Source organism: Gigantopelta aegis, chromosome 3, assembly GCF_016097555.1.
Source record: "Gigantopelta aegis isolate Gae_Host chromosome 3, Gae_host_genome, whole genome shotgun sequence".
NCBI lineage: Eukaryota > Metazoa > Mollusca > Gastropoda > Neomphalida > Peltospiridae > Gigantopelta > Gigantopelta aegis.
Window position 1 is genome coordinate 55947102 of NC_054701.1, and position 121896 is coordinate 56068997.

A 121896-nucleotide genomic window follows, 5' to 3' on the forward strand; every position below is an offset into this window, starting at 1 on the left:
ACATGTGACACGCTTAGCACTGATAGCAGTCAGAGACGGATCCCTGGGGTGTGCAACCAGAGGGGTGCTGTCGAAGTACTGAATGACGTTGACAGTCATTGCGCTCACTATCATTTTGTGTTCGATCATTATCCCATGTTTATATGTTAACTTTAAATTATTTTGTTGAAGTATTCAACTGACACGTAAACGGTGTTGTCTTATCAGTATCGAATACCATTTTAGCATGGGACCCTGGTAAGTCAAGGTACTTAATAATTGTATTAATATATTTTTAAACTGCTTTGTAAATTTATTATAATTATTAATCAAATACAAAATTTAATTGTTACTTGAACCAACAATACAGAAAAATATACATATTTGATGTAATCAAAAGTACACACGTGCTTACAATCGGTCTACCCCCGCCCACTAAACGAAAAAAAACACGATTCGTGTTATTTACTATGTTCAAGAATAGAAGCGTAAAACGTTATAAAAACAAAGTATATAGCTGCAATTTGCTTGGCTGAATTTATATCTTAAAGAAATCAATAAAAAAAAACAGTTTTTATGAAAAACATGATTGATTTAGCGGTCAGCAGATTGCTACATGGTGTTTAAAAAATATTGCTTGTAAGATAAGGTGGGACAAACTTCTTTTTTGTTTTTTAAATAGGTTTGATTATTTCTAATTGTATTTATCTACATCTTAGTTTACGTTTTCAAATTTTAGCGCCCTTATTTGCTTGCATGAAAAAACGATTGACGTGTGACCTCACATTTTTACTGACGTCACTCACTAATGCGTAAAAAATAAACATACAGACGACACTTCGATAGATATTTTGGGCATGATCGCCATAAATTACGAAAACTACAAATGTTTTAATTGTCATACGGGTCATGTGTTTTTGACCTATTTTGGTTCATGTGTACAAAAAAAAACTAATTTTTAAGGTAACAAATAATTGGATATACATAAAAATTTCTTAGCTATTTGACTGTCTACACATCTTACAGACTTAGAACGTAAACAAACGGTAGGTACTTTAAAAAGAGGTGAAATGACACGACTTAATAGAGACAACTACTCTGGGGTGAGAGTATAACACGTTTATAATTTTTGAATGACGTCAGTCTTTGAATGACGTTGCATACAAGAACTGCTTCCGTTTTTAGAACACTTTCAATGTAAAATTGTTATTTATTTGACCGTGTTTGAAGAAAGAACGATTTTCAAAAAGTACCATTTGTTAAAACGTTGTCCACCACTGCAAACACATAGATCTTCAAACTAAATCAGTATAAGAAAATTAACTTACTATTTTCAAGTCTTGATCCAGTCGATTTCTAACAGTGACAAAATCTCTCACAATGATCCAAACGAATCTTCTTCTAACAATGACGAAATATCTCAAACGAATAACAATGACGTAGTAGATGTGGTCGTTTTCGGCGAGCGAATGACAATTAAACCGTATCTATCCTTTTTATACTCTTTCGTGCCAGTCTAAGTAGGTCAGGGGCCGGTCTAAGTAGGTCAGGGCCGGGTCAGTAGGACGTTGCACACGGTACAGTAGGCCAGTCTAAGTAGGTCAAGGTTAGTCTAAGTAGGTCGGGGCCAGTAGGACGTTGCACACGGTACAGTAGTCCGTGACGTCATCAAGGTCAAGGTCACGGAAAGTAGGTCATGAGGCTATACAGGACGAGGTCACGTGACGTCATCAAGGTCAAGGTCACGGAAAGTAGGTCATGGCCCCATACAGGTCTGCTTACTACTCAGGGGGTCAAATCCCCCTCCAGTCCTGAAGAAAATCCCCCAATTCGGGCAAAAACAATAGAAAAATTCAGGCTAGCCTAAACACTTCACCATATATTTCGATCGTTCTACCCACAATATTAGTTGTAATCCCCCCCCCCCCCCTTACAAAAATGGGAACCCGTACGCCTGTCTGATGTATTCCACTCAATTTGACTTGAATCAGACGTAAAACCTTTTCTCTTATCCTCCCCTCATTGTAGTAAATACGGAACTGGCAACTCTCCGATGTTTATAAAGGGGAGATACATAGGAGAAAATAGAAGGTTGATATATGACATTATGCAATACACAGAAACATATAAAATACCAGGTCAGCTATTACTAGTAGATTTTGAAAAGGCGTTTGACTCCTTAGCCTGGAAATTTATTCAAAAAGCTCTAGACATTTTTAATTTTAAGTGTTCAATAAAAACTTGGATACAAACACTGTATAAAAATTCAGTTTCAGCTGTAATCCAAAATGGACATCTATCAGAATGTTTTAAGTTATACAGAGGCTGCAGACAAGGCGATCCGTTATCGCCCGACATGTTTATAATATGTGCAGAAATACTGGCCATTTTAATACGCAATAACAAGAATATTAAGGGAATTTATATTGATGGAGAAGAATATTTTATTTCGCAGTATGCAGATGATACTACTTTTATTTTGGATGGATCTCCCGAGTCACTGTACGGCACACTTACTACTCTAGACTGCTTTGCAAAAATGTCAGGTTTGAAGCTAAATTATTCTAAATCAAAGACAATATGGATTGGCAGAAAAAATTTCTCAAATGAAGTCTTTTATCATACTAGATGGAAATTAGAATGGGGTTCAACTAAGTTTACTTTATTGGAAATTCGCTTCTCTTTAAATATAAAAGATATAGTTAAAGAAAATTTTGAACCAAAAGTATTAGAAATGGAAAGTACAATGAAAATCTGGAGTGCACGAAAATTGACGCTATTAAGCAGACTCAGTTTTAAAAACAATAATACCCAAAATAATAAATTTACTAATCTCATTACCAACTCCTTCTGAACAATTAGTCCAAAAGTTAAAAAACAGATTTTATAGTTTTATATGGGAAAATAAACCAGAAAAAATAAAACGTGAAACTATAATTCAAGATTATCAAAACGGAGGATTAAGAATGATTAATATTTCAATTTATATAACAGCCTTAAAATCAACATGGATAAGAAGACTACTTACAAATGATTCAAAATGGATACATCTTTTTTCATCTATTACAAAGGTATCAATACATGATTTAATTATATATGGGGATCAATTTGTTAGCAAGAAAATGCAAAATACAAGTAATCCTTTTTGAAAAGATGTTCTTGAAAGCTGGAGAAAAATTCAATGTGAAGAAATCATTGAAAGTATAGACGACATAGTTGGTGTCAATATTTGGCACAACAGTAAAATATTAAAAGATAAAAAACCTATTTTCTACAAAAAGTATGCCGAAAAAAGAATTATTTTTATAAATGATTTAATTGGTCTACATGGTGGCTTTCTAACTGTTGACGAATTTATGGTGAAGTATAATATAATAACGATTTTTTTTAGATTATACGTCTTTAATTAAAGCAGTAAAATGTTTCATTGAAAAATATGGAAAATTAAATTGTCAAACTCTGAATTTTTCCCCTAATTATAAACCAGTTTATCCACAAAAGTTAAAGCAGATTTTAAAAGAGAAACAAGGTTGCAAAGAACAATATAAACTGCTATGCAAAACATCACAAATACCAAAATCGCAATTAAAATATCAGGAAAAAGGTTTTAACTATTCATTAAGGAAATGGAAAATATATTATAGCATACCCTTTAAATGTACTAGAGATACAACTTTGCGGTGGTTTCAGTACAGAATATTGCATCGAATACTCGCAACTAACCATTTTTTTATATACTATTCACTATATAGATACCAATAAATGTACTTTCTGTAATCTGCTGCCAGAGACAATGGAACACTGATTGTGATTGTCATTTTGTTAGAAAACTATGGAAATCTATTGCAAATTGGATAACAAATACTATGGGTGAACATATTACTTTTGATAAACATATAGTTATCTTAGGTTTGCCTAATGAACAAAACAGCAGTGTAGTAAATTGGATGATTATTAATATAAAATATTATATTTATTCTATAAAAATGCAAAAACAAAAATTGAACTTACGATTATTACAACGGACAATTAAAAACAAATTAGAAATTCAAAGGTGTATTCTGCTTTAAAACTGTGAATACGAATATTTTGAAACATATTGGAAGAAATGGTATAATTTATTTATTGACAATTTTACATGAAATTTTTCAACTGTAGTTTAACATACTGGCTTAGAGACAAACATTAAAAGATAAAATTTGCAACCAGTTATTCTTTTCTTTCACTTGTGATATTTCGTTTTCCCCTTTCTTCTTTCTCTTCTTTCTTGCTCCCAGAAATAATTAACACTAATTACCGACATGTATGAAAACTGATGTACATGGATATTTGTGTGTGTGTGTGTGTGGGGGGGGGGGGGGGGGGGGGGGGGGTAGATGAGTGGATGAGTTTTTTTGAATGCAGAATATGTTTTAAACATGAACATTGTGTACATGTAAATAGTCTGTATATACAGTGTGTATATATATATATATATATATATATATATATATATATATATATATACTAAATTTTTAGTATTCACTAATAACTCATTACTCGGAGTTTTGGTTGTCAGGCTCCTCGCCTTCATCAGATGAGTGTTTATAATTGTGACAGTTAAGGTGACGTCACGCTGTGTGTACGCGGCGGTGCATACCTGCTCCACTAACATTGTGTTGAGCACTTTATGTCCAATAGTGATAACAAATATATTACTATATACCACTATATATATATATATATATATATATATATATATATATATATATATATATATATATTATATATACATCGTTAAAAGTGTATGTTTATCTCTACATGACAGGCTTGTTTCGTGAGAGTTGAATTGCTCTCACTCATCAGATGTAGATTTAATTACACCGTCAACGGAAAGCTGATGACATAATGGACTCTGTGACGTCGAGGTTACGTCACTATGCAGGTCTATAGGTGATGTGGTATGCGCACAGAAGGTATTTGCGTCTGTGTCGACATGCTAATACGAGTTCATTCTTGGAGTTTAGTGTGCTGGTTTCAGGTTTATACATTATGAACAGTTTTTCCTTCAGGCAGAGGTTACATCTTTTGCTCGCTGGAGAGTATGGCTTTGCTTTGGATAAAATTTTCCACTTAATGGTGTATGGGGTGAATCTATCCTTCAGTGTCCAAATGTACTGACTTAGCGCTGTTGCGTTCTTCTGTGTTGCGTTTTGAAAACTGCTCGTGTGCGCGGTATATCTCGTCTTAAATGTGTTCTCGGTCAAACCAACGTATGTTTCTTGCTTGTTGTCATCGAGTGTATTAACGGTAGCTTGATATATTACTCCTTTCTGCAAGCATTTACCCTCAAGTGGACATTCAGCTCTTCGTCTACAGTTGCTTCTCTGGAGGGAACGGCGTCTTTGTCTTTGAAGTAGTTTTGTTATGCGCTGAAATTATTTTCCCGACATTAGGCATGTAGCTATAGCTAATTTTAACGGTTTTTCGATTTATAATTTTGTGGAGAGGGTTGCTTTTGGGAAAGCACCCATCGAGTAATCTGAGGAACTGGTGACCTACGTTGAGCTATATGGTGGGTTGTACCAGCTAGGTGATGTTCCTATTGCGGTTGTTTCTGCGTCTGTTGTTTTCTGCTGTTGGGGTGTATTTGAGGTTATAGTTATATCCGCTCTTGAGTAAGGCTTCCTTATATGGGCGTTTCGCTTCTTCAAAGATGCACTCATTCGAAGATATATCAGAAAGTCTTTTATTTATTGTTTTTGGTATACTGCGGATGATATTTGGAGGGTGGTTGCTCTTGTTGTGGATGTATAAAGGTGTGTTGTTTGGTTTCATATAGAGTTTGACTGAGCTCTTTTCAAGATCTAGAGTTACGTCTAAGTAATCTACAGATTTTTTGTTGGCGACTATAGTGATCTTGAGTTTATGGTTTGCAAATATTCTGCAAATATCTTTTTTGATTATCTCTATGGTTTTCGGTGACTCATTGAATGCGGCTAGGCCATCGTCGCGATATAGTCCTATATTGTTGCCGTATTTGGCTTGTAGTTCTGAAAGAAGAAAGAGCCCGACAATTTCGCAAATTTCTGCTCCATCATAACTACCCATAGTTACATCAAACCGTGTATATATATATACACATGTATATATATATATATATATATATATATACACATGTATATATATATATATATATATACACATGTATATATATATATATATATTATATATATATATATAATATATATATATATATATATATGAAATATAATTAAAATATGTGTACGTCAGTGAGCTCAGGGCACCTCAACCCTGACACTGCCAAATATTTCTGGGGACAATAAAAAAAAAAAACAAAAAAAATAAAAAAACGCTATGTTGATGCTAAAATCTTGCCAATTTACAATTATTTTGTTAATTAACTTTCAGTTGGCAAAATCGTATCCCTACCTCACTTCACAATTGCTATGAAAGAAATATCTGTTTAACTACCTCAGCACATTATAAAACTACAACTATGATGTCGAACATATTATTTCGACACATGTAAATATACGAATCTGTTATAGACCGACAGACAACTTATTAACGTCTCACCGTATGCACATGTACACAAAATAAAACAAACATATATGTACAAAAGCCATTCCTTTTGGAATTATGGTTAAATAATAAAAGTATGTACAATTAAAATTTAAAAAGAAGAAAAGGTAACACTATTTTGTATACTACGACGTAGCTCGAGTCACCTCCAGCCCTCCCCTACTTATCAATATCAATAAGCTGGAGGTGACTCGAGCTAACTGCGACGTTGTCAAATATAGGTTGTTACACCGTCCGTGGACAAGACAGTACATACTACACCCTTTGATGTACTGGATGGTGGGAGTGGTGTTGGTGGGTTGAAAACAGTCTATTTAGGACGATCAGTCGTACGACTCGTTAGTGCTGGCGGTGCCTTCTCCCACCCACCTCAAACCTTTCCTGTCTTGGGCGGAGGAGCCGACCGAGGACCAGTGCCCATGATAGGCGTGCGCTAAAACAGTTTGCTCCGATTGTGCACGTTAATACCATACCATACGACTCGTTGCATCTCATGCGAGCGCTCTCCCAGTGATACATAACTCTGGTAAAGGTAACGTAACTAAAGTAAATACGATACATTTATCATTACAAGGTTCTGAACATTTTGAAATAAAATAATATAATAATCGACAACACTAATAATTTATCAAATAAAAATGTATTTCTTACATCGACATAGGTGTCGGAAGCGGGAGCATTCTAAAGTCATTACATTGCCCCCTCAACCACCCAAAAAGAAGAAGAAGAAAAAAAAAAAGAGTTAAAAATCAAATTAATATAGACTATGCCCTCACCCCCATTATTGAATATACTATACGAAAATTAATGGCAAAACCCATCTCTTGCCGAGACCAGTAATTAGTGTGTACGCACCTTTATACTATTATACCTAAGGTGCGGATTTAAGGCAGGGGGAGAATCCCCTTCTAACTGAAGTTTTTAAAAAACACACTATAATAATTATGTTTCTATGCAAAAGAACTGTCAGTCACATTATCATCGTTTTAAAAACGTAACTACAAAGAATAACTGAATTTTTAAATATATTTATTTGTCATTAAATTTAAATACATGTATATACCATTGGAAAATCCATTTTTTAAATTTACTCTTAAAAACAACAATTGTGACAAAACAATATAATTATGCACCATTTATTAAATATTGTTGTTATTATAAAACACGTTCGTACTATTTACTATCTATTCACGTCAGAATGTCCATAGGCTTATACATTTTTATAACTAGTTTACAGTATGTATGTGTGTATGTGTACATGTGTGTGTGTGTGTATATATATATATATATATATATGTGTATATATATATATATACATGTGTGTGTGTGTGTGTGTGTGTATCTATATGTATGTGTATGTGTATGTGTGCATATATGTATATATGAAATAAGTTATAATTTTATTATTATTGTACATTTGTAAGACGATGACTCAAGGCACCCCAACCTTGACATTGCCAGTGATCTGGGGTAATAAAGTTTTTACAAAAAGTCATGGTATGTGCTTTCCTGTCTGTGGGAGTGTATATAAAATATGCCTTGCTGCTAATGGAAAAATAAAGCTGGTTTCCTCTTGTGAAAAAAACACAAAAAACAAACAAACTAGTTTTATAAATAAATGTTTAAATTTCCATTTTATTTGCAAATTAAATACGTCTAGATTGGATTATAGAAATATGTGGTAGTTTGTTTTTTTGTGGGTTCTTTTTTTGTTGGGTAGTTTTGGGGGTTTTGGGGGGAGGGGGAAGTCATAATTATATAAGAAAATGAAACAATTTTAACAAGAAATCAAAGACCACAGTTATTCAGTACAAATTTGAAGTAATTTGCAATAACTCAGACTACAAACACATTTCAGGCCTGTGAGATTTGGAGTTTGACCAGGGAATTAAACAAAATATTTCCATTGGCCTGGTTGACTAGAAGCCTACAATAGGTACTGAGCCCCATAAAGTCATTAGTCTCGGTTCCCTACCCTCGTTGGTTAGACCATATTACAGACATGCAATATTTGTGACCTATCTTCTGAAATTAATCAGTCCTTTTTTTCTTTCTTTTTTTAATTTAAATGGATTATGGATGATCTATCAACTTTAAAAATTATGAAATGAAATTAAATTAAAATAAACATTGGAAGATATTAACTCACCATGGGGGACTATCATCATTTAAACTGTAACTGTCATCAGCACTTATAACTTGCCTGTCTAAACCATTCCTCAATTTGCGTGAGGCACTGGGTGAAAAACCTATTGTGCCTGTAATTGTCTGATGTCAGCATTATGTCTTTAGAATGATTAGGGTTGTAGTCATGTTCAAATATAAAGCCATTTATGACTGTTACTGTTACTTTATTAACATTCCTATATCCAAGAGGTACAGGCATGTCTATCCCATTCCCAGTCTCTGGCAGGGCCACTTTATGACTAATTTATATTTGGGTATTTCAGTCAACAACCAAATCTTTCTTACATGTACAAACACACAGAAGCTCTTTTCGTGGTTTATAATTGCCAAAAATATACATAGTAACATGATTATAAATCGATCAAAATCAAACATCCAGCAAGTCAAAATCCAGTATAATAAAACAAAGGCTGCTATCATAAAATTTCAAAATGGTCATAACCCTGCACTCAAAATAAAGGTGAGGGGGACATAGAAATATTATTTGATAGCAATTTATTTACCCTAAAAACTGTAAGTAGTTGTCACTAGTTGATACCTATATATAACCAAGAAAGAATGACACAATATATATATATATATATATATATATATATATATACACACACACACACACACATACCGAGTGAAATTAAAAACATCACAATCTAAAATTTAAATAAAGTCAATGAGTGTTGAAAGCAGGTATTTTTTCAGGAATAAATATTGTAATGGCAATGTCTACACTCCATTTTGAGTCCATCACAGCCCACGTGACCCAATCCATAACATGCACATCACCATTGAGGCAAAAGTGGTTTTGCACGTGTCACTGGTCATGTGACTAAAATAGCACACGTTTTCATCGTTACTTGCTCACAGTAGTCTGACACAATGAAAAAACACATTAAAGCGATATTTGTTACCCTGTTTCGATGCCACGCCTCACAAATGTGCAGTCGACATATTGCATGCACGAACATCAGTAGCTAACGTTACAAGGGTGTTGGGTTGCAGTCGATGGGCAACTTATGATCTGCGGACACGAGTACAACAAACAAGCACCACAGCTGATCGCCTCCGACCAGGTAGACCACGTGTGACGTCATAGGCAAATGACCGTCATATTGTGTTACATCACCTCCGCAACTGTTTCACGACAGCTACAGCAACCAGTAATGAACTTTTCAGACGTCTGATGTCAGCGCAAACGATCCAAAATCGCCTGTGAACAGCTCACCTCCCTGCACTGCGCCCATATGTTGGACCCATTTTGACCCAATTTCATCAATGTCAATGTCAACTATGGGCACAACACCACTTGCAATGGACTTTGAGGGAATGGAATAGAGTCATGTTTAGCAATGAATCAAGATTCACACTGCAATTTGCGGATGGCAGGCAGAGAGTTTGGAGACAACGTGGTGAACGTCATGCTCAGTGTCAGTGAAGTTGACAGATTCAGAGACAGAAGTGCAATGGTTTAGGGTGCTTTCTGTGGAAATGGACGTTCTCGACTTCTTGTCATCTGTGGAAAAATCAACGCTGCTGCATACCACCAGGTGTTGGCCCAGGAACATGTTCCCTTCATGGCAGCTCATGGTCCAGGCCTGATCTTTCAGCATGACAACGCCAGACCCCACACAGCCATCTTGGAAAAGGATTACCTGAGGAATGTGGGCATCAATGTTATGGATTGACCTTCAAGGTCTCCTGACCTGAATCCCATCGAGCACATCTGGGATGTGCTGGGAAGATGCCTGCGCACTCTCAGGAACCCTCCACAGACTTTACAGGAACTTGGTGCCTCATTAGTGGAACAATGGTGCTGTATCCCTAATGCAGTCTTTACACGCATCAGGCAGTCAATGAGGAGGCATTGCATTGCAGTTGTGGGTACACATGGAGGGCATACGCGCTACTGAACCTATGATTTCATCAGATGACCCTGCTTGTGAATTACCATTTTGACTGTTTGTGGTTTTGACGAATGATGTGGGCGCATCGAACAGATTTTTGACTCAACATTTATTCCTATTGTTCCTTTGGACGTCATACAATAAAAAAAATACCTTATTTAACACATTCCTCTGTCATATTTGTTAATTAGCCAAGATGAAACTGTTGTGAAGTTTTTAATTTGACTCAGTATATATAGATAAATTATTACATAATGATAATACACCATGAAAATGACAAATTTACCAATTCAGTAAAACATATTCGACTAGATACTGTCACAAAATCGTAACGAACAATACCCACCTTTATGAAATGAGAGGTTGGGCAGAACATAACTAGTAACTTTATACTGTGTTAGCACAAAGTTCACATATTTTTCAGTGTGACATTTGTTAATGTTAAGCTAAAATTCAAAGCAATGTTTTAAAGTGAAATGACAATACAAGGTAGGATCCAGCCATATTCCTGAAGCTATAATTGAACTGATGAAACTTAAAGTGGATCAGGATGACTCTTTGGACAATTTATAGTGACATCACGGTTATCTTATTTTTACACTGTAAATGCCATTTGTATTTTAACGTAATATACTTAGCACTGCTGAGTCCACATACAAAATAAATTGAATTCTGATATATACAAGTCAATAAGTTAAAAATATACACACAAAACAGGACAATACAGTGAATTATGACTCTACAAAGAATACAATGATAAATAAAAGATATTCCTATTTCATATTAACACTGGACAGCGTCTACCGAAACTGATTTCATGGCTGGGAATACACAACCTTGCATCAAGATTCAGTTTACACTATAGAGATCTACTATGTAAGTTTTTGTAATGGAATATATTAAACCAGTTTCACTATTTAAACATTTCTACCATAATGTTCTAACTAAAGACTTGAGACCGTGGCATGTGCTTTCCTGTCTGCAGGAAAGTGCATATAAAAAGATTCCTTGCTGTTAATAAAAAAAATGTAGCGAGTTTCCTCTGATGACTACGAGTCATAATTACCAAATGTTTTCGACATCCGATGATTAATTAATCAATGTGCTCTAGTGGTGTCCTTAAACAAAACAAATAAACTAGACTTGAGATTCCATTGCACCATGTCACCAAACTTGCTTCATCTGAATAACAAGTGTCAAAAAGGCATTATGGACCGAATTAACAAAACCAGTTTTCTTAAACACAGATGTTTAAACATTGTAAATATAAACATGTGAAAAAAAATTCCAACAGACATTGTAAATTCTGTTCTAGTCTTTTAAACCTTATGCACATTACATATTTTGGCCGTCAGTGAAAAGTGCATAAATATTTACAAATACATTTTGTTATCAAACTTCTGAGTAGCAACATTTGGCATCAGTTTAAAAAATTATTAGCGACTAGTAGTTAATGTTACAGAATTATGTTGCAATCTCCGATACTTGCATAACAAATCGATACGCGTTACTGAACAAAATGTTCCCCGATTCCAAGTATTTATTTATATCAGCTCACAGGATTACATTTCTACTGCTTGTAACAACGCTGTTAACTAACAATTCATATTGTTTAGTACACCTCAAATTAGATTTAGGCATGTGGTCTGTGATTCTCTAAAATACTGACACTTTCTGAGCAAGTTTTTATCATGTTCTTCACTGTAATAAACTGATCAGTGCATCAAAGAATTTGCTTCTGTCTTCCGTTTTCATTTCTATAACTGAAAAAATAAAAATATAACACTCAAATGATTTATCCAATCTGTCCTTAGAAATCCAGTTTATACTATAAAAACACAACTGAAAACTGTTATGGCTGCATATTCTGCCAGTGAACTTACAAACTTTGTTTTAAAAAGGACCATTTGTTTATAACACAGCAAACACGGCAGACTTTGATATAGGAGCTGTCAACCACTGGTTGTAAGTGGGTGGGGATCAAGATTAATGGATGTAAATCACTATTCCAATTAAAACTGGTGTTCTTAAATATTCAGTATACTCACTATGAGAATCAAAGTTGTCATGGCGTGTTCGGGAATTTGTACTAGATGCTGCCTGTTCAAAAGCTTTTCCAAAAAAACTGGAATGTAAATATGTTAGACATGAATAATGGTAGTGAATGTTAGGTATATTATAATCAAATTTTTTATCCAATTTGTTCCTCCGATAATAACTATTAAATATAAATGTAACATATCCAGATATGTTAACAGTAATTATATTAGATCTATTAATATATGATTCACTGGCTAGTTAATACACTCAAGGCAGAAATGACAAATACATTTTCCCTGATATTAAATGTTTTCCTTCATGCAACCATACAGTTAAGATTCAAGCATGTTGTCATGGGCTGTCAGTCAATCATAATGGATTAAGGTTTGGTTAGTAAGCCATAAATTGGTATAGTGACCTTGCACCTTGCCACAAAGCTGTTATAATTCACTCCAGGTGGGAGCTGGTATTGAGATGCGAACTCAGTACCTCCCAGCTTTAATGCCAATGGCTTAACCACTATTCCTAAAACATTCATCCAGTCTCGGTGAAAATGATAACATTCTAATTAGTATAATGATAAAAAAATTTTTATCCCACTGCTCCTTTTCCTTTCTCTCTTTTGAATTCCATCTCATTTCTTCCCAATCTGGCAGCTTCTCCTGTCTTTCAACTTCTTTTGCTGTCCACGTCCACATCCCGATCCTTGTCTCTTGTGATTATCCATGTCACACATCTATTCCCCATCAGCTTTTAGCTGTGGGCTTAATCTGACCACTTCAGAGAGTGTTCAGTACTTACTTCTGGCATTGTTAATATTCACTTATAACCACCTACTATACTCCCCTACTACCAGCAGTCATAATAACATCATAATTAACATGAATAGGAACTACAGGCTGTGAATTTAGAAGAATCTGTGCTTCCGCGAATTCCTGATTTTGGGTCAGAAGCATAAGGTTATGACATGCAACCCCAAAACATATATATTACATCATTTTAAAGATTCCAACAGAATCCTAACAAAATAATTAAAACTTGAAAAATATTCAATGCCTTAAGTATAAAGTTAACTAACTTTTTCCTTTCATCATCCAACTCTAATGGTGGCACTCCAATGATGAGTGTTGTACCTTCTTCCAAGTCTTTGGGAGCACCCAGGACCAGTGGCAAGCTCTTGGAACGCTTACTGCGACTCTTAAATATACAACAAATCAATGTCAGGGTCAGGGTCCAAACGTAAGAACCCACAGCAATTAAATAAAAGAATGACAATGGGTGAAACGGTCCACCAACGGCAATTTTGACCCTGCCTATGGCAATTTTTTTAAAAGTGACTTTTGTGGCAAATAAACATGACTGAAAGGTTATTTTACTGTATGTAGACGTATTTCAAATATCCAAATGTTATATACTGGCAGATAATGCTCCTGATCTATGGCAATTTATGCCGTTGTTAAGTTCAAGCCCTACAATGTACTGTATGTAACACTATTTACTGATAAAATATGACAGAAAAACATCAGTTTGGTCAATAGCAATATAAAGCATGTTACGAAATGAATTGTGGGGTACCGTTTTAACTTGCTTATTAAATGCAGCTTAATAGACAATATTACAGTTAAAGAAAAGAAAATCTATTTAAACATAATTTTTATCAATCCAGTTTACAGCCAGATTAAAATTCACCATTAGGCTATTAAATAATGAACTGTTATTATTTACCACTGAGCAATGTGCTTCCAGTGTAAACCTTGCCAGTCTCATCAAACACTGAGGCTTGGCAAAATATTTCACATCAGCTGTTCCCTTAAAAAAAACAAAAAAAACATTAAAAATAAAAAGACACAATATTGCATGCCAACCAAAATATTAAAGTCCTAAAATACAGGGGATGATACCCGTGAACTAAAATCGGATGCCATATAACTGTAAAATAAAAAAAATTGTTGAGTGTCGTTAAATAAACCAAATCCTTCCTTAAATGTAAAAAAAAAAAAAAAAAAATCAGTTTTATGGTACAATATCTGTTACCTTGTTTGGGTTTTGTTTTATTTTTTTTTCAGTTTTATGGTAGAGTGAAACCCCTCTAAACCGGACACTCTTTGGGCCAAGACAAATGTCTGGTTTAAGAGGGATCCAGTTTAGAGAGGTTACGTTATGTAGTGGTTTTTAAAAAGGGACACTTTAAAACATCCAGTTTTGAGGGAATTCCGGTCTGATCTAGAGAGGCTTCATTGTACAATATGACTTTTAAAAATAGTTATACTTTAGAAAACTAAGAATAACAGGAGCCATTGAAACAGAATCAATATTTACTGATCAATAATATCAGTTATTAATAAAAATAGATAAGGATCATAATGGTGATATAGTGGTGACATTACACGAATAGAGTGAAAACTAAAAAAACACCTGAGCTGGTGATAACATTAAACATTACATCCGTCCATACAACTCATTGCAATAGAACAGAATTTACCTCTTGAATAAATGCATATAGAAAAGGTCCAGCAGAGATCACTTGATGCATGTCGAGAAATGTCTGTACTTGTGTCACCATGGCTTTCAACTGTTTCTTGGCATTTTCTAAACCCTTTTCTAGAGCTGGTACATTTGATCTATAATGTACAAATTAAAATATCTTAACACTATAGTACAACATTAAATATCAATAACCATTTCTAAGCTGCAAATTCAGCAGGATTCTGTTCTTCCGTGAATCTCAGATTTTCATTTGGAAGTGTAACATGAGATAGAATCTCAAAATATCTATATTATACCAGTATAATGTTTACGATTCCTGCAGAATTCTAAAACAAAACACCCAAGTTGATTGCCTGATTTCAATTTTTTTCTTTTAAACAAAAGAAAAAACAACAAACACACACCTCTTTTAAAATAAATTGAATATTTAAAACATCATTTTGAAATAGTTTCATGCATCCTGGCAAACAGCAAGTTCATGTGTATTCTACGACTTTAACCAGTATCATCTGTCCAGGCATTGGCAGCATTCAGTTGTACTAGTATATCACAGTATTAAAAAGAGTTGGGTTTTTTTAAACAACACCACATTGATTTATTAATCATCAGCTATTGGACGTCTAAACATTTGGTAATTTTGACAGTCTTTGAGGAAACCCACATTTTTCAATTATTAGCAAGGGGTCTTTTATATGCAGAATTTCACAGACAGAATAGCACATACCACAACCTTTGATATACCAGTCATGGTGCACTGGCTGGGACAAAAAATAGCCTAATGGGCCCACCCACGGAGATCGATCCCAGTGTGACCGTGTATCACGCGAACACTTTACCATTAGATGCATATTTGGCAATTTACTTGATTTCACTAAGAATGAAACTGTTACCTGTGTAAAATGTCTAAGGCATCCAGAAAGTTATCTGTTGGCTGCTTCCCTTTCTCCTGAAAAAAGATAACAATTTTAATTTACATGACTTGACTATGCCAACAAAATCGAATTCATAAGAGAATTAGTAAAATTGGTTAATGCTTTAAAAATAATGCATTGATATCTCAGCTATGAAATAGAAACCTCTGATTTTACTCCTGCACATTTTCGGTTGTCATGACATCTCTGATTGTAAAACCAAAGATATGTTGGCAAATTGAGGAAACACAGTGGGGTTATCAGCTAATAGAATTCACAGAAGTTATAGTATGTTACAGGTGAATAATAAAATGATTATCAAAATACTTATTTTAGATAAAATAATTTTTTTTTATAGCTTATGCTAGTGTTTTCAGTGCCAGATTTATAAAATAATTTAGAAACAATGTAACAAATTTTCATTTTACTGTATACATATATAGCTTGTTTTTTCGTTATGCCATATTGTTTTGCTTCTAGGTTATTTGTGTATGACTAGTTGCAAATTCTAACTGTTAAAAAAGATCAAAGTCAAAATTTGACTTTTCACAATGGTACGAAATGACTTTACAATTATACGAAAAGACTAGAGTATGAAATGACCAGGCAGTATGGTACAAAGTGACTATGATTCTTTTACATTCATATATCTACCGATGAACTATATACAGGCCAAATGGCTGAAAATTATATATTTATGTAAATAGTGAAATATGATTTTTTATTACTTTTTTTAGTGTTACAAATGGATTACAGAGTGAAACAATAAAGTAACTATTACCACCGATTCTAGTGCTGCATCACAGGCATACACTGCATCTGTCGCACACAGCTTGTTCTTGAAGCCATACTGGGCATAAAACGATGGAATAACAATGTCTTGCATTATAAGTCTGCAAAAAAGAAAAAGAAAAAAAGATTAATTACATAAAACAAATATAAAAAACATTCAACACTGATTTTAGCCAATTTGCCTTTTATATTATATTTTATAAGAAGATCTTTGTTGCTGTATACAAGTTTCTAATTTTTATTCACATATATTCATTTAAATGTTTTATAAATACATAAAATAAAGTTCATATTTGAATCGGTAAGTATTATTTTCGTGTATTTTTCTAATTTTTATATTTTAGATCAGTTATTGTTGATTAAAATTAAGCAAAAAAGTGAAAAAGTTGCGTTTACTTACGGGCATTTGTGGCCAGCTGTCCAGTATATCCATTATTCCCAATAACAGTGGCTTTCTGACCAGAATGTTTTTTTTAAAAACGAACTACGATTCATATCCCAATATATGGTGATTTTTGTTGTTGGTAAAACGATCCCTATCGATACCTGATAATGACCGCCATTGTTGACAATCAAAAATACTTGCCGAAAACCACTTTTTCAACTCAAAATTCCAAGGTATTTCCATGTAAAAAAACTTAAATCTATCTAATATAGGAAGCTGAGCTGTCTTTCGTTTCCTGTTAATAAATCACTTCCGGCTAGCGTCGTGTACAAAACGGCAGGAAATATTAATTGGGGAATGCACTGTAACAGTCTGTCGACTGGCGTAGTCAGAAGGTTAAATGGTTAGTGTAACTATACTTTTGTTTAGGAATTAACAACCACAACTGTTCTATTCCTTTAGGTTTTGCATGTAGTAGGTTGACTGGTCATGCCAAATTTTATTTTGTTTTAGCTATGTTGAGTAATTTTTCTAACTTCATCATTTTCTCTGCCCAGTTAAATATTTGCTAAAACATGGTAAGAAATCTTAAACTAGAAACCATACCCATATTTTGTCATATGTTCCTGAATCATGGATTTTATATTGCCTCTTAGTTCAGTATCCATTGATGTAAATTTCTGCTTGCATTGACTTAACGGCAGCCTGAAAGATATAAACAATGTGTAAAGACCAACACTTGAAAAACAATGCTACTATAAAAAAATACATAACACATTCACAAAGTTTTCCCCCATTTGATTCCTTTCAACAACTTTATACAAATAAACAAAGCACAGGTATAACAAGTAAATTTGATTATGAGATACTTATATTAAATGTTCAAAAGTCAAATTGTGTCATATAAACAAAAGTGACCAAATACCTTATATTTATTCTACTTTTCAAACTTCAAAATGGCTACTGCAAGTAACAATAAGTTACTGTGCCACAGACAATAAATTAATTTTACCCCATTTCTGCAAGAAATTCATAAAGTCTCTTCTGGCCTTTCAGTGTCCAGACCTTGAATTTACAGGCTGTGTTAATGGAGTGACACAGACTTTCAAACAACGACCAGTGTCGGTACAGTGCCAGCTGTAGTTCTTCATCAAACACAACCTTCAGACAGTTTATGGAGCGGATGTTTTCTTCATCATCTCCTCTGAAAAGAAAAACCAGATGGTTTGGTACAGTGATTCTTATAACACATTAAAAACAATTCATGCACAGGTTTCTTCTTCATTTCAGTCAAACAGCTTAGAAAGAAAGTTTGTTTTGTTTAACGACAGACTGGCCTTGGTGGCGTCGTGGTTAGGCCATCGGTCTACAGGCTGGGTTTGGAGAGAGTGCTCCGCAAGGCTCAATGGGTAGGTGTAAACCATTTGCACCGACCAGTGATCCATAACTGGTTCAACAAAGGCCATGGTTTGTGCTATCCTGCCTGTGGGAAACAGTGTCAGAATGACCATATGTTTGATGTCCAATAGCCTTTGATAAGATAAATCAATGTGCTCTAGTGGCGTCGTTAAATAAAACAAACTTTGTTTAACGACACAACTAGAGCACATTGATTAATTAATCACTGGCTACTGGATGTCAAACATTTGGTAATTATGCCTCGTATTCATCAGAGGAAATCCACTACATTTTTCCTAATGTAACAAGGGATCTTTTACTGCCCCAGATTGGAAAGCATATACCACGACCTTTGTCCAGTTGTGGTGCACTGGTTGGAACGAAAAAAATAACAATAATCTGAATGGATCCACTGAGGTGGTTTGATCCTGCGATGCAAGCACCTCAAGCGAGCACTCAACTGACTGAGCTAAATCCCGCCCCTAACAGTTTAAGTCTGAGACTATTAATTGTAACACTAATCAATGAATCCGGTTCAATTCCTACAATTTTTCATATTGTATACATTTACTGAATAATGTACTGCCGACCCCTAGCCCAAAGTGAGAGTAGCATTCCACAGACAACCTAAGTGTAGGAAGTGATATCAGAGTATAGCATGCCTAACGCCAGTATAATCTTTCCAGAAAGATCCACTCTGGAATATTTTTTCAAAAGCAAATGCTCATTAAATTGTCACGGCTATGAAACAGTTCAGTACAAGACTGGGTCACACTATTTTTAGCACAAAATAACATGTTGCAAATGAAACTGAAAAGTGGCAGATTCCTGGGTCATCTCTCTCTTTCTCTCAAAACTTATTTTATGTATCATTCTTGAATTTTTTCAACAGAGCATAGCATAGCAAATGTCAACTGAATGTAGCAAATTACGTTCAAAGCGTAGCAGCTGGCAGGTCTGGAACAATCACGTTTCTAGTAATTCCAATTACTGGCCCTCACCTGTGATTGTGTCTGGCCCTTCACCTGTGATTGTGTCTGGTCCCTCACCTGTGACTGTGTCTGGTCCCTCACCTGTGACTGTGTCTGGTCCCTCGCCTGTGACTGTGTCTGGTCCCTCACCTGTGATTGTGTCTGGCCCTTCACCTGTGATTGTGTCTGGCCTCTTGCCTGTGATTGTGTCTGGTCCCTCACCTGTGATTGTGTCTGGTCCCTCACCTGTGATTGTGTCTGGCCCCTCACCTGTGATTGTCTGGCCCCTCACCTGTGATTGTGTCTGGCCCCTCACCTGTGATTGTGTCTGGCCCTTCACCTGTGACTGTGTCTATCCCCTCACCTGTGACTGTGTCTGGTCCCTCACCTGTGACTGTGTCTGGTCCCTCACCTATGATTGTAACTGGCCCCTCACCTGTGATTGTGTCTGGCCCCTCACCTGTGATTGTGTCTGGCCCTTCACCTGTGTTTATCCCCTCACCTGTGATTGTGTCTGGTCCCTCACCTGTGACTGTGTCTGGTCCCTCACTTGTGATTGTGACTGGGCCCTCACCTGTGATTGTGTCTGGCCCCTCACCTGTGACTGTGGTCCCTCACCTGTGACTGTGTCTGGTCCCTCACCTGTGATTGTGTCTGGCCCCTCACCTGTGATTGTGTCTGGTGTCTGGCCCTTCACCTGTGATTGTGTCTGGCCCTTCACCTGTGATTGTGTCTGGCCCTTCACCTGTGACTGTGTCTATCCCCTCACCTGTGATTGTGTCTGGTCCCTCACCTGTGACTGTGTCTGGTCCCTCACTTGTGATTGTGACTGGGCCCTCACCTGTGATTGTGTCTGGCCCCTCACCTGTGATTGTGTCTGGCCCCTCACCTGTGATTGTGTCTGGCCTTTCACCTGTGACTGTGTCTATCCCCTCACCTGTGATTGTGTCTGGTCCCTCACCTGTGACTGTGTCTATCCCCTCACCTGTGATTGTGTCTGGTCCCTCACCTGTGACTGTGTCTGGTCCCTCACTTGTGATTGTGACTGGGCCCTCACCTGTGATTGTGTCTGGCCCTTCACCTGTGACTGTGTCTATCCCCTCACCTGTGATTGTGTCTGGCCCTTCACCTGTGACTGTGTCTATCCCCTCACCTGTGATTGTGTCTGGTCCCTCACCTGTGACTGTGTCTGGTCCCTCACTTGTGATTGTGACTGGGCCCTCACCTGTGATTGTGTCTGGCCCCTCACCTGTGATTGTGTCTGGTCCCTCACCTGTGACTGTGTCTATCCTCTCACCTGTGACTGTGTCTGGTCCCTCACCTGTGACTGTCTATCCCCTCACCTGTGACTGTGTCTGGTCCCTCACTTATGACTGTGTCTATCCCCTCACCTGTGATTGTGTCTGGCCCTTCACCTGTGACTGTGTCTATCCCCTCACCTGTGACTCTGTCTGGTCCCTCACCTGTGACTGTGTCTGGTCCCTCACTTGTGATTGTGTCTGGCCCTTCACCTGTGACTGTGTCTATCCCCTCACCTGTGACTGTGTCTGGTCCCTCACTTGTGACTGTGTCTGGTCCCTCACTTGTGATTGTGACTGGTCCCTCACCTGTGACTGTGTCTGGCCCCTCACCTGTGACTGTGTCTGGTCCCTCACCTGTGACTGTGTCTGGTCCCTCACTTGTGATTGTGACTGGTCCCTCACCTGTGACTGTGTCTGGTCCCTCACTTGTGATTGTGTCTGGCCCCTCACCTGTGATTGTGTCTGGCCCTTCACCTGTGATTGTGTCTATCCCCTCACCTGTGATTGTGTCTGGCCCCTCACCTGTGACTGTCTATCCCCTCACCTGTGACTGTGTCTTGTCCCTCACTTGTGACTGTGTCTGGATCCTCACTTGTGATTGTGACTGGGCCCTCACCTGTGATTGTGTCTGGCCCCTCATCTGCAATTGTGTCTGGCCTATTACCTGTGATTGTGTCTGACCCTCACCTGTGATTGTGTCTGGACACGTGAGACTGTAACGCTATGACGTCGTCCATGTACTTGTCTCTCGTTGTCTTAAACTGAGTGTACTGATTGGAAACACCAATCACTGCCAGCCTGAAAACAGAAATTATGATATACCTTACATCTTTAAAATCAAATAAATATACACCTAAAAAAATTTCAGACTAATTAAATGTTAATATCTTTTGAGAGTACTGCTAAAGCAATACATGTCCCCTACTGGCGCAACATATTTTCATATCTCTGAAATTCAAGGGCCATAACTGTGAGAAATGGGTAAATCCCAATAGAAGTCAAATCTGATTTGTAACTTTACATGATACTATCATAAACAAAATTTTAGCTTAATATATTGAGGCGTTGCGAAAACAAAGTCCATAAAACTATAAGTAGGACAGACTGACAGACAGAAGGACACAGATGAAACCTATAGTCCCCTCTGATTGGACCGGTAGGGGACTAGTAACAGCAGTGCATGCTTGAGGATATTATCTTACCATAGCAAGTCATTGGTGTCTTTAGACATCTTCCACGCTAGCTCAAACATTATTAAAGCTGCCTGCACACAAAAAAAAGGAGAAAGAGAGAAATCACATTTTAGTATGAAGAAAAGACATGGTGTAATTGATATTATAAACTTAAGGTAAAAGCATATTTTCTACAACAGAAGGTAAATGACAAAAATAGTTTTAAAAAAATATTTTCTATTTCTAAACATAATGAAGGCATGTGACTGAGATTTGTATGTTATGGGATTGAGTGATTCATAAGCTATGTTTAGCCTTTAAGAGCTTATCATTAAGAGACTGGTAAATGTTGATCTTTATAACCTATGTTCTAATTCTCTGACATACATTCCGTCCTTTAAAACAAGTCAAAGAATAAGACTTCAAACTACATTGATAACAATTTGTTGCTTGTTTGTTATAATTACAATCACTTGTTCATGTCTTGTATACCTTATAAAAAAAGCCACAAGCACACACTTTCAACATAAATAGAGAAAAATGTAAAAATAAAATGTTGTATTTAAAATAAATAAACAGTTATGCATTTACAAATCCAAATCAAAGAGATAATAATCTAAAGCAATATTTACTTACTGATGTCCCATAATATGTGAACTTTGAGTAGTCAAACAAAATCTTAGATCTGAAATATAGAAATATACACAGAACATATATAAATGAAACTTGAGCAAAATCATTTTAAAATAAGTTAAAAAAACACCTGAAACTCTTTACCAAACGGAGTTATTACACAAATATCAGAAGATAAAGTTATATTTGTTTTGTTTTACAGTAGAGAACACTGATTTATTAACGACCAGCTTTTGGATGTCAAACATTTGGTAATTGTGACAGCTCATCTTCAGAGGACACCTGATACATTTCTTCAATAGCAGCAATGGATCTTCTATATGCATTTCACTCAGACAGGACAGCACATACCATGGCCCTGGATATAGTGGGGCACTGGTTAAGATGGGAAAAAATCCAATCAGAGAATGTCCTCCAAGGTGATTAAATCCTTCCACCAAAGCACTTCAGCCGAGAATATCAGTAGTGAACTAGCCCAATCCACTTTAAACACAAACATATATTTTATGAAAATCCCATTTTTCTTTCGTTTGCAAAAGTAATGAAAAGCTCCATATAAAACCCAATAGAAAGATGAGATGTTTAAGAGTTAAACCTGTCTTCTGCCCACAATCGTTTCTCTCTCCGTCTGTCCAGAGTGACTTCATCAAATCTTTTCCGTTTCCCAGGCTGCTGAGAATCATCGCTATCATTTTCAGACTCATCATCGGACTACAAAACAGAAAAAACATAAACAAATAAACAAACTAGAAAAAATATGTTCTAAAATAAAACAAATTCTTAGCCTTTTAAGAAATTGTTGCTAAGACAGACCACAGTAAATATTTCTGATAATGTCACTGCAATATTTAATATATTGTTTCCAAAAGACAAAACAAACTCAATTTGGCAATTAAATTCTTAATTCACAAATAATCTAATTTGAAACTTATTTCAGAAACATAATATCATCTTATACAAATGTCATTATCTGATATTGGAGAGATCGGACCAACAAGCTTGAGACCGTAATAGTTTCAATAAAAAATGCAAGAAGTTGATGAAAATTATGCCCTAGGACAATCTCTCTAAGTCGAGATATTCTGGGTTCGACTTCTTAAGAATACAGAGCTTGAGATAACGACATTTGTATCTTGGAATATTCCAGTAAATTGGTAAATATCTTTAAAACCTTTTTGATTAGGTATATCAGGAAATGTTTGAGAAAAAATTAACCTCATCTCTAGACATGTTGGAAGTGTTCAGGTATATCAGGCAATGTTTTGAGTAAAAACTAACCTCATCGTCTCTAAACACCTTGTCATATTCAGGTATATCAGTAAATTCTTCCTGCTTCATTAATAATTTTACTTGAACTGCGTTATATACATTGTGAACATCTACAGGTCTGTGACTGCAAAAAGAAATAATAGCAACATATATTTCTGTTTGTTTTTTTTAAAAGAGGGAATATTAAAAAGTAGTAGAATCAACCCATCACCTGTCAGGTATGTAAAATCTTATGTAATAAAATTCTTCTGAAAAGATATTTTAATATCAAGTCACATATATAAAATGTCATATAAGAACTGTTTGTCGGGGTTTTTTTTAATTTATCAATGTATAACTGTCACAAATTGTATAAAATTGTGTAGTGTAGCGATTTTATACAAAAAATTTGACTATTTTACATAGACAAATTCACAAACAATTTTTATAATTACAAACAAGAATTATTTTTAGATAAAAATACCCCCAAAAAATCAGTTTATATTATGTCCTTTCCATGACCTGTTTTACATAATGACGTCACATTGGACTTAATGATGTCATGTTCTGAGGTTTATTGAACAATAACATTCAGTTTTTAAGTGATGTCAACCAATCAGAATAGAGTCAATCATATAATGGCGGGAAGTTTGTAATTATATTATCAGAACTCTTAACATAAATGACCATTTATATTATAATAACTTATATAAACAAAATCTTAGAACCACTGACACTGACAAAATCTTATATCACCTGTCACATATGTAAAATCTTATATATTCTTCTGGTTGTAGCAACTCCACAATGTCTACTGCAGCACCACAGTTTATCATAATCACATGCTTTACCTAAAAAAAAAAAAAAAAAAGAGAGGATATTTAGAATATCAAATAAATAATTACATATTAAAACAATTGATAAAAATATCTTTTTTTTATATGAAAGATAATAAAAATTCAACTTGTTAAAAAGTTGGGTTTTGTTTAACACTACTAGAGCACCTTGATTTATTAATCATCTCCTACTGACCGTCAAACATTTGGCAATTTTTACGCAGTCTTACAGAATAAACCCACTACACGTTTCCATTAGCAGAAGGGATCTTTTATATACACCAGTCAATAGGAGAATAGCACATACCAGGAAACATTTCGTTGAGTATTGCGTTGCGATTTGCCACGTACATTTTAGAAATTGTGACAATTTTAAAACATTAAACAGGAATTGCTAATCAATTTTCAACTGACTAGAAATATTGCTTATCAAAATTTTGAAAAAACGAAGAAGTTTGGTTTATTTAACGACACCACTAGAGAATACTGATTTATTAATCATCAGCTATTGGATGTTAAACATTTGGTAATGTTGAGATAGTCTTAGGAGACCCGCTACATTTTTCCATTAGTAGCAAGGGATCTTTTATATGCACCATCCCAGACAGGATAGCACATACCACAGCCTTTGATATACCAGTCATGGTGCACTGGATGGAACAACAAATAGCCCAATGCACCCACCGTCAGGGATTGACCCAAGACTAACCGTGCATCAAGTGAGTGCTTTACCACTGGGCTACGTCCTGCCTCTTATCAAGATTTTGAAAACAAAATGTTACCTGCATACCACAGCCTTTGATACACCAGTCGTGGTGCATTGGGCAATTGAGGAATAGCCCAAAAGGCCACTGACAGGGATCGATCCCAGACCGACCATGCATCAAATGAGCACTTTACCACTGGGCTACATCCCACCCCCAATTTCTGCTAATAAATCTTTAAAAGCGTAAACCTCACCATGAAATTTTTTTTATCTGTTTAATTCTACAAGTCTTTAAACATATACACAAACCCCTTCTGTGTTTTCCACAAAACTTCTCTCCAAATCTTCAAAGCCATTGACTGGCACAATAGTGTAAAGAATCTGGTCACACTGAAACAGGTACTGAAAAATCAAACAACATTCAAGATCACATACAGGTACAGTGAATTGTTTTTACAAAAATCAGTGCATCATACTTGTACTTGTATTCTGAACTATATATATATGCCCTAAATTGTAAGCAGCAATAGAAATAAGCAAACGTTTTCATTTGTCCACCGGACAGGTACATTAAAAAATCTACTTGTCCAGCAAAATGTTCACTTGTCCAGCAAAATGTTTTGTTTTATTGAATGACGTACATTTCGCTTGTCTGTGTAGATTTTCACATGTTAAGATAAACGAACAAGTGCTTATTTCAAACACTAGTACTGCTAAGCATAAACATTTGAAATAGCCATTTTTCAAAAATGCTATATTATAAACTTGAAGGAGGTTTGTTTCCATTGTAAGATGTTTCCAACGAACAGCCATTTTGGTGACTAAAATTACATATTAAATATATTTTCTTGTCCAGAATACCAGTGTCTGTATAAACAAGGTGTTAAGATTTTACCTCCCAATAATTTTTTATGTACGAAAACCACCACAAAATATTATGAAGTAAAATGAAGAATGACTGCTGCACATGGCCAGAAACACATTGCATATACATATAAATACAAGAAAATGCATTAAAACGGAAATATTTTATAATGGCTACAAACTCAAACTACAATTATTTCTCTCCCAAACATTCTTAACAGAGCTTCAGCTTTAGAACAAGTACACATATATACATGTATGTACCTGGTCTTGTTTTGCACCGACATAATTTAGTTTGGGCATTATAAATCCAGTGTTTGAGATTTTAAAAATTTGGCCCGTATCCCAGTTGGATACTAACATTTCAAAATCTGGTGTCCCACCTGAGAATTTAGTATTATATGATATTCCAGTGGGATACTGGATTCTTGAAGTCTGGTATCCCCGGGATATCGGGATACCGTTAATCTCGAACACTGAAATCCGATGAGAATCTATTCTTATGGAATGATTTTAAAATGGGTAAATTACTAAATTGGAAGTGCTCAAGTATAAAAACCTATTATCCATGACTTTGTATTAATTTAAATTTAATTTTCAGTCATTGAGAACACTGTCATATATATACTAGATGTTTTCTATTATAATACACAAACAAGTTGTCACAACATGTACTCACCTGGAGTATCTTACAAGCACAGAGGGCATCAACGTCAAATGCCACCAGCACAAGAACTCTCTAGAAAAAATATATATCAAAGTTCAGTAATAAATACTACAAACATTTTTCTGGATTCACAGCAGAATGTCATTGCAATTTAGTGATATTTTCAACATACTGAATAGTCACTTTACCAAGTATCAAACAGTTTATTAATGATTTTGAAATACTGTAATTAAAATGTTACGCTCCATGCAGATTTGGGGTACTCATTTAGATAGGTCTATTATATCATTTGGTAGCCCGACGGACTACCAGGGTTAGACAACTGGTAGTCTGAGTAAGAAATCGGTAGCCAAAACACCCTGGGCTACCGCTAAGGTCGAGCACTGCATTTATGCATCAATTTGGGAATTTTTAGTGTCACTTGATTTTAGGAAGAGGCCTATGTTCAAATACTGCAGGACACCTGTCATGGCTCCATAATAGGACCATATATTCAGAGTGATGTAAAATATTGACCATTATCCCTCCCCTCTATTGTAAGGGTTAGGGCTAGTTAGATTTATGAATGCCTGACAACTCGGACCAGAGTTCTGAGACAACCCGGCCCGGAGTCCAGAGACAACTCGGCACATGGACAATCTTGTCTATTGTTGAACAATATTGTTGAACAAGTGTTGTTTTTTAAATTAAAGTATTCTCACAGAAATAAAAGAATTTGTTTTTTGTTAAATTGATAAATTGCTGATCCATTTATCTTTGAAGATAGTTTCCGCTGTTCGAATAATTTGTTTTTATTCTACAGTCGGTGACCTAAACATTGGAGATGATCCCAGAAAAAACATGCAAAAGTTATTTATCGTTGTAACAACACTGACTTTTATCTTTTGTTGGACGTTTTATTTCTATGTTCTTTTGGTGATTGGTGTTTTATTACTTTATTATAACTATTTATGTATATGTGTTCTGTTGGTTTTTTTGCGTACATATGTGCGTATGTATTTAATGTAATAAATGTGGGAATTTGGCAAATGATGTCTTTTGCGTTATTTCTAAAGTACAACCGTGTCCGGTGCATCGGCGCGTCTGGTGATTCGGCGCACTTGGTATTTTGCTTGAGTATGCTTAGGAAATTGTCATGTTGTCGGAGTTTTTAACGAACTAAAGTTCAATTCCTTTTTCAATGGTTAATCAAGTATCAACATATTTATTGTTACGGGTGCCATTTTTTTTTTTTTTTTTGAATTATCAATAATTATATAATAATTTCAAAGTAAATCATTCACCTGTGTTCGTGTTTATAAACGCGAAGTAGGTCATCCTTATTGATATTAAGAATGTTAAAACCAGTCTAAAACCACCTTTCCCGCATTTTAAAAATTATAGTAAACAGTATAAATGTAATTATTTTTGTTGTTATTTTTTTATTTAAACCGAAAAAGAATACAAACAAAACGCAAATTTTAGCCTACACCTTAATTGACAGTCATTCCAGTTCACAATTGTCACATTGTTATAAAACATAAAAGCGAAATAAGATCCACGTGTGTGCACAATCTACCCGAGAAAAATAAAATCCATGTAGGCATCTTAGCCATGCATGACAATGAACATGTATGCATCTGTAGTACTGTGTCACTCAAGAAACGATTCCGAAACTGATCATGAGATGGGTCATATCTAACCGTTTATTTTCATAGTAATATTTTTAACAAGACAAAACAAAAAAGTATTAAAATAATTCTGGGACAATAGTGTAGCGTTTATGGGCTAAAAGTGAGGTCATGGGCGGTTTATAAATAGCGGGGTCAACGATCTACATCTACTGTGCCGAATCACCGGACATGCAAATCGTTTTGGATACAAGGGGGTGCCTATATTTATGTACCATTTTAAAATGTTTATTTACTACAGGCATAAAACAGTTTGTAGTGTATTTCAGATTAGGCACTTCTTCATTGGTGAGAGACGCATTTTATTAAATATTTTACAATGTTCACATAGACAATAGTCCTTGAAAGCTTAGGTGCGCCGATACACCGAACAGCACTGTACAATACTTCTAGAAACCCATCCGACACTACGATATGCACCTACGACATACACAATTGTCATTCTTAATGGTGACCATATAGTTAGCGGTATCTATCAGTATAATGCATTATTATTACTATAGTACAATACTTCGACACTACGACATGGCCAACTATCATACTTAACACGCATATGTGTCACAGCATGCCCCGTCTATCAGTCTAATAACTAGGCCCCATGGCCGAGATGTCTTGCTCTGGTCCCCAGATTTATGGTTGTTATTTTTAGGGGGGGGGGGGGGTAACAGATGGAAATCTTTCCCGGAGTATAAAACATATTATACTTTTCTTATCTGCAGTTATTTGTGCAGTGATCATGTGTGGGATAGATTAATTTGTAGTTATTTATCACCCACAATAAGCCTTATTATAAGGCAAGGATTGCATTATTATGATTATTAAAGTTATTATTATTATTTTAATAATTAATGCAATCACCAATGCTGTGGTGCTAAAGTTAATATATTTTATTTTATGATATTCTAAGTTGCTGACAAACCTGATGTTGTATGGCATCATAAAAACCTTGCTTTAGATCTTTAACAAACATTACTTTTGTTTCTCGCGAACATCACAAAATCAACTTTGCCGCGTTTTGTGCTAGAATCTCTACAGCTTTGTAACGTTTTATGTGATTGGCTACACTGTATTCTGACGATGCTGGCATTTAGATTATACTTTATGGGCAAATGAATGATAAATATATCCAAAAATAATATCGTGTAACAATTTAAAAAAACTGTTTGGTATCTGTGAACTCTGTTCATAAAAAGTATCTGACGCAATGATATTAAGGCAAAATCATTATATAAAGTGGAAGTAGCTAAAGACCAGAACGAGCCAATAAAATCACTTTTAACATTTCGCTTCATCAAACCAGGAAGTAAACAAAAACATGCGCTCTCAATAGATCCGGTACAGCTGTTTTGGGACTTGTTATCGTCGCCAAAAGACATTTTTGCATTGTGTAACATTCTAACATTTCGTCTGTTCTGGTTTTAAACTGAAATCGAGAATGGTACATATATATTTGTTACAACTGTTGTTCTTTAGAAGTTACACGGTCCTTGTACTTTTGTTATAGTTGTAACTGTCTCAATGTTATTATATTATTCATGATCATGAGTTTTTCCTTCGAAACCCAAACAAACAAAATTGGTAAATTCCAGTGAATGAGACAAGTTGTAAAAATAACAACATATATCACTAAATAGTATTTTTGTCGCATCGTCTTATTGACCATTAAAAAACCCCATCTAATAACGAATGATTCGATTTTGTGATTTTTTTTTTTTTTTTTTAAATGTGAATCATGAATGACATGTCGATGTCCTATGTCACAGTATGTGACATGTCTGTAATTTTTATTTGGACAGTGATTAAAAATACTCCATTTGTGTACTGTTAACCAAACAAGAATTAAGATATGTTGGGAAGAATCATAGTCACTTCGTACCCATTTCGTACCATGCTGCCTGGTCATTTCGTACCTTGGTCATTTTGTACCATTGCAAAAAGTCATTTCGTACCCAAGTCATTTCGTATACCCTAGTCATTTCGTACCATTGTGAAAAGTCATTTCGTACCCCAGTCGTTTCGTACCCTAGTCATTTCATTCCAGTATATAGAAAACGAATTGACTATAGCATAAAAGCAGTGGGTTTTGTTTTAAAACTTTATTTTGACAGTTTGAAAACCAGAACACGTTATTGTGCAGCATATCGTTATTGATACCCATAATACCTGTCAACTGTATTTCCATTTTACCTGCCGTATATGGTATTTACTACTAACTGCCAACTTCGATTTTGTGTGAAATGGCTCCAGATAATTAATCAAAAACAACAAAACAATATAATGAACCAACAAAATATTATTTATTTAATAGGTCTTCTTTTCAGACTTGCTTATTTGCATCTTATTTGTTTAAAAAATAAACAATAACAGCCATTAAAACATTAACTACCTTACTAATTGCCAAATTAGCCAATTGCTAATGTTTATATAAATTATACAAAGTGGCAATAATTTTTAGTCTTTTGCTGATAAAATATCCCTTAAATTAACCACAAATTTGTAATTTAATGTTGTTTTGTAAAAGACATTACCGGGGTGATTGTTATAAATTATTATACCATGGTACGATATGACTTTCAGTTATGGTACGAAATAACCAAGGTACGAAATGACTTTTTGCAATGGCACGAAATGACCAAGGTACGAAATGACTTTTTGCAAAGGTACGAAATGACCAGGGTACGAAACGGCCAAATTAGGTACGAAAGACTATGGTACGAAATGACTAGCAACCGTGGAGAATGACATGTCTACTTGGTGGAATAAAGATGCTGTAAAAAGAGCACTAGAATTTATAAGTCATTTCATTGAAGAGGTGAGGACGAGACCCCATCATTAACCTGAGATATATTTTACCAGATACTCTTAATGTATGAGCAGCCACAAATCTTGCTGGCAAAATTATAATTTTTTTTGTCGAAAGTCGCCAAGTTATTAGCAGTAGTGAGAGAAGTCGAAGTCGCCGTAATATTTTGGACCTAGTCCGATATAAAAAACAACTACACAACAGACGTCATAACACTGACTTGTTTAGTGTTGTAGCTCACTTGGCACCTTGTTGCCATATATTACTGTACATTAACATGTCGTGCCATTTGCTGTGACCAGTTAAGCGTTGTTAATCCTCAGCCACATTCATTTCAGTTATGCCAGAATTTAATGCTAATTAATACTTTAATTTTAACATAATGGTACATTATCAACTACTTAATAATATCACGTTTTTAATGAAACATACAATTGTTTTGTTTAAATTTTATTACCAGAAGTAGTATTTTATATAAAAATATTACAATTAGAACCGAGTATAATTCAGAATGTTTCCTGTTGCACATGGAACATGGCAATCATTATGAAATGGAGCGATAAATGTTTACTTCGCCTATTTTTTTCAAACTTTTCCCCTTTTCTTCTGGGAAGGGAGAAGTCACTTTTACTTTTTCAGTTCTATATTAGGGCCTGATGAGAGAACAGTTCTAAAGAAATTTAGCAGAATGTTTTCGTTAAATAGTTACATTTTATTTATAAAAATAAATACATGTACATTTTTTAAAAATCATAAAATTTTCTTTTCAAAGTTCTTTATGGATACAATTAACATAAAAATGTCCAGTAAATAAACCGTATTATGGACATATAGACGTATATGTGTGTCTAGTTTAAGTCAGTCATTTGACATAGTTAGTGTAGGTGATTCTTCTATCATGAGCTTTTGTTTTAAAAAACCCCAAAATAAATGGAACTAAAAAATCCCTGTGAACAGATGTTTTCTTCTTCTACCTTTTTTTTTTTTTTTTTTTTTTTGCTGTAGCTGTTAGGTTCAAAGAAAAACTATTCTCTGTGGTTTAAAACCTGTTGGTTCACTTTCAAAGTAAAGTTGTCCCAGAAATGAATAGACAAAAGAAATTCAAATTCAGAACATTTGTAAGAGCAAACCTGATTAAATCTATACTTAATTTAAGGTGGTAACCTGAATTTAACCATCTGCAAATTTTCAAGTTGTTAAATTAATGGATTTTTTACATATTATATATAAATGCACTTAATCTTACTAGGGGCGACACATAGCCCAGTGGTAAAGTGCTCGTCTCATGCACAGTTCATTTCTCATTGGTGAACTAATTGGGTTATTTTTCGTTCCAACCAGTGCACCATGACTGGTATATCAAAGGCTGTGGTATGTGCTATCCTGTCTGGGATTGTACATATAAAAGAATCCCTTGCTACTAATGGAAAAATATAGCAGGTTTTTTCTCAAAGACTATTATGTAAAACTTACCAAATGATTGACATCCAATAGCCGATGATTAATAATCAATGTGCTCTAATGCTCTGTCATTAGACAAAACACACTTGAACTTTAATCTTACTAGTAAGTAAATTTTTATAACAAGCAGCATATGATGTTCATAAATTTGTTTATTGGTAACACCCTCCTCCCCAATTCTTTCTCTTTCTCCTTTGTTTTGCCTTGCTTACTGTGTTTCTATTTCTCTGTCTCACTCTTAATATAAAGATGAATTAATAACAAATTACTTTGCGCATGGGTTTTATATTATTTTTAGTTTGGGTTTGGACACATGTTTCCTGAAGTGGGCCGGACTTTTCAAACAACATACAGATGTTATTCAGTGTCCATGCTTGGGGATCGGGAGGATGTGGAACGTGGTGGCAAGAGTAAGTACAGTTTATTAGTGCTTTTTATAACGTTGTACAGCAGTATGAAAATACAGTCGTGTACAGGTTACATGTATATCTGTTATTAGGGTTTCTAGATTGTGATAGCCCCACTGCTGTGGTTAGTGATATTTCATGATGGGCTAGTAAATAACTACTATTGCCATGCCCAATGGCTAGTGAAAAAGAAAGTTGTCAAATGCTACATTTAGGTCTATTTTGTAAATGTGAATATTCTACCCTCACCCCCAATCTGTTTTTAAGCTCCTCTCCCTTTTTAGGTGACATATCTGCTTATTACTATTAGTAAAATAGCATTTACTTAAATTAAAGTACTGGTAGTGCTAGTGTATTTTTAATTGTGGCTAGTACATTTTTTAAATTACTGATCCCATGGCTAGTGTATTTTATAAAAATTCTAGAAGGCCTGCCAATGTTATGTAGCCTATACTAATTCTGGGAACATTTTGTTTTCAAAATTTTCCTTAGCAACAGTTGAAATTCAATTTTAAAAATATTTAGATACTTCTGAAACGTATGTCTGTTTACTTAAATAAAGAAAATGAAGTATTTAGATTTATTGTTCTAAATAAAGCTGTGTTTTAGTTTTTTTAATGTATAAAATATGTATATTTTTGTTTCCAGTTATTATGCCACCATCTGCCCTGGATCAACTAAGTAAGTTTGTCTTTTGTTTGTTGGATCTTAGTTATTCTATGTAAATATTTATTAGATATATGTTTTTAATATAACTAATTTTAAGTTGGTCCTTTAAAGCGGCAGTATCTGGAATATTTTTATTATTTAAGCATATAGAACAGAAAATCCAATTACGTTTGGTGCATATATGATGCCGCACTCTGCATTGGTTTCACTATGCTGGCTTATCCAGGTCAAAAACAAAGCCAGTATTTCTAAAGTGGGACTCTTTTGACGGGCTCCTACCGATCTCGGTTTTCATTGGCTTATCACAAGTGTGGAATTCCCCAACAAGAGATCACGTGAGATTTCGCAATTTTTGAACAGATTTAACTGTCTTGATTGAGGATTCGTGTCGTATCTCCAAAACATATTTATATCCATAGAGGTATGGTACAATGCCTTTCCAGGGGTTGGTGGGTGAGGGATTTGCCTTGAACTTTTGACAAAATGGAGTTACCTACCCTGATTAGAGGAGGTAGAGGAAGAGGGTACTGTGTTCGAATTACGTAACATTTTTCAAGACTATGTTATTTTTATTCATTACTTAGACCTAAAAAGGTGTTTTTTGGAAATGCGCGGTCAGTCTAGGATCGATCCCTATCGGCGGGTATATAAAAGACCATGGTATGTGATATCCTGTCTGTGAGATGGTACATATAAATGATCCCTTGCTAAAAAAAAATGTAGCGGGTTTCCAAGGCGCGTGTGCAGGGATTTCAGTGGGGTTGGGGTTATAGACTGTGTTGAGCGAAGTTTATGTGGGGCCATGCTCCCCCAAAAAATACATTTCAACTTTTTTTAAGCATGGGCAAGTAAGCGTTTCGACCTCCAATACCCTCCCCCTGCACATACACCCGATTCTTCTCTAAGATTATATGTTAAAATTACCAAATGTTAGACATCGAACAGCAGATGGAAGGAAGGATAGGATATGTTTTATTTAACGATGCACTCAACACATTTTATTTACTGTTGTATCGCGTCAGATGATTATTAAATCAATATGCTCTAACTTTGATGTCGTTAAACACCTCCTCCCCCCTAACTTTACCCTTTCCAAACGAAATAATATTTATTTAAGTATATTTTATTTAAAAAAATATATACATGATTAATGTGTTACTAGTATACAAACTAAACTTTGAAAGTTCTACTAACACTTTATAAAATATTAATTCTGAAATAGGAATGTACGATTGTCAATAATACATTGTTAAGATCAAACCGGTTTTAACGAAAGACCCTAGTACCGTATCCTCAAACAAACGTTCTTCGTACAGCGCAAGATTTCTCGTTTAATTTTTTGAGACGAACCCTACAATTTGAAATCAGCAAATGTACATGTTAACTGAAACTGACAATAGGCTATCGTTTGTGCTTTGCCGAGTTATGGCGGCACAGGCGACGAATAAAGCGTATACTTTTGACGATCTCCGTTCATAGCGAACACACACAAGTTTTTGAAAAGTGCATTTGAGCTTGTATTTTATATGTGTACATGATGTTATAATATGGTAACCAGAGAATGTAACTTTAATTAAAATGAACTTTTTCATATGTTACTACATCTTACCAGTTATTAGTCCCATACATGTCCAATCGGAGGGGACTGTAGGTTTGATCTTCATCTGTCTGTCCATCCTTCCATCCGTCTGTCCCATATAGTTTTTCAGATGTTTTTTTCCCAGTGTGTTGAGATATTGAGCTGAAATTTTGTGTATACTTTTTCATATACTATTACAAATCAAGTTTGTCTTTCATGATGGTTTCATGAGTTATGGCCTTTGAACATAGGAGATATGGAAATTTGTTTTCCATACTTTTTCCCACAATGCCTCTAGATACTAAAAATTTATGTATGGATTTACAATATACTATATTTGTTACAAATCACATTTGATTTTCATGACAATTTAACCATTTTTGATAGAGTTATGGCCCTTGAACTTAGAATATATGAAAATTTGTTTTCCGGACTTCTTTTTTAGCAATGCCTCTAGATATTGAGCTGAAATTTTTTGTACATAGCTTTATCATGTACTTTTACAGATCACGCTTGAATTTCATGTCAGTTTACCCATTTTTACAGAGTTATAGTCCCTTCAACTTAGGTTATACAAAAAATTAGTTCGGCCCACTAGGAGACATGTATTGCTTTAGCAGTACACTCTGAATGCTTGTTATAATGATGTTTATACATGCATACTACATTTGGCTGGGACTCTTTTTGTATTAGCCAATAAATGATGGTTCCAATATTTAGATGTAATTTAAGATAGTGATCACACCATGGTGATATAAAATCCAGAAGTATTTTTCTCTGATGCTTTTAGACTGGATGTCTGTTTAGTTAACCATAATCTATGAAATAGGTTGTAAATACATGTAATAATAACTGTACCCATTATTACTATCAGCTCGTCTCAACATTCAGTATCCAATGTTATTTAAACTTGTGAACAAGAAACACAACCGAGAAACCCACTGCGGAGTCCTGGAGTTCGTAGCAGATGAGGGAAGAATATATATTCCATACTGGGTAAGCATGTTTTTTTGTATACACTACACAGTGTATTGAAAGTGTTCTAAATTGACATATACAGATATAAAGTACCAGTACTTTAAATATGCAGTGGCAAGTATATTTTTAATATTTAAGCATTTTGAATAAATCATCCAGTTTTGTGATATGTATCTACCTCTGATTCACCATTCTTTGATTTAAAGTTGGTTTTGTGTTTTGAATTAAGTTATTAAACAGTGCTATGGGGTTATAAAGTGAGATTGCAGCTTTAAATTTAACATAAGCACTGTATCATTTTAAACATTTTTAAAGTTAGGTATTAAAAGTACGTAAGAGGTAACACTGTCCTAAAATAATGAAAGTTTCTTTTTAGATTGAATTTTGTTTTAAGTATTGGTTAATCTAATAGAAATAAACAGCTAAAGTAACCAGAGGAGCAAATAATGATTATGAACTTTGGAAATGAATGTATTATGAAGATAAAGTGTCTTATTGTGCTACACATTTAAATGTAAGAAACTAGTTAATACTGTAAGTTATTTTTAAAAAGGTTTTCTTTATGTTTGAATGTATGGAACCCATGCTTGTTCATTGGGTTAGATCTGATCTTGTTTTTGTTTCCAGATGATGCGTAATTTACTGCTTGATGAAGGTGGTCTTGTCCAAATAGATAACGTCTCACTTTCTGTAGCAACGTTTGCCAAGTTTCAACCGCAGTGTGTTGATTTTCTCGATATTACCAATCCAAAAGCTGTGTATCCTTTGTTATTGTTGTTTGTAATGGTGTAGATATACTATACTATACTAGTGATGTACTCATTGACAAAGCAGATTTAATTATGATAGCTTTACTCAGATTCTATTTACAACATGATTAGTTTTTATCTCTTGTGAAAAACACTAACATGTTTCACAAAAAATTACGGTAAAAATGACCACAAAATTTAAAATATTGAAATACTCACTAGCATTTTGCGGGCTGACAACCAAAGTTGGTTATATCCACTCATTAGAAAAATGAGAGTAGTACAATATTTAACATTTAGTTTTTTTTAAATGTAGTTCATTTTTTCTATATTTAATTGAAGAGATGGAAATCTCTTCTAAATAAACAAATAAAACTGCTTTCTTTTCAGATATTTATGAAATTTTTTAAAGATTAAAACTTGTTAATCTGAAAACTATTAACTTTGAACAGAACCAGTTACGCTTGTCAGAGACCTCAACATGAAAAAATTGAAGTGATTAGTTGCTCCCCAAACTTAGATTATGGGGAGCCATTTACGATATTACCATTTTAATATCATATAAATTCTCATGCTAAGAGGAGTTAAAATTACTGTCCTTGAACTAGCCTCGGTGGAATGATGGGAAGCAACAGTGGTGCTCCCCATAAATGGTGAGGTCTGTTGCCAGTTCTTGATACCTGTATACAATAACTACAGTGGTGCAGAAAGTACTTGCCCGCTCGCTAAATGCGAGTAAAAAAATTCATGGACGAGTTGAAAAATGCAACTACTGATCTAAAGGGCGATACAATTGTTGTTTTTTTTTAGGGGGGTGGAGGGTTAATTTTGAATTCTCTAAATCTATATGAAAGAAATGTGAAAAACTTTGTCTTTATTAGAATATTTCCATATATATTGAATATTTCAAAATATCTTGATGTGAAGACAGTGTAGATTATAATATTATTAAACATAAATATACTGTTCTATAGACAGGTTTTTCCAATTGTCGCTCAGCAGTTTATGACGTTGCCGATAGATGGCGTAACCGTACTGTCGCCATTAAGGGAGTGAAATTGACGCAACAATAACATGTGACGGCATTGCAGCTGGGTGCAATTTCAGTCTTTATGACTTTTTTGGAACTTTTTGCAAAAGCAGCAAAACCAGTCTCGGATAATTCAACCTTATTTAAAGATTGTATATTCATATCAATATCGGTGGAAATCTGTGAATGATTAAAAACATAAATAATAAAGCACCTATATATGCCAATACAAAAGCATAGCAAATAAATTAAACACACGCAAGTGTAAATAATTTTGATGGTTATTAAGTGAAACTTTACTGAATGCAGTCTAAAATATAGAAACGTATTTCAATTATGTACATTTGTAGAAAACGTGGTGTACCATTTAAAAAAAAGAAAGACTAGAGTAGATGTCAACGTTTAGCTGTTACTATTAGCTCTGGGATATTCCAGATATGGTCACCTGGGGTTGAAGTGGGGTGCAGTTAACACTGCCAAATATTTATCTCTTATTTATTTTTATTTTATTTATTTTTATTTTTTATATACATACGAAGTTATTATGATGTTAAATGTGTGCGATAAAATGATAAATAAATAATTTACTGATGTAACATGCATGCATGCTACACCAAAAATCCCACCCCTACCCATTTCGTCGAAATGTTTTAGTTATTTAGTTATTTTATTATTATTATTAATTAATTATTTAATTAATAATAAAAATAAATAAATATATTTTTTTTATTTTTTTTATTTATTTGTTATTATTTTATAATTATAATATATATTTTTAAAATTATTATCTTTTGTTTTTTGGAATTTAAAAAAAAAAAAATTAATCATCCACAATATACAACACTAAATTACCTCGAAAATGCGCCTCTGATTAGTCATAAAATGTTCTATATGCTAGTTAATTACGAAACGAACCACTTTGACAAAACAAAACAGGATGGGGGGGTCATCTGATACTCTCGTCTGCTGAGGCTAAAATATTGTTTTAAAGTTCAATATATTAGGCTATACAAGTGTCCAGGGAAATTATATTTGTTTGCATAAGTTTAAATTATTCGTTATGCTTTTATGTTTGTGTGTATATATACATACTTTATTATTTACATTTTTTATGATTAATACACTTCCACCAACTTTGATATGAATCTACAATCTTTAAATGAGGTTGTATTATTTGACATACTGGTTTTGCTTTAACAAAATATACTAAAAAGGTAATAAATACTGACAATGCACCCAGATGCAATGCCTTCACATGTTATTATTGTGCGAGTTTCACTCCCTTAATGGCAGACCGATCACATGATTCTAAACATGGCCACGCACACTACTTTGACGTCACTGGCCAATAAACCTGTCTATAGGCAGGGCTTCTGGCAGAAAGAAAGTTTTAGGTATGGCACTATGGAATTGAATATTTACAATGTGTGTGCTGAATGCAACCACAGTCAACCTTCCCCAGAAATAAAATGGGTTAGATTTAGGCTCAGAGTTAAGAAAATCATACTGTAATGATAAGAGTAATTAATTTTGTCAAAATCTGCAAAAAACTGTATGGCACCATACCCGTTTTACCCTCTGGCAGAAACCTTGATAGGCTGGCGGACTAGTAGAAATTGGCTAGTAAACGTTAGTTGGTTCTGGTCTGGTGGGCTAGTGAAATAATCTTCATTTCTGCACCCCTGAACTAAATGTAAACTACAGGTAAACATTACACCTAATCCTAACTAAAGAAGTGAAATATTAAGTGTTTTTTTTCTTCTTGATATTTTTACTCCTTAAAACCAAATGCCTGCTGTTAAGTCCAGTTTGGGACTGTGGATTTTATCGGGATACTCTTGTTATTAATCTTTAACTAAACACAGCTTGGAAAATGCATTGAGAAACTTTGCCTGTCTTACTGCTGGAGATGTAATAGCTATCAAGTACAATGACAAGGTGAGATGTTCGTTACTTACTCTGTATACAGTGAAACCTCTCAAAACCGGACCCTCTGTAAACCGGAATTCCCTCAAAACCAGACATCTTTCACAGTCCTTTTTTAAAAATCGGTAAAGAACTTAACCTCTCTAAACCGGATACCTCTTAAAACTGGACATTTTACTTGGTCCCAAGGGTGTCCGGTTTAGAGAGGTTTTACTGTATTATTTATTATTTAACAAAAGGACTATAATTCACTAGCTGGCACACTATGTTTCCTTGTTTGCTGTGGCTTTGTTTTCAGTTCCCCATCTTCAGGCAACATTAAAAATTAAATGTGTATCCTATTATTGTCATTTATTTTTATGAGAACCTGTTTTTTCTACATTCTGAAGTTCAACTGACAGCTTTTCATCAAACACTAGAAATGTCAGAATTATGCTTTCATGATACAAAATATTTCTGAAAAGTTTGTTTGTCAGTAGAACTAATTAATTTATTAATCATATGCTTTTGGAGGTCAAACAGTTGATAATTCTAACAATACTTTAGAGAAAACCTGCGACCATAGATTTTTCCATGAACAGCATATTTTCCCCACAGACAGGGCAGCACATACCGTGACCTTTGATATGTTTGTTATGGGGGCTGGTTGGGATAACAAGAAACCCTTCGACCCAAGCACCTCAGGTGAGTGCTCAACTTACTGAGCTAAATCCCGTCCCCATTCTGAAAAGAGATTTTCTTTTAAATACACATTCTTATACCAGTTTCTGTTTCCGTGGTTTTGGCATTCAGTCTTTTATTAGTTGTGCATCCATTTGGGAGCGGAGTGTAGTTTGGAGGCAGAATACTCGCCTGGAGTATCATTAAATATTACTTTCCAATGTTCTTCTCAACAAGATCAACTTTTTACTGCTCGTATTGTAAAATTAGAGGTAAATTAGTTTCATAAATACTGCTATTGTATGATGTAGTGTTACTGTTTTTACTTTCAGATTTACGAGTTGTGTGTTTTGGAAACAAAACCAGGAACAGCTGTTTCAATCATCGAATGCGACATGAATGTAAGTTATCATATGTGGTATTTATGGTATGCTTATGTGTTGTATGAGAGCCATGGTCCTTTTGTTTGTTTATCTATCAAGCATAAATAACTACAAAAGAGGGGAACATGAGACTAAACCATACTTTAAAATTGTATATGGTTGACAACTTTGGAGTTGAAAACCTGCTTTTACGACAGAATTTGTCACCATAACTATCACAGACATCTTTTCAATGTTATTTTGTAGTCACAATTTAGTGTATTCATTTTCACATTTTCTTTTGAAAATGGTGGCTATTTTGAGTAGGTAGTTGTCATACATAGTTAAAATATATAGAAATAAAAATGCTTTAGGGTAGGGAGGGGAGGGCCTCAATGTGATCATCATAAACAGGTGGCAGCATAATCAGGTTCAACTGTTTACAATATTTCCTGATCAATCTACATCAAGCCTTCACAAGTTGCCCAAACATTTGGTTTCTTCATGCATGAGTTATACAATTTTATTTAACATAATCTATTTTAACATTAAAGTGTAAAATTAACTGATTGATTTGTCTGTCCTAGCAACACAAATTTATGTAGTTTTTTTAAATGAAAAACATTTAAGTAAAATGCTAATTAGGAACAATTCTTCGCACAAAAGATTATTTCATGTTTATTATTCATCAGATGTAAATAAATGTTTCAAAAATGGTACAGAATGTTTTGAGGGCATAATCTCTCTTCAGGTTATGTAAATTTAGAATTTGTGAAGTCCTGTACATGGTACTTTATGATGAGTAATATTTTTCACTGGCAGGTTGACTTTGCTCCTCCAGTAGGTTATCAGGAGCCTAAAAGACAACGACCACATGATGCATCAGATCTGGAAACTGATAGTGCAGTAAGTTGAGATTTAATTGTTATTTAGCAGCTTTCATTGATTATTTGTAGTTATTTCTGTGCTTGTATCCAATTAAGGTTCAAGCAAGCCGTCTTGGGCACACACCTCAGCTATCTTGATTGTTTGTCTAGGACAAAGGGTTAGTTGGTAGTGAGAGAGAAGAGGTGTAGTGATCTTACACCTACCCATTGGTGGAAGCTGGTAATTGGCTGCAAACCCAGTATCTACCAGCCTTATGTCCATTGGCTTAACCGCTACACCATTACATGCTGGTTGTATAGCTGCTTATTACACCTTTCCATTATTCTTTGATGTTATCACACTGATACAGTGTGTATAATGTAGACTGCTACTATTAAGAGCATATGATGGTTAAGGCAATAAAATGTGTATTTGAGGAGAAATAGCATGTTAAAAATGTATTTATGTGTACAAACTTGTTTGTTTTTATTTTTAAATTTTCATTTTCTGTCAAACATTAACATTGCTGTAGAGTTATGCAGTTTTATAGTTATAATGTTACCATCTGTTTTGCCTTGTTTACCCATACATGAAATGCTCGAGCTCCTGTCATGGGTCTTCTCTTTTTTTTAACTTAAAGAATAAATCATGTTATGGTGTTATGGTGTCATGTTATTTTACACCTAGTAAAATATTATTATTTTAGGTCTGGTTGTGTGAAATTGGTTTCTTCCGAGTTCATAATCAGCAGCCAGTTTATCTGGCATTACAGCACTCTAAATTTTCAAATCATTGTTTTTTAATTAGTCTAAGAGTTAGGAATGTTCAAACATCATGATACTTCAGTGGAACACAGGGTTAGCTCGGACTATGTTTTGCCAAATTATCTATTAAACGCCCAAAACTTACAAAAACCGACCATTATTTTCAACAAAATGTCAATCAATACATGAAATTCTTTCGCCAAATTAAAATAAAATTTGCCAGTTGTGTTTAAAATTTGCAAATGGCGAATTTGGCGAGTAGCAGAGCTAGCCCTGGGAACAGCTTTTTACAAACTTTTAAGTAGTTACAAAAAGCCTGACACATGAAAACACTGTCTTTAGCTTAAGTAAACATTCAGACAACTATTAAGACAATAGTCTGAGTAAGAAACTGTTTATTTCAACAATAAGTACTATACAGTGTGGTAAGAGGAACACAAACCTTTAAGGACTTCTTAAATTTGGTTTCTTCAAAACAGTACAGAAAAATGCTATATTTGAACACCTGAAATTCAAATTTTCTTGGGGGAGCACACCCCAAACTCTGCCAACAGGTTCAATCTTTTGGGCTCTCAAATTTCCATTACCCAGACCATCACACTGACGGTGGTGCCCCCACCCCACCCACACTTTCAAAGACACTCTTCAGGACCTGTGTTTGAGGGGAATCTTAACTAAATTTATTTATTTTTCAGATGGCTTTAGATGACGAGGATAATACAGATTTCAGGGTAAGAATTTATAGCTCTGATGTTTAGGTAATGTAATCATTTCATATTTTCTGAGGCATTAACATATTAATCATTTATAAATCATGTGGAGCTCAAATTCAGACTTGCTGTTAAGTAGCTGTCTTTAACACACACTATATCTGCCTTGAGTTCAGGCTCTATAAAGAAACTACTTATAGTCCAGGAACTATGTCTTATATGACTAATGCTGACAAGCTACTGCCATTTTGACTAGTTGAAAAGAAAATAGAATTTTGCCCTGATGTATTTTAGCTTGGGCTGTGATTATATAATTTAGGCATTTGTACATGTTTACAGGCATTCAGTGGCCAGGGCAACAGACTGGATGGCAAGAAGAAGGGAACAGATGCTCAATCATCTGTGGCAGATGGCTCCGTTCAAAAAAGGTAATATAGTTTACACACCTGTAGTAATTGGAGAATGTCAACTGTTTTAAGACTACAATAGATTGTTCTGTGTTATTTCTTTCTATATTGTGGAATTAATCATGTAATCCTCATACATATGCCCTGTTCTAGCTAAAGCAATATTAATATAGTTTTCTGCTAATAGCTGATGATATTTGTATATACATGTAAACTTAAGAGGTAGTGAAATAGAACTGACCTTATCGATTCATATGTGAATTATAAGTATTATTATATATAACTGTTTTTAGTGTATTAGATTGTGCCAGTTTGCCAAATACTCAGTGCATAATATACTACAGTAGAATCTCGTTGGCTCGACCTTGGAAGGGTCGTACACACCGCAACACTCGAACCAAAAACGAAGTCCCGAGTTTTTTGTTCGGTAAACCCGTATATTAACTGATGATGGGTCGAACATGCCCAGGGTCAACTTCGCTCGAACTAAATTATCGGTCCCGACTGTGATATTAGCTATATTTCCCTTGAACTGGTGATCCATCAAATATCAAATGGGAAAACCACAGAAAAGGACCAACAATTGCTACACTTGCGCAGTTGGTTATTACAACCTTCAGATTAATTATTTAGGTGGAACGAGCTATAGATGAATCGGGGAATGGCAACAATAGCCATGCAATCCTTTCTTTACCATACTTGTCATGGTGTTTGTTAATCGGCTATCGGTAATGAGCTTTCAAGTACAGCTAGTGTTACGGTACCTGTTAGAGGAACTGTGATACCAATTAAACAATTATTGCACAAAATGACCACGGCGTGAAGCGTTACTTTGAACACGTCTACAAGACCAGTTTTAAATGAAACAATGGGCGAGTTAATCAAATGTCATCACTTCAGCAAACATACATTTAATTACTACTGCGTCACACAATTGGAGTAATTACTAATAAATTCTTTCACTTTGATATTTTGCTATATAACACCTTGATAAAATGGTTAAGTTTGCAGTTACCAAAATAATATGTATCTCATTCAACTTTCTAACTGATGTTACGAAAATATCCGATGTTGACCAAATGGTTCGGTCGAACACTTTCTCCAGCACCAACGGGGTTCGAGCCAACGGGATTCAACTGTATTTTATCCTGTAATCACTGTTTCTTTAGGCCGATTAAAGCAAAGTCAGAAACGTATACTAGCAGATTATGACTTTTGATGTCACTGTGACATCACACACATAGCTACATTACAAAATTGCTCATTTGACCTCTAGGTTATTGTACAATGTAGCTGAAATAACAGAAATAATAGCTTTTCACCTTAATTTTTAAGGTCTGCAGGATAAAGACAATAACTAATTAATGTCGTAGGATATCGACTTTATCCTGTTCAGGCTGAATGACAAATATCCTTTTCTTACCTTCACAGGATAAAGCCGATATCCTACGTCATTAACTAGTTATTCTCTATTTTAAATCTTCAGTTAATAGTTTTATGAAAGAAAGAAAGAAAGAAATGTTTTATTTAACGACACACTCAACACATTTTATTTACGGTTATATGGCGTCAGACATATGGTTAAGGACCACACAGATTTTGAGAGGAAACCCGCTGTCGCCACTAGATGGGCTACTCTTCCGATTAGCAGCAAGGGATCTTTTATTTGCACTTCCCACAGGCAGGATAGCACAAACCATGGCCTTTATTGAACCAATTATGGATCACTGGTCGGTGCAAGTGGTTTACACCTACCCATTGAGCCTTGCGGAGCATTCACTCAGGGTTTGGAGTCGGTATCTGGATTAAAAATCCCATGCCTCGACTGGGATCCGAACCCAGTACCTACCAGCCTGTAGACCGATGGCCTGCCACGACGCCGAGGTCAGTTAGTTTTATGAATGCACTTAGTTGAATCTCCTGTATACATGGTTTAATTTTCTGATTTAAATAAAAACAAATTTAATTTTCAGAGGCATTCCAAACTACAACTATAAGAAAGGGACGATAACCTTCATCAGAACATCACGACCTGTAGCCAATGGCAATGTTGAGGTGAGTAATTCTTCATCCATATACATTTTGGACGGGTTCTGCACTGAGGCTTAAAGAGATATATATATAAAATTGTATTGATCTTTATTACAGAATTTTTTATTAAAATATTAACAAAATCACTAATATTTACTTCCTTTTTAGGCCTGTTTTCAAAACTTTTAAAAATAAAATAAATTATTGTAACAATTGTCTACTAAGCCAGAATCTTTTAAGGAAATCAGTGTCAGAGTGTCTTCTTTAAAACAAATGTTACAGTTAACATATTGCAAGACATGTAATAGCTACTTATTAACAAGTGTGCTGATGAACTAACACATACATGTATATTTAGGAAAGGAAAGGAAATGTTTTATTTAACGATGCACTCAACACATTTTATTTATGGTTATATGGCATTGGACATATGATTAAGGACCATACAGATATTGAGAGAGGAAACCCGCTGTTGCCACTTCATGGGCTACTCTTTTCGATTAGCAGCAAGGGATCTTTTATATGTATCATCCCACAGACAGGATAACACATATCACAGCCTTTGATATACCAGTTGTGGTGCAGTGGCTGGAGCGAAAAATAGCCCAGTGGGCCCACTGACGAGAATCGATCCCATACTGACCGCGCATCAAGAGAACGCTTTAACACTGGGCTGTGTCCCGCCCCTGTGTATTTAGAGTCTAAATACGGTGACTAAAGTAAATTTGCCACCTAAGTATCAATACACTCATGGGGGTGGGACGTAGCACAGTGGTAAAATGCTCGCTTGATGCGCAGTCATTCTAGGATTGACCCCCATCGGTGGGCCCATTGGGCTATTTCTCGTCCCAGCCAGTGCACCACCACTGGTATATCAAAGGCCATGGTATGCACTGTCCTGTCTGTAAGATGGTACATATAAAAGATCCCTTGCTACTAATAGAAAAATGTAGCGAGTTTCCTCTCTAAGACTATATGTCTGAATTATCAAATGTTTGACATCCAATAGCCAATGATTAATAAATCAATGTGCTCTAGTGGTGCCATTAAACAAAACAAACTTCTTCAGTACTCTCCCAATATAATAGATAGATCTGTTGTTTAACTGTGATTCTTAAACTTTATTACACTTTTTATAATATATTTTCAGGACAAAGATGAAAAATTTGAAGCATTTTGTGGAAAAGGTGAATCATTAAGAAAGAAAGGAAGAAACTGATAAAGGACTATTTTTAAGATCTGCAAAGTTGTGTAGTTACAATACGTTTGTGAACATCATCATCACGTTTAAGACACTGTCAGTAATAAATGGCAGCCTGAATAGCAATATTACGTTTAAAATACTGAACTGCATATGTAATGGCAGTAATAAAAACAAATACACTGAACAATGTTTACTGCTGGCCATGTCCACTTTGTATAAAGCAAAACAACAGTGGTGTATGTGAAAGATCAATGACCAGACTTCCTTTTTATTATATACTCGTGGAAAAAAGTTCCTGTGCATGTATTGCAGGAATGTGTTTTAGCGGTAATGAAGGGAAAATTAAATTGTTTTCAAGAAATTATTTATTGGTCATTCATAGTTATTATATGAAGATTTACACAATTATGGTGTGTCATAACATTTGTCAAATTTCAACAATTCACAAACTTATCAAGTTGGTTTGAGATCATATTATTTGGTGCACAGGAACTTTTTTTCACAAGAATTTTACTTTACCTGTATGCAGCATTCTGTTTTATTGCCTGTGTTTCTACAATAATCACATTTAATCTCTAGTGCCCTAACACAAAAAGCCAATTATTATTATCATGCCATATTTTTAGTTAAGTCTTCAAGCTTCAATTCAGCTAAGAAATTTAAAGTGGAAATTGAAGTATTTAAATGTCAGTAAATATTGATTCATTGGTGTCTACAATGAAACTGTGATTGCAAAGGCAACTATACATGTATGTGGAATAAGTAATTTAGTATGATATTGCTTCTCGACTGTTATCAAGAACAAAACATTAAATACCAGTGGTGTGCAAAACTGTTGCAGGAAACTAAGCTTCTGTTCAAAATTACTTAATATGGTATGTTTGAAGAATGTGTGGTTGTTTTAACTTTTTATTTTATTTATTGAAATAATGATTTGTATCTTTTTCTCATTTGTTGTGACATTATCCTTGTCTCTTGTCCAACCATTTTTGACAATATCTTCTCTTTATATATAAGTTAAAATGTGATGTATTTCTTCAACAAAATTATTAAGTTTTTTCAGATACAAAACTTTAGTCTGGATAAAACTTTGGTTTTACCCAGATTTCTAAAAGAACTTCATATTGTATTTGTTTTCTCAAGTTAACCTGACATTTCATATCTGTGCATTTCTAGACTATGCATAAGAAAGAGAGAAGAGGTCTACAAAATGATACATTTCACACAATGAAGAAAGATATAGTCATTTGATTGGCTGTTGGGATATTTTGACAGGTCAAAGGGGGTGACAGAATGGGGACTGTGTATATTGCACCTAAATGAGAGATCAGGTTACATATTCATGAAGAAAAACTTTAAAAGTTGGAATAATTGTTTTGACTACGCAAACAAATTCAAGCCTGCACTTCATGTGTTCGTGGGTGATTAGTTTTGGTAGAAATAAGCAGTAAACCTATGCAGATCATTTTGTAAAGAAGGCAGAGATCAAAATAGCATTAGACAAAAAAAAAAAAAAAAAAAATCATAAAAACATTGCTATGGTTGCAATGAACTTGTCATTAAATAAAATGGGACTGAAACAGTTTTTGGGCTCTGTTAAAAGTTTGATAAACCAGAAATAGCCATAGGTTATTCATCCGACATTACTGGTTTTAGTGGAAAAATCCAGTTGAGCTTAAACATTTAAAAAATAAATAGTTCTTTAAAAGTCCTTTGCCTATACAAGGTATTTGAAATATGATTTTGTTGCTCACTTTACAATAAAAACTATGAAAGTTAATTTAAATTCAGATTAATTAATTATATGGAGGTTTATAATTTCAATTCTGTGTGAAGTAGTTGTACAGTTTGCAAATTGAGGTTTTTGCCCTTTATTTATCTTGCATCAATCTGTTATTCTTATATCTCTACTCTAGTTTGTTCATTCCATCCCTTGCATATATACTTTTAATGGGATTATCATGTTCCAACATTGTTTTCATGGTTATTAAAGACTTGAATGCATAGCATTTGTTTGATATATTCATCATTATTAATTTTGCATATTGGTAACTTGTCCATCCATTTTTTTTTCTTAACCTTGAAATATAAAGGGGGGGAAAAAGCCATTGTTATTTACAGTAAGCCACTTAATGTAACATATAAATAACCGACAATCCTTAATTGACATGCTTTATTTATTCAGGGAAGTAGAAATTTAAGGTTTTACAAGGTTGCATGTTTAGCTTTTTACTACAAATTGCAGTACATAATTGTATAAAAAATACAAAACGTTTATATTAAGCAAATGCCCAATACAAAATTCCACTAGTCACCTGGACTAATCAAGCATACTATTTTCACACAAGTTATTAAAGATGAACACTAAGAGGCGTATTTATAAGTAAATAAATATTATGCTTTTGTAATTTGATGTCTTGTGTTATTTGTTGTTATGAATGATGGGTCTGTTGATAATACATGAAGAACACAATTGAAATCAAATTGATTGCCATTGTCACCTCAGTCATGCAAACATTTATGTACTGTTAAGACTAGAAAAATTACATTTTTAAATAGGAGACTTGTTCTACTACTTATTAGTCCCCTACTGGTCCAACCGGAGGGGACTATAGGTTTCATCACTGTCCTGTTAAACAGTGTGTTTGTCCGTCCCCCACATATAGTTTTCCTGATGTGTCCACAGTGTCTGAAGATATTGATCTGACATTTTGTGTATAGCTTTGTCAAGTACTGTTGCAGATCACCTTTGACTTTCATGGCGACTGACCCGTTTTTGACAGAGAGGAAATTTTGTGTGTACCTATACTTTCTCGACAGTGATGTCCCTTGAATTTGGGAGAAACAGAAAAAAAATGTATGCATATTTTATTACGGTATTGCTCAAGACGTTGAGCTGAAATTTTGTGTATAGCTTTATCAAGTACTGTTACAGAAAAAGTTTTACTTTAATGGCGATTTACCCATTTTTGACAGTTATGGCCTTGAACTTAGGAGATATGAAAATTTGTTAGGCCCAGTAGGGGATATGTCTTGCTTTAGCAGTACTCTCAGAATGCTTGTTTTTGTAAAACAATTTTTGCAGGAGCTGAGGGAAATAAAGATATTTTTATTTTAATGACACCCCAGCATTTTTAAGATGCAGCTATTGGAAGTCTAACATGATTATTGTAATACTGTATGGTCTTTAGAATAATCCAGCCACCACTATATAGGCTACTCCTACTAAATAATGGCTAAGATCTTTTATATGCAAAGACATTGGGTATTGGAGGGAACACTAGGCCAGGATGCAGAAATTATGTCAACAATTGGGTCATAGATTTCAGATGCAAAATGAACTGATAATGAGAGATTTTCATCATTAGTTGCTTATTTTGTTGAGCAAAAGACTGCAACAAATTAAAGAGGCAATTTGATAAAACTTGAGGTGGTTGTATGTAATGGAAATCCAGCCATACATACTAAATATAAGAGCATACTCTGGATAAGTTAACCTCCAATTCTTAAAGAGTAAAAGATTAATTAAACATCTAAGAATGTCACAGAAGCATCTAACTGGGTCAATATGTATGCACTGCATGCACGCAAGCAGATATATATCATAATAATGACATTTGTTTCTTTAATATTTTTATTTTAAGGACATCAGTTGTCTATGTATTTCATACAAGATAATGCTGCCAGATATGGAAGAATTTAAACTGTTCACAGCAGAAGACAAAGGTATTGTCACATACTGTCCGTAACGGTCAAATGCCAACCTTTTTGCTTCAGCACTAATACCATGAGTTTCTCCTCCGATAACGAGTGCAATGTTTTGATTCTGGTATTTAGTCTGATGATAAACCGAGGCAGGGAGTGGAATTCTGTGATACCGATTCAACTGTTTACTGTTCACAGTCTCTCCGCGGTCATGGGAATCTGATTTGAACAAGTTGTCTTCAGATTCACTGTCATCTTGATCAGTGTCAGTTGACTGGACATCCTCATCTGATTGATGACTTTCCTCCAAGGGTTCCAACATGTCGGCATCAACTGCCTGGTGGTCTCTCTTCCTAATGTTGTGAAGCGTGTCGGCAATCAGAATCTGAGTCTCACCAGGCAAATAGTTGACCAGTAGTTCCCAGGGAAGACCATTGTAAATTGGGATGTGGAAGTGGCTCCCCATTCCAGCTCTAAGGACTTTGGGATCCCAGACATCCACACATCCTGAAGGAAAAGAAAGATACAGGAAACATTAGAAGTGTAAGAAATATGCATGGTGATGGATATAATATATATCATGGATATGAAGACGTATATGAATATGTATTCATATTCATGACTTGTAAGGAATGTAACGCTAGTTGAACGAAACTATGCAAACTCGGAAAATATGTATAGGCTAAGTATCACCCTACAAGCTTGATCTAATACACCAAAAAGACCACATAAATAATTGAATTGGAGTTTATCAGAAAGAAACTGCACAGTTAACATATGTAATTGTGTATTTGGTTCAGCCAGTGATGAATATGAATGCAACTACAATACATGCCACTGTTTGGTAAACATAATAACCTGTTACTAGTCCATTTTACTGACATGAAATTACTAAAGACCGACATAGATTAGTACTATGATAGTAAAATACACTATGCAATTTTATTTCCACAAGCAGTGAACAGATTCTAAAATGTTAAAGTACAGATTATTTTTTGACATGCTTACACCATTCATGCAAATTCTAAAACATAATTTTAATTCCTGCACATAATTCTCTTTTAAAATCTTTTGTCAAATTATTGTTCTTCACTTCATTGTAAATATGATGTTTTAAAATAATAAAAAATAAACCATTAGTATGTTCATGAAGAAAAACAGTATGAATTTGTGTTATTTATTGATTATTAAGGCTACAAAGGTCATGTTTAGGTAATTTCGATCCCTGAATATAACAATTGTGACAAACCCTTTGTAGTGAGAATTCGTTCACATCCTGCTGCTGTGGCTGTCCTAATCAGTGTTCCCATGTTGCCAGGATCACGGATGTTGTCACAGATGATGGTTACTGGCAAAGGGTTTTCTAATTCACTTACAGTCTCTCCTTCCTTTGGCATCTCAAATATTCCTGCTCAAAAATATAAAAAATTACCATTTCATTTCCTTTTAACTTGATTTTCATGTTTATACCAATTAGAGTTCAAACATGCTGTCCTAAGCATTCAGATTTATCCTGGACGCACACCTCGCTATCTGGCCTATCTGTCCAAGACAGTGGGTTAATGGTTATTTGTTAGTGCATTTTGTAACTCAGTGTAATGGCCATGTCCAATGGCTTGACCATTATACAACTGAAGATAACATTTGCCAATATTATAAAATTCTGTTCCTTTTTATATTATACTTTTTTTTCTTTCTTTTTTTTCTATCACAGTTCCCCCTTTCCTTTCTCTCCTTTGAATTCCATCTCATTTCTTCCCGATCTGGCAATTCCTCCTATCTTTCAACTTCTTTCTCCACATCCCAGTCCTTGTCTCTCCAACCGCAACAGGTGCTTGTCTCTTGTGGCGATCTGTCACACACCTGTTCCCCTTCAGCTTTTAGCTGTGGGCTTAGTCTGACCACTTCAGGGAGTGTTCAGTAGTTACTTCTGGCATTGTTAAGAGGCACTTGTAACCACTTACTATGCACCCCTACTACCGGCGGTCGTTAGTGCAGTGGGTCAGACCAGCTTTATTAGCGGCAGAGGATGAGGATGCCAGGTGGGTGCAGGGATATACATACTTAGTACTTACTTATTTCTCCAATACAAAAATAATATCTAGAAGTAAATCAGTGACTTGAAACTTCACTATTCAGGGTTTAAGATGTTGTTCGCCAAATCATCAAACGTAAATTAATGTTAAATTTGGCAAGTATATATTTTTAAACTACTTAGAAAATTCTGTTATCATTCATTCTGAGTTTTGACTTTATCATGTTTATGTTTATGTATTAAATGTTTGACAGTGGTTTCCTACCCATGATGCCAGGTGGAGTCTCAAGATCGGACCAGAACTTCATGTGTCGATACTGTACTTTATAGAGGGCAGCACTGGTCTGGTGGACAGGAAATCTCTTCAAAGAGTCGAGCTGGCTAAAGTAGATGCATCTTGCCTCCGCCCCAGATATGATGGCATCCGATACGAGACGGTGACCTTCCAGAAGAATGATTTGCTTCTTTGTTCTTTCTTTACGAGATTTAGCAGCAATTATCATCTGTCTGTAAAAACAACAGAGATTTAACAAATTGTTACATCTGACTACAAGAAAAAGAATATTTGTTGGACAAGCATTCTGAGAGTTCTGCTAAAGCAATACATGTGTACCCTCCTGGGCCCAACAACTTTTCTTATCTCCTACATTCAAGGGTCATAACTGTGAAAAATGTGTAAATCTCCATGAAAGTCAAATTTGATCTGTACATGATAAAGTTATGCAAAAAAATTCAGCTCTGCATCTTGAGACATTGCGAAAAAATATCAGGCAAAGGGTATGTGGTCAAAACGGCCCCCATGATGAAACGGCCCTGAACATGGTAGTGGACCATCTAGGCTTTCCGGGTGAGTGCGTATCGTCTGAATGAGTTCCTAGTGGTGTTGCTCGCCCGGGGGCCACAACGGGCCTGTTCCCCAATTTACTAATATAATTAAGACCACCAATTGACCTTGTATTTGAAAAGACCGATAGACCGATCTTTGATACCGTCATGATCAACACACATCCTTATTTTGAAGGACGCATCGAGACTCTCCTGCATTTCTTGACACTTGTGTAGATGAAATACATTCTTAAAGTATTATATCTAAGGCCGTCTTGACTTTTTTCAAGGGCCATTATGACTTTTTAACTTTGGCCGTTTTGACTTTTGTTAAGGGCCGTTTTGACTTTTTTAGGGCCGTTTTGACCAATTATTGTTAAGGCAGTTTAGTACTGGGGCCGTTATGACTACGATCCCAGGCAAAGTATATGTGGAACAAACAGACAGATAGAAGGATTGAGACGAAACTTATAGTATCCTTCAGTTGGACTAATAAAAACTCAGTACGTTTTAAACCATAGGTATGATGGTATTTCCATATTTGTCTGAGAGACGGAGAGCAAACATCCTGCCATCATACAGGCTACTCCTACCATTAAAGCAGCTATGTCTTGGATGTAGTACCAGAGTCCTGTGACCCATCACACCTCAGACAAGCTCTCAGCTACAACCTGCACCTAAACAATTAGAACTATAATAATAATGAAAGACATCTACCCAAATCGTTTATCACCATCTTGAAGTTTTTCAAACAGCAGTTCTTTGGGATTTTTTAACACCTTGGTATGCAGAATTTTTTGTGAGATTTGTCGTTTTGATGTGTTTGTTTGGAAGACTTTCTGTAAAAATAAATACACAATAAAAATGTTTTAATATTATGAAACAACTTCTGATTGACCAATATTCAAGAAAAATAACTCCAAACAACTGGAAACGATGTGTGGTGGTCCATAAATTCAATATTAATAATACACGTAAAAATAACACCATTAAAATAAATGTTAACCCTATTGTCGCATGTAAACCATAAAGCCCTGTGCAAACTAGTCGCTATCTGTACATTGATAGTGTGCCACACTGTGGAGTAAATTTGACAGCCTTAGAGTATTTTTGTTTGTTTGTTGATTATTACTATTATTCAAAACAATGTCCAATACACATTTCATGTTGAATAGATATTATTTTAAGATGTAATATGCACTTGGACGTCGTTTAATCCTGACCAAATATAATCGTATGCAGTGCATGTAAAATAAGGACAGGGGACTCATTCGGACGTCCATAGAAATAGATTGACGTCGGGTGGGAAAAATATCCGCCCGGTCCCCCCCTCCCTAACCGTAACCGTAACCGTAACCCCTAACCCTAACTAAAAATAATAATGGAGGGGACCGGGCGGATATTATACCCCTAACCCTAAACCCTAACCCCTAACTAAAAATAATAATGGAGGGGACAGGGCGGATATTATACCGTTTAGTTGATGTTTTTGGTAGTTTTTTGTTGTTGTTGTTTTGGGGGTTTTATGGGAAATTTATTTTTAAAGAATGGATTTGAGATCCAACCCATACCATCATTTATTCTATAACTTTGTATTAACAACTATTATATTTATAATTTAAACAACAATCGAAGTGATTACTGAATGATAACTACGACAATACAATATATTAAGATACATTTTAGATTAAATATCCACATACACCAAATACTTTCAATAACGAATTTATTAGTTTGCCTTACAACAATAAAAACATTGCGAAATCCATACTTTTCTGACAGAATAATGAAAAAGCCGTAAATAATTCCAAATATCAGGTTTTGAAGCGAGAGTAACCCTTCCAATGGGCGCAGACATTTTGAAAAAGTTAGTTTGCAGGAAATGGACCATTCGGAACAACTTCGGTCGATTACGATTTGTCAGGTGTCTTCGTTTAGATTCGTGGACTGCAGCCGAGTTACAGTTTGAGGGGGAAAGGTGTGAAGTTTACCTAACCAATATTGTAGTTTTAGATAATGACATATTGATTTAGCATAGTTTTGGCAAATAAATTATATGCTTATTTTATATTCTGTCACATCCAGTTGTCTAAAATTATTTTAAAAGGAAAAATAATATTAGGCCTAATTGTTTACACACGAACTGTGTTGATTCGTTGTCTATCATGTAGTCCCAGCTCGTGTAAGTTTTAGCCCTTCCCTTATTGATATGTTGTAGGGGAGGGCTAGAGATAGGTCATCAAGATTAACCGTGAATGCATGTGCAAGCCTGTGTTAATCTTGATGATCTATCATCTAGGCTAGAGAGTACTATGTGTAAATAGTTCGGTAGCGTCTGTGTCTAAGATACTACTTTCCCTCTAAACCTAATGCCACAGAGCTTTAGTTTGATTGTTTTCGAGTCGAGTCTAGTTCATCAAGAGTCCAGTCTTGACATTAAACTTACATGTTCTTAACCAGTACCAGCGTGTCACATGGGTACACCCTTTGCATTACGTCACCATCGGATGAGGCTGGTAGGTACTGAGTTCACACCCAGGTTCCAGCTCCCACCCAGAGCGAATTTTAATGACTCGGTGTTTATTAATTAACTTGTTGATATTAAGCAATAATGTGCATTATATATTGTTGAATATGCATACAAGGCCAAATGCCTTAACTGTCCCTTCCTTTAAGATGGCTTTCATTTTTCAAGATGGCTGCTAACATTAACATTGAAATAACAATTCCTCCATAGTGATTTTAGTATGTTACATTGTAGATTAATGATTTTCACATATAACATGGTCGTACAGTTAATCAATTAGCCTATATATTGTGAATGGGATGTAGCTCAGTGGTAACGCTCTCTTTTGATGTGCGGTTGGTGTGGGATTGATCCCCGTTGGTGGGCCCATTGGGCTTTTTCTCATTCCAACCAGTGCACCACGACTGGTATATCAAAGGCTGTGGTATGTGCTATCCGGGAAAGTGCATATAAAAGATTCCTTGCTGCATTAGGAAAATTGTAGCAGGTTTCCTCTAAAGACTACGAGTCAGAATTACCAAATGTTTGACATCCAGTAGTCGATGATTGATTAATCAATGTGCTCTAGTGGTGTCGTTAAACAAAAATAAAAACAAAACTTCAATTAGCCTATCATTCAAAGACAAAACTGAAATTTATACATCCAATTCATTTCCATTTCTTATATGCAATCATCCATTCTTTGCCAACTTCCTTCCATGTGCACCATTGTGTCATAGTCTGTTCTGCCAGTGCTCCAATAGGCATTTGAAATTACACATGGGGTGCAACCTATTTGCCCTGAAATCGGTTTATCCATTTTCACATAATTACTATCTGTAGCATAAAATAACATAAATGTTGAGAATCCAATCACCAAGTTACCCTACCTTACACTCTGGATCATTCAGCAAATTATTAGTTTCATACAATTAATCCACCTGAAGCAGAATTCAACAGATCAAAAAAATGTGCCTCCTCCAAAATCAATTTTTAAAAACAAATTTTGTTCCCTAGACAAGTAGACTCAATACCACCTGCTTGACAAATATGGGAATTGTCGTGCACGGGCGTACATAGGGGGGGTTCGATGGGTTCGACCGAACCCCCCTGAAATCACTTTTTTTAATAATTTAATATATCTGACATTATTATATTTACTCAACATAGAAATATATGCCCAATATCTCTGCAATCTATTTTGGAACCCCCCCTTTTCAAAATCCTATGTATTGGAACCCCCCTTTTCAAAATCCTATGTATTGGAACCCCCCTTTTCAAAATCCTATGTACGCCCATGTCGTGTATAGATGGACCTGATCCATATTCTTCAAATATTGTTTATGTGTAACCTTGCACATTTTATATTCCTGGGGTACTGCCTCATCATACCCTTGTCCAACAAACCAAATCTGAATGACAGTAACAGTTTCAAAATGGTATCACACAAGGCATTAGTTGAGATGATGTTTTGGCAAGGTTGTGACAATTCCCATGATTGCCACTTCTCAGGACAAGGCCTATCCTTCCTACACTGTCTTTAGTGCAGAATAATATATATTTAGACAGTTGTGATGGCATGCTGTGATGAATCACTGTTACAACAGTGATGATATCAGGTGTTTGTAAAAAGTGAGCATACCTTTCCACACAAGTGGCACCCAATATAAGCAGAGCCAATAGTCGGTTGTTTTTATTTAAAAAACATGAAGAGGTATGTACAATCAGAATGGGATATGCAGACAAACATTAGCTTATTGGCCACAGATCACAGTTATTTTTCCATTTAGTTGACAAAAATCCAAAAATGTATCTGCACAAGTAGTCTGGTGTTTGACTATTTCATGACCGACAGCTTTGTAGTGGAAACTATTAGACCGAAGTTGACAGGGAAATGCATATGGTTTGCAAACGTGTAACTTGCGGACATTGAAGACTTTTTTTTGGTGGTAATTCCAGCCCATGCAAATGCAATACTTTTTCTGTAAAATGAGTGTACGCCGGCCAGGTTTAGTGTGTGTGTTAATTTAAACCAATATCCTGGGAAGAGTTGTTCTTTTCAGGATATGTTGCCACCAGCCTACTGATATTAATTAATAAAAGTGCTATAGCCACTAATGCTATATAAAAACATAGCCTATAGCCTCTATTAGAAACATACTTATCTGCCCTTGATTTGCATAGCGCTAAGCAGCCCCAATTAGCCGCTAAATTATTTCCAGTGCGTTCACGCTCCAGTCACTTGCAACAAAGGCCCTTTGTTACTACTGAATTGTGGAGTAGTCATCGACTTGTTCATTTATTTTTTGACGGGAATAAAGTTTTATATTACTATTATTGTTTGTCAGATTGTGTGCAATCTCCTTCTTTTACAGAATGACTGACTCGTTAAAACGGCATTTTAATAAAGTTTTGATATTTTGCAATTAATGTTCATGTGTTTGTGTATATAACACTGTGTACAAACGGAAATGTATATTAATTTGACTAAATGACAAGCTGCGATTTTCTGTATGGCTAGCTGCATTATTAACTACGGCCTATGCAGTAGGCTAGTTAATAATGAAACTAACGATACAGAAATTCACTTCCTCACTTAACAATAAGGTTTCTACTGTCTCAATCAGTAATAAAGATGGTTTTGGGAGCAAACATGCACATATTTTTCAGTGGAATAAACACGGGTAACAAATCGTACATCATGACGTATGTTAAATTTAATTGAATACTGACGACGCAAATAAATGTGTTATTTCTGAAAATATGCAACAAATCAGAACAGCGAGTCCAGTGTAATGGACATAGTGTAACGGACACAATTTCATTGTTAATTTAATAGTTACAATCGACTATCTACCTGCAATTATTAATATTATGCACCATTAAGCATTCCATAGTATATATATATATATATATATATATATATACACACACACACACACAGATATATATATATGTTGTTACTGGGGTTTTCTTTGAGTGGGGGGGGGGGTGGAGGTAAAATTGTTGAGGGGGGTTTATTTTTAAAATATTAAATTTTTTGTTTTGCCTGCCACTTATGCTTATAATCATGTATACAATAATGGCTTCATTTTAACATGTTGGGCATCTACCGACGTTAAATAATCGGCATGCAAGACTAACATAAATATGTTTACACAAATATTTTGATGTAAACAAAACAAGTACTGTTACTATATGTAAATGTTTTTAGGTTAAATTATATATTTAGCTGCAAAATTTATACAATGTATATAGGACTAATTGATTTGCAATAAACAAAATATTTAGTTAAACAGGTGCGTGTGCAGGAAATTGTGTAGAGGAAGTCTAGACTGACTAGTTGTGTTTTTAGGGTCAGGTCATGTGTCCCCGGAAATACATTGAAAAAAACAACAAACGTAATATAGCATGTGGGGAAGGGGACTGTTCTGATTGGAATATTACATATAGTCCGTCCCATCCTCCTACAAAAATGTTTTCTTGTTTTTGTAAATAATTTATGTTTGGTTTGACGTAAAAATAAAAATAAGTGTTTTGGAAATAACAAAAATATACTATTTCTGTGTGTAATTTAGAAAACAAGAAATAAATAACTTGTAATAAATTCCATAACATGAAAAAATGTGTTCCCCATGGGACGCATTATAAACATATGTTTCTATTATCTATTACAACTGTGTTACTGTCACACACAATTCATTAAAACTGCAGGTGTGTTTGTATGTTTTAATGAAATATGATAATTGATGTGAGGCGAGATATTTTCAGTTAAACATAATACATGTACCTGAAATTTTAAATAAACGATAATACCTGAAATTTTGTCAATTATATACATATTCCCAGTTTCACATATCATTGTATTGAGGTTGCCCACTGGTAAAGCCTGATTCATGGTCAATCTTGGATTGATCCATTTCAGTGGACTGTTGTGCTATTTCTTTTTTCAGTACATATCACAGCCTTCTCATCTGCATCCCGTACTATCCTGTCTGCGGGATACTGCATATAATAGATCCCTTACTGCCAATAAGAAAGACTATTGTGTAGGTTTCTTCTCTTATTATCTGTGTGGTCCTCAACCATATACCTGATGCATTATAACCGTAGTTAAAAATATGAATGCGTTGTTCAATACAACATTCCTTCCTTCTCTCATTGTAATTGAATTCTCTCATCTTACTAGGAACCTGAATGCAACTTCTTCCTTAAAAGTTACAATGTGTAATTAAGAAATAGGAATGTGTTACAACATTCACAAAACTAAAGCTAAGAGCCAGGACAGATATAACAACATTGATAAAATATTTTTTATCTGCTACTAATAACTGTTATATTAGTAAGTATCTCATAAAGAAATACAAGTCCATTTTGAAGTAAAGATGGTTAGGTAAGTATACCTAGGCTTGTGTTTTTATAGAATCTAGGAAAAAAGTCACAGGTGAAAAAGTCGGAAAAAAACAGGAAAAAAAGTCACAACTTTTAATTAAAAATATATTAGGCAATGAAACAGTTTTTGTCAAAGTTCTTTGTTTTCAATGTTGGTGGTTTAAGCAGATGTTCCACCCGATGCCACAGAGAAATTCTGCCAGTTTTGCGGTCCTATCTACCCTAATCAGTAAGCTGGCCCCAGGCCTAATTGGTAACTGGAAAAAAAGTCACAGAAAAAAAGTCACAATTTTTATATATCAAAATGTTTGAGTTTGCAGATTATTGAATTAAAAGAAAGTGGCATGATAGTATATTATGTGAAATTTTTGCAATGGGATGGATGAACAGTTTGTTTTGGACCAACCACCAACCCAAGTGGTTCCTACATGTGATTTGATGGTCCTGTATGCATCTGTATGCAAGATACGATGTGGATAAGGATTTACTGTTATGTGCAGTAGACCATGAAAAGTAGGTCACAGTGACCTAGTAATAGTATGCGACACACCACCATCCCAAGATGTTCCTACATTTTTATATATTTATATGAAAGTTCAATAAATTTAATAAGTACATGTATGTCATGTACTAGTGTTGTCCATAACTTACAATAATTATGGTCCGGATATGGATTTACTGTTATGTGCAGTAGACCATAAAAGGTAGGTCACAGTTACCTAGTAATAGTACGTGACACACTGCCATCCCAAGTAGTTCCTACATGTGAGGTTTGATCGTCCTGTATGCAAGATATGGTCCGGACAAGGATTTACTATTATGTGCAGTAGACTGAAAAGTAGGTCACAGTGACCTAGTAATAGTATGCAACACACCGCCATCCCAAGTAGTTCCTACATGTGAGGTTTGATGGTCCTGTATGCAAGATATGGTCCGGACAAGAAAAAGTTAACAGATGGACAGACAACGCCATACCATAATACGACTCATCATAGGTGGGTGTATAAAAATGAAATTGTGAAATTAACACATACGAGTATAAACAGGGGCATAATTCAACACTAAAACATGGGCCCATTGGGCTATTCCTTGCTCCATCCAGTGCATCATGACTGGTACATCGAATGCCGTGGTATGTGCTATCCTGTCTATGGGATGGTGCATATAAAAGATCCCTTGCTGCTAATCGGAAAGAGTAGCCCATGAAGTGGCGACATCGGGTTTCCTCCCTAAATATCTGTGTGGTCCTTAACTGATGTTCTTGGGTAACTTGATGTTAACATGTTTCGTGAAACCAAGCAATTTGTCAACAGTTTCATTGTTAAGACTTGTGGAAAAAATCTTTAGCTGGCTGGTCCTGGTGTACTGGCCTATCAGTTGGGCATTTCTGGCTTGAAGGGGGCTTCTCTGTGGAACTGTAAAGAATAGTTTGAAAGTAGTACACATAGTGTTTTACCATCAATACTTTATATACAAAGTAAAATTGTATAAGGTTTAATTTAGTGATAATTATTTGTTTATACTATTGGTGATTGATATTTGTTATAAAACTAGATATGTAAAAGAAATGTTAGACTAATTTTATATAATATTTGGTTGTAAAATTTATTTATCTTAGCAGAATAAATATGTAACAGTTTCTATTTGTTTATCATTTATGTTTTTGAGAAACTAGCTTTGAACAAAGGTGGACATCTTGAATTTTACTTTCCATCTGTATATCTCTGAATGAATTTTAAAGAATATGTGTGAATACATAAGTCAGCACTGATAATTCCATGTATTTGTTCACTGAATCTTAAGAATAGATTGCCATTGTGTTTGCATATATAAGTTATGGCAGCCATTTTGAAATTATGCCCATGTTCAGACCAACAAAACGCCTGGATAAATCCCTGTGAGTTTATGATTCGGGGCATTTGAGATTTTTAGATTTTTAAAAACTGATACCTTACCTACCATTTGTTTACGTCTCACTGTTAGAAGTGCAGACAGTTTTTCAGCCAAATTTTGTAATAATATCAAATTTTTGTTTCATTTTATCTTCAATATATATATTTTTTTACATCAAAACGGCCAATAACCCCAACCACCGACCAATACCAACACCTAGGCATATAGCAGAATCCACGTTGATTTATGGAAGGAGTAATGCCATCTAAGTTTGGGCTGATGGTTCCATCTCATTCTCGTTATCTAAACAAACTCAAAGTAAACCAAATAAGTAGCTATATATACTGACATAATGAAAACACAAAACAGATATTTTTCAATATTTTGTTGGACTTAAAATAACAATTTATGAGAGGAAGGCATTGATTGGTACTTTTATCTGGGTTTTAATCCTGGTTTTGTTCTCGTTACACATACAGTAGCAGAAACACACAAAATGGTGTGAAATCTAAATCATGCTGCATGCAATGCATGTGAAATGCCAGTATGTGGACACAAAAGTCACGTAACGGTGTCATGTTCCTCGTCACATTAAGAATGCCACGACTCTGAAAAGAACAAAGGGAGAGCATTGGACATGGTTCAAGGGACTTCGCAAAGCCAAGTTGCTAGGACCTTCAGAGTCCATCCATCAACTATTGGACGACTTGTTGAACGTCATCAACAGACCGGGAGTGTCTGTGTTCGACCTCGACCTGGTCAACGTCCCGTTACGACCCCATGCCAAGATCGGCAGATTCGACGACACCACCTCCATGACCGGTTTCAGAACTATGACGATGACAGCAAGCAACATGATAGGACGTCATGGAAGGCATATCCATCCGATGACGGTCATCCGTTGACTCAGAATGGCTGGACTCGGATGCAGACGCCCGTACAACGGTAACATCATGACACCGCGACATCGTGTTGCGAGACTACAGTTTGCTCTCCAGAATGGTAATCATCCACCAGCCTTTTACCGGAGCATTGTTTTCTCAGATGAGACCCGTTTCTCTGTCTCCTTTGCCGATGGAAGAGCACATGTGTACAGGAGACTCCATGAACGGTACGCTGACGGATGTGTGAGGGAACGTATCGGTTTGGCGGCAGTTGTTTGATGGTATGAGGGGCAATTAACTGTGATTTCAGGAGTGATCTCATCATTGTCCACGATGCCCTTACAGCCCAGCGTTATGTTGACGTTATTCTAAGACCAGTTCTCCAGCCACTTTTGCGCCATCACCGAAGACCAGGAGGTCCCCTTCTGTTTTAACAAGACAATGCCCGTCCACATACTGCAAGAATTACCCAGGCATTCCTGCAACAAGCCGGTATCACCGTTATGACTGGCCCGCCGTTTCACCAGAATTGAACACATGTGGGATGAGTTACGTTACATGTTATGTGTATGTCACCGCCAGCCACCACTGCGTAACATCGCTAATCTTGCACAGGCATTACAGGAGGAGTGGAGGAACATTCCTGTGGCTTATTTGAGATGTTTGTGCCAATCCTTTCCCTGTCGTCTTCACGCATGCTCATTGGCCAATGGTGGACCTTGATATGGGGGGGTTGAACTTTTCAATTACGAATGCAACTCAATTACTGATGATAACTGGACATGTTTCCATGTGAATGTATCTCGTGAATACCAGTCATTAATGTCATATTACATTATCCATCAATTCATTAATAGTTTGTCGTTATTTGCAATGAAAAGTTGTTTTTGCGTTTTTGATTGTGTGTCAGTATAGTTTAAAATGTGTAAGGTGCTATCTCAACATAATGGTGTCTTCTAGCCTGAGTATCAGCCATTTGAGAGATTGACAATTGAACGGTTCTGTTCGCTCTCTCTGTCAGAGATAATTATATATGTATAGCAAAAACACAGAATTTCTTTCTGCCTACCACCGGGTAGGCAAAGATTTCCTCTCTAATACAACAATAACCCTCCTATGTTTGATGTTAAATATTTAAAAAGCATAAATAACACATTTAAAATAAATGACATAAAATATCTAATAGACATTCTTGAGTATATTATTCTGTTTCATACATATCCTCAAAAAGTTGGTTTGAAAAAATATTGAATGTCTTTTCCAATCAAATCTGTGCTATTAAAACACCACACATATTTACTATTTTATATACAGCTATTACTTGAGTCTTTTTTTTTCCTTCTTGAATATGGATTTGGAATGCATTGATTTTTTTTGTTTGGTGATGTTTGGTTTTTTAAATCAATAAAATTATAATAAATAAACTTATAATTGATATGTTAGGAATCATCACCATTCAAGGCATTCTTTAATTTCCTTTTAATTATATCCCCCCTATACTTCTTCAGACCCTCTCTCTTTCTTCCTCTTTCTGCAAGAATATGTAGGTCTGTCAATAATGTTATATGTACATACCTTGTAATGAATCCACTTGTAAAATGTGAGGAGAGGTCTTACCGTAATGTAGGCCGAGTCTGTTGAGACCAACCCCATTGTAATCTCTTGTTCAGTAAATATTGTCTAAACCAAGACATATTTTCTGGTAAGTATCTCAGTGTTTCCCCCAGGATTTTTGTTCAGAGTGTTGGCGAAATGTAAAATGAGACGCCGAAGGGTGCAAAACTGCTGGGGAGGGTGGGTGGGGGTGGATTCGGAGGCATGCTTCCCTGTAGAAATGTTTTAAATGCATTCTGGAGTACAATTGGTTGTCATGTACACTTATAGAAAGATATATTTTCTATTTACTATCTAGCTGTACAGTTTATGTAAGTTTTACCAAGAAGCAGCCAGTTGGATGTATTTACGTCAATCTCTAACAATAGAGAGTTTAAGATTTCTTGCTAACATGTTGCAAACAAATAGTTAACATAAAAAAGGGACATTTTTCTCACATTGAACTGTGGTATTACAAATGCACACAAAGCATTTATATAAGTACTGTATTCTTAAATATATGCTAATTTTTTACTGTTAGCAGGAAAATATTGGACTATTTGATTCAAGGAAAATTTAATATGTCTTTCATGAAACCGAGGTAGATTTAGGACTTTACAATGATTAAAAACATGCCTGCTTTGAATTATTGATTTCACAGATATATATGAAGAATAAAATTATTTATTTAATTTCATAATGTCCTTTCACACATTAACTTAATGTATATTGCTTGGCTGTTCATTACGGGCACATTTACTACAGGAAATGTGATGAGGGAACAAATGTGGATTGTCTTCTACATGTAAAAATCCAATTCACATGCCCATGCAAAGGGAATACCCTGACTTAGATACAATCACACATATGAGGTGCATTACACAACTCACGTAGAAGAGAAACCTTAACTCTTTAATATTTTGGTGTTCTCTTAAATGGGTATGCAAGAAATATTTGTCTTTTCTTAACTTTTTTAAAACTATAAACTATTATTTGTTACTGATATTAGATTTCAGTATTCTTTTATGTAGTAAAATTTGTATAGTAGTGTTTTATGTAGTAAAATTAAAAAACAACTTAGCACATATTTATGAAGCAAACATTTGAAATATTTGTGGTGAGTGACATTCCCATCATTGCAGCTCTCTGTGATTTTAGTTAAAATGACTTCTCGGCGTGCTCTCCACTTCGTCTTCAAAGTTGGCAACAGAACTAAAACGGCTCAATTTTATCAGAAAATTCTTGGAATGAAGGTACACGTACTTATGTACAAATTCAATCAATTTATGTAAGTTGTGAAAAGATTATTTTTAATTTGTTAATTTACTATTATCTTGTTTAATTTGTTGTTAATTATAAGGGCAGAATGTAGCCCAGTGGTAAAGCGCACACCTGATGTGCAGTCTGGGATTGATCCCCATTGCTGGGCCTATGGGCTATTTCTCATTCCAGCCAATGCACCACAACTGGGATATCAAAAGCTGTGGTATGTGCCATCCTATTTGGGATGGTGAATATAAAAGATTCCTTGCTAAGAATGAAAACATGTAGCAGGTTTCATCTACACTATAAGTCAGAATTACCAGATGTTTAAGTTCCAATAATGGATGATTAGTGTTCTAGTGGTGTCATTAAAGAAAAGTAAACTTTTGTGATTAATTAATATATGATGTTGTATCAAGTACATGCATAATTGAATGGGCTACACATATTTTTAAAAACCTGTCTACATTCATCCACAAACAATGAAAATCCTTAAATCTGAACATTTTCCATGTTTGTTTTAAATATTCATACAGAACAGAACTTCTCTAAACCGAAATTCCCTTGAAATCAGAGTTTTCCTTTGTCCCATGGATGTCCAGTTTAGAGGGGTTTCACTGTATGGAGTTACAACAATTAAAAGTGAAGTTACAGATTTAAACAATATTTTATAGTGAGCCTAAAAAATAAAAAACAAATTCATCAAGGGTGGATCTAAGATGTTTGAGTGGGGGCAAGAACTGTAAAAAGGAACACCAGGTCAGTAAAAGTTATTCACCAGCACTTTTCACACACACATGATATGTACACCGTCACATAAACATGACATACACCATTATGATATATAACTTGGATGCTAACATATTTATTTGTGTATCTAGACAAACTATCCATGTAATTTCTAAATGTCTGATTGAAAATATTTTAAAAGGACCTGTGATATATCCTGGGGTTGGGGGGGGGGGGGGGGGGGGGGGCCTGATCCTCATATTCTCTTCTTAGATCTGCCCCTGTTAATTACTCACTGTATGCATATTTATTATTGAGTTTATTTGCTTTTATTGTCAACATGCTTGTGAAATGTTCACTGATTTAACATCATGTTTTAGTTTCTGAGGCATGAAGAGTTTGAAGAAGGGTGTAAAGCATCTTGTAATGGGTAAGACTACTAGTATATTTTTATAAATGTGTAAGAAGTAGATTTTAGAAATAATGTTGATTGTATTATGTACCTGTAATGCTTTTAAAGAAAAGATTGTCAGGAAAGAAATTCAGAATAGATTTTCTTTGTAAAATATTTTTCTGCTGTAACCCAACGTGCCATTTAGCAGATTGAGAATTGAATAAAAAAAAAAAAAATACTTTTACCCTAATTATGATTAGCAAAGGAATGTTAACCTTTGACCCTAAAATGTAAACAAACTATGTGATGTTTAAATATAATAATAAATAACTTTAATAACAAGATATGTAATATTATAAAATATATATTTTAATAAGAACTATTTTGTTTTAGTGTATAAATATTCTAGATGACAAAGTTGTAAGGTGACAATGTTTTCAATATTCTTGGACCTACTGTGTAAAATAAAACAGTTAATATCATTTGTTTTTTGTAGCTTTGCTGGATAAATAAAATAACTGATTACTGTCTTAAGATATAAGCATACGAGACAGGGGGCAAAACCTCAAATATGGGCAAAAATTATGGAGATATTTGGGCAAAATGTGCTTACCTAAGATCTTTTTACCATGTATTTCCATCATTCTAGTCTCAAAATTAGTTGTATTCCATGTAAAAATGCATAGTGATTTGTTTGCAATTCAACATGTATATTGCTGTTTGGTAATAATGATAATATGAATAAATGTTGTTATCCAGATTCATCCATTTTTGTTCAGCCTGTCCCCCTACAAAAATGGGAGCCCGTACGTCTGTCTTGTTATATCAGATCGAACGGCAAAGCCTCGCAGCAATCACCGTGTTAACCTTCACAAGAGAAAGCCGATCTTAAATTAGGACAATAACCACTGTCCAGTTACTCTTTGTGTATATATGCCTGAATAGGTTTTGTTTAGCCTTAAATATGTTTTACATACATGTATATCCATGTTTTTGTAATAAACAACATTTTTCATTCAATAAAAATATATCTTGTGACTGATAATTTTTAACTGTGTTTATTAATGTTAGTGTTTGCTTTGTGATTCTGTGTTTAACAGAAATCTCAGTTTCACTTTAGATTATTTTTCACATACTGGTAATGGACTTTTTCAGACCATATGATGGCAGGTGGAGCAAATCGATGGTTGGTTTTGGACCTGAAGAAAACCATTTTGTGGTGGAGCTGACCTATAACTATGGAATTGGTTCTTACAAACTGGGAAATGATTTCTTGGTATTTATTAATCTCTGTGCATGAAGCAGTTTCATGTTATGATAGTTTGATGTACAGTATTAGTTGCAGTTACTCAGTGAAATGTGGTCTATTGTGATAAACTGCTGGGTGATAGAGATATTGTATTATGTCTTTGTCTGGCATGCTTGTCACCATTAACCCTTTCCAAATGATAATCAGCCATAGATGACCAGTTCATTCCAAATGATATCAGCCATAGATGACCCTTGCCTTTAGCATACAATTTACATGGCTAGCTTTTATATCAGAGGTATATCTCTTCCCATAAATCTCCTAGTATATATTTCAATAAGTGCACCGTACCTGGTGTATACCTGGTGTATAACTCTGGTTGTTCTGTCCTGTCTCTGACTGGCCATACTGGAATAGTGGTTAAGCAGTCAGTCTTAAAATTAGGATTCAGTGTGGCAGACTTACATGTTTTGAGGCATACCTAGCATTCTGCAGAAAAAAAAAGAGGAAAAAGCTAAAATAGATAGGTATGATTCTATAGCAGTTTCTTAATATGTGGTTGCTTATGCAGCAAGTCCGAATGCACTCAGTAACAATTCATGCCAGATAAGCACACTGATTGCATGGTCATGTCATCAAAGTGACATCATATAAGAACAGAAAAACTATTTGGTAAAATTTTACATTCGTTTCCTTACGAGGTGAAAAGAAAAATGTCGAAATCACAGTCTTCGCCCACTGAGGTTGAAAAGTTATTATAGAATTGGTGTGTGCTGTAATACTTTATGTGAGGTGGCTGTAATGATTAACAGTAGCTCACAAGACAAATATTGATCGTTTTGAACACATTATAACTTAGCACAAAATGAATATACAAACACATTATTTGCCTTATACATGTATATGGAATCTAAACATGCCACATAAGCAAATAGCATAATCTTGCCACAATCTTGCACATGGAATCCTAGCTGAATAGAAATTGAGTTCACATTCCAGTATAGACTCCCTCTCGGAGTGAGTGTAAGGCCACTACACAACTTCTCTCTCATTAACCACTCACTCTTAACCACTGTCCTGGAAAGATGGTCCCTATAGCTGAGCTATGTACCAATGGCAACATGCTTAAACCATAATTCAGTTTTTAAATAGTATTATACTTTTTTCTTGGAAATACTAATTTTTATACTTTTTAAATACTTTTTTCTACAAAAAATAACGTAAGAAATCTAATTTCAAATTTGACCATTGTACGATTTGTGCTTCAAACTGGTAGTCTTTTTTTTCAGGAGTGTTTTGTTCTTTGTTGAGTGGAGTGTTTTGTTCTTTGTTGAGTGGAGTGTTTGTAGAGCTCTCTGATCCTGCTGCTCTCAGTGACCAAGTAAAAGGGTACTGAAATATGCAGAACAGAGTGTTCAATAATCACAAATCCTCACAACATGGTACACACCATTCCATGAGGTTGGTCATAAAGCAACAAACATTAGTAGGACAAATGTAGCAAATGTTATATGGTTACCTATATGGTTTTTTATGACCACTTTGATACTTTTTTTTAGGCAAGATTCCATACGTTTTTTTGAAAATGCAGAATGGCAGCACTGATAATTGGGTAAAAACACTAAAATCGAGTTGAATGAAATGCGTGGTAAAATACATGTATAAAATGAAAGAAGTAACCTATCAAGTGCATTACTAGGCCAAACTTTGAGATATGCAAGTAAGGCATGAGTTACCTAGGGATGGGGGAGGACCTGGTGACAACCTTGTTTAGGTTATTTTTCAATGGTTTGCTACCTGCATGTTAAATTCAATTCTTCATTATTGTGAATGTTACTAATTAGAACAAATAATGTACCCTCTGCCACCCCCAGCCTTATTTAAAGATCGCTGGAAATACTTAATTTATAATATTTTAGTTTTGCGGATTTTTTGTGATATTCATAAGCATTTATCCATATACCTAGCTACACACCCGCCCATGTCAGTATGTAGTTGGAATACTTTTGTTTTCTTAATTCTTAGTGTCACAATTACATACACCTTATGTTAACACAATATAGCTGCTGGTTAAATGGTGTGTCATTAAAAATTCCTTTTATTAGATGAGGTAATTGTGAATTAAACTTCAACAAGAACTGTTCTTTGAGAGACTTGAGATAAGTAATGTTTTTAAACGGTATATACATGTTATTAATAAACATTGTTGTTTTTGTTTCAGGGTATCACCATTCTAGGTAAAGCAATACTGGACCGAGCTAAAGCTCAGAATTACCCAGTAACTGAAGAGAATGGAAAGACCGTGCTGCAGTCACCAGATGGCTACAAATTCCACATTGAGAATAAAGATCCAGACAAGGATGCAGGTACTGTAATTAACACACAAGTTGAGACCTATAGTCCTTCCCATAAGGAACGCCTTTTTTCATAATATGGAATTTACTACAAGTTATTTATTTCTGAGCCGATTGTTTTCTAAATTGCACACAAAAACAGTGTGTGTGTTTTGTTATTTCCAAAACACTTTTACTTTTCTTTTTACCTGCTGAATTGTTTTACAAAAAAAAAGAAAAAAAAAGTTTTTTAGGATGGAATGGACTATAATTAGTGATGCAGATTTATATTTGGGTACACAGTATTTGATTATTGGTAATAACACTTACAAATTTAAAATCTTTCTTTTATTTTATTTTAGAATTAAATATTTTGTTCAAGGCAAAACATTTAAGAATTTTAAACCAGTAACTTTTGTAACAAATAAACAGAACATTAAAAAGTAAATATTATCCCTTCAACCTTGGGCAGTAATATTTATCCTGTGCTACATCTACAGCAATTGCTATTAGTTCCACCATTACGTTTGAGCCATGTTTGTGTACAATACATGTACGTTATACAGTTTGTAGATTTATAGGATGTTCAGATGTAGATTTTTGATTCGTGTAGGTATGGGTAAGTGGGGAGAACATATTGTTTACTACTGTTGGTATTTTTGGTTTAAGTCATTTGGTTTTTGCAGTCAATAATAAGTGTAAAATGAGGAAACTAATATATTTAATTATTTTGCATTTAACATTAAAACTATGAAAAAGAAATGCTATTTTAATGCCATTATATTAAATAATATTTAAAAATATTCTCTCTTTTTTCAGATCCAGTTGTAAAAGTAGCATTGGCATCATCAAATCTGGAAAAGTCAATTGGTAAATCAAGATCATTTATTCAAATGGCAACTTTGGCAGACAGTTTGAAATATATACACTTTGAAAATCTCACCGTACATCAAATGTCTACAGTGACTGAGTCTTATCTGAAGCCAGACTGAAATCCTAGTTTGGAGGTTGTTTTTATATATTGACTACTTTATTAAATGCAAATAATATTCATCAAAGCATTTTAAGAGTAAGCATTTTGGATTCCTGTTACGATTATTCTGCCTCATCTTTTATCATTTTGTCTTTTATGCAAGTGAACACTGAAGTAAAAATAACTGTATCTGGTATTCTTGTTAATTCATCAATCTCCTATTAACTAAATTAATAAGGAAGGAAGGACATTTTTTATTTAACGACACACCCAACACATTTTATTTACGGTTATATGGCGTCAGACATATGGTTAAGGACGATACAGATATTGAGAGAGGAAACCCGCTGTCGTCGCTTCATGGGCTACTCTTTTCGATTAGCAGCAAGGGATCTTTTATATGCACCATCCCACAAACAGGGTAGTACATACCACGGCCTTTGATAAACCAGTCGTGGTGCAATGGCTGGAACGAGAAATAGCCCAATGGGCCCACCGACGGGGATCGATCCTAGACCGACTGCTCGGCTACGTCCCACCCCGTAAATTAATAAAGTTAAGTGATAAACATTTCATCTCAACTTTTTCATATCAAGTTTAAAGTGACAGACCCTAGTTTTTAATCACTACCACATATCTTTCACTATTAAAGCCGGTTTTGATCATTTAAATTAGAAGTACTTACATTTTATTATTTAGAATATTAATTTATGTACACCTGAAATAGTTCTGGTTATCTAGGCTTTTGTAATACCCCAAAATATATATTTCATAATTTTAAAAACAATCTCTACTTATTTATAGACAGTATTTCCTTGTTTAAACATCACAAACTTTAGCTTCTCACTGTTATAACCTTATCCAAATGTGTGTTGCAGGTTTGTAGATTAACTAAACTCAGTGTCTATTTTCACAGGCTGAAACTAGGGTCTGTAAAACCATATTAAATTGCGTACATTAAAAGATGATCTGCTAATTTTATTTATAAAAGAACATCCATTCTATTGTCGACTGCTTTCTTTCAGATTACTGGACTCGGTTATTGGGGATGAAGGTGTACTCGAAAACAGACAAAACTGCTTTGTTGGGATATGCCGATGATCAGGTATGTACATGTAGTAAATGCATTAAAAAGATAACTTAGAAAACTTTTTTTTTATTTCTTATGGCTGTATTATTAAGAATGCAGTGTAGCATGAATTGATGTACACATGCAACTAAAATATATATACAGCATGGTTTAGGACTGCTTCAGATAGCAGGGAAACATTGTCAAACTTTAGTAATTTATTTATTAATTGTTAATTATAACCATTAATACTATTTACTATTACAGAGGGAAAATATCCTTTATATTTTAGATAATAATTTTGTTTTTAAATCTATCATTACATCACAGGACATTGCATATAATAATATTTTTGTTGTTCTAAAATTACCTTTAGTATTTGTTTTATGCCATAAATAAATAAATTATCATGTTTTTATACTTCAAGCATAATTTGTTTTGGTAATAGTTCAGGTAAACCACATGTATAGTCAATATTGTTTTTTACTAAATTGTCATTCCAACTTTATTTCACTCATGCAATATATTCCCAATTTCTGTAGTGCAAGTTAGAATTGCATGATATTGGAGGGCCTGTTGATCATGGAACTGCCTTTGGAAGAATTGCCTTCTCGTGTCCACGCAGTCAGGTTGGTCTTTAGACAACAATAAAATATATTTCAGGTATAGATAATTTCTTGACCTATAGTTTATTTTGTGTTGGATAGTTCTATCTAAAGAAAGGTGAGGAGATATACAATGGTATGTGGGTATTCAGGAAGTGGTTAATTAAATGAAGAGCAACACAAATTATACAGTTGGTATGAACTTCAGAATTTATTAAAATATTTTAATTATTACAGAATGTTGATTTGATGATGACAATTACTTTTAAGTTTTAGTCTGTTCATTTTGGCACTTGTGTACTTGCCTTTTTATTGTTTTATTCGTAACTCAATTGTTGTTGCACAATAATGTTTTCATTTCTATAGTTCTAGAGGTGATATCTAATTATTAATGCATAATTGTCAAAAAATACAATCTCTTGCAGCTGGCTGGTATAGAGGCCTCCGTGAAAGCAGAGAAGCAGAAAATAATAATGCCTTTAGTCAGTCTAGACACTCCAGGCAAAGCGACCGTTGAAGTGGTCATTCTTGCTGACCCCGTAAGTTTACAGTTCAGGCTTTAGATTTATTATTAGACCATTAAAGGTGATTATTAGCAAAAGATGAAACATGTATGCCACTTCGCCAAGTATGCATCACTACAAAACGTCACACAGATGGACTTTAGGTTTATGTTACATTATTGTTTTATGAAATCTTGTGTTAGTAGTAGTGAACACCATAAGCATAGACAATCATCAGAAATTTGGGAAATTTTAGTATGTATTTTGTTTGGGTGCACATGCCTTTACCTAAAACGTTTCTTTGATGACATATTCACAGTTGTTTCAAACTGCAATAATGGTATAAAACAATTTATGCTAATTAGAGGATCATGGAGTGATTAAATGTGTTTGAATTTTGCTAGCTAACCTTTAAGGACTTAAAGTTTGTCCTTCAAAGTCATTGTGCATTTTACTTCTTGTTATGGCAATACTGAATCATATGCTGTTTGCAGGATGGTCATGAAATCTGTTTTGTTGGAGATGAAGCATTTCGTGAGTTGTCTAAAGTTGATCCTAAAGCAGAACAGCTTCTCAGCGAGGTGAGATGAAAAACATTAAAATAAATTTTAACATTTTTCATAGTAAGTTACTATTTTTCAGTGTAAAATATTTATACTGTGTCTAAAAATATAGGCATATTTTAACCTGAAAGAAGATAGCTGAAAATCTAAAAACATGACAGAAGTTTTGAAACAATGTGCAGAATTAGAAACTTTCATTGAAGCTGGTCTTAGTATTAAAAGCAATACTCATAACATATTATTGTAATCTGATATTTAAGCCAACTGGTTCAGCAGGCAAAAATATCCAAAAAATATATGTAGTAAATGCAACAAGAACAGATTTGTAGCCAACCAATTGTTGAATGTGCTGTCCTGTTTTTGAAGAAAGTGAAAATGCTTTGAAATTAAAAGAAAAAAAGAAAACGAAAGTAGCTTATTGGATATTAAACATCTGCATGTCCTGTAGATTGTAATATATATTGTCTATATTTGAGGCTGTTGACAAAGATCAAAGTGATGAATGGTTTGCTAAGAAGGGACTACAGAAAGGATCGGCCTGACCTGAGTTTGTCTAATGGTGAATGAGAACATGGATGTGCTTCATCAGACCAAATTGGAATGGAGGAGACTCAAACCACTGAATCGCTGAATCACTGAAGAGACTGAATCATTGTGTAACCAATACATAGATGGTCATGGTGTGGTGCATCTGTGAATCAGAATATATACATGTAGTGTTATTGGGTATATGGGTCATCTGTAAACAATATGGTTTTGTACAAAATATTAGCTTTTTTTTCAAGTTTTTAAACAGTGATACTCTGAAGAATGGTTACATTGGGAAATATAATGATGTAACCAGTATTATTACTTACAATTTTAAACATTTTTTTGTTTGTATGGTGATAATGGGAAATGTGGTTCAGTAATTAATTTTGTTACCATTTATTGTCCATTTATTTGGAAAAAATGGCTAGCTTAAATTTTATCATTAATAATGGAATTGTTGAACTGTCTGGAGCAGTGCCAGTAGTAAGTCAGGACCATCTGATAAACCATCTCTTCAGTCTTCCTGGTGGTCTAGAAATAAATTGGATGATGCCTTAACCTTCTGTCAAGTTTGATTTCACCTGGCACACTGGGTTGAAGAGCTGACGCTTATGACACTGACTGGGTGGAAAAGTCAGACACAGATAGCCAATTCGGTTACAGATAAAACAAGAAGCAGATTTCATTTGGTTCAACAAATGGAAACCTAGGTATCATGATACCTGTGCAGAGGAAGTTAAAACAGCAGATTAAAAAATACAATTGTAATCAAAGCCGTTGTTGACAGATTGACAAAGGCAATACATATATTTTTGTAATAGGACATATTAGTATGAAAGTGAAAACATGGTGTATATTTTCATTAAAAAACAATCAAGATTTTCAACACAAGTTTGTTGTGATAAAATAATCTTTCATATGTATTATTGCGGGATAGGGTTATAAACAAGTTATTACAAATCTGCGATTGTCGGGAGCAATGCCAAGATCCCAACATCAATTATGTACCCTAGGGTAGATAAGCCCTGTCCCACATCAGTACATAGAGATTATTATATGAGCTTGTTTGTCGTACTGATTTTTACAAAACTAGTGTCAGGATTTTTGTATTGCCCGACCCAACTCAAAATGTTTCAGCCACAACTAGGAGACGACGAAATGACATCAAATTTCAAATGCAGTCTGAGCTAGAACTGGAGAAGCAAACATCATATTATGACGTCACTTCTCAAAATTAAGTCATTACAATTCTTATTACACGTGTGCTTCGTATGATTATTATTAACTTGGTTATCTTGAACCATATGGATAATAAATAATTATATGTACATTCTGCTATGTTATCAAAAGTGAAATTTGTTTTTATCCAAAATGCAAAAACAAAAGAAAGAAAAAAAAAGGTTTATATGTATTTTTTTAAATCATAAAATCTCTCTGATTAATTTACATTGTTATGAATATCTTTAGATTCCAAATTTTAACATTACAACTCTGCTTTGTTGAACTCCATCATATGTGGTCATGTGAGATAGAAAAAGTACACCCTCTGTGATGAAAATATTGACCTGTTACCTGGCTTGCCAAGTCCTTAAATTTTTTACAAATGGTTGCATATGATGGAATCTTTTTCGCTCATCCATTGATAAATGAGCTACTATATTACATAAAAGACAAAGATGGCTAAAAAAAATATTTGTTTATTTGACCATGTCTTAAATAAACTACACTATCGTATTTGCCGTGTTTGTTTCATTTTAAAACTACAAATTAATAATAGCTTTTATAATGAAGGTTTTAATAACAAAATATCTATTTAAAACTGTTTTCTAATGACCTTACATCACCAACTCACATTAATATGACATATATTCCAACTTCAAACACTCTTGTCAAACGCAGTAAAACATTGACCTGTTACCTGGCTTGCCAAGTCCTTAAATTTTTTACAAATGGTTGCATATGATGGAATCTTTTTCGCTCATCCATTGATAAATGAGCTACTATATTACATAAAAGACAAAGATGGCTAAAAAAAATATTTGTTTATTTGACCATGTCTTAAATAAACTACACTATCGTATTTGCCGTGTTTGTTTCATTTTAAAACTACAAATTAATAATAGCTTTTATAATGAAGGTTTTAATAACAAAATATCTATTTAAAACTGTTTTCTAATGACCTTACATCACCAACTCACATTAATATGACATATATTCCAACTTCAAACACTCTTGTCAAACGCAGTAACGTGTTAACATCACGAAACAGACATTTCTTTCATAGAATACCCACATACCCAGGATTAGAGAAACGTCTATTCCACATGGACCGAGTTCATGGCATTTGTACTGTAACAAATACATGCATGGAAGAAGACGATGTAATCACTGAACGTCCACTTCCATATCTCTGGATATAAAAGATTATTCTCAATGGGGTTTTTTCACATACTCTTAGAACACATTGATTTTTTATCTTATCATCGGCTATTGGACGTCAAACATATGATCATTCTGACACTGGTTTTTTTTTAGAGGAAACCCGCTGTTGCCACATAGGCTATTCTTTTAAAACAGGCAGCAAGGGATCTTTTATTTGCGCTTCCCACAGGCAGGATAGCACAAACCATGGCCTTTGTTGAACCAGTTATGGATCACTGGTCTGTGCACGTGGTTTACACCTACCCATTGAGCCTTGCGGAGCACTCACTCAGGGTTTGGAATCGGTATCTGGATTAAAAATCTCATGCCTCGACTGGGATCTGAATCCAGTACCTACCAGCCTGTAGACTGATGGCCTAACCATGACACCACCGAGGCCGGTAAACCAACTATACTGAGAGGCATAAATAACGCAATGGGTATTTCGCTAATATTTTCTTATAAAATAGTATATCATCAGTGTTAGGTATGCAGACAAATGACATACTGGTAACAACTGTAACTGAAAGAAGATATTTTTCAAATCTGGATTTTTAAAAAATAAAATGTGGTTTTAAACAAAAAACACAACTGTTTTTTTGACAATAAAACAGCAATTTTCTAAAATTACTTAACATGGCATATTAAAAAAAAGACAGAAAACACAAAAAATGGTTGCTTTTATAGGGAGATGAGCAGGCAATGCACATGCAAAAAGATTTTCATGTGTAAACACACCAGTTATGCTTTTTGCTGAAAACTCATTTTATTAAAAAAAAATCTGATTTGAACAAAATCCTCTTTCACTTAAATTATTACCAATGTGTTATTTGTATGCATACTTAATATATGTGATTTGACATTTCTATAAGAGATTATTCAGTGAAATACCCATTGCGTTATTTATGCCTCTCAGTATATATATCAACATTTATAGCTTTATGAAGGATGGACTTTGTAATATTAAATACAAACACTTATGAACAGGTGAGATAACTTTATTAATGCTGGAAGACAGTAGATAACAAATTATAAATAACAATCGGGTTCTAAGAACTCCGTGGAAATTTAGAAGCCATTTCATATTTTGGATATATAACAAAAATGTGCTCTGTTCATATAAAAGTTGGTATCCTTTTCAGTAACCATTATAAAACCACATGGTATTTTAATATAAAATACTTGTATCCTAACTATTACTTTACAGTTTTAGGCATTAAATTCTTAATTATGATTTTAAGTACGTCTAGTAATAAAAATTACGAAAAACAAATTTGAGATGAAGAATAAAAATACATGTACTATGAAATGGTTTTAGAATAATCTAAAACATTTAAAACATTAGGCCAGTTTAAAACTGAAGAAATGACTCCTTTCCTGGATAACATATTCACTAGATAATTTGTCTTTGACATCTTATAGTAGCACTACAATATCACAGTTGAATTTATTATGGATCAATACATGATCACAGCTAAAACCGTTTACATCACACTGGCTATTATTATTTTTATGGAACCAATATATTTATTCCATGTCATTCTGGTTTCTACTACTCCATTATTACTTTTTATAATAATAATCAACTGGAATAGCTTTGTATCCAAACATCTTGCATAACTGAAACACCCATATTAAAATCTTAATTAACCTTTCATCCTTCAGGTTTTTTGATACCATGTCCTAATGGTTTTGTCCATGATAATGTCCACAGATCGGTCAATTGGCTTGATAATAAATGGAATACAGGAAAGTCCTACTGCTGTTGTTGTCCACTTCCTAACTGGTGATGGTAACTGTGTGGTTTTTCTAAGCACATGGCTACAAAATGCACAGATTCGATTGATGGTAAATCCCGGAATTGCAACCGATGCCAGTCCTTGCCAGATCAAAGTATCACCAGAAGCTGTTGCCACCTCCCTCCATCTTCTTTCTCTTGGTACGTGGGTATTCTGTAACAAGTACAGTTTGTTTTATTTAACAATACCACTAGAGAACATGGATTAATTAATATCGGACATTTTATAATTCTAACACCTAATCTCTAGAGAAAACCTACATTTTCCTTTTTGTAGTGCTCATGGGATCTTTTTAATTTACCTTTTTAAAGACAGGACATCACATACCATGACAGACCAGTTGTGGGGCACTGGCTAGGATGGAAAAACATCAGTGTAATGATAAAATCTTCAATGTAACTTTTAATTACTTATATATTTCTGTACAATATTTATCTCTGCTCAGTTTCAGTTTTCATGGTAGATATATGGTGAACAAATAACTGACAAATAACATAATAAATAGGGGTGCAGAAATCAAAAATATTTAACTAGCCTTCCAGACCAGAACCAACTAAAATTTACTAGCCTGCCACAATTTGTACTACTAGTCTGCCAGTCTATAGAATAATATATACTCTTCAAAAGAAGAAACGCAAAACCACATTGTCGTAACATTTGGAGAATTGATTTAATTATTGAATGGTGAGTCCGATAATTACCAAATGTTGCAGGATTGTTCACAATTCACTCTAGTCCATTGTGAGTAAGTGATAGGACACACCACCAAGGTCAAGGTCATCTGGAGTCAATACCGGGTGTGGCCTCCGCGTGTGTTGACAACTGCCTGGCACCGCCTGCCCATTGAAGCAACCAGAGTACGGATGACGTCCCGGGGGATGGTGGCCCACTCGGCCTGCAAGGCTGCTGCCAGCTCGGGCAGGGTCTGGGGCTGTGGTTGTCGCTGTCGGAGGCGTCGGTCCAACTCGTCCCATAGATGCTCAATTGGGTTCAAATCCGGTGATATCGATGGCCAAGGAAGGACATTAATGTTGTTGTTCTGTAGGAAAGCCGTTGTGAGACGTGCTGTGTAAGGCCTGGCATTGTCATGTTGGAACACTGCGTTGGCGTTGGCCATAACTGGAACGATGTGTGGCCGGAGGATCTGGTCAATGTAGCCCTGTGCATTCAGGTTGCCCTGCACGTGGACCAGGTCAGTTCTGCCAGTGTGTGAGATGGCTGCCCACACCATGACACTACCCCCGCCGAATCTGTCCACTTCCTGCACGCAGTTTGCCGCATAACGTTCACCACGACGCCTATACACGCGACATCTTCCATCATGACGTCGGAGCAGAAATCGGGACTCGTCACTGAACCACACCTGTCTCCATCGCAGTTGAGGCCATTGTCGATGAATCTGGCACCACTGCAGTCGGAGTCGACGGTGTTGTGGTGTTAAGATGACACCTCGAACTGGACGTCTGGCACGAATTCCTACCTCACGTAGGCGGTTCCGTACGGTCTGGTCGGATATCCTGCGCAAACCTGGTATTGCTGCGGCTGTGGAGGGTGGCAGTAGTCAATCGTTCCCGAAGGTGGCGTACCCGGATGTAGCGGTCCTGCCCGGGGGTAGTGACCCGTGGTCGACCGGATCTAGGGAGGTCACGTGTTGATCCATGTTGCTGGTAACGGTCCCACAGTCTGGAGATGGTGCTTGGGGACACATGGAATGCCCTGGCAACGGCCGTTCTGGATTCGCCTGCGTCTAGTCGGCCGATGGCATTGTTTCTCTGCGGTTCACTGAGACGTGGCATGTCCTGGATTGTCAACTGTCGGCCAGATACAGAGGCCAGGCAAGCGAACACCCTGCACTTTTATACTGTCGGTGTTCATGTTGCACGTGCAGACAACGCACGTGCAGTGGTGACATGGTTTGCACGTGGCTGCGTTTTTGCGAATATTCACATTTTGGAACTTTATTGTACAGTAGCTGCGTTTTATCGAATGTAACCGTGGGAATGTGTTTGGGACATGCAATGACCTTATATTCACAAAGCATGAACCGGTAGGAAACATAAAATCGGAGTTATATCCCATTTGTACCCTTTTGCGTTTCTTTTTTTGAAGAGTATATTATTAACAATATTATAATATAAAGTGTCCTTCACTTCAAATTATATATATATATATAACATATCATTGTGCAATTTTAAGTGTCATAAGGACTCCCTGTTTGTAAGTCTTTAGAGCCTGCCACCAACCCAGCAAGCCATGCTGTGCATCTCCAGTAGATCAGAAGATACACGAAATGTTTTGCATAGCTCTCGCACACACATGAGGTGAAATCAGTTTGGGGCAAATTAACTTCAAAATGAGTTGTGTTAAAATATCATGCAATTTCATATTTATACACTCGTGTCACTGACCTGTGCTGCTTTATAGCCCTTGTGTACTGAATCTGCCACAACGTAGCTACTGGCCACAACATAGCTCAGATGAACAAAGCGGACGTGAATCAGAGACCGGAATGCTTCTCCAACTTCATTGGCATAACCTGAAGGAGACAAGTCGGTGTATTATTTAACTGCATAAGACATTCATTGTCTTAACAGGATCACTCTAGACCAGTAATAGTAGATTAAGACCACTTAGTATTGGTAAATAGCCATGGTAAAGGATTATTACATGACAGAAAAAATAATATCACAAATAAATTTGCAAGGGGATGACCATAATAAAAAATGGTGACTATTTGTCACGATATTAGAAGCCAGTGAATAAATATTCTTCTTCTCCGTTTTTATTTTTTTTTATTTTTTTATTAATGTTGATTTAATCAACTAGTTTTTAATGCATCTATAATAATAATAATATATATATATATATATATATATATATATATATATATATATATATATATATATAATATAGAAGTAGTGTAAATAGGAGATCTGCTGTGAAATAGCCCATGTGTTCAATTACATGTTATACCTCCCTGAAATGTCAGCTATACATACCGTTTCACCTTTTTTCCCCAATTTCTGTTTGTATTTAATTATGTGCTGTGTGTATAGTGTATTGTTCTTTTTCTTGCATTTTGTAATTTATGTTTTATAAACTGTACCTTTGCCAATAAAAAAGAAAAAGAAAGAATTTAAAAATAAATTAAAAAAAGTCGGTGTATTATTAAGAAAGGAAAAAAGAAGAAAGATAATAATAAACAAAGTTCATGATTTTCTATGTTATACATGCATTTGTTCTATTGTTGCCAGTTCAAAACAGAAGCTGAAAGAATGACTCCACACATCAATTGTTCTGATGGTCATTCTTATTGACAACATTGTGGTTACATGTGAAAGACTATTTTTCCAGTGATTCAGTTGTATGCATTTATACAGAGTTCTTCCAAGTATATCATTCATACTAAATTATAGTGTTGTCATTCCATTTCTAAAATAATATGACACCGACAGATGCTGTGAGCTATTTTCCAATTTCCTGAAATATTAAGTACTCTACAGCATGTGAGACTCCTAACAATGTAGTGTAAAAAAGATATAATATACACATACAGTCATACATGTACACCAACAAATCATTAGCCCTTCCAATACTGTCATTCTGTTTGTCATTCCATTTCTAAAAGTGATATGATAGATACTGTTAAACTTGTATGTGTAGCCTACTTCAATGATCAGCATTTATACATTGTTCTTATTAGTCTGTCATTCCACTTCTGAAGTGATGTGATATACCCTGTTAACTATCTAGTGATTCAGTTGTATGCATTTGTACAGAGTTCTTCCAAGATTAAAGTTATGTATAATGCATTAAAATAATACAAGGGGAAGTAATATTAAATACATGGGCAGATTTATGTGCAAACCAAAATTATTAGTCCTTCCAAGTATTATTTTGTTTTACATTCCATTTCTAAATGTAATGACAGATACCATGGATACATATTTTAAATTTTCTTAAATATTATTAGTGCATAGTATTTGGGACTATGCAAACAAATTAAGTCAATAAACTGTGTATGCACAAAAAAATAACTATTTCAAGAGAAAAGACTGTCATTCTGTTTGTCTTTCCATTTCTGAAACCAAGCACATTAAACTGTTGGGGAAATCAGATACAATATACACACAGAAACACATTTTTAGTCCATCTACAACTGTCATTCTGTTTGTTATTCCATTTCTAAAATGATATCATAGATACTGTTCTAACTCTAACCCTAATCCTAACCCTAGCTCTAATCCATATTCATTTTAAAAAAAAAAAAAAAATTTTAAATTGGGGGGGGGGGGGTAACTGTCGGATATTTTAGGTAAGTGGATAACTGCTTGAGTTTTAAGACTCATTCTATTTGTCATTCCATTTCTGAAAGTTACATTTTGTGTGCTTTTTTTTTCCTACTCCTAGTCAAGTCTTTCAGTATAATTTACTATAAATTAGGCTTCTGTCATTCCCTTTCTAAAGATCTATGACATGATTCTAGTATTTGTATGTATGTATGTATATATGTATATGTATATGTATATATATATATATATGCATTCCATATATAATATTATATTATAATAATTATTAACATATATGATGCATTGTCAGTAGGCCCCTATTTCTGTCTGTCATTCAGTTTGTAAGAAGGGAGGTCAGGTCAGGTCATAGGGCTTTACCTGCATATTCAGAACAAGCTGTTGTGGCACATGCTTGTCCTGGGTGCAAGAGTGGCCTCGGCCGGCTCCTCCGTCCAGGACAGGAAAGGAAGGGGTGGGGGGGGGGGGGGGTGGGGGGGGGGGGGGGGGGGGACCTGCACTGACAGGTGTAAGGGAGCACCAGCAGCCCAACCAAGGTCGGTAACAGGCGGGGGTGGGAGTGATGATGCTATGGAATTTTGAATGGAGCAAAGTATTATGCCAAAGAAGAAGGGAGCATTCATTGTTGATATTTGTCTTTGTCATTCGTCATTCAGAGAAGGGTGTCCCCGGTACAGCACGTTCACTACTTCTGATGTCTGCTACAAAAATTTACGCAATAATTTAGTTTTTATTATTAATAAATTAAATTATATGATCGCAATTTTTTACAGACAACATTTAATAAATAATTTTGGCGGGAAGCTACCATTATGATTATGTCAAATTATGCAACTTTGTTACTTCACCTTTAAAGTTTAAAAACAGTGCATTTATTTTCTGTCTTCAAGTATATATATGCATCAATGGCATCGTAATGATCGGTGTATTACGCGGCATTACATACCTAAATATCGTATTATAGTGTCCTTAAAAATATCTTTCTCTCGCCTATATGTACACGTATTCTCATTTTCAACGTTCATCTTCAGTACAAAATAGTATAACTTCCTTTCGTTTTCAAGATGGGTCAAGGTCAAACATGAAAAGGCCAGCAGTATTATCTAAATGTCCTAATTTCATTTTACTTATTAATATATGCACAGAACATAATCGGTATAAACGATAAAAGAACTACCTTCAAGTTCAATATAAAAATTTATATAAATGATAAGAGTAAACTTTATGTCCATGCTAATAAAGATATCTAGGTTTTTATTTTCGTTATTATTATACTGAATTGGTAAGTAGCTCACAGACTATGACAACCAATATTTACAAACAAGAGTTACAAGTGCATGCAAACAAGATCAAATTAAATAAGGTGTGAAATAGTTATTCTTTAATTTGTTAAGCACAGTCAACCAAACGTTGCATGATTATATTATGCAATAATCTTATCTAAGAAGACGATGACCCAAATACAACACAAATCCGCGACTTTTACGATTGACTTTGCAGAAGGCGATAAACCTCTTCGCAAACCCCCCAAACGCTTTACAGAATACAAAACTAAAACAAAGGAACTGACGCTTGACAAATTGGAAAAGAAGCAATAATCTTATCTAAGAAGACGATGACCCAAGTACAACACAAATCCGCGACTTTTACGATTGACTTTGCAGAAGGCGATAAACCTCTTCGCAAACCCCCCAAACGCTTTACAGAATACAAAACTAAAACAAAGGAACTGACGCTTGACAAATTGGAAAAGAAGCAAACTGAAGCACTCCAAAGAAGACAGGCATGTTTCCATTTCGGATGCATTAAGCCCATAGTCTGTGTTTTGTTGTTTTTGTTACAATTTTTTTTTTTTTTTAAATCGGCACCCACATTAATTTAGTCTGCGGGGAAAGTGTATCATGGGTGAACCAGTTTCGGTGAGCATAAGCATTCAGTTCTAAAGCATATCAATATTTATAAACAGACATATGGTGCATATATGTATACAATTGCTACTTGCCACCGTTAGTTTTGTTTCATTGCATTGGTAATAAAGTTAAATATGCCAAGCACTAGGCTTTTTAAACCAATACCTACACTATAAGGGTTTAACCCTTCAAATTAGATAGCTAGGCTAGTTTAACTCCCCCTCTGTCATTGTATTCAGTGCTATACAAGGACGGAGGTGGATGGGTGGTCATGAATGACCGTTGAACTCACTAGAATAGGGACTTAAGACAATAGGTACAACCTTAACACAAAACTAGGATTCACACACAGACTACACGCTCACTGCATCAGTACACAGGGTGCATTGACTAATGATAACAATGCACCCGCCCCCATTTAATGGCCCAGCACGTACATTAATAAGGAACCAGACAAAAGAATACCGGTTCGAGTACACAATTGCAATGCACCCGGGGGAAGCTGAACAAAAGAATATCGGCCTCCCCCACCCAAACCCCCAATACTTGTTGCTGGTAATAACTTGGTACTTGGTGATGCCACGAAGTTGTCAGGCCCTTTATAAGGGCCCTATGGGCAACCTAGGGAGACACCACAGCATCGTAGAGGTCTAAAATTAACGAGCTACTCTCGATTCACTAATATCAAAACTATATTAGCTTGGCCATTTACCTTTCGACCGACCGACCTTGCAACAAATTCCCTCAATCAAAACTGTGCACCCTTTTCTCTTTTGCATTTAACTGCTCCATTCGAATTCCATAGCACCACCACCACCCCTGCCCGCCTGCTACCGATTTGATCGGGCTGCTGGTGCTCCCTTGCACCTGCCGGTGTAGGTGGTCCCTCCTCTCCCCTCCCCCCACCTTTCCTGTCGTGGACGGAGGAGCTGGCCAAGGCTGGCTGTTGTGCCAACGACAGGTGTGAGCTACAACAGCTTGTTCTGAATGTGCACGTAAAACCCTATGACCTGACCTGACCTGACCCGACGTTCTGCTCAGTCTGGTTAACCTTTCAGTGCTTTTTAAAAATATATATGTTCAACAAAATATGTACTTGTAATAATTTATATATATATATATAGGAAAATTACAAAATGGAGTCCTCTAGAACCAATGTTAACAGACATTTTTTTGGCAAAATGAATATAACAATTCTGATGTCTTGCAATCATGTTATAAATTGAGCAAATTAATGGTTATAATGGTAAAATTGTTTGGTTAAATAATATAGGCCTAAGCTGCATTCAGAGTTTTAATATATTATTATATATAAATGGATATTCAGAAAGATATTTATGTTGAAACATGTATTGACCATGTATTTTTGGCAAGTATCTGTAAAGAGAGTTTTACCAGCAGACATCATGTAACTTCAATTTAACTAGATAACAGTGCAGTGGAGAACAGACAAAAATAGTTTTTACAATTAAGTTTTCTTTCAAATGGCAGTCTTTGAAAATCATAAGAAAAAGATATGAAGAAATGTGCCCGATTTATGAATGGGTAAAATTCAATCTTGCTTTCTTTGCTCATTTTAACTTTATTTTTACAAACATGTCTGTGAATGTGACAGACATTTGTTACTTTCCCCATGCAAAAGTCAACGACGTAAGAAATCTTCAAATGTATGTACTAATGCACACAAACAACGTAACCACAGAAACAGTCACTGAAACAGGTCAACATAACAGGTCTTATAAAATATGGCTTTCTGCTGAAGGAAAAATGTAACTGGTTTTCTCAGAAGACTACGTGTTAGCATTCAATAGCTATGAGGAAATCATTCTGTATTTCCCCTGCCACTTTGGAGTATTAAATTAACCTATAGTCCGTCCATTCCATCCTCCTACAAATTAGTTTTGTGTAAATAATTTCAGTTTTATTTCACATAAGAACCATAAGTGTTTTGGAAATTAAAAAAAAAAAATTTGTGTCCAATTTAATTACTTGTAGTTAATTCCATAATATGAAAAATGGCGTTTCCTGTGGGATGGACTATACTACTGCACATTATGTACAGTCAGTCTCTGATCAATCCCAGTTTATGGGCCCAGTGGGCTATTTCTCGTTTCAGTCGGTGCATTATGTCTGGTATATCAAAGGCTGTGGTATACATGTGTTATTCTGTCTGTGGGATGGTGCATTTAAAAGATCTCTTGCTACTAATGGAAAAATGTAGTGGGTTTCCTCTCTATGACCATATGTCAAAATTACCAAATGTTTGATATCCAATAGCCGATGATTAATAAATCAATGTGCTCTAGTGGTGTCGTTAAACAAAACAAACTTTTTACAGCTGTTATGTTAAACACTTCTTTCCACAGAAATATGAAGAGGATACTTTAAGACGAATAAGAGAATCACGTGATGAATGCATAAAAATTGATCAGAAGCTTTGGCTGCTACAGCAACAGGATGCCAAAAGACGAGGCTTGCCAGGGATGGAATGCATCAAGCCGATGTCTCGGCGGGAAGCAGAAAAGGCAATAAAGTCTGTTGCTCAAGACTTCAATAAAATAACAAAGAAAATTGCAATAGAAACACATATACCATAAACACAATACTTTGTGGTATATTTTAGCATTAAAATACTTTTCAAAACTGTTGACAGAACACAATTTTTAAAGGGTATCAGACTACTGATTTGTTCAAATTTACAGAAGTTGTGAAGCCCATGAATTTAAACTTTTTATGATTGCAACTGATTATTTGTAGTCCATTTACAAGTGGCTTTGTTTCAAGTTTCTCAAGATGTTTAACAAAACACCTAGAGGTTAGTAATTAACATTGGCTCATGAATGTCAAATGTTTTGTAATTGTGACAGTCCATTAGTAGCAAGTGATCATCTATATGCATTTTCCCAGACAGCCAGCACATAACACAGCCTTTGATATACCAGTTGTGAGGTGCTATTTGGGATGATGAAAAACACAATCGGAGAATGGGATTAAAGTCTAGAATCCAGTCTAACTACTGAGCTAGATCTCACCCTCGTAGTTTGGAAGCAGAGCAATGGAGCAGTTAATAACTGTTAATGACCGGAGCACATAATGTATGTAGAAAACTGCACACGTTTTAGTTTTTATATGGAATAGCATTGAACTACCAGCCTTTTGGTAATGTTCTAAATGTGGGTACTGTATTAATTTCATAAAGATGCACACACACACACACTAAAAAAGAAGAAACAATTTATATTGTCAGGATGAGGTTGGAGGACCACAGGAGGGTTGCTTATTTATATCATCAACATTTTTGTCTTGTGTATAAGCAGGATGAGGTTGGAGGACCACGGGATGGTTTCTTATTTATATCATCAACATTTTTGTCTTGTGTATTAGCAGGATGAGGTTGGAGGACCACGGGAGGGTTGCTTATTTATATCATCGACGTTTTTGTCTTATGTATTAGCATCACTTTTTTGAAAACTTTGCTAGAGATTTGTAAAAGCAACCCATCCATAATATGCAAAAATGTGCTAGTCAAACGTTTGGTACAAGCTCGACTGTTTATAAAACTTTTAAAGTTTAACGTCATCTCCAACAGTGTCTTGAAAGTTTAACATCATGACGATGCATACAAATTACGTGCATGTGACATGATTAAAGATTTGACAGTAGACAAAAGCTTAATAATCAGCCCAAAACCTCTAGATATAGATGTATATGCAGGGCCGTAGCTAGGATTTTTAGTTTTGGGGGGGGGGGGGGGGGGGGGGGGGGGGGGGCAACTGAGTAGTTAATAGTCTAAAACTCCTTGAACAGTTAAGAAGAGAATTGTTTCTATAATGCTTTCCGGGTTTTTTCGGGGGGGGGGGGGCAACTGCCCCCCTTGCTCCCCCGCTAGCTACAACCCTGATATGACCCACTGCTCCAAAATATCCACTGATGACTACATAAGCATACGAGACATGGTGGAGCAAATCTTTTACATTTGGGCAAAAATTATGGTGACGTTCAGTTAAAATGAGCCGGCCTGAAATGTTTTCACCATGTATTTCCATCATCCTACTTGTATTGTTAGTTTTAACGGACATAAAAAAAAGTGTAGATTCATTTGGAGCCCCATATAGCTGTTGGATGCGAATAATATGAATAAATGTTATCCGTATTAAAGTTATTTTTGTTTAATTCGGGCAAAACTCTGCCTGCCCCTCTACACAATTGATAGCCATTACACACATGATTGATGATGTGACTTTTGTTAACCAAGTGCTTTTATAGTCGTTGGGGAAGGGAAAAAATTGACAGCTTTCTTACACATCTTTGCATGCTCCATAAAGACAATATATACAAACCTTGGCACAGCAACGTCATTTGGTATTGGCAATTTATCATACAAAACACTTCCAACAAGGCCAGTGATTGGCGGCGAGGTCTTTTGCATGCGCTTTCCACAAACTATACCATGTCATAACTTTTGATGTACCGACAAACGGGACTGGTTTGAAAAAGAAAGAAATGTTTTATTTGACGATGCATTCAACACATTGTATTTACGGTTATATGGTTATGGACCACACGGACATTGAGACAGGAAACCCGCTGTCTCCATTTCATGGGCTACTCTTTTCGATTAGCAGCAAGGGATCTTTTATATGCACCATCCCACAGACAGGGTAGTACATACCACGGCCTTTGATATACCAGTCGTGGTGCACTGGCTGGAGCGAGAAATGGCCCATTGCGCCCACTGACAGGGATCAATCCCACCGACCGTGCATCAAGCGAGCACTGTACCACTGGGCTACGTCTCACCCAGACTGGTTTGGAATTAAAAGATGATTCAAGGGATCCAGCTAATCCATCACATGACCGACTGGTTCTAAAATATATCCTGCTTACCGACCAACAAAATGTTAATTTTGTTTAAACACCACTCAAGCACACTGATTTATTAATCAGCTGAAATTGGATGTCGAACATTTGGTAATTTTGACAAGTCTTAAGAGAGGAAATCGGCTACATTTTTCCATTATAGCAAGGAGTCTTTATATGCCACATTCCAAACACAGGATAGCACATACCACGGCCTTTGATAAAGAGTTGTGGTGCACTGACTCGAACAAGAAATAGCCCAATTGGCCCACAGACAGGGATTGATCCTAGCCTATCATGCATCGGGCAACCTATTTACCACACCACGGCTACATCCTGCCCCAACAAAAACAAAAGCTAATGTTATGTTTAGCAGCAGAAATGGTCAATAAATTAAGAAACTTAACAAAAGTAGTTTCAACAAAATTTTATTGTCCTTAATACAGTTAACTACAGGTTACACAATAGGCATACTGTATTGGTAGAACACAATAGCACTTTACAGTATGCAATGTAATAATTATTAAATTAGCATGATTGGTAAGTTGCAGTTCATGAAGTTTTAAATACAGCATATATATTTGGGAAATATGGAAATACTGAATGTATCTGCCAGCAAAAATGAAATCCAAGTATCTGTAATAGTATACCGAATGACATGGTCCAATTTCTTTTAGGCTTCCTGGTTATATTTACACATACATGCACAGTACAATTGATTTGTAATTACTGCAACTAAAGCAAGTAGAGAAAGCTGACATTTAAAAAGAAAAAGAATAGAACAGACGTTAAGAAAATAGGTTCTGCAGTGAAAATTATGTCATTATTATGGTAAGAATGTGAATAAATGGGTGGAGGGAATTCAGAGACATTAATTAATACGTACACTCATTTTGTCTTTGACCCATCAAATGCAGTTATCTACTGGTCATAATTTAGAAACATTTCCTCAGACCAGGGACAATGTTTTATACTAAATATACCCAACTTCATTCCTTTGTCTTTGTTAACTAATGCAAAGTTAAGATACTGACAACTGCGGTCCCATCTGAAGGCAAAGTCTAATCAATATTTTGCACGTAGTATAGGAAGAATATTTTTAGTGAGCATTTGGTTCTAAAGCATATCAGTATTTATAAAGACCGCTTCAAATAAGAACTAAATTAGCTGCTCTTTAGCAGTCTCCCACATGTGTGCCAAGAACTGTAGAATGTGTCGGTCGTAAATATTGTTAACTACGTCACCTGTTTCAGAGAGTGAAATATTTAGTGGTATAGCTTACAGCCAGAACTTTCTGAAACAAAATTGTTCAATGTTTTATCAAAACATGTTATTCAACAAAACATGCATTTATAATAATTTTTTAAATGATTTTAAATACTGAGTCCTCGCAAATCAATATTAACAAAACATTTTTGGAAAACGAATACAACAATTCTTATGTCCTGCAATTGTGTTATTATAAGTTGAGCAAATGAATGGTTATAATGGTAAAATTGTTTAACAAATATAAGATGCAATCAGCCTTTTAATAAAAATATCAACAGACATCCAGAATTTTTTGTCTGTTAAAATGTATAAGTAACATATTTGGCAAGTATCTGCGAAGAGTTTTGTCAGCAGACACCATGACAACCATGTGACTTCAATTACTAGATAGCAATACAGCTGACGACAGACAAAAATAAGTTTTAAAATAAAGGTGGGTTTTTTTTCAAATTAAGTCTTTGAAAATCATAGAAAAAAGATATTAAGAAATGTGCCTTGTTCAAGAGGGGGGCAAATTCCATCTTGCTTTCTTTGCTAATTTTAACCTCATTTTTATGCATATTAATATGAAAGTAACAGACATTTGTTTACTTTCCCCATACAAAAGTCCATGTCAGAAATTTTTAAACGTGCGTACTAAGGAGCACAATCGACGCATCCACCGAAACCGGGCAATGGATGTTACCCTTGAAGATATGAATACTTAAAACCATGTTTGCACACAACAAACTGGCAAAAGCTTAAAATCGTTTTTGAAGTAACAAAAGAAAGAAAGAAAAAAAAGTGTTAATTCTGCTTCTTTTACATCTTCAACAGTTTGTATCAGCCATTTATCAATATAACACTTAGGGCATGGTCTGTTTTCAAGTCAGTGTTAACAGAGATTATTATACAAGCTTGTGTCCTGATGATGTTACAAAATGAGTGTCAGGATTTTGGTTTTGCCAGAGTGAGAGCGAGGATAATACATGAACCCTGACACGAGTTTCGTAAAATCAGTATGACTCACACGCGAGTAATAATTTCTTTATTATCCATATTATTATTGTTGTTTTCTTTATGAATAACAAGACCCAACTCAAAATGTTTCAGCCACAACTAGGAGATGATGAAATTATCATATTTCAAATGCAGTCTGAGCTAGGACTGGAGAAGCAACAGAAGCAATGTCATGTTATGACGTCGCTTCCCAAAATTACGTCATTACACATGTGATTCGTATTATTAACTCGGTTATGTTGAACCACATGGATAATAAAATCAGGTCTGTCAAACAGTTAAGTTGTGAGTCGTGTAATATCTTCAATCAGCTTCTTCCCATACTCCTTCCAGTCCATAGGTGTGGCAGTTACGCACACAGTTTTCAAGCGACTTTCATCCTGCAACATGAACAAGCTTGATGAGCAATAAACTTCACAAATGAAGACAAAAAAAATAAAATATTTCAATCATTAAGGTTTGAACAAGAAAAAATAGATAGAGGCTATTTCATGGGTTTTTATGTCAACAAGTGATGTATGAAAAACATTTTTAAAACTTTACATAAACTGCATCACTGGCATTGATTTCAACAAAGAGACACTTCCATGTCTGTGAGGAAAAACGTTCACAACTATGAACCAATCCCGCTATATTACTACTTGTCAATTAATTTATTGTTACACCCACTCAACAGTTTGTCAGTCTGTGTCATAGGAAGTGGCTTGCCCCATGTAAGAAATAAACATCCTTTTTGTTTCTCACTTGGGTTGGCTAAATCAAAGAAACAGTCAGCCAGAGTGAAACTGACAGTGCTACAATCTGTATTTACATGAATATGGAATAGGAAAAAACACATATGTTTGTCTTGGGCTGGCACAGGCCTCTGCACCGGTTGCTATAGCTTACATCGTGTTAATAATTTTATTTATTATTCATGATTAAATATTTTTAATTTTCTAATTCATTGAAAGAAATAAGCAATAGCATCTGTAACAAAATATACTGTAATATTAGTACAGTGTAGCTAAAATCAATTAACAGTTGCTAATTTAAGCGATGTTTATTTCGTCTGAACGTGAAAATTGTGCTTTGCCACCCCTCAGAACAATAGGCCCAGCTGTGAACTGGTAAAGCCCTGTGCAACGAACTGCAACGCGAATATTAGTAGCTAGAAATAGCACTGATAAACACAACCACAGATTTGTAACAATGCAAAATTAATACATTTAATCTGAAACATTTATAGTTATTTTATTTATTATTAGTTTAAAATACATGTATAAATAAATGAAATGCATACATGTATCAGAATTCAGACAGTGATTGTTCTGCACAGTTAAGAGTAAGATAGACTGTTCACAAGGCATTTGTAAAGTTTACCATTGGTTATAATCTGGAAATGGGGCTCTATCAGATAATTGGTTATACTAGTTATTAACATAAATTTAACACAAACTGAGGCTATGCAATTAAGCAGATTTGTCTGTATTTCATTACTATGTATATAATAAAATAAATTACATTACATTACACCAATGCAGAATATTTCTCACTGAGAAAATATGAAAAATATTTTTCACGGTACGAGCGATTATTAATCAAACTTATCAAACAAAATTAAGTTCCTTAATAATCTGTTTTACAATTTAAGCATCCCTCCAACCCCTTCTGAACAGTTTAAGACACCAGAAGACCTAAAGATTTCTTTGTAATTTGAGTGTAATAAAATATATATCTACACACTAACGACTTACATTGTATGTTTCCATTTTTGCCCTTAGTTTAAATATGTAAGATTTAAACGTGGAATCTGTGATGATCTGATCAAAGGCTGCCTCATTCTGGTAAAAAAATAAATATATTCTGGTTAAAAAAAACATTATCAAAAGAAAATACTAAAAATTACATGTACTGGAAAGAAAGAAATGTTTTAAAGACAGACAACACATTTTATTTACTGTTATATAGTGTCGGACATATGGTTAAGGACCATACAGATATTGAGAGAGGAAACCCGCTGTTGCCACTTCATGGGCTACTCTTTTCGATTAGCAGGAAGGGATCTTTTATATGTACCATCCCATAGACAGGGTAGTACATACCACAGCCTTTGATATACCAATCGTGGTGCACTGGCTGGAATGAGAACTAGCCCAATGGGCCCACCGATGGGGATCGATCCCAGATCGACTGTGCATAGAGCAAGCGCTTTACCAGTGGGTTACGCCCCGCCCCCACTACATGTATTGGAAAAAAATGTTTATGACAGTTATGTCAAATTGCTTCGGCATAAAACAAACTACATATCTTACAGCCCTTGTTTCGGTATACACACCAAAAGCAGAAATATTAGTCTAGGACAAGATGCAATGCTAACTTCCAATGCTAGTTCTTATTTGTAATGTATAATCTGGTATAATTATTGAATAAATTAACCACATTCTGACAAATTGTTATATTTATTGAACAGATAGACACATTCTAAGTAACAAATGTCATACCGTCTCTCGGAGATGACCAAGTTCGTCAGCTTTGTGACCGAGAAGTGTTTCTGCCGATTCCTGGAAGCATGTTACCCACTGATTGTCAGCAAAGTCTGCAAGATTCGCCTGAAAATTCAAATTAAAAAATATAATTTCAAGTTGAACACACACCCACACAGAAAAGAAGACAAGATAATTTTGAAAATTTTAAATCACGAACCTATAACACAAAGTTTAAATTTTAATAGCAGTTTTTATATCCCTAGATGTCTTGTAGTAAAAATACAATAAATAAAACTTATCCTCACAATATATTATCATTTCACACTGCACACAAAAATAACTATTTATGGAGAAATATAAGTGCATGTAGTGAAAGAATTCATACCGAGAGAATCATCCTCCATTTATAGTTTGGAAACTCCCGGTTACATTTCTCACATCTGAACAAACCGTTGCCTTGGTCGACAAGCTTTTTGTTACACTGCTCTGTAGGACATGCCTGAAAAGGAAGACCAGTAAAGTTATTAGTTATCCCATTATGAGGATGTTAGCAAGTGGCAGATGGCAATGTGTTACCATCTATTTAATATTTTCCTTTTCAAATCGTCTGTCGCTGTTTTCTATTGCATAAAATATTACTCAACCTGTATCCAGCAGTCTAATTTTATACCTTTAAACATAAGACTCTGGCTGGTTACGGGTATAAAATTAGAAAGCAGGATATAGGTTAAGTAATATTTTATGCATTAATGCATTGTAAAATATTATTAAATTGTATTTTTAATATATATATATATATATATATATATATATATAATGTATTTTTATGTCGAACATGCTGTGAAATGCTTGGCATTCCAATAAAGATTTGTATTAGTATTTTAGCAGTTTATTTGTAGTGGTGTTGGTAGCTGATGTTAAGTATTATAGGCTCCAGTTGAATGGACCATGGGTAACTTAAGAAAGCTTGTACCCATCACAATCTAGAAATGTTAAGACATTTAAAAACAATTATACCCTGTATAGTAAGAGTATAGTAGCATTACTGAACATCTACGTAAGTTAACTGAATGATTTCCACTACAGATGTTGCCCAACATTATACAGTGAGACAATACCTTATACATGCAATTCTCTTTCCTCATGAAGACCACCGTGCCCTTGCTGGTGAAATAATCAGGTTTGTCGCCATTTCCAAGATTTTCAGATTTAACTTGGCCGAAGTGCTTCCAATTTGTAGCATGTCCTATTAACAAGAAAGACTAATTATAACACAGCCTATTTGCTTTCAAAACAAAAGCAATGGGAAAAACCCCTCATGACAAGATAAAACTGTTGAAATAATTAAAGAAACCATTATTTTTGTTGAATGTCAATATAAAATATTAAATTAACCGTAAAAACTATGTTAAAATCCCACAATTTCATTTTAAAACTTTAAAGTCCTTGGAGGAATAAAACAAGAGCAAGGAGACTATAAACGGACTAACACAAGATGAACACGTTAACAATAGTACCGGTGACGTACATGATACGCCTGTCAGGAGGTGGATTGAAAACCATACATATTAATGAATTATGTTACAGGTATGATTCAATTCTAATTATGTTAAATGTTTGCAATGGGATGGATGAACAGTTTGTTTTGGATCAACTACTGATGATACTGTATCCATTGGAGTAGGTGCCATCTGATTAATGAAGTTATTATTCTTTATTAGAAAGGGAAATTTTGTTTACCATTTTCTTCAAAGGCTAACAAGATTTTCCTATGATGTTCAGAATATAGACAAATTATTTTATTTATTTGTATTACAGTGACCTAGTAATTGTATGTGACACACCACCATCCCAAGTTGTTCCTACATGTGAGGTTTGACGGTCCTGTATGCAAGATATGGTCCAGACAAGGATTTACTTTTATGTGCAGTAGACCGTGAAAAGTAGGTCACAATGACCTAGTAATAGTACGCGATACACTGACATACCAAGTTGTTCCTACATGTGAAGTTTGATGGTCCAGTATGCATCTGTATGCAAGATATGGTCCAGCGAAGAAAAACTTAACAGACAGACGTACAGACAATGCCATACATAATACTACCCATCATGGACGGGCATATAAAAATCATTCAAGCTAAACACAAACACAACACTTATTTGCTTCTAAATATTTAAAATTATGACTTATTTGCATCTAAATATCAATATGCAAACCTGCATATAATTATTAAAATAACAAAATTTTAAATGAAAATATTTAGTTTACAATTAAAGACCAACTTTTCTAAGAAATTTCACATCCTATTCTGCATTCAAAAAGAAAATGGAAACATTAAAAAGAAGCAAACATTTGCTTTGAAATCAATCATTTGCATCTATTCTTCTTTTTTATACATTCATGATCAACAAACAACTACACCTCTATTATGAGGATTTCAACTAACAAGCCTGATTAAACTGAAATATCACCTGCTCCAACAGTGTCGCTGCGATACGAGTCAAAGTCCAGTCGATGTCCATCTCTGTCAAACCAGCCTCTCAACAAATGAGCTTCCTTTATGTCTGGATTTATAATCAGCTGGCTTGATGCCAAAACAGACAGAGAGCGACCTGTGAAGAAAAAAAGAAAGAAGATGAGAACTTAGCACAGTGATGATAAGCAATTGGTGTATTCACTGATGGGAATCGACCCTACAACTATAATACTTTGCTACATCCTTGCAGCTTAAAGAAACATATGTGAATGAAAGATGTAGAAATCTATAATCCGTCTATAATCTATAACACCTTTTTTCATGCTATGGAATTTACTACATTGTTTTCTCACTTGGATACATAAATGGGGGGTGAGGTGGGGAGGGGTGCTTATTTCCAAAACACTTTTACTTTTCTTCTTACATCAAATAAAACTGAAATTATTTACAAAAAACATTTTTGTAGGAGGATGGGACAGACTATAGAAGAATATTTAAAACCATGACTTACCTCCAAAATCAGAAAGGCGAGCACCTTTAACAGCAATAATTGGATTGTTGTTTCCACTGAAACTTGAAGCCTAAAATGAGAAGAAACTAATTAGTAGATGACAATACTCAAGGTAAATGACTGTAATTTAATTCTGCATGTAACAATTCACCAACAAACAACATATTAAAGTGGAAGCCACCTCAATACCTTTTTCTCCCCTTTCAGTTGGTCTTTTCTTGCATTACTGAAAATCACTTGTAATAATCTACTATACAATGATGGTTGTTAGAGTTGCTTAATAGATAATGAGAAATCAAATTTAAAACCTTGAAGAAATTGGATATTCAAAGTATTTTTAAAGTGACAGAGCATAGTTTTTAAACACTACGGCATATTTTTCACGAACAGATCCGTTTTTGATAAAAGAATTCAGACATTATTTAGATTTTATTGCTTAGAGTATCTATTTCTGTAAATCGGACGTGTTTCTAGTCATCCTTGTGTTTCTAATACCATGAATAGCATTCTTGATTTCTTTAAAAATGAACGTTTGTCGGGGAAGTAATGGTTATGGAGACGACCTTAAGTCTATTTTAAATGTATTTCCCTGTTTCAACATCACACACTCTTGTTTCACTCCATTGTAACTTAATCAAAATGTGTTAAAGGTTTATAGATTATTCCAAACTTAGTGTCCATTTACATCAGTTAAAACTAGACTAACACAAGAATAATAGGTTACAAATAGTGATAGATGAGGAAGTGTGGAACAATATATAGTTCTATGTACTTCTGAACAAAAATATCACTCCATTATCACAAGCTAGGTGGTCAATAACTTTTAACTACAGCCCATGATTGGACTCAGCCTACAAGTGACAGATGATGTTTCTTACTTCGCTGCCCCACAGTGTAAGGTTGACACTCATGCCTGACTGATCCACAATAGTAAGGTCTCTCTTGGTGATTTCCTTCTGACTCTGTCGACCAATAACCGTGGAAACATCAGCACAGACTTTCACAACACCAATAACATCTGGTAAAGAAAAACAGTAAATTTATTAATGTAACACAACTTTCCATTTTACACACAACACACACAGAATCAAAAGTAGGATTTAAAATTCATTAACACAAACAAAAACTGAAATGATTTAAAACTAATAAAATAAAGGTATACAACAGGGAATGGTCTCATTCCAGGTAAAAATAAAATGTTGTAATCTTCACGTGATGTTACTAATAGGTTCAAAGTCCACTTTAATATCTGAAAGTAATTTTTTAAACATTGAATTTTAAGAAGTTATTTCCTGATTAATGTTCAATAGTGCATTAGTCAAAATCATTATTTTAATTTCTGTAGTGAGTAATACACAATAATATATTTAGAGCTGGGCAGTATACCGTACATTCCGTCTGGTATGGATATCATGTCAATACCGATTTACTGTACAGAGCAAATATAAAAACACTGAAATTTCAGAACTGAAAAATATTCCCTGCCACTTAGCAAAGCAGTAACAATTTATATATCTGACGAACACAAAATAGCTGAGAAGAGAAAGATGAGGGTATTGTGTATGGAATTTAATTTTATTTAGATGAAATTAACAGGAGACTTTACTCTGGCATGCATTTAAAGCCAAGAATACTGAAAATACTGCTCGATATCAGTGTCGGTATTGTATCAATACCCAATACCATACTGATACCGAGGTAAATCATCCCCAAAATAACGATACCGATATCGAACCCAAAATTCCAATACCAACCAGCTCTAATCATCTTGCCCATCATACTGAACTGGATGTCTTAAAGTACTTACCAATCAAATCATTGGCTTGTCGTTTTTCAAGTTCATCAATCTTGACAAAATCAAACGACATGCTGGGCAAGTCAACATCTTCTGTACACAGTTCTATACAGGTGTCATTATTGAAGGTCATTTCGTAATCATTTTTCACTGATGAATACTGCTTGTTTGCTGTCTTTAGAGTGGCTCTGCTAATATAATACACCTAGAAATCAAAATAAACCATCTTAGGCAATGTCTTAAATAGTCTGTTTTAATTTTGCCAATAATCTATAGAAAGCAGAATAATATGGACTAGAAAACTGATTAACAAAAACAAAACCATTGTTAATTATTTTAAGACAATTATATGCAAATATTATATAATAATTTAAATGAAAAGAACGTTTAAAATATCTTAAAATGTACTAGCATTATTAATTCTGCTGAACTAATACATGAATAAATTGAAAGTTCTAATTCAGTGAGCTTACACGATAACCAATTAACATTAATTGGTAACTATTGCGGTCAGTTTTACTATTGCATTAGTTAATATACTATTGTGATAGTACTATTGCAAATAGTATTGTGAATTAGTAAATTGCTCGATAACAGTAACATGCAGGCCCTAATCTTGCCTGCGAAATGAGAATTTTTTCCACCAAAAGTCCGCTAAGTAGCAGAGTTATTAGCAGCAGTAAGAAGTCGAAGTCACCATAATATTCTGGACCTATTCAGATTTCAAATATGAAATCACAAAAAAGATGTCAAAATCCCAACTTGTTTATTGTCATAGCTGACAATATGTCGGACAATGTTTTTATTTTTGCGTCAGACTGTATCCTCAGTAATTGAGAACTGGCCTATAAATGGGAAATGGTTTCTGCGCATGCGCAATAATGTACAATTGATTCGACAAAATAATGTTTTACCATGTTAAATTTATTATCAAAATCAACCAACAAATGCCAATACTCATGCCAGTTTCTACTGTGAAGTGACTAAAAACATGTCGTAGTTAATGTTGACATTCTTCAGATACCCACATAAACTGGGCTATTGTTTCTCAAAGTGACGCGAGTCGCGCCATTTACTGTGACAAGTCAAGCGTTGTTAGTTCTCGGCAACATTCATTTCAGAAATGCCAAAAAAATACAAATTAATACATTAATTTTAACATAATGGCACATATTCAACTACTTAATAATATCACGTTTTTTAATAAAAAATATAGATGTCACAGTTTTTTAATTTTATTACCAGAAGTAGTATTTTATATAGAAATATTACAATTAGAACACAGTGTAAAATTCGGAATTTTCCCCGATGGAACGCAGAAACTGGCGAAATTCTCCCATTTCTCCTGGGAAGGAAGAAGTCACTTCTACTTTTTCAATTCTAGATCAGGGCCTGAATGAATAGATATTTTGCACAACTATTTACCTCAGTCATCCAATATGTATGTATTCAAGAATGTCTGTATGTATATCTCTGTGTATGTGTGCATGCATATGTGTTTGTATGTATGTCTGTGTTTGTACTTAGTTATTTGTAATAATGTCACTAGGTAGTGAAATCATGCGTGGGTCGCAAATCATATTTCACTATGCATACTATCAAAACTATTGCTAGTTGAGCAAACAATTGCAATAGTTATTGACAGTTGAATTAACTATCGATACATTGTTATCAAGGCACTATCGCAACATATCGATGTTTTGATGTACTGCTACACCACTAGTTAACATTCTGTATAACCCTGGTTAAGAATGATTTAAAAACCAACACAATTTTTTACAAATGTGATAAAAGAAAGTTGAATGTAAAAAAAAGTAATTATTAGGTGCTTTTTATATCAGTAACATACAAACCTTGTTCATTTCCAAAAACTCGTAAAATTTGTCAATGACATCTGTGAAACCTGTAGCCTTGATTTCCCCCGTTTCATCTGTAAGTGTAACACTAAACACTTTCCCTTCACCACGCGAATTGCTCCAAGTACGGATTCCAGATTTCTGAGTGACTCGAGCACGAATCCGCCATCTAAAATAAACAATAAACTTCAAGTCACAAACACAATACATCACAGCTAAATAAACACAATACATCACAGCTAAATAAACACAATACATTACAGCTAAATATAATATGTAGCAGGAGAGCTGTTTTTCACATAGTTACATGTGACTCATGAGATATGATTGCAAGCTTCACAAGAGATATAAATCGTATTTGACAAAAGACATGAAATATCTTCTATAAAACATACTGCAAGGTAACTCGTGTACAAGTTACCACAAAATATGGGCCTGACAACCTGAAGGTTATGACATAAATATCAAATTAACAAATGAATGAATTTATAATTACACTCCAGTAAAAAACCCAAACACATCTGCTACTGGGTGTCAACAAAGGTAACCACATATATTTTGACTAGCACACAACTGATCAAAATGTACTAGCCCAGCATTCAGGTAGAGCTTTATAACACGTAGTTTTATGACCATTTTAAGTGCATACTTGAAATTCTCTTGTGTGTACGTTTCGTTGTGAAAAAACATACTTAACCTTTAGACTGTGTGTATATGATTACCTGTGTGCATGTGTCTATCTATGTGTGTATACATGTTTATTATGCACATAGCAATGAAATATATAGATCTACAGAAGCCATCAAAGTAATATTCTGTGAAAACTCATGTTTTCACTGTACTTTAGTTACAGTAAAATATAGAAATCATATTGATATTTTTGTGAACAAATTCATGATTCAATTATCTTCCTTGTAAATTATTAGGTTTTAATTATTGAGGCCAGTTTTGCTTCTTCGTGTTTAAGTTTGATGATTACCAATGCATATCATCATATTTGGAGAAAAAAAAAAGTAACATAAACCATTGTACCTACAAAAATGGATACAAAGTGAAATTACAATAAAATATCTAAAATTGACTGAATACGATTTAAAAATTGTATTCGAAAAATAGTCTCTACATGCTAGTATATCTGACCAATTGATCTTCATGCTGTCAACTTCAAAATGTTGGACAGTTACTATTCCAATTGAATAATGTAGAAAAAAGTCTTTATATAGGCTATGCCTGTTGACCAATCCCATCTGTTAATATATAAACAGAAATAAACATTGTTGAAACCAATATATTCCTATGACAAACACTATTACGCAGTACCTATTTTGATAGGGTGTAAGACTGACTATGGGATGCACCCTGCTGCTGTTCGGGGTTGACGGGCTGGAAGACGGCTTCACACTGTAGTTGGAGCCTGGACGTGATGACTGGTTCTGGTTCATTAAAGGTGCTGAAAAAACAATTATTCAAATTAATTAAATCTTACTGATACCATTGTCATAAAATCATACTGAATAACAGGTGAAAGTAATTTAACACACACACACAAAAAAAATCATTTTCTTCTGAATTATTAAAGGAATGCTCGCGCAAGGCTTTTGGACTGGTATGCATATTCAACGATATACAATGCACATTATTGCTTAATACCAACAAGTATATTATTATATTTTAATTCATAGAACGGTTAAATGTGACAGCTATATAACGGGTGGAGCCATTTAGTACCATCCCAGTGAATACTCCCTCTGCAGGCCTTTCCCCAGGATGTTTTTAAGGCGCTTACATTTTTAGTATCAGTACCACTGATTACCACAAATCAAGCCAAAATAAGTGGGGTAGTGGGTTAAAAACAGTTAAGTGTTTGCCTTCAATCCAGCTAATCATGCTCTGTTTTGTTTTTTAAGTAACCCATCAATTCCCCACCCCCAACAATTTCATAGTTTGTGCAATGTTGATTTCAGCGTAGTGTTAAATGCTTGTTGTGATTTCTGCTTGTAAAATACCTAGGCTAAGAATGCCGACTTCACAGTATATTCCATTTATAAAAACCCACAAAAAACCACCAAAAAACCCAAACCGTTAATAAAATTAAAATTTAGGGTATTTTTAAAATCCAGCTAACTTATTAAATGTCACCTCACAGTCTTACAAATATATATCTAACATTATCTCACAAATATGATTATTGTAAACTAATTCAGTGTACGTTTAACTGCAATTTGTATAAATACTGCATGTTCATTTCCCGCGATCGCGATCTCTCGACCATAAGTACAAAATTAACAAAGAGAAAGGAAATAAATGAAACTGCAGGTATTGCAGATTTTATTAGCCATTTTTTTAAAAACAATTTTTAATTAGCCAATGGCTAATTTGGCTACCGACAGCGCGAGCTTGGGATATTTTCAGTATGTGGGAGTTTTGGGAAGGGGGTGTTAGGATAGAAATGATTGATTGCCAACAGAACACAACAGAACAGAACAGAACAGTTACGTGTAAGCACCTTCCTGATGGATTAGCGGTCCCAGTAGATGTGGTAAAATTACCAAACACCAATTGTGAGCAGACGACTGGTCCATTGTTAGGTATTTAGGAAGTGTTTTACCTGTCATAGTAATTAGGTATGCTTGGTATACTGGCACACAAGTTGTTTGCAAGAGGTAGTCTACTGCAACGCTCGTACTTGTGAAATTAGTTTTCTTAAGCACTTCAAATCAAGGCATAGCGGCAATTGATTTACGACGCTTCCATGCCGTCAAAGCGCTTACTTTACGAAACAAGGCGTGTTGGGCCGCTACGCCTAACGGCCCTGGGGAAACCCCTGCCTCTGGCGAGCCGGTGGTTATGTAATATTTAACACATCATGTCAGGAATTAGTCTTAGAACTGAACTGATTTTTGTGTAATGTTCTATAATAATATCAATCACAGTAAGCCAGCAATAAGTATATATTATTTTACAATACAAAATATACCACCATTGTCAGTGTCAAAATCATGTTTGTCCATGCATTAACCTACATACTGAAATGATAAACTGAGTGTTTTCTTAGTTAATTGGTCTATACTTCCAGTGGCCTCCACCTGTGATTCCTGATTGGTGTATATTTGGTAGGTAGACAAGCCATTAATTATCACCGTCAAGACACAAAATTATGTACTGGCAGTATTAATATTATTACTGGGTATTGGAAAATATCTGCTACCCCTAAAATTATCAGCCCTCATGCTTTATTACCATAAATCATTCTGTAAAACTTAAGTATTAAGTAGACTTTCTCATCTAAAACCACAGAACCAACCAATTACATAGTTTCAAAGAAAAGAAGATTATCACTCGGGTATCGTGAGTAGTAAGTACCCTACCAATATGCAGGGCTTCTAGATTATGGTAGCCCCACTCCCATGGCTAATGATATTCAATGTTGGGCTAGTAAATAACTACTATTATTTTACTATTATTAGCCAGACGGCTAATGAAAAAAAAAGTTTTCACATGCTGCATTTCAGTATATTTGGTAAATTTTAATATCCTGTCTCCCTCTTTAAATAATATATATCCGATTATTACTATTATTAAAATTATATTAAGCGAAGTAGGGCTAGTGAATTTTTTAATCGTGGCTAGTAAATTAAAAAATCACTGATCCCATGGTTAGTGGATTTTGTAAAAATTCTAGAAACCCTGCAATATGCCTAATTGTGTGCATTTTTTCTTTGGATTTTTAAAGCAAGAAAACTATTACAACCCCATTTCGTTCTATTAATGCAAACTGAAACAGGGATGCAGGAAGTACTCAACCGCCTGCCAAATGCGAGTAAAACTTCGGACAGACGAGTTAAAAAATGCATTATCAGTCCGACGGGCGATCTGGGTTTTTTTTACATTGCATTGAATCCGCTACTCAACGTCAGCCACGTCAGATTTCCAAACCATTCAAACACATGGTTCAAAATGATGACGAAATACACAATGATGCATGTACCATATTGCCAATAGACTGTTACGGAGTTCTGAACTGTGCAGGCGCGATATTCCAAAGACGGGTTATAGTGAAAACGGAACCGTGCCAAAACGGAACCGTGCCAAAACGGCCCCAAACCAAAATGGAACCAAATTAAACAAAACGGAACCTAGAGTTGGCTCAAACGGCACTAAAATGTATGGCTATATGGCTTAAACAAAAGCAAAAATTAAATGTATGGCTAAAATGGCATTACAAACATGTGTTGTTTATATTGTTCAATATTTAATAATGAATGTTCAGACTAATTTCAGCATAGGTGTACAGGTTCCCATTTTTTCAGGAGGCCAGGCTTATACCAAACAGCTTATATAGGGTTGCAAACGAATCACTATGCATTTTTACATGGATTACAACTAATTTTGAGAGTAGAATGATGGAAATACATGGTAAAAATATAAAGATATTGTTAAATAATAATAATATAGTGAAATATTATCCATTTCTGTACCGCTGTGAAATATATTTAGTTTACTATAGTATTAAGTCATTTATGTTGTTTTACAAGTCAGGTTGATGAAAATGAAGCAACTTGTCGTAAATTACTGTGTTTGTTGTTGGTAGGGGCTGATGTCACTTTGCCCTAAGCTAGAGTAACGGATGCAACGAAAACAAAAAAGAAAGAATGTTTTATTTAATGACGCACTCAACACATTTTATTTACGGTTATATGGTGTCAGACATATGGTTAAGGACCACACAGATATTGAGAGAGGAAATCCACTGTCGCCACTTCATGGGCTACTCTTTTCGATTAGCAGTAAGGGATCTTTTATATGCACCATCCTATAGACAGGGTAGTACATACCACGGCCTTTTGTATACCAGTTGTGGTGCACTGGCTTGTACAAGAAATAGCCCAATGGGCCCACTGACGGGGATCGATCCCACACCGACCGTCCATCGAGCGAGTGCTTTACCACTGGGCTACGTCCCGCACTCAACGAAAACAAAAGAAAATGGCATAATAACAGGGTTTTTTATTAACTAAAATTATACGTTTTTCATTTCTTAATTTGTCAGTATGTGATGGTGGTCCAGGTATACATCTTTCAAACACATAAGCTTATATTTGAGTTGATTTCCCCTTTAATGTTATATTACTCAGTCCCCACCCATCTCCAACTGATCAAAATTGACTATTAAAACCAAAATATATTGGCCACTAATCAAATTCACCAATTGCGAGCATAACAGGCAAATTTTATTTTAATTTGGAGAAATAATTTCATGTAATGATTGATAATTTGTTGCAAAAATAATTGCGGGCTTCTGTAATTTGTCAATTTTAATAGATGTTTGAGAACATTTCTAAAAACCCAATTAGCCATGCATCACAATGTTTGTACTACATTTACAGGATACATACCTCTGTTGTAAGGACTTGGCTGAACAGGTTTTGCATCATTGCCATGGTCTGTTACAAACAGAATGTGTAATATAAGATATATTTCACAATCATGAATTTACACCACTCCACAATTAAAAGAATAGGTTGTACTAACTTAATGAACAGGGTTAATGACAATGCCAACTACCGGAAGCGATTTTTTTTCTTACTATTAAATGTTTAATAAATAGTAAAAAAAAAACCAACACCTCAAACCCTAGAATGTTCTTAATATTAAGTGTTTAATAAATATTCAAATGAAAACAATTAAATTCAATATTTATTTTAATGAACTATCAAACTATCCTTAATTAATTTATACTTATTTTCATGCTTATAGCCAATTACGGTTCAAGCACAATGTCCTGGGCTGTCTGTCCAGGACAGTGGGTTAGTGTGATCCGAACTCTGTACCTACCAGGATCGAAACCTAGTACCCACTAATACCTACAATCCGATGATTTGACCACTACACCACAAAGGCTGGAAAGATCAACATACAATAGGGGCTAGCTCTGGTACTCATCAAAATTCGCCAACTGCAAATTTCAAAAACAATTGGCAAATTTTATTTTAATTTGGTGAAATAATTTTGTTAAAATATTAGTGTGTTTTTGCAAAAAATATTTCCAGTTTAATAGACAATTTGGCGATTTTCTGCTGACCTAGAGATAATTCAATAATTCTTACTGTTTGTTTGTCCGTTCTGTGCTGGAGCTGGTGGATCTGAGGGAGCTGCAGCTATAAAAATAATATATCAAAAGATGAGTACACCACATTACAGTTCTATAGGAAACATCAACTTCCACACGCACAATTCTAATTATAAATACAAATAGTATCTCAGTGGTTTTTTAAATGTTCTTATACAGAACTGATTATCAAATATGAAATACAACTCCATACTAGAAGCCTAAGATATGATGAAATGTAGGAATGATCATCTATGGTGGACCCTGGGCTTTCAACTGTCCCATAATGGGTATACCAAAGGCTATGGCGTGTGCTAACCTGCCTATGGGAAAGCACACACACACACATATATATATATATATATATATATATATATATAACACACACACACACTAAAATTTACCCCTCTAAACTGGAACCCCTCTAAACTGCACCGGACGAAATTATCTGGTCCCATTGTGTTCCTTTAATGCAAATTTTACCTCAGAAAACCGGACAGTCACACCGAACAATGCTCTAATTAGTCTCTGTTACCTAGATTTCTGTTAAGCCTTGTCATTCAATTAACACCTTTAAGTTTGTAACGGGAATAATCATGTGCACTGTGTTTATTGGGAATGAGATTATTACCTCTTCCGAACAAATTTATCGCTGGTTATATCTGATTATTTTACACAAGGACCCGACAAAGCATAATTTTAATTCATTGCATTCTCATTGTGTCTGTTCCACTGTTTATTTAGACAAATAAGTCGGCTTCTGTTTCCGATGTTTCGTAGGTACGTCAATAGCATTTCATTTCCATATCGATTGTCAACATGTCCGAACGTTTGTTCACAAAAGCTCAACAATCTACATAGAGTTTCCACTTTAATTTGGTTATTGTTGGTTTATAAATGTAATTTAACACACGTTTGTACCTTGGTAATATTAATAGTAAAAATTAAAAAAATGGTTATCAAGGCTTTTTCTTAAAACCTCAGTAAACCAAACACCCCTCTAAACCAAACATTTTATTCGGTCCGAAGGGTGTTCGGTTTAGAGAAGTTTCACTGTACTTTGAATACCCACTCGGCAGATAACGTGATTGCGTACGCAGAGCTAACTACATGTGCACATGCCCCAGTGTCACTGTTGTGCGGCTGACATATACCAATTAAGGGATTAATTAACAGCTTTGATGTTTATATAACTGGAGGAAACACAGGTACTCCTTTTATTCTAAGCTCGATTGTTACAAAGTTAGATTAACTTACGAATTTGATTGAGCTCCTTTTCATAACCTACGTGTACATCTCACAATTACCGCAATGAATGGGAAAGCAACTAGAAATTTAATTCATTTTTCCAATTGTTTGAACACTTTTTTTTATCTTTTTTTTTTTTTTATCTTTGCAAAGTTTATTTAGCAAAATAAAGAGTAACCAAGAGTAAAATTGAATGGCTTGGTTTGGTGGAAAGTTTACCAACAGTGTTTCATTTTAGCACTTACTTTGTACATGTCAGGACATCCAGCGAAATGCCACCATGTTGAATTATCGCTTGATGATAAACTTAAAATAATTTGAAAGTTCGAAAGTGTACCTGGTTTTTTGGCAGTTTTATTAGTTACTATATCAGTAGAGAACACCAACCAGCAAACGGTTTACCTCAATACTGAAACCTCTGTAAACCGGATACCCCTCAAAACAAATATATATATATATATATATATATATACACTGTCGAATCCATTTTATTGCATATCGGTTTATAGCATAAATTGGTTATTTGCATATTATTCCATATGAAGCCTAATCTCACCTGAAGCATCACCTCCAGACTTATACTGCTGGGGGTTGCCAAGTCTCTCCCTGACCTCTGACCCTTTCTGCAGAATATTCAGGTCAAGAATAATGATTACACGCCTGCAAATAAAAGTTAATCTTTGCAGAACATAAAAAAAATAGCTGTGTATTGTGCAATCTAATCATTTTAATTTTTTTCAACAACAATATTTTCTTCCTTTCCCACTCATTAAAATACATGTGTTGTTGTGACCATATTACCAATGATGTAATGCTTTTAATTCTGTGATAAACATAAAGTTTAGTAGCACAGGGCAACTATATCGATATTGCTTACTGCAATTACTGAATGGACCTTCTGTTCTAAGTGTCAAACACACTGGATACATTTGGGGGAACAGGTGTGGCCTATGTGTATCAAGACCAGATATTTTCAGGTAATCCAATAATAATTTTTTTTAAATTCTAGACTGATTTTCACTTTCCATGGCTAACATGACTTTCCAGGACTGGAAAATGACATTAGCAAATTACATGACTGTCTAGGACTTCTATGACCCATACAGTTTTAAAAAGAGTTGTTAAAAAAAAAAACCTATTGACTTCAATGTTTTTTGTTTTAAAAAAATAAAATAAAATATTGAGTAAATGAAGTGGAAATGAAGTGGATTGGCAAACAGGCAGTAAAGACCAAGTAAATGCGTCTCCATGGCAACGAGATACTAACCTGTCTCCGTGAATGGTGTTACAGAGGTAGCGATCAATCTGCACGACACACAAGTTGTCCATCCTGCCCTCCTCCATCATCTCATTCAGCTGGGTGGCAAGCATGGCATCTAAAATACAACACAAACACTCAACATCTATAATTAGATGATAAAGCCCCAAACATACAATAGCATTGTAAACTGCAATTTAGTTTACTTGAACATTGTAACCATAATACTGGCATCTTCAAACAACACTGTTAACTTTTCCATCTAGGAGCTAGTATAAAATGTTTTGGTTGTCAAATGAAAAAAATTGTCACATATGTGACCATATCAGTTGCAATGCAGAGGACTGTTCAAATAGCATTAACTATACAGCAGCCAACTTTTGTGTTCAGTGACCATGGATTGAAATCTGGGTTATTCCTTACAGATTTATTAAAATATTAATGACATACATCTTTACCACCACACTATAAATGGTACTTTGTACGCATGCCAGTTCTATTTTCAAAAAGAACAAGGAATCTTTTTAAAATATCTTTCTCCATATGGTTTAACATTCACTTTTATCAAATAAATTATGTAGCAATGGATCAATCCTGCAGCCTAAGTAAATAAGTTTATTGTGCTGTATGAACAGACTCCTGGCCTTGGTGGTGTCGTAATTAAGCCATCGGACATAAAGCTGGTAGGTACTGGCAACTCAATGGGTAGGTTAAGACCACTACACCCTCTTCTCTCTCACTAACAACTATATCCAGACAAAGAGCCCACGTAGTTGAGGTATGAGCCCAGGACAGTGTACTTGAACCATAATTGGATATAACCACTAAAATAAGTTGAAATGAATGAATGAATGGACTACTAACAAAGATGTCAAGATTTCTCTATAAAATTTATCACGTAACATTCACAATTCTCAAATACATTATGTTGCAATAGATCAATTCTGCAGCCTAATGAAATACAGTAAAACCTACCTAAACTGGACCCTGAACAACCTGTCTGTCAAAACCAGCCAAGTTCCATGGTGCCAAATTTTCTAGATTCTTAAACGCAACCCTCTAAATACTGGATATGGTTTAAATCTGATATTAGGACCCCAGCATGACCTGGTTTAGACAGGTTTCACTATACATAATTTGACTAGCCATATAAAAAAGTATTTTCTCACGTGAATAACTAAGCTGTCCATCTGACAGTAATAACCTGTATCTATCGGCAGAAGCTCCTGACGAAATCTTTTTGTAACTCTGGGGAAAAAAAAAAAAAATTACACAAATGTGTACAGTATAATATAATCCGACATGAGAATTTGGTTAACATCAAGTTATTATTATTATTACTTTTTTCCCCCGATGTTTCGACCCTTTCTGTCAATTTCCTCACTCTTGTCTTCTGAGCTGTCCACACCATCATCTACCTGTCTCAGCTTCCTCCATGGGTGCTGGTCTGACCCACGGCACTAACGACCACCGGTAGTTACAAGTTCCTCTTAACAATGCCAGAACTAACTACTGAACACTTCCAGAAGTGGTCAGACTAAGCCCACAGCTAAAAGCTGATGGGAACAGGTGTTATTATTTTCTTAAACTTACATATAATGAAACATCAGGGGTGCAGAAATGGAAAATATTTCACTAGCCCGCCAGACCAGTACCAACACAAATTTACTGCCCGCCAGAATTTCTACTAGTCCGCCAGCCTACAGAACGATATATTACTTATTACTGTTTATATATACAGTAGAATCTTGATGGGTCAAACTCGGAAGCATCGAACACACCACCTGAACCAAAATGAAGTCCCAAGATAAACGTACAGGACGTTGACCTAATGGTTAGGTTGAACTACCCAGGGTTCCAGCTGCCGTTCGCCATTGTCGCCAATTGGCGAATTATCACAAATTTGGCTATAATCTGGTCAATCAGGCGATACAAAATGGCGATTTATTTTTTCAACCAATGTTTCCCGAAATTTGGATTATCTTATTTTCCTAATATATATATATAAATATATATATATATATATATATACTACTCAAAAGAATTTAAGGGTCAAAAATTTATAACCAAATAAGTTTCAGAGTGTATTAGATTGATGATGTAAACTACACCAAATTTTTTATTTATTGTTCCATATTTACAAAAAAACACAAATAAACGTCACTGTATACAAGAAAGTCACATGACATGCTGTCAAAGTTGAAGGTTGTCAAACATGGATTTTACACATTAGAACATTCGTTTAATAGTGTGTGAATCCACCCCTGGCGCGAATACACTCGACACATCGTTGCCTCATGCTGTTGATCAGACGTCTGAAGAACTCTTGGGGAATGGCCTGCCACTCTGCCATAAGAAGTTGACCCAGATCATGAAGGTTGGCCGGAGGGGCATGGTTATCCCGAACTCTCCTGCCTAATTCGTCCCAGGCGTTCTCTATTGGGGCCAAGTCAGGCAAATATGCTGGCCAATCCATCCTGGCGATACCTTGTTGTTTGAGAAAGTCTGTTACCACCCTGGCGCGGTGGGGTCTGGCATTGTCATCCTGCAGAACTGCCCCGCCGCCAATCTGCTGAAGGCCTGGAAGAACCAACGGCCGGATAATCTCATTCAGATAGCAGATTCCATTCAGATTGCCATCCACCACATAGAGGGGGGTCCTGTGGTGGATAGAGATGCCGCCCCACACCATGACGCTGCCACCACCGAAACGGTGACGTTGTCTAACGTTAACGTCAGCGAAGCGCTCCCCAGGACGTCTGTAGACACAAACCCGACCGTCGTTGAACTGGAGACTAAACCTGGACTCATCAGTGAACATCACTCGACCCCACTGAACACGTTGCCACCGCAGATGAAGCGTGCACCAGTGACGTCTGGCCGTTCTAGGAGTGGTGGTCGAACAGCCTGGCGACGGCAGCGTAGATTATTGGCTCTCAGACGATTGCGTATGGTTTGATCAGACACTCGAGTTCCAGTCGCAGTCTGCAGATTGTCACGTAATCGGCGTGCAGTTGTTGTGCGTTGATGTAGAGCCATATTGGTGATGTAGCGGTCCTCTCTATTTGTAGTGCTTCGGGGTCTTCACGAACGTGGACGATTTCGAACAGAATTCGTTGCTTGGTACCGTTGCCACAGTCGGCCAACGACACTGACTGACACCAAGTCTCAGAGCAACATTTCTTTGCGTATTGCCATCCTGAAGCCAAGCAATAGCCCTTCCTCGATCTTCGATAGTCAGTTGAAGTCGTACCATTGTCGAATTTGGAGTGTGCACCGTACACGAACGCAAGCTCCAATTATACGGAAATTCAGCATTGGGAACATGGAATAGACGTGCAAAGCGTGCAAATGAAGCGCTTTGTGAAAAAGCAAGTTATGGGCACTTAGCAGACCTTTCGCTTTCGCCCTAATTTACGTGCAAATGTAAGCATGTTTTCGCCATTAGAACTAGTCGACAGTGTCAATGGCAGTGGATTTTAATTCATTTATGGGTTGCTTAGACCCACTTTCGTCAAAATGGAACAATACCATGCGTGACATTATGGTCTAGCTAATATAATTGACATTCAGAAAATAATGTCGAAAATATCGTCTGACCCTTAAATTCTTTTGAGTAGTATATATATTTAATGTCGCCGCCATTCCAAAGAAAATATACACGCGAAACCCTTGCCCTTAATAAAATAAAATGTGGATGCAGTGAATCGTGAACCAATCAAATCGTTAACAATTCCTCACGAATAAAATCTACATACAGGGCTATGTTCGATTGAGTACTTCATTCGTATGAATATATTTATTTCAGTTTGCGTAAGCTCGGTATAACCTATTAAAATGCCAGATATACGGGTCCACAATTTTTTATTTAAGTTTCACACCGAATTATATTCTTATGTTTTATCTACCAAGATAATTTGCATTTTGTATCATTGTTTAGGTTAATTTTAAAACATTGTTCTAGTAAATCAAACGCTCGTTCAAATGCGATCTTTAATCACAGTTATCACGTGGTGACGCTAAGCGTTGCGGGACCGCCAGTGATTACAACACAATGCCACGACCAACCAAGTACAAACGGGATCGCGATTTGAAATCTCAGGTACAAATAAATGTATTGCTCACTAGGACAAATACACCACATGAATTTGAGAATAAATTACACAAATATAAATATTAAAATTTTCAATCCGCTCTTTTGGCTATAAAATTTATATCGTGGCTATAAAAGTAAACATTTGGCTACAACTTTGGCTATTAATGAAAATTTTCCAGCTGGAACCCTGACTACCCATGTGTCAAAACTTTCTTCAGCACCGCCGGGGTTCGAGCACACAGGATTCAGTTTATATTACACACACACACACACTATAATTAATAACAAAACCAATATTAAGGACAATTGGTAAGTGATCAACATCACGTGGAAAACGAACGAAATCAAACCAAAATATTTAGAAACATTCTGGCCAAGACTTGGTTTTTCGCATTTCTTTCATATAGATTATTTATAGCTATAACGACATTTCAACGTTGTTGGGGGTGTCAAAACCTGAAAATATTTGGTCTGAACTTCCATTATTAAATTTTGAATTATGTAAACAACGCATGTTTGTGATGCCATTTTAGCCATACATTTAATTTTTGCTTCCATTTAAGCCATATAGCCATAGATTGTAGTGCCATTTGAGCCAAAGCTAGGTTCAATTTTGTCCAGTTTCAGGGCCAAATGCAACCAATGACTTAGATGACTTAAATATTAAAAAATAATTGCTTTAGTCACACAAATAATATGATTTTCTTTAAAGCTATAACATATGAGCCTCTATCAATATTTGTATTGCATATATTTATTCCACATTAAATCTTGCTTGTGGTTTGCTTACCATAATTTGCCAACATCCATTAATATTTTTTGGCCCACCATATTTTTGGGGGAGTTTTGAACCCTGCAGTTTGGTTCCGTTTTGGCACGGTTCCATTTTTGCTATAACCCATTTCCAGAATATCGTGCTTGTGCAGTTCGGAACTCAGAAGTAGTCTAATGGCAATACGGTACATGTGTAGTTTGTCATAATTACGAACTGTTTGTTTGAATGGCTTAGAATTCTGGCATGGCCGACAAGGAGTCGCGGATTCAATGCAAAACAAATAAAATTACAGTTGGTCAGAAAAAACCCAGTCGGTGCGAAAAAGCCCGTCGGACTGGCAGTTGCTTTTTTTTAACTCGTCCGTCAGAATTTCTACTCGCATTTGGCAAGCACTTTCTGCACCTCTGTAATGTTTAATTCGGAGACAAAAATATTACTAAATAATAAGTAACTTAGTAAGTAATTTTAACAACAAATATTCATGCAATACTTACTATAATTTGTAAAATTGGCTTTTCTGGTGTATCACCATTGATAATAGCCTGCAAAATAGAACAGAATTGTATTATGTACGTTACAAATGGTTTTGACATACAAAATCAGACCAAAACACCACACCTGTTTTGTCTATAACAGTATCACTCAGAGGGGTTATGACAATCAGTAACTAACTTATCTAATGTTAAGAAACACATATAATAATTAATTACTCTCCAGGGAGATTTGATCAAATGCTGAGAAGGTTGACAGGTCTGAACATCTTGACTGTCAAACACCCTCAACCCCCCCCCCCCCCACCCCCCAAGTGAGATATCTCATTTGGAATACTTTGGTTATCTGTTAGTACACAAACAGTCTGAAACGCAGATGTTTATACCCAATAAAATATATGTTTTAATGACAGCCAGGCCAGGCTGGCTATATCCTAAAATGTTTAATTACCTGCCGGGAAAGTAACTCTCAGATTTCACTTGCCCACAATTTTTTTTAATGTAAATGTAAGCAGTTTAAATCAAAATTTAAACTGTATTTGTCAAACAATTTCACATCATATAAAACACTTGTAAATCCTGTATTACTAGGCATGTTTATTTACCTCATTTTAGAATCATAATCGAAAATATACTACTTTTTTCTTCATTTTTTGGGGGGGGGGGGGTCATAATGAATGAGTGTATCAAAGAGATCTTTTGTTTTTAAATATTAAAAGAAAAAAATTCATGATGAATTTTACTCGTAGAATACAGGACATTGCTTGAAACTTCCCTGCGCGTGCTGTAACCTCACCGTGGTGCAGGGGTGTAACATTCTCTTCGAGAATGGCCAATACAGCACAATTGATACAATTAAAATTTTGAGTAAAAGTCAGTATCTATCTGTGATATTTGTGTTTTTGCAGTTCTTCACACTGTTTTTATTTAAATCTTGAATTTTTATATTGATGTTGATCATCACTTTATTATTTACATTACCATAGTTTAATGCCCAATAGCCGATGTATTTTTCGTGCTGGGGTGTCGATAAACATTCATTCCTTTGAAACTCCAGCATTTGTAGTGCAGAGTGCACATTAGCAAATTTAAGATGGCGTGACAATTTTTTATGTTGTTGGAAGATTTATTTTGTTAATGATGAAAGTACTTCAATCGGGATTTAGTGAGTACGGTAAGTTATACATTTTTGTTTGTGTCTCCATTTGTTGCATTATTTCAGTTGAGAAATGGTTGAAACATGGTGCCACAAGTTTTTGAATACCAGCTATATATAGATGTAGGGTATTTACTAATGGGGAGGGGGGGGGGGGGGGTCATAATGAATGAGTGTATCAAAGAGATCTTTTGTTTTTAAATATTAAAAGAAAAAAATTCATGATGAATTTTACTCGTAGAATACAGGACATTGCTTGAAACTTCCCTGCGCGTGCTGTAACCTCACCGTGGTGCAGGGGTGTAACATTCTCTTCGAGAATGGCCAATACAGCACAATTGATACAATTAAAATTTTGAGTAAAAGTCAGTATCTATCTGTGATATTTGTGTTTTTGCAGTTCTTCACACTGTTTTTATTTAAATCTTGAATTTTTATATTGATGTTGATCATCACTTTATTATTTACATTACCATAGTTTGATGCCCAATAGCCGATGTATTTTTCGTGCTGGGGTGTCGATAAACATTCATTCCTTTGAAACTCCAGCATTTGTAGTGCAGAGTGCACATTAGCAAATTTAAGATGGCGTGGCAATTTTTTATGTTGTTGGAAGATTTATTTTGTTAATGATGAAAGTACTTCAATCGGGATTTAGTGAGTACGGTAAGTTATACATTTTTGTTTGTGTCTCCATTTGTTGCATTATTTCAGTTGAGAAATGGTTGAAACATGGTGCCACAAGTTTTTGAATACCAGCTATATATAGATGTAGGGTATTTACTAATATTCGGACATAAAAAGAACCATACTTCCTATGTCCCTTCGGGCTACATCATTTGGCGCTCTTGATGTGAGTCCGACACACAAAGTATCCTGCACGTGCCACTCACTGTTTTTTAACATTTAGTCAATTAAATGTTAATTAAATGTACATCAATTTAATTGGGAAACAAATGCGAATATTTGCAGATGGTCACCTAATTTCGTAATATGAAACACTTCTGCATTAGTAAAATAGTAGACCGTGCTGCAGGAATTCCCTAACCTATTTTTATGTCACATGTGTATTGCAAAAGCTCACATAGATAAAGCAAAAACTATCTTTATAAAGAATTTACTTATTCATTTTAGTAACGTGCTGGATTGTAACGTTTAAACAGCTTTGCCTTGATCCTTCAACGTTTTTGGCAATTTACTTCAATGACAGACTTTAAATAGCATGATTTACGAATAAAGACCTAATTTCTTAAATGCCCTCAAAAAGTAGGGGCGCTTATTCAAATACGTGGGCCTACTTCCGGTCAAATACAGTACTCAATATAATAATTATGGGAAACGAAAGTTCGGTTTCGTGATTTTACTGACACAGTACCACAAACTGAGAGATGTAAAAATTTTTACTTGCACAATCAATCAGTCTGTGAACGGCCTCGCGGTCTTGGCTAAGCTTTGAAATGGTGGACGACGCTTGCTGCAGACTATGGAATTACAAAAATGGCAAGTGTAGGCTACAAAAGGGATAAAGAGGCAGTTTGTGTTAAGAAATTTTAGTTGCTCAGCAGACGACTAAATCGTAATATTTACTCGTCCGAGCAAATTTTTATTCATCTGGGGCAAGCGGACAAGTACTTTTGGCCGGTCCTGACAAAATAATATACTTGCCACAAGATGAGTGTTTTGTAAAATTTAAGCTTAGGCTTGTTTTAAATACTGCAATAATGCAACCTGATATTGGTCCAAGTTTCAGAAAAAAAAAGTTAGTTTGTTTTGTTTAATAACACCACTAGAGCACACTGATTTATTAATCATGATCGGCTATTGGATGTCAAACATATGATAATTTTGACTCAGCCTTAAAGAGGAAACCTGCTATCTTTTTTCATTAGTTGCAAGGAATCTTATATGCACCATCGCAGACAGGATAGTACATACCCAGGGCTCAAACTTAACGGCGGCAATTGCCGTCGGTGACATTTAAACTGCTGTCAGTTGGGGGCGTCACCGATGACACTTTTGTGCCGTCGGATAAAAATTACTGCCATCAGTAAAGCTCCTGACAGACAGCAAAATGTATAAATGTGTATGAACATTATCTGCCAGTGTTTAACACAGATGTTTGGGTGCTGGTTGGAGTTAATGGGCGTTTAGTTAGTACCACGCGATGGAACTATATTTAGTCATGCGTGTACCATGTGTTGTATAATATACGTTCTCACTGCATTTTGCCTCCTCGCTTTTGACATTTGACAGCCCCATTTCTTGTTTCTGCGCCCTCTCTATTTTTCGGTATCCTGTTATAATTTACAGCACCCAGCTCTGATGCACTTTTTTTTATTATACTGAAAAACATCGATCAGTCTGCACATTGGACATCAAAGGAAACAACCCACGTTCTGTACGTAAGCGCGCAACTGACGAAAAACTTCAGTAGGTTACGGCAGTTAACGTAATTTAACACTATTTTTAACATTAATTTTTACTCAGCAAGAATACTATACATGTAGGTACAATTTAATACCCTCATAAAGTTTACAACATATTATATTCTTTAGATAATGCAGGAAAATATATGTGGGCTACTGCTATAAAGAAAATTATGTTTTCTTTAGGCTTTGGATATGTGTGGATATCTCAAGATGTTGGGGATAAGTCATTATTTTTAGCCAAATTCAAACAAAGAGTAAAAGATATTCAAACACAATACTGGATTACGAAAATTAATTCTAGTAGTAGGTACGATATATATTGTAAATATAAATTAAATCTAGAACCTGAATTATATCTTACATCTTCTGCACTTGACATGTATAAGAAGGATATAGCACTGATTAGAATGGAAGGAGTGGGTCTAGCGGTGGACGAAGGTAGAAATATAGGTTTAAATAAAAGGGAGAGGATTTGTAAATTATGTAATAAAAGAGAAGTATAAGACGAATTCCATTTTATTATAAATTGTCCACTATATGAAACTTTAAGAGAAATGTATATATACCTATAAAATTTTTGACAAATAGATCCTTGTATATTTTTAATGAATTGATGTCTACAAGAAATGAATATACCCTAAAATATTTCTAGGTATTCATTTAGCTAAAGCATTACAGTTAAGAAAGGAAAGAAGTGGTTAAGTTACAGATCTGGTGTGTAATGTAAATGCATAGAAGATTATAACTATGATGTTCATATCGTGGTACTTTGGAATAATGTCACCTGCACAAAGGTCCAGTTGTTCAACAATCATAAGCTGACTACATGTTGATAAAGAGTGTGTATGTGGGTGGGGTATGATAATAAAGAAACAAAAAAAATATGTTAATAAATTATATGAATCAAAACTATAATAGTAGGATGTAAGTTAATTTGTAGACCTATATGAGATAATGTACACCATTTATACTATCTGAAAACTTATGTCCTCTAGTGGTGTCGTTACACAAAACAAACTATTTTTTTGTGATTGTCGGGCACTAGTCGTTTTGAGACGGTCCCTGGAAGACGGAATGGCTGAGTGGGTGATCATGTGACGCAACGTCACGATATAGGTCGGCGAACTTAGAATTCTGCTGTCCGGAGTTTGCCGAAGCTTAGCTGAATGTGGGTGCTGTTGGGTGTCTTTCTGTAGTGTGTGTATTAGTGATTAATATCTGAATTTTTTTTAATCAAGTAACTCGAAAATGGTCCATGTATTTGACGTCAAACATAGGATTGTTGTGGTATTAGAGCGGAAATATGACTACTTTTTGGTGGTCGGCAATTGCCAAAAAATTACATAGCTTGGTCTTTGACTGTAATGAGCGTATTTATGTCCAAATGTCCATCTAGCTCTCTTACACTTTACAGCCACGAGTACTGGGGCTAACAAACTACATGCTCTCCCCTGTTACTTCAGTTAAACAGTTGCCACTTCATAGCTGTTTGCCATGAAATAATCAGTCAAACAGCAGACTACTAGTACTTGCGCGGACAAATTTCCGGATTGTAATCTGTAATCGGAGGCCAATAGGTTCAAATTACACATCAAGATTTCAAGTGCTCTCGAAGTTAAAATTATATATATTAAAAAGAAAATGATAGAATGTTTTTAAAATGTTCTGTCAAACGGTGATGAAATAACCTGTATTGCTCCAGTTGATAATTGTAGAGTCATCTTTATGTCTTGTTAGAAAAACTTGAAACAAAAATCAAAACTGAGAAACAAATGTTGACAAATGGAAAATAGAGATGGCGCCAATAAAACAGGAAGTCAAAGTTTACGCATGTGTGCGGGAATAAATACTACTACAGATAAGACAACCTTTTGCATTTCACAGTTATCAGCGACTGATATTAAAAAAATGTTTCGTGTCATTTTTGAAGAACCTGAAGAAACCCTATATTTAACATATTGTGGGGTTACATAATCTTCTGACTGTGTAATACAGAATGAATAAACTGTATATCTTTTGAAATTAATGTAATAATTAACTATAAATAAATAAAAAATCGTGGTTCTAGTAATTCATTGATACCCTTGTTTGTTGATGGCACTGTCAATGAAGACCCTAAAGAGGTAGCTAATGCATTAAATGTTTTTTTGTTGGTTGGGGGATTTTTGGGTTTTTTTCTATTTTTATATAAAACAATCCACCTTACTGAAATTACTGAAATTATTAGCTAAAGAACTCTCCTATCCCCTGACACGACTGTTCATTGTACCACTTCTTTTT

At 35.0% G+C, this 121896-nt stretch overlaps 7 protein-coding genes across 12 annotated transcripts; 3 read left to right on the forward strand and 4 right to left on the reverse strand.

Moving 5' to 3' along the window:
- Positions 1-8179: 8179 nt before the first annotated feature.
- On the reverse strand, positions 8180-29782 carry LOC121368278 (cell division control protein 45 homolog). The gene is made up of 18 exons (XM_041492934.1): positions 29650-29782; positions 27073-27132; positions 25839-25931; positions 24744-24838; positions 24018-24132; positions 23335-23450; positions 22743-22791; positions 22137-22198; positions 21622-21732; positions 18277-18468; positions 17871-17969; positions 16869-16980; positions 16067-16122; positions 15172-15310; positions 14415-14498; positions 13768-13886; positions 12698-12774; positions 8180-12412 (listed from the first exon to the last, which is right to left on the reverse strand). Exons 1-18 carry the CDS (start codon positions 29698-29700, stop codon positions 12348-12350), a joined length of 1695 nt encoding a protein of 564 aa, XP_041348868.1. The 5' UTR covers positions 29701-29782; the 3' UTR covers positions 8180-12347.
- Positions 29783-30042: 260 nt separating this feature from the next.
- LOC121368282 (ubiquitin recognition factor in ER-associated degradation protein 1-like) lies at positions 30043-49745 on the forward strand. Its single transcript, XM_041492943.1, has 12 exons — positions 30043-30168; positions 33293-33404; positions 34050-34082; positions 36524-36645; positions 37255-37385; positions 40272-40344; positions 41325-41393; positions 42177-42260; positions 43681-43716; positions 44035-44123; positions 46076-46157; positions 47284-49745. Exons 1-12 carry the CDS (start codon positions 30166-30168, stop codon positions 47350-47352), a joined length of 903 nt encoding a protein of 300 aa, XP_041348877.1. The 5' UTR covers positions 30043-30165; the 3' UTR covers positions 47353-49745.
- Positions 49746-50953: 1208 nt separating this feature from the next.
- LOC121368280 (rRNA methyltransferase 3, mitochondrial-like) lies at positions 50954-56084 on the reverse strand. Of its 4 annotated transcripts, none has more exons than XM_041492938.1 (5): positions 56043-56084; positions 54620-54741; positions 53343-53584; positions 52292-52450; positions 50954-51549 (listed from the first exon to the last, which is right to left on the reverse strand). In XM_041492938.1, exons 1-5 carry the CDS (start codon positions 56067-56069, stop codon positions 50972-50974), a joined length of 1128 nt encoding a protein of 375 aa, XP_041348872.1. In that variant the 5' UTR covers positions 56070-56084; the 3' UTR covers positions 50954-50971. The 4 variants fall into 4 exon arrangements, with proteins under 4 accessions (XP_041348872.1, XP_041348873.1, XP_041348871.1 ...); XM_041492939.1 differs by having other exon boundaries at positions 56039-56057; XM_041492937.1 differs by lacking the exon at positions 56043-56084 and adding an exon at positions 55674-55816.
- LOC121368281 (glyoxalase domain-containing protein 4-like) lies at positions 55787-77116 on the forward strand. Of its 2 annotated transcripts, none has more exons than XM_041492942.1 (11): positions 55787-55880; positions 66329-66423; positions 67543-67592; positions 68712-68832; positions 71027-71171; positions 71958-72008; positions 73137-73216; positions 73723-73809; positions 74211-74324; positions 74783-74869; positions 75328-77116. In XM_041492942.1, exons 2-11 carry the CDS (start codon positions 66334-66336, stop codon positions 75391-75393), a joined length of 891 nt encoding a protein of 296 aa, XP_041348876.1. In that variant the 5' UTR covers positions 55787-55880; positions 66329-66333; the 3' UTR covers positions 75394-77116. The 2 variants fall into 2 exon arrangements, with proteins under 2 accessions (XP_041348876.1, XP_041348875.1); XM_041492941.1 differs by lacking the exon at positions 55787-55880 and adding an exon at positions 56133-56418.
- LOC121368279 (replication protein A 70 kDa DNA-binding subunit-like) lies at positions 75589-121427 on the reverse strand. Its single transcript, XM_041492935.1, has 19 exons — positions 121305-121427; positions 116035-116082; positions 111839-111917; positions 110679-110787; positions 109968-110071; positions 108162-108212; positions 107451-107498; positions 103375-103504; positions 102052-102223; positions 100211-100403; positions 99282-99421; positions 98404-98473; positions 97888-98028; positions 96534-96661; positions 95801-95914; positions 95431-95538; positions 94684-94770; positions 93177-93327; positions 75589-76667 (listed from the first exon to the last, which is right to left on the reverse strand). The coding sequence occupies exons 1-18, from the start codon at positions 121335-121337 to the stop codon at positions 93226-93228; spliced, it is 1857 nt and encodes a 618-aa protein (XP_041348869.1). The 5' UTR covers positions 121338-121427; the 3' UTR covers positions 75589-76667; positions 93177-93225.
- On the reverse strand, positions 78786-84980 carry LOC121368283 (mitochondrial fission process protein 1-like). The gene is made up of 3 exons (XM_041492944.1): positions 84856-84980; positions 82011-82138; positions 78786-79755 (listed from the first exon to the last, which is right to left on the reverse strand). The coding sequence occupies exons 1-3, from the start codon at positions 84932-84934 to the stop codon at positions 79465-79467; spliced, it is 498 nt and encodes a 165-aa protein (XP_041348878.1). The 5' UTR covers positions 84935-84980; the 3' UTR covers positions 78786-79464.
- LOC121368285 lies at positions 85230-89565 on the forward strand. Of its 2 annotated transcripts, none has more exons than XR_005957497.1 (2): positions 85230-85272; positions 88186-88322. XR_005957497.1 is itself a non-coding variant. In XM_041492945.1 (2 exons), exons 1-2 carry the CDS (start codon positions 85525-85527, stop codon positions 88414-88416), a joined length of 399 nt encoding a protein of 132 aa, XP_041348879.1. In that variant the 5' UTR covers positions 85233-85524; the 3' UTR covers positions 88417-89565. The 2 variants fall into 2 exon arrangements, 1 of the variants encoding a protein (XP_041348879.1); XM_041492945.1 differs by having other exon boundaries at positions 85233-85692; positions 88186-89565.
- Positions 121428-121896: the final 469 nt, after the last annotated feature.

Bases quoted from the DNA above. Each gene is read 5' to 3' on its own strand.
- LOC121368278 (XM_041492934.1), bottom strand. From the start codon at position 29,700: ATGTTTGTTAAAGATCTAAAGCAAGGTTTTTATGATGCCATACAACAT. The intron at 24,839-25,838 runs GTTTGTGTATAT...TTTTTTTTTTAG, and splicing joins TTGTGGAAAACACAGAAGGG to GTAAAGCATGTGATTATGAT. The intron at 12,413-12,697 runs GTGAGTATACTG...TTATTTTTTCAG, and splicing joins TGACAACTTTGATTCTCATA to TTATAGAAATGAAAACGGAA.
- LOC121368282 (XM_041492943.1), top strand. The intron at 34,083-36,523 runs GTAAGTTTGTCT...TATTACTATCAG, and splicing joins ATCTGCCCTGGATCAACTAA to CTCGTCTCAACATTCAGTAT. The intron at 43,717-44,034 runs GTAAGAATTTAT...ACATGTTTACAG, and splicing joins AGGATAATACAGATTTCAGG to GCATTCAGTGGCCAGGGCAA.
- LOC121368280 (XM_041492937.1), bottom strand. From the start codon at position 55,793: ATGGTCCATTTCCTGCAAACTAACTTTTTCAAAATGTCTGCGCCCATT. The intron at 53,585-54,619 runs GTAGATGTCTTT...TTGTTTTTACAG, and splicing joins GATGGTGATAAACGATTTGG to ACAGATGATAATTGCTGCTA. The intron at 51,550-52,291 runs GTTTGTCACAAT...CTTTTCCTTCAG, and splicing joins ACGAATTCTCACTACAAAGG to GATGTGTGGATGTCTGGGAT.
- LOC121368281 (XM_041492941.1), top strand. From the start codon at position 56,349: ATGTTCTTAACCAGTACCAGCGTGTCACATGGGTACACCCTTTGCATT. The intron at 71,172-71,957 runs GTACTGTAATTA...CTCTTTTTTCAG, and splicing joins AGATCCAGACAAGGATGCAG to ATCCAGTTGTAAAAGTAGCA. The intron at 74,325-74,782 runs GTAAGTTTACAG...TGCTGTTTGCAG, and splicing joins TGGTCATTCTTGCTGACCCC to GATGGTCATGAAATCTGTTT.
- LOC121368283 (XM_041492944.1), bottom strand. From the start codon at position 84,934: ATGAACGTTGAAAATGAGAATACGTGTACATATAGGCGAGAGAAAGAT. The intron at 82,139-84,855 runs GTATGTAATGCC...TGTCTCCTTCAG, and splicing joins CACTATAATACGATATTTAG to GTTATGCCAATGAAGTTGGA. The intron at 79,756-82,010 runs GTCAGTGACACG...TACTTGTTACAG, and splicing joins AGGGCTATAAAGCAGCACAG to AATACCCACGTACCAAGAGA.
- LOC121368285 (XM_041492945.1), top strand. From the start codon at position 85,525: ATGACCCAAGTACAACACAAATCCGCGACTTTTACGATTGACTTTGCA. The intron at 85,693-88,185 runs GCATGTTTCCAT...TTCTTTCCACAG, and splicing joins AAGCACTCCAAAGAAGACAG to AAATATGAAGAGGATACTTT.
- LOC121368279 (XM_041492935.1), bottom strand. From the start codon at position 121,337: ATGACTCTACAATTATCAACTGGAGCAATACAG. The intron at 96,662-97,887 runs GTGATATTTCAG...TCTTGTTAATAG, and splicing joins CAGCGACACTGTTGGAGCAG to GACATGCTACAAATTGGAAG. The intron at 93,328-94,683 runs GTAAGTCGTTAG...TTCATGTTGCAG, and splicing joins CAAAAATGGAAACATACAAT to GATGAAAGTCGCTTGAAAAC.